We start from the raw sequence: 123266 nt of genomic DNA, 5'->3' as shown, positions 1-123266 counted from the left end.
ACTGAGAGCTCACCTCCTCCAGGAGGCCTTCCCAGACCGAGCCCCCCCTTCCCCTCCTCTCTTCCCCGTTCCCCCTTCTCCCTCCCTCTGCTCTACCCCCTTCCTCTCCCCACAGCACTTGTGTATATTTGTATATATTATTTCTCTATTTTATTAATGATGTATATTTATATCTATGATTGTATTGATCTATTCTGATGGTATTGATACCTGACTACTTGTTTTGTTCTGCTGTCTGCCTCCCCCTTTGAGACTGTGAGCCCATTGTTCGGTAGGGATTGTCTCTATCAGTTGCCAAATTGAACATTCCAGGCACTTAGCACAGTGCGGTGCACACAGTAAGTGTTCAATAAATACGATTGAATGAATGAATGAATGAATGAATGAATGACTATTTTTCTGCTCTCCTCTCCCATTACACCTCAGTCTCTCATTTTCCTCCTCTTAAGCTAACCTACTCACTGTGCCTTGTTCTCCTCTCTCCCACCTCCAACCCTTTGCTCATGCCCTTCCTCCTGCATTCATTCATTCATTCATTCATTCGTACTTATTAAGCGCTTATTATGTGCAGAACACTGTACTAAGCACTTGGAGTATACACTTCAGCAACACAGAGAGACAATCCCTGCCCAACGACGGGCTCACAGTCTAAAATTCCATCATATTTCTCAAGCGCTCACTGTGTGCAGAGTACGGTATTAAGCGCTTGGAAAGTACAGTTCAGCATAAAATAGAGACCGTCCCTACTCAGCTGCGGGCTCACAGAAACCCTTCCCTGTTTCAATCCACCAGATCCCAGCTCTTCCCATCTTCAAAGCCCTTCTGAAGTCACATCTCCTCCCGGAGACCTTCCCTGATTCATTTTTCCCCTCCTCCCTTATTGAACCACCTCCTAACTCCTGTGCCAATTACACACTTATGCCGCCGTAGAATTTTTCTGCCTATAACTCACTAATTAAGTACTTGCAGTGTCAGTGCCTGGTGTTGTTTTCGTTTTTGCTCTCTGTCTTCGTGAGCCTCTGTGGGCTTCTGCCTCAAAGGGACATGAATTAATTTCTCTGTGACAGGGTCCCCGGCTGGCCGCCTGGCACAAGCATCTCCCCCTTTTCAGCCGGGATGCAACATCGTGTGAGGGTTTGCTTTCACGCACCCTTAAAACGCTTCCTCTGTCCTCCTTGCTTTCACTGATTCATTCATTCAATCGTATTTATTACCTTGTGCAGAGCACTGTACTAAGCGTTTGGGAGAGGACGATAGACCGATAAACAGACGACACAATCCCAGCCCACAAGGAGTTTACGGTCTAGCGTTGGTCAGATTCAGCTGAAGCTCCAGCAGTTGTTTCAGGTTTCTACCACAGTCCATCACATATAATAGCTGTGCAATGTTACGGTGAACCAGGCACTGTACTAAGAAGTGGGGTGGATTTAAGCAAATCGGGTCCCTGTCCCACCTGGGGCGCCCGGCCTTAATCCCCATTTTACGGAGGAGGGAACTGAGGCACAGAGAAGTCTAGTCACTTGCCCCAGGTCACACAGCAGGCAAGTGGCGGAGCCAGGAGGAGAAGCCTTATATCCTCCCGTATCCAACCCAGCCCGGGTGGGTCCAGTAGCGTCCCGTCGGCGGCCCCCGTCTTATTCCCACGGCCCCCTGGTAGGCAGGGTCGGGGTCTCCGAGAGCCTTCACAGACTTTTACGTTGGTGGCTGGCGAACTCTACGTCAGGGTTGACAGGCCCCTCTTCCCCCGAGCTCCTCGTTGGGCGGGCTTCGTTTTCCACACGTGACCCCCGAACCATCGAGACGGTCCTTCTAGACTGCAAGCTCATTGGGGGCGGGGAATGTGCCTGTTTTACGGCAGAGGAAAACAGTCAGTGGTATTTATTGAGCGCTTATCGTGTCCAGTATAACAGAGTCAGTAGACACGTTCCCTTGCCCGCTTACAGTCCAGAGGGACAGTCGATGGTATTTACTGAGTGCTTGCTGTGTGTAAAGCACTGGATTAAACACTTGGGAGAGGACAACAGGACAGAGTTGGTGGACCTGTCCCCTGCCCACACCGAGCTCACGGTCGGGAGGGACGTCTACGGTCATTCCATCACTGGTATTTATTGAACGCTCGATGTGTGCAGAGCGCTGTATTAAGCGCTAGGCAGAGGACAAAAGAACGGAGTTGGCAGACCGGTTCCCTGCCCACGACGAGCTTCCAGTCTAGTGAGGGAAGGGGTGGGGGGGCTTGCTCTCTCTCAGGAGGAAGCGGGTCTTGTCGAGCTGGTCACTGTGCCCGAGGAAGGCCGGTGTGTGTGTGTCCCTGGGCGATGAGGCGGAGGATTCCACATCTGGACCGGGCCTGTCCAGCCGCCACCTCGGTCAATGGGAAGGAAGCCCGCTCCCTCTGCCTCCCCGGGCTGGGGCTCCATCGGATGGGGGTCCGGTGGGTCCCGTCTCCGGCCCGCCGGGGCCTCTTCTGGGAGCTAGTGTTCCCCGCCGGGGCCCTGCAGACCTGGTGAAACTTCCATGCCTTCTATTTTAGCTCAGTGGCTCTCAGTCCTCCTCTTCCTTCTCTTCCTCTTCCTCCTACTTGTCCTCTTCCTCCTTCTCTTCCTCCTCCTCCTCCTTCTCCTCTTTCTCCTCCTCCTCTCCCTCCTTCTCCTGTCCCTCCTCCTTGTCTTCCTCCTACTCCTTCTCCTCTCCCTCTTCCTTCTCATCTTCCTCCTCCTCCTCGTCTTCCTCCTCCTCCTTTTCTTCCTCCTCCTCCTTCTCCTCATCTTCCTAGTCCCGGTCTTTTTCTTCCTCCTCCTCTTTCTCCTCATCTTACTCCTTCTCCTCCTCTTCCCCCTCCTCCTTCTCCTCCTTTTCTTCCTCCTCCTCCTTCTCCTATTCTTCCTCCTCCTCCTTCTCCTCTCCCTCCTCCTTTTTTCCTCCTCCTCATCTTCCTCCTCCTCTTCCCCCTCCTCCTTTTCTTCCTCCTCCTCCTTCTCCTATTCTTCCCCCTCCTCCTTTTCTTCCTCCTACTCCTTCTCATCTCCCTCCTCTCCCTTTTCCTTCTCCTCTCCCCCCTTCTCCTCCTCCTCTCCCCGCTTCTTCTCCTCTTCCTCCTCCTTCTCTTCCCCCTCCTCCTTTTTCTTCCTCCTCCTCTTCATCACCTCCCCCCCCTCCTCCTGCAGCAGGGCCCCGGCCACCACCCATCCCCCGGTGTCGCCCCTCCTGCCCTCCCGGACGCCCCCCTCCCTGTCTGTGTGGGGGGGGTCCCCCCCGGTGTCCCCCCCCGGTCCAGTCCGCTCCTCCCCCCGATGATGTCACGTCCCCGCCCCCCCCGGGCCCGGGGTCCTCCTGTCCCGCCCCTCCCCCTCCCCCTCCTCCGGGCCGCCCCCCGGCCCTCCCCGCTGTGGCCGGCGGGATGTCCCGAGGGCAGGGCGGACCCCGGGGCCGGAGGGGGCGGCGGGTCCGGGGGGGGCGGGCCCGGGGGTCCGGGGGGGAGCCCGCCGGCCTGCTCCTGCTGCTGCTGCTCCCGGGGGTCCCTCCGGGCCCGGGCCCGGGCCTGCTCCCCCTCCCTCTCCCCCTCCCCCTCCTGGGGCCGGTCCTGGGGCCGAGGGGCCGGCGGCCCGGGGGGCTCGGCCTCCCCCTCCCCTCCTTCCCCCGGGACGCGAGGCTGCTGCTGCTCCTGCCGACCCCCGCCCCGCCGGACCCTCCGGACCCTCCGGACCCCCCGGACCCCCCGGACCCTCCGGACCCCGGCGCCTCCGGGATGGTAATCCCTCCCTCTCACACACACACACACACACAGCCGCACGCCCCTCGGAGAAACCCACCCCCCAAACCCCATCCCCCATCCCGGCCTCCTCCTCCTCCTCTTTCCCCTCCCATCCTCTGCCCTCGACCCCCATCCTCCTTCTCCTCCTCCTTCTCCCCCCTCCATCCTCCTCCTCCTCCTCCTTTCCTTTCTCCTCTCCTCGCCGTCCTCCTCCTCTCCCCCATCCCCTCTTCCTCCCTCTCCCTCCTCCCCTTCCTCCTCCTCCTCCGCATCCATTCATTCAGTCGTATTTAGTGAGCGCGCACTGTGTGCAGAGCACTGCACCGAGCGCTTCTCCTCTCCCCCTCCTCCCCCTCCCTTCTTCTTCCTTCCCCTCCCCACCTCCCTCTCCCTCCTCCTCCTCCTCCTCCTCTTTCTCGCTCCGTCTCTCCCTCCCCCTCCTCCTCCTGCTCCTGCTCCTCCTCCTCCTCCAGCCCCGTCTGCGCGCTCCGCCGCAAAGACAGTCGCTGCTCTGCCCAACTTGGAGCGGGTGGGGGGGTGGGAGGAGGAGGGTCCCCCTGCCCCACGCCCCCTCCCCACGTGTCTCCCCCCTTCCCCGCCCCCAGTCTTCCCCGACTCCCTCCCTTAGAGTCTACCCCAGATCCCCTCCGCTGCCTCCGGCCCCCAGGACCATCCCCCGCCGGGCTGTCCCCCGCCACCCCCCATCCCCTTTTCGGTGGGCCCGCTCTGTCCGGGGGCGGGCGGCTCCCGGGCCCCCGAGCCCCGTGCTGAGCTCCCGTCCGTCCGTCCGTCCCGCCCCGTCCTGTCCGGTCGGGTCCGGTGGGTGGGCGGCGCGGTGTCTCCCATGGTGTCCCTGCAGGGGGGTCCGGCCCGAGGCCGCGGCGGGCTGAGCCTCAAGGAGGAGCCGCTGGCCGCGGGGCTCCGGCCCGCCCGCTCCTGGACGCTGCCCGCCGGCATCCTGGACCCCACCGTGGCGGCACAGAGGTACGCCCCTTCCCCCCCCCAACCCCTCCCCCCCGACCCCCGACCCCTATCCCCCCCACCCCCGACCCCGCCGCCTCCCTTCCCGTAACCCATCCCTCACCCTGACCTTGCCTTTGCCCCGACCCCAGCCCCTAGCCCAACCTCTGCCCCGGCCCCAATCGCTGCCCCCACCCCTGCCCCGACCTCTGCCCCAACCTCCGGCCCTGCCTTTGCCTCTGCCCCGATCCCTGCCACAGCTTTTGCCCCTGCCCCGTCCCAGCCTTTCCTCTATTCTGCCCCGACCTCCGCCCCCGCCCCGACCCCTGTCCCTTGCCTCTGCCCCGACCCCTGACACATCCCCGCCCCCGCCTCTGCCCCTGCCCCAATCTCTGCTCCAACGCCTGTCCCTGCCTCTGACCCGACCCCTGACCCAACCCCTGCCTCTGACCCGACCCGACCTCCGCCCCTGCCTCGACCTCCACCCCTGCCCCTGCCCTGGCCCCTTCTGGAGCTGGGCAAGAAGAGTGGCCCTTCCCTGCTGGTCACCGTGGCCTCCGGGCCAGGCCCTCCTGCCTTTTCCACAGATTCCCAGAAAGGGTCCGGTGTCCCGTCCGTCCGTCCGTTCCCCCCACCCGGGCACGGGCCGAGCTGGCCCCTGAGAGAGACGCCCCCCCCACCCGCCCCGGCCCCGCGCTCCCCTTTCCTGCAGTTATGAGCCCGGGCCACCGCCACTCTGAATCCGGGGGGGAGACCTTCAGAGAGAGTGGCAGAGAGTTAGACAAGATGACCTCTACCCCTTCTGTCCCCTGGACCAGACGCTTTCTGACCCCTGATCTTCTGGCCAACCCCATCCCGCTCCCCCTCCCCCGTTTCTATGGATCCTGCACATCAGGCCAAGGGAACACCCTTTCTGGAGTCGCCTCATCTAATATTCCAAACTTTCCCTTCCACATCCCAAACTTTCCCCAACAGGGTCCCCGCGTGGACCACTCTTCCCTGGGCCCTGCCAGCATTTCCTGTGGGAATAGAGTTCCTCCTCCACCACCGCCTCCACCCACCCCCAACACACACACACACACACACACACACACACACACACACTCACACTCCGGCAGGAAAGAAGTGTTTCCTTTTGTGGATTTGAGGTGAAACTAGCACCGTGTGGCTCCCGCGGGTGCCCCCCCACCTTGATCGTGAGGGATTTGAGTAAGAGTTCCGTGTCTGCTCTTCCCACTCCCTTCGTGATTTCGTAAGCTTTGATCACGACCCCCTCCCAGCTTACCTACGACCCTCTGGACCGCCCCCCCCCCCCCGCCCCCCCCCGGCCCAGTCTACCTCTGCCTCCCGACCGGTCGACTCCACCCCCACCCCTGCTCCCTTTACCCGCCTGACTTGGGGACCTAGGGCCAGGTTCTCTCTGATTCCTGATCTTATGGCCATCCTGAATCCAGTTCCCTTTGACCCTCTGGACCTGTGGCACCCTGGACCAGCCCTCTCTGACCCCGACCTCGGGACTTTCCTTGGCTCCCTTCGACTCTTTGCCCCTTTGGCTCCCCTAGATCCAGTTCCCTCAGGCCCAGTGGCCTCTCTGGACGTGGGTCCCTCTGACCTTTTGCCCTCGGACCCTCCCAGACCCTCCCTCTGATTCCAAAACTGCTCCCCCCACCCTTATATACACTTTCTGCCCCTCAGTTTCCCCTCCACCCCCAAGTCAGCTCTTTGTGACCACTGGTACTAAGACCTTGCTGGACCCAGTGTTCTGTGACCCCCCCCACCCACCCCCGGGCCAGACTCCCTCTGACCCCATGATTCCCTCTGACCTCTGACCTCTTTGTAGATGGCGCCCTCTGATTCCTTGACCTTGTGGTACTCTTGGACCAGGCCCCTTTGACCCCCGACCCTGCGACCGACCTCAGTGAAGCTAACCTCAGGGCCACCATCTTAAGGACCCCTGGACCCAGCTGCCTCTGACTTATTACTGCCCCTCAGTCCCCTAACCGGCCCAGCTTCCTCTGTTCCTTAAACCTATCATCTCCTCCTAATGCGGCTTCCTCGGACCCCCGCTCCCCACCCTGCCCTAGCATTTTCCCCCCTCCTCCTCCCTCGTCCTCGCTTCTTTCCCATCCCGTGTCCAGCGCCAGGGCAGGAGAAAGCGTTGTGAGGGAGGAAACTCTCCCCGTGGATTTATCTTCCTTCCAGAAGACTGTTCTGGCTCCTGGAATAGTCTCCAGCTCCTTTCTTATCTTGGCCTGAAGTTTGCTTCGGGAGTTGCGGGGAGGAGGGAGCTGGGTGGAGACCCGGGACCGGCTGAGGAAGTTGGAAAGCCTCGTCTTGGAATGATGGTTGGGGAGAGGAGCGGGTAGAGGGAGGTCGTGGAAGGAGGAAACCTTTTGGCTTTGCTTCGTTGCTTTGTTCCTGGTTCCTCTCTGAACTGCCCGGACTTGTGTCCAGGCTGGCTCTACCTCTGCTCGGCCTCTTTTCGCGCTTCCCCGAAAGCACGATCGTGTTCATTCGATCGTATTTATTGAGCGCTTACTGTGTGCAGAGCACTGTACGAAGCGCTTGGGAGAGTGCAGTAGACCGATAAATAAACAGACATATCCCCCGCCCACAACGAGCTTGCGGTCTGGTGGGGCAGGGTGAACCCAGGATCCCACGGGAGCTCTTGGGGGCTCGGCAAGATTCAGATGGTATTCGTTCATTCATTCAGTTGTATTTATCGACCGCTCACTGGGTGCGGAACTCTGTACCAAGCGCTTGGGAGGATAGAGGATAAACCATCCAGACTCTAACTGTCTTCGCTCCCGAGACCCCCATCCCCTGATCAGTCAATCAGTGGGATTAATTGAGGGCTTACGGTGTGCAGGACACTGGGTTAAGCACTTGGGAGAGCGCAGGGTTGGTAGACACGTTCCCTGCTCACACTCACACCCTTAATTGCGTCCACGCTAACCTTCCCTCTCCCGCTAACTCACCCTTTCACAGAGTCTGGGGGCTCGAGCGGGAGCGGGGGACGGGGTGTCTGCTGGGTGGGTGTGCCGAGGGGCCTGGAGGAGGGGGATCTGAGCCAGGTTCATTTCAGGGATGCTTCCCCTCCATCTCAGATGGGATGAAAAGGATTTCCCTTTCCTGAATTTCCCTCTCCTGGAGACTCAGCCCTGCAGAGCCTCCCCAGAGTGGGAGAGAAACCCTGAAATTTCTCGCTCAGGGAACCCGGTGGGGCTGTGCCGTCAATCTGCTGGCTCCGGTCGCCCCCTACCCATCCCTATCTCCTCCCTGTCTCCCCCTTTCTCAGGCATCAGTGATCTCTCCCTAATATAATAATAAGAGCGATAATAATAACCGTGATATTTGTTAAGCACCTACTATGTACCAGCCTGTGTAGTAAGCGCGGGGGGATGGATAGAAGCAAATCAGGTTGGATGCGGGACCTTCCCACGAGGGGCTCTCGGTCTTCATCCCCACTTGAGTAATAATAATTGTGTTTGTACTTGTTAAGCGCTTACTCTGTGCCAGGCTCTGTACTAAGCGCTGGAGGGGAGACAAGCAAATCGGGTTGGACACGGTCCCTGTCCCATGTGGAGCGCACACTCAATCCCCATTTTACCGTTGAGACAACTGAGGCACAGAGCAGTGAAGTGACTTGCCCAGGGTCTCACCACAGCAGACAAGTGGCGGAGCTGGGATTGGAACCCAGGTCCTTCTGACTCCCTCGCCCGAGCCCTACCCCTTAGGCCTCGAAGTAACCCCGGTCGTCAAGGACCCGATCGTCTGATCGGGTTGGAGGGGGACGAGTGGGGCGCCCACCGGTAGAGGGAGAGAATAGATAGGAATCTTGGAAATCTGGGAGAGCGCATTGGAGGGTGTGACATAAAATATTTGAAAAGGAGAGGATGTCCAACAGAAGGAATGGGTGCAAAACAGGGCGCGTGAGAATGAGTGTGTCTGAGAGAGCGTGTGAGGAAAAATGAGTAGTTGCCATCGATCTGTGCTATTTATTGAGCGCTTACTGTGTGCAGAGCGCCGGGGTAAGTGATTGGGAGTGGACAATGCGACGGGGTTGGTAGAACGTTCCCTAACCGAGGCGGGCTAGGGAGAATTTGTCAGAATGAGCGTGTGTACGAGAGGATGTATGAGAATGAGTTTGTGAGAGAAAGAATAAGTACCTAAGAGAAGATGAAGGAGAAGCAGTCAGTCACATTTATTGGGCGCTTACTGTGTGCAGGGCACTGTATTAAACACTTGGGACAGTACGACCCAACGGTATAGCAGACGCACTCCCTGCCCACGTTGAGTTTACGGTCTAAAGGGAGCTGAGCGAGTGTGTGGGAGAGGAAGAAGGAGTGTGTAAGGAAGATGCGTGAAAATGAGTGGGCGTCCGAGAGTGTGCAAGAGAACGAATGCCTGCGAGAGACAGTATGTCAAAATGAGCGTGTGTGAGAGAGTGGATGTGGATGTGTGAGCGGGAATGAGTGTGTGTGTGTGAAAATATGAGTTTGTAGCTCTTCAGTCGTATTTATGGAGCGCTTGCGGTGTGAAAAGCACTGTACTAAGTGCTTTATATGTGTTGGGGGTATGTGTGATTCTGTTGCAAGTGTGTGTGTGTGACAACCAAGTACGGTAGGGATCTTTGTGTTTGCGGATGTGTGAGTTTTTCCGACTACCTCACAGTGGCATGTCTGGCTAGGTCGGAGCCGGCGTCCAATCCGTTCCTCACCAATCGATCGATCGATCCATCAGCAGTATTTATGGAGCGCTTGCTGCATGCAGAGCACCGTATTAAGCGCTTGGGAGAGGACGCTGTACAGAGCTGATGGACACATTCCCTGCCCGCAAAGATCTTATAATCTAAGAATAATGATGATGAGATTGGTTAAGCGCTTACTATGTGCCAAGCTCTGTTCTAAGTGCTGGGGTTGATACAAGGTAATGAGGTCGTCCCGTGGGGGGTTCACAGTCTCAATCCCCATTTGACAGACGAGGTAGTGGAAGCCCGGAGAAGTGAAGCGACTGGCTCAGGGTCAGCCAGCAGACGGGTGGCGGAGCCGGGATTAGAACCCACGTCCTCTGACTCTCAAGCCCGGGCTCTTTCCAGTAAACCCACGCTGCTTCAGGAGGGGAGACCGAAGGCGTAAATAAAGCAGGGAGGTTGGGACAGGCTGGTTCTGTTCAACGGATTGTAAGCAGCCTTGCCGGAAGGTACGGCGAGAAACCCGGATGCAGGGGATTGGAATACCGCCTGTCAGCCGTGTGACTTTGGACAAGTCCCTTCACTTCCCCGTGCCTCAGTTCCCTCACCTGTCAAATGGGGATGAAGACTGTGAGCCCCACGCGGGACAACCCGATGACCTTGTATCTAGCCCAGCGCCTAGAACGGTGCTTGGCACGTAGGAAGCGCTTAACAAATCCCGTCGTTATTATTATTATTATTATTAATGCGCTTTGGCCCCTCTGGGAAATTTCCAACTCCAGAGATTGTAAAAATCGTCCAACATCCCGGAGGCAGCGGTTCAAAAATTCCTATCTGCCGCTGACTGCCCTCTAGAGGCTCCCAGCCTGGGAAACATGGAAATTCCTGGAATTTCTCCGACCCGCCGATCCAGAAATTACTGGCGTTTTTCTTTATTCTTCTTATTATTTCTCTCTGGTATTTGTTAAGTGCTTACTAGGTGCCGGGCACTGTACTAAGCGCAGGCTCAGATGCGAGCTCATCGGGTTGGACAACAGTCCTTAGTCCCACAGGGGACTCACAGTCTTCGACCCCATTTTACAGATGAGGGGACTGGGGCACGGAAAAGCGGAGGGACTTCTCCAGGACCACCCAGCAGACAAGTGGCAGAGCTCGGGATTAGAACCCAGGTCCTTCCGCCTCCCAGGCCAGGGCCCCGTCTGACACCTCGACAGTGCTCTGCACGTAGTAAGCGCTCAATAAATACTATTGAATGAATGAACCCAATGCCTAGTGCAAGTGACCCCGACAGATTCATTCATTCATTAAGGAGTATTTATTGAGCGCTTACTGTGTGCAGAGCACTGTCCTAAGCGCTTGGAATGTACAATTCTGCAGCCGATGGAGGCAAGCCCTGCCCAGCAACGGGTTCACAGAAGAAGTCAATATATTCCTGCCTCCAGGTAAAATTTGAGGATTAAGAAGGCTTGCATCCATCCGTTTTGAAGAAAGAAAATTAATATCTTAAAATGAGTGAAGGGAGACCCTGAAAGTGATAGGTGTTTAAAGGGGTTCAGAAAGAGCTGTCCTGCCACTAGGTATTCTACGAAGCCCAGGAGAAGGCTGTCTAAGTGGCATAGATTCTTCGCCAAAGTTGAAAAACCACCGTCAGAGTCAGCCCAACAAGCTTCAACTTTTTCAGGCACCTGGAAAGATTCATAATCATATTATTCATTCATTCAATAGTATTTATTGAGCGCTGTACTATGTGCAGAGCACTGTACTGAGCGCCTGGGAGAGGACGATACAACAATAAGCAGCCACACTCCCTGCCCAACGAGGTTAACGGTCTGGACGGGGAGGCAGACGTTAAAATTAATCCACAAATGACAGCCGATAAATGCGTGAGTGCTGAGGGGCTGGGAACGGGGATGAGTAAAGGGGGCTAGTCAGGGCGACGCAGAAGGGAGTGGGAGAAGAGGAAAGGAGGGCTTAAACAATAGTTTGGTGACGCTCAGTGTATCGTTATGACAGCACCTAAAGGAATTTCCTCTTTTTCCAGAGGTTTGGGGAACGAATCCCAATCTCCAGCTTCTAAGACGGTGGGAAAATGTGCCCCATAAGACAGGGTCCGCCTGGAGTGTAAGCGATTTTGGTGAATCGGCCAGGTGTTCGAGCCAGCTGAGACGTCTGAAAAAGCCATGGTGATGTAGCAGCCGGTATACAAAGCCAAAAGCCTCCTTAAACAATACGGAGCTAAGCGCTATTGCCAGATCAATCAATCAGTAGTATTTACTGAGCACTAACTGGGTGCAGAGCACTGTCCTAAGCGCTTGAGAGAGCGCAGTAGACCGGAGTCAGGAGTCACGTTCCCCGCCCACAACGAGCTTAAAGTCTAGAGGGGGAGACGGACATTAATATAAATAAACAGAAGCGGCGTGCCCTAGCGGATCGAGCACGGGCCTGGGATTCAGAAGGACCTCGGTTTTAATCTCAGGCTCTGCCCCTCATCTGCTGGGTGAAATTGGGCGGCTCGCTTCACTTTTCTCTGCCTCAGTTCCCTCATCGGTAAAATGGGGATGAGGACTGTGAGCCCCATGTGGGCCGTGGGCTGTGTCCAATCCGATGAGCTCGTGTTTACCCCAGCGCTTAGTACCCCGCCCGGCACACAGTAAGCACTTCACGTCCACCCGATAAATAAATAAATGATGGATATCAATCAATCCCTCAGTGGTATTTATTGAGTGCTTACTATGTGCAGAGCACTGCATTAAGCGCTTGGGAGAGGACAGAGGACAACAGTTTGCCCCATCAAATGGCAAAATAGGGTCACGAACCCCCAAGTCCTAGAAAGAAGTCAACCCTTCAGCTGTCGGTCAGCCAGTCAAGGCTATTTGTTGGGCGCTTACTGTGTGCAGAGCACTGGGCTAAGCGCTCGGGAGAGGACGGCAGAACAATATAACCCACCTCCCTCGCCCACGACGAGCTTCCGGTCTAGAGGGGGCAACACGTGAGGAGAATGGACAACAGCAGAAAACCCCAAGAGCTGTTGTGTGGCGAGCGGACACTGGGAACCCGGAAGCCAGGAGGACAGAGGAAGTGTTTTAGGGACGCCGTGAAACATGGCTGGAAGCGGCGTGGCCTGGTGGCAAGACCCCGGGCTTGGGAGTCAAAGGGTGGGGGTTCTAATCCCGGCTCCACCTCTTGTCTGCTGTGTGACCTTGGGCAAGTCACTTCACTTCTCCGTGCCTCAGTTACCTCATCTGTAAAATGGGGATGAAGACTGTGAGCCCCCAAGGGGGACGGGGATTGGGTCCGACCCGATTACCCTGTATCTACCCCGGCGCTTAGATCAGTGCTTGGTAAATAGTGAACACTTGACAAATACCATAATTATTATTAGTGTTAATGATGATGACGATAATGATGACATTTAAGCGCTTACTATGTGCAAAGCACTGTTCTAGGGGCTGGGGAGGATATAAGGTGATCAGGTTGTCCCACGTGAGGCTCACGGTCCTAATCCCCATTTTACAGATAGGGTCACTGAGGCCCAGAGCAGTGAAGTGACTTGCGCCAAGTCACACAGCTGACAAGTGGCTGAGCCAACATTTGAACCCATGACCTCTGACTCCCAAGCCCGGGCTCTTTCCACTGAGCCACGCTGCTTCTCTGTTAGGTCACGTTGCAGAGCAGATGAAAACTGCCATTCAGTTGTCAGGGGGAGAGCAGTTTGGCACACTGCAATCATTCATTCAATCATCTTTATTGAGCACTTACTGCGTGCAGAGCACTGTACTAAGCGCTTGGAATGTACAATTCGGCCACGGAATCAAGAAAGAAAAAGGTCTTCTCAAGCAGGAGCTTCATAAGAATCGTGAGACAAGGAGACGAAGACACAAACAACGTCAGGCTCTGTCAACAGCACACATGACAACTCAACAAGGGACAATGTGTGTGTGTGTTTATACATGGTGTGGTTGGGACCTTGAGGGGCCTTTTCCGACAAACTCAGAGGTGAAAATCATTGTCAGTGGCAATCTGACCAAAAATAATAACTGTGTATCTCTGTGTGTGTTTGTGTGTGTGTGCGCATATCTGCAATTTACTCATTTATATTAATGTCCGTCTCCCCCTCTAGACTGTAGACTCGTGGTGGGCAGGGAATGTATCTGCTATTTTGTTAAATTGTACGCTCTCAACCACTTCGTACAGGGCTCTGCACACAGTAGGTGTTCAATAAATACGATCGACTGTATGTGTGAGAGAGAAGGAGAGAGAGATGAAAGGAAGAGAGATGGGGAGATAGAGTTGAGGGGGAGAGAGAAGGAAAGAGAGATGGGGGAGACAGAGGTGAGAGGGAGAGAGAAGGAAAGAGAGATGAGAGGGAGAGAGAAGGAGAGAGAGATGGGGAGACAGAGATGAGAGGGAGAGAGAAGGAGAGAGAGATGAGAGGGAGAGAGAAGGAGAGAGAGATGGGGAGACAGAGATGAGAGGGAGAGAGAAGGAGAGAGAGATGAGAGGGAGAGAGAAGGAGAGAGAGATGGGGAGACAGAGATGAGAGGGAGAGAGAAGGAGAGAGAGATGAGAGGGAGAGAGAAGGAGAGAGAGATGGGGAAAGAGAGATGAGAGGGAGAGAGAAGGAGAGAGAGATGAGAGGGAGAGAGAAGGAAAGAGATGGGGGGAGAGAGAGATGAGATGGGGAAACAGAAGGAGAGAGAGATGGGGAGACAGAGAGAAGGAGAGAGAGATGAGAGGGAGAGAGAAGGAGAGAGAGATGAGAGGGAGAGAGAAGGAGAGAGAGATGGGGAGACAGAGATGAGAGGGAGAGAGAAGGAGAGAGAGATGAGAGGGAGAGAGAAGGAGAGAGAGATGGGGAAAGAGAGATGAGAGGGAGAGAGAAGGAAAGAGAGATGAGAGGGAGGGAGAAGGAAAGAGATGGGGGGAGAGAGAGATGAGATGGAGAGAGAAGGAAAGAGATGAGAGGGAGAGAGAGATAAGGAGAGATGAGAGAGAAAGGAGAGAGAAGAGGAGAGGGGGAAAGAGAGAAAGCATGTCTGGGCGAGCTAGGGTGCTCCAGGATCGATGTGGCTGCCCAGTGGTCAGGGAGAAATGAGGGGGAGCCCCCGCCCACACCCCCTCCCCTTCAGATTGGGCCAGTCTGGGCGGGCAGAACTGGACTGGTCACTATTGGCAGTGCCACCAGCTGGGCAGCTCCCACCGGAGACCCGAGGGCCGGTGAGAGAGGGCCGGAGCCCGGGAAATGGCCTGGGACGTCTGGCGGCCCCTCCCTCGGCCGCATCCCCCTCCCGCCCCAGGTCCCCCAGCCCTAACTGGCTGCGGTCGGTTGTCCAGCGCAGGGGCAGAGACGCCGAGGCGGAGTGGTCCTCCCCTGCCCCCGCCCGCCCCGTCCCCGGTGGGAGAGGCTCTTGGAGCCGCCAGCGGAGCAGGGGATGGATTTTCCTGGAAGTGCCCAGCGCCCCTCTGCTAGGAAACGCTCCCATTTTCTTTAATGATTAATGTAGGTGCCTCCACCCTCCCATCAGGCAGACCGGCCCCTTTCAGAGGGGGCGTTCTCCCCTGCCTTTCCAGCTCCCCCCTCTCCCGAGACCGTCCTCGGGATGCCCCCCTCTCCAGTTCCCACCTTGGGGAATAGAGCACGGGCCTGGGAGTCAGAAGGACCTCGGTCCTGCCACACGCCTGCTGTGTCACCTTAGCCAAGTCACTTCACTTCCCTGTGCCTCAGTTCCCTGCTTCATTCAGGCGTTTTTACTGAGCACTTACTAAGCACTGTACTAAGCGCTTAACATGGGGAGAAGAGTATGAGCCCCATGCGGGACAGGGACTGTGTCCAACCTCATTAATTTGTATCAACCCCAGTGCTTAGAACAGGGCTTGGCACAAAATAAGCGTTTAACAGGTACCATAATTATTATTATTATTACTCCCGGGGCTGCAGCAACCTCCCCGCCCCTCCCGGACTGTCAGGTCACTGTGGGCAGGGAATGTGTCTGTTTATCGTTATACTGTCCTCCCCCGAGTGCTCAGTACAGTGCTCTGCACACAGTAAGTGCTCAATAAATAAGATTGAATGAATGAACATATCTGTGGGGGGAAGGGGACAGAGGGAGCGGGCCCCGGGGGTCCTCCACCGTGTCGTGGGCCGGTCCAACGAGCCCAGGATTTGGCCGGACCGTCGCTCCTGGTGTCCGGCCGGTCGGGGAGGGGCCGAGGGCCCAGGGCCCAGCGTAGGTAGGGGGTGAGCCTGCCGGTGTCCGCCCCGGGACGACGGACGGGGGGGGTTCGGCGGGATGAGGGCTCGCCGGGGGTCTCTGGGGGAAGGAACGTCGGTTCCTCATCTGAGGTTGTAATCAAGCCCCCGGAGTGTTGGCGGTCACGTGGCTGGCTCTGGTCGTACGACTCCAAGTATTTAGTGCAGTGCCTGAGCCCTCAGTAAAGACTGCTCGAGAGGAGGGGGATGAGAGAGGCGGGGGAGGGCAGAGCTTGGGGGCAGTCGTAGCTGAGGGGGTCTGGCCCTTTTCATTCAGGCGTATTTATTGAGGCTGACTGTGTGCAGAGCACTGTCCTAAGCGCTTGGGAGAGCACAGTGCAACGGTAGTAAACCGGGGGGCTAAGCCTGGAGATGAGGGCCGGGCCGGACCGAATTATTCCCCGCGGGTGGGACCCTAAGAAGGGACAGTACGCACCCTGGAGCGGAGAGAAGCAGCGTGGCCTAGTGGGTGGACCACGGGCCCGGGAGTCAGACGACCCGGCTTCTAATTCCAGCTGCGCCACTTCTCCGCTGGGTGATGGTGGGCAAGTCGCTTTCTCTGGGCCTCGGTTCCCTCACCTGCGAAATGGGGATGAAGACTGAGAGCCCCACGTGGGACGGGGATGGTGTCCGACCCCACTGGCTTGTATCCACTCCAGCACTTAATACAGCGCCTGGCACTTAACAAATGCCACAAGTGTTACTGTTATTCGAGCAGTAGTGTGAATTTGGTGGAGACCCGGGATGAGAACGCGGGAGCCCCGATTCCTTCCTCTGGCTCTGGCTCCCAACGCCTGAGGGCAGATGGGCAGATCCAGTCCATCCACTTTGGACAGACTACCGCCAGCCCGGGCCTGCTGGGTCTCCGGCCTGCTGGTCGACCTCCACCCTACCCCAGAGGATACCACCTAGCACTGTACTAGGCGCTTGGGAGAGTCCAGTAGAACAGTACAATATTAGAGAAGCAGCATGGCCTACTGGGTAGCGTACAGGCCTGCGAGCCAGAAGGTCATGGGTTCTAATCCCCACTCCGCCACGCGTCTGCTCTGTGACCTCGGGCCAGTCACTTCACCTCTCTGTGCCTCAGTTACCGCATCTGGAAAATGGGGATTGAGACTGTGAGCCCCGCGTGGGACAGGGGACCGTGCCCAACCCGATTTGCTTGTATCCACCCCGGCTCTAAGTACGGTGCCTGGCACGTAGTTAAGTGCCTAACAAATACCACAGTAAATGTTATTATTATAACAGACGCATTCCCTGCTCACATTCCCGGCCTCCGGCCCGCCGGTCCATCTCTACCCCGGCCCGGAGGACGTCAAATGTCCATCCCCTGCCGGCGACATCCCCTAGACCGGGCCCGCCGGGCCTCCGGCCCGCTGGTCTACCACCGCCACGCCCCGGCGGGCACCAAGTGTCGGTTCCCTGCCAGCGGCCCCCCAGTCTGGGCCCTCCGGTCGGCGGGTCCACCTCGGCCAGGGTCCATTCCAGAGGATGCCAAGAGAGCCATCCCCTCTGCCTCGGCCAAGACAGTCCCTGTGCAAGAGACCCTTCCCCCGGCTGCCAGTGGTTCTGGGGCTCAGGGGGAGAGGGGCAGGTGCCCGGGGGGAGACCGAGGCCAGGGGAGCTCAAGGAGCTGTTCGGTGGTGCCGGGGAGGCGTCCTCGCTCCCTGTCCCCCCGGACCCAGCCTCCTGCTCCCCGACCAGTAACTCCCCCTCCGTGAGGTGCGGGCGCACTGGCCGCGCTGCTGGGGCCGTGAGGAGGATTGAGCTGAGGGCCGGAGGGAGGCTGGGCGGGGTCCTGTGGCCCAGGGGGAGGGACGCCCTCTCCCCCGCCGGCCACGGGCACCTCGGAGAGGCAACCGAGTGAGAGAGAGAGAGTCCCGGAGACTTAGGGAGGGCAGAGAGCGCATAGGAATGTAAGTGGTGTGGGGCCGGGAGCGAGGGTGAATAAAGGGAGCGCGTCGGGGGGGGCCGCAAAAGGGACTGGGAGAAGAGGAAAGGAGGGCTTAGTCAGGGAAGGCCTCTTGGAGGAGACGGGCCTTCAATGAGGCTTCGAAGGCGGGGGAGAGTCATTGCCCGACGGATACGAGGAGGGGACGTGGGCCAGGCGTCGGCGGCGAGATGGAGGTCCAGGGAGAAGGTTGGCATTAGAGGAGCCAAGTGGGCGGGTTAGTTTGGAGTAGGAGAGGAGCGAGGTGATTGAGTGATTATGTTGTCTTGTTTCTGTCCGTCCGTCTCCCCCGATTAGACTGTGAGCCCGTCACTGGGCAGGGACGGTCTCTATCTGTTGCCGAATTGTCCATTCCAAGCACTTAGTACAACGCTGTGCACATAGTAAGCGCTCGATAAATACTACTGAACGAATGAACGAGTGCTTCAAAGGCGACGCATACGCTCAACCTACGTCCATTTATCCCTGCCTATTTATCTCTCGCTCTCGACCGCCATGGCCTTTTGCGATCGTCTCGTGTCCGTCCGTCTCCCTCCTTCCCCATGTTTTTTGAGGGCAGGGACAGATTTCCTGCTCGATTTCGTCCTCTCCAGCCAAGTGCTTACTCACAGTTCAGCGCTCTGCACACGGTCAAAACTACTGATGGATTGATTCTTCGCTTTGATCGTAACTCGTATCGTAACTCGGCATCTCGGACAGAATGCCGTTAGGGAGTCGGGGAACATTCTTCCAATAACTTGTCCGCTGTGGTAACCTTGGGCAAGTCACTCCGCTTCTCCGCGCCTCAGTTACCTCACCCGTAAACTGGGGTTTAAGACCGTCAGCCCCACGTGGGACACGGACCGTGTAAAACCGGATTGACTGGTATCTAGCCCAGTGTTTAGTACAGTGCCTGGCACCTAGTAAGCGCTTAACAGATACCATTACAAAAACGTGACACGTATGTATCTGGAGAGAGCCTGATGATCTATCGGATATATTGCTAGTCGTTTGGATGCTCATGGTGACGGTCGAGGCTTGCTCACCATATTGCCAGTTCTCTTATAGGGCACTGTGGCCCAGTGGAGAGAGCACGGGCCTGGGAAGTCAGAAGGACCTGGGTTCTACAGAGAAGCAGCACGGCTCAGTGGAAAGAGCCTGGGCTTGGGAGTCAGAGGTCATGGGTTCGACTCCCTGCTCTGCCACTTGTCAGCTGTGTGACTGTGGGCGAGTCACTTCGCCTCTCTGTGCCTCAGTGAGCTCATCTGTAAAATGGGGATTAACGGTGAGCCTCACGTGGGACGACCTGATGCCCCCGAATCTCCCCCAGCGCTTACAACGGTGCTCTGCACGTAGTAAGCGCTTAACAGATACCAACGTCATTATTAGAACAGTGCTCTGCACATAGTAAGCGCTTAACGAATACCAACATTATTATTATTATTGATGCCAGATTCACCACTTGTCTGCTGTGTGCTCTTGGGCAAGTCATTTAACTTCTAATTGCCTCAGTTCCCTCGTCTGTTCAATGGGGATTGAGACTGCATGTGAGACAGGGAAGGTGTCCAACCTGATTTACTGGTATCCACCCCAGCACTTAGCACAGTACAATACAGTACTTAGTACAGTGCCTGGCACATAGTAAGCCCTTAACGAATACCCAAATTACTAATTATTTTTTGTCAGGTACTTTGCTAAGCTGAGAGCTCACCCCCTCCAAGAGGCCTTCCCAGACTGAGCTTCCCCTTTTCCCTCTCCCCCCCCCCTTCACCTCCCCTCAGCTAAGCCCCCTTTCCCCCCTTTCCCTCTGCTCCTCCCCCTCTCCCTTCCCCTCCCCTCAGCACTGTGCTCATTTGGATATATTTTGATTACCCTATTTCTTTTGTTATTGAGGTGTACATCCCCTCGATTCTCTTTATCGTGATTAAGTTGTCTTGTTTTTTGTCCGTCTGTCTCCCCCGATTAGACTGTGAGCCCGTCCCGCCTGTGAGCTCGCTCTGTTGCCGAAATGTACGTTTCAAGCGCTTAGTACAGTGCTCTGCACACGGCAAGCACTCAATAAATACTGTTGAGTGAATGAATAAGCTCCCTGCCGGGAGTTCATTCATTCAGCTGGATCTGTTGAGTGCCTACTGAGTGCATAACACTGTACTAAGCACCCGGGAGAGGACAGTGCAGCAATAAACAGATACGTTCCCCGCCCACGACGAGCTTACGGTCTAGAGGGGCGAACACACGCATGAATAGAAATCCAGCAATGACAGGTATGGACTTAAGTGCTGTGGGGCTGGGAGGGGGGATGAATAAAAGGAGCGAGTCGGGGTGACGCAGAAGGGAGTGGGAGAAGAGGAAAGAGGGGTTCAGTCAGGGAAGGCCCCTTGGAGGAGGTGGGCTTTCCAGAAGGTTTTGAAGGTGGGGAGAGTCATTGTCGGATGGAAAGGAAGAGGGAGGACGTTCCAGGCCGGAGGACAGATAGAGGAGATGGAGGTCCAGCGAGGAGGCTCCCTGGCCGGCCAGAATCTCAGAGCATCGCCTCCGCGCTGCAGGCCGCTTCCGGGGACCTCTGGAAACTGCGGTGCCCTGACAGTCCCAGTACCCGCTCCCCTCCTGGTGCGGAGCACCGTGCTAAACGCTCAATAAATACGATTGAATGGAGACTGAGGCAGCGAGGTTCCGAGCTCCTGCCTCCGCCTCGCTCTCAGTCCGTCGATATCAGTCAGTCGGATTTACTGAGCGTTTCCTACGTGCGGAGCACTTCCCCGGGTCCCAGGGAAGACGGGTGGGTGGATAGGGCGGGCAGGGAGCAGGAGGGGGCTGGCGGCTCCCAGCCTTGATGTAATTAGCATATTCATCAGTGCTAATCAGAGTTAACGAGGAACTGCCCGACTGCACAGCTGAGCTGTCTTCCTGCCCCCTCCCCGACCCCCTTCCCACGAGGCTTCTGGCCAGGCCGGGAACAGAGGGGCTAGGAGAGAGGACAGGTCCGTTGGTTTTGGCGGTGGGAAGGGTAAGAGTGGGGTCCGGCGGGGGGTAAAGGGGTTGGGGGGCTACCGTGGGATGACCTGGCTGGCCACGGGTGGTCCACAGCGGACGCTGGGTGAGTAAGGACCTGCCTGGGCCGCGAAAGAGGCCGGGTGGGCCACCGAGAAGTTGACTGGTGGCCAAGAGAGGCCAGAGAAGGAAGGCTTAGGCCCGGGCTAATCTGCCCAGGAGGACGGAAGCAGCATGGCCTAGTGGCTAGAGCCCGGGCCTGGGAATCAGAAGGACCTGGATTCTAATCCCGGCCCCGCCGCTTGTCTTCTGGGTGACCTTGGGTGAGTTACTTCACCTCTCTGGGCTTCAGTGACCCCCCTCTGCAAAGTGGGGATTAAGACTGGGAGCCCCACGTGGGACAGGGAGTGTGTCGGACTGCGGCGTGGCTCAGTGGAAAGAGCCTGGGCTCGGGAGTCAGAGGTCATGGGTTCGAATCCCAGCTCTGCCACTTGTCAGCTGGGTGACTGTGGGCAAGTCACTTAACTTCTCTGGGCCTCAGTTACCTCATCTGTAAAATGGGGATTAACTCATTACCCTGTATCTACCTCAGCGCTCAGAACAGTGCTCTGCACATAGTAAGCGCTTAACAAATACCAACATTGTTATTATTAGCTTGCCGGCGCTTGCTACAGTGTCCGGCACATAATAATAGTAATAATGGTATTGGTTAAGCGCTTCCTATGCGCCAAGCACTGTTCTAAGCCCTGGCGTACCAGGTAATCAGGTTGTCCCACATGGGGCTCACAGTCTTCATCCCCATTTTACAGATGAGGTAATTGAGGCACAGAGAAGTTAAGTGGCTTGCCCAAGGTCACACAGCGGGCAAGTGACAGAGGGGGAATTAGAACCCACGTCCTCTGAGTCCCCAGACCGTGCCCTATCCATTACGCCACGCTGCTTTTCATTCTAGTGTCTGGTCCTCTCCAAACACTTAGTCAGTGCTCTGTACACAGTAAGTGTTCAATACATGATGCATCTACCCCAGCGCTTAGTACAGTGCTTGGCACCTAGTGTGACTCTCCCCTCCTTCAAAACCTTAATGAAGGCCCACCTCCTCCAAGAGGCTTTCCCTGATTAAGCCCCCACCGTTCCTCTTCTCCCACTTGTGCTTACCAAATAGCGCAGTTATAATTGTATTTAAATCTAGGGCATTGAGAATGAGTGTGGCTTCATCAGTCAGTCAGTAAATTGCATTTATTGGGTGCTTACTGTGTGCAGAGCACTGTACTAAGCACTTGGTACCATAAAACACTAAACAGACACATTCCCTGCTTGGTGCAAAGAGCCTGGGCCTGGGAGTCAGAGGACCTGGGTCCTAATCCCAGTTTGGCCACTTGCCCGCTGGGTGGTCTTGGGTCAGTCCCTTGACTTCTCTGGGCCTCAGTTTCCTCATCTGTAAAACTTAATACCTTAGATTTCTCCTTAGACTGTAAACCGAGGTGTGACTGGCCCATTCACCTTGTCTCCACCCCAGCGCTCAATAGAGCGCTTGGCGTAAATACCACGGGGATTCATGGGTTCTAATCCCGGCTCCGCCACCTATCGGCCGTGTGAATTTGGGCAAGTCGCTTAACTCCTCGGTGCCTCAGTGACCTCATCTGTAAAATGGGGATGAAGACTGTGAGCCTCACGTGGGACAACCTGATTACCCTGTATCTAACCCAGTGCTTAGGATGGTGCTTGGCACATAGTAAGTAAATACCAACAAATACCAAATACCAACATTATTATTATTATTAGAACATCTCTCTAGTGGGGACCCCCTGGGGATCACTGCCAAGTCACGAGCCTGGGGTTCAGGACCACGTCCGAGCCACGAACTTGGCACCAGGAACAGTGGCGAGGCCCTCAGGAGACAGACCACCTGAAAACCAGTAGTAATAATGATGCGGATAATGGTCTTCGTTAAGCGCGTACGACGGGCCAAGGCACTGTTCTAAGCGCTAGGGTGGATACAACCTTATCAGGTTGGACACAGTCCCTGTCCCATGTGGGGCTCATAGTCTTAATTCCCCAGATGAGGTCACTGAGGCGCCGAGAGGTGAAACCACTTGCCCAGACTGTAAAATTAGCATAAAATTGGACAACTGGCCACTGAAACCAGGGAGCAGGTCAGAGAGATAATAATAATGATGGTATGTTAAGCGCTTACTATGTGCAAAGCACTGTTCTAAGTGCTGGGGGGGGGGTTACAAGGTGATGCCAGTCTTGCTTTTGTGTTTGTGAGGAAGAGGATCCCTCACGCTCCAGCCCTCCGTTAATGTCTGTCTCCCCCACGCCCGCAGACTGTAAGCACGTCGTGGACAGGGAACGTACCTGTTTCTTGTCATATTGTGCTCTCCCGAGTGCTTAGTTCAGTGCTCTGCACGCAGTTCGCTCTCAATATAGCCATTCACTCACTGACTGGACGATGGCTGTGGAATCCTCGGAGATGCCAGGCGAGGGGTGACGCTCAAAGAGACCCTGCGGGGAGGCCCAAGGGCTGTGATCCCCAGGGAGGGTGGGGGGCAGAGTCAAAGGGGACAGCTGGAGGCGTTGGCAGGTTGGCAGAGCCCATCCGAGGAACAAATTCCAGTACTGGGTTCAGCGAAACAGGCCTGGGCACGGCTGGGCACAGCTACACCAAGCTGGGCCCGGTAAAGCAGGCCTTGGCGTGGCTGGGTTCGGTTGAGCGAGACTGGACGCGGTGAAACGGGCCCGGGCCGTGGTTGGGCCGGAAAAACGGGACCGGGCATGGTTGGGCACAGTTAAACGTAACTGGGCACAGTAAAACAGGACTGGGCACGGCTGGGCACAGTTGAGCGAGACTGGGCACAGTAAAACAGGGTTGGACGTGTCTGGGCCCAGCTATATAAGGCTGGGCCCAGAGAAACAGAACTAGGCATGGCCGGGCACAGTTAAGCGAGGCTGGGAAGAGTGAAACACTACGGGGCATGGCTGGGCACAGTCGGTCGTGGCCAGGCACGACTGTCCAAGGTTGGGCAAAACTGGGCTTCGGTGACTGGTGAGGCTCAGGGAGCCAGGCTCCTCCCGTCTCCTCTTCTAGAGCTGCTCAACTCTCTCCCCGATTAAGTCCGTGCACGGCCTAATGGCAAGAGCACGGGCTTGGGACTCGGAGGCCGTGGGTTCTAATCCCGGCTCCTCCGCCAGTCGGCTGTGTGACCTTGGGCCAGTCACGTAACTATGCAGACCCTCAGTTCCCTCATCTGGCAAATGGGGATGAAGACCGTGAGCCCCGTGGGGACGGGGACTGGCACTTAGAACGGTGACTGGCACGTAATAAGCTCTTGACAAATACGATTATTTACTATTATTTTTCTGGCTTATTTTTTAAATAATTCATTTCTTATTATTATGGCTTCCCGGCCTGCCCCAGGCTCCATCAACCAGTTCCCCTGGGTAAGGCCATGTATAACCCCCAAGACCGCCACGAAGAGCTTCTCGGTGTCCAGTCATACTCTCTCCTTCTCCAGTTTAAGCCATTTTCTCCCGTCCAGCCCCCGGGGACCCTAAAGAGAGTCCCATCCCCAAGCGTTTAGTACCGTGCCCCGCGCACAGTAAGCGCTCGACAAATACCACCGATGAGTATCTCCCAAGTGCTTAGATCAGTGCTCTGCACGCGCTAAGCGCTCCCCGCTGATCGGCGCCTCCCTACCTGAGGGTGGACGGGGGCAGCGGCAAAGACAGGGACGGAGGATTCCGTGGCGGCCAGCTCAGCCCCTCCAGCCCGGGCACGTAACGGGGGCGTTTCCCGGGGCAGCGACTGGGATGGGACTGTCGGCTCGTTGTGCGCGGGAAATGTCGGCTTATTGTTTTATGGTCCTCTCCCAAGCGCTCAGTACAGTGGTCCGCTCACAGTAGGCGCTCAAGAAATTCGATTAAATGAATGAATGACGGAGCCGGGGCAGAGCCGGGGGTCCCTCCAGGCCGGGCCCGGCTGGGCGGGCGGTGGGCCGGAGGGCGGGCGGTCGGCGGGTGGACCGGCCTGAGACTCAGTTTCCCCGCAGCGGCGCAGGCCTAGCCCGGGCTCACTTCGAGAAGCAGCCGCCCGCCAACCTGCGCAAGTCCAACTTCTTCCACTTCGTGCTCGCCATGTATGACCGGCACGGGCAGCCCGTGGAAGTGGAGCGCTCCGCCTTCGTCGGCTTCGTGGAGAAGGGAAGGGTGAGACGGCGTCGGGGACAGCGGCGCGAGAGCGGCACCTCAACAGCCAAGCAATTTACTGTCTTTTTAAATGGTGTTTTTGAAGTGCTTACTAACAGAAGCAGTGTGGCCGAGTGGATAGAGCCCCGGCCTGGCGGTCAGGAGGACCTGGGTTCTAATCCTGGCTCCGCCGCTTCTTGGCTGGGTGATCTTGGTCAAGTCACTTCTCTGGGCCTCGGTTCCCTCATCTGTAAAATGGGGGTGATGACCGGGAGCCCCATCTGGGACGTGGCTGTGTCCTACCTGATTAAATTTTATCTTCCTCGGCGCTTAGAACAGTGTCTGGCACAGAGTAAGCACTTAACAAATGCCATAAAGAGAGAGAGACAGAGAGAGAGAAAAGCAGCGTGGCTCAGTGGAAAGAGCCCGGGCTTGGGAGTCCGAGGTCATGGGTTCGAATCCCGGATCTGCCACTTGTCAGCTGTGTGACTGTGGGCAAGTCACTTCTCTGTGCCTCTGTGCCTCAGCTTAACAAATACCAACATTACTATTATTATTATTATCATTATTAGTAATCCTGGTTCCACCCCTTGTTTGCTGGGTGATCTTGGTCAAGTCACTTCTCCGGGCCTCAGTTTCCTCATCTGTCAAGTGGGGATGATGACCGTGAGCCCCATCGGGGACATGGACTGTCCAACTTGATTAGATTTCTGTCAGCCTCAGTGCTTAGAACAGAGCCTGGCACATAGTAAGCTCTTAACAAATACCATAAAAAAAAAAGAGAGAGAAGCAGCGTGGCTTGGTGGAAAGAGCCCGAGCCTGGGAATCAGAAGACCTGGGTTCTAATCCCAGCTCTGCCACTTGCCTCCTGTGTGACCTTGGGCAAGTCACTTGACTTCTTTGGGCCTCAGTTTCCTCATGGGTAAAATTTCTTGTATCTGCCCAGGCGCTTAGCACAACGCCTGGCACATCGTAAGCGCTTGACACGTCACGGTTATTACAATTAATACCTGTTCTCCGTAGGTTGAAAGCCCACGTGGGACAAATAGTGCGTTTGACCTGTTTATCTTATATATATACCCTAGTGCTTAATAATAATAATAATAATAATAATAGTTATTATTATTATTTTGGCATTTATTAAGCACTTACTATGTGCCAAGCACTGTTCTAAGCACTGGGGTTATCAGGTTATCCCACCGTCTTAATCCCCATTTTACGCTTGAGGTAACAGAGGGCACAGAGAAGTTAAGTGAGTTGCCCGAGGCCACACAGCTGACAAGTGGTGGAGGCGGGATTAGAACCCATGACCTCTGACTCCCGAGCCCGGGCGCTTTCCGTTCCGCAGTGCTGCTTCTGCTTAGTGTAGTGCCTGGCACATAGTAAGACTTAACAGGTTGAGAAGCGTCCCAGACCCAGCCCGGGAGACTTTGATCTGCAGGGCAGCAGGGGACAGTTGTTTTCTTCCGTCTTGGTATTTCTTAAACGCTTTCTACAATAATTATGGTATTCCTTAAGCACTTACTACGTGCCGGCCACCGTACCACGCGGTGTCAAACATCGACTCAGAAGGTCATGGGTTCTAATCGCGGCCCCGCCACTTCATTCAACAGTATTCAATTGAGCCCTTACTACGTGCAGAGCGCCGTACTAAGCGCTTGGAATGCACAAATCGGTAACAGATGGAGACAGTCCCTGCCCTTTGACGGGCTTACAGTCTAGTCTTGTCTGCTCTGTGACCTTGGGCAAGTCACTTCACATCTCTGGGCCTCCGTTCCCTCATCTGTCAAACGGGGATTGAGACCGGGACCGTGTCCGGCTCGATTTGCCCGTGTCCAGCCCAGCGCTCAGTAGAGTGCCCGGCACGTAATAAGCGTTTAACCGGTACCGCCGTCGTTGTTATGGTTACCCCGTTCTACACGCCGGGGTTCAGCTTCTTCCTTCCCCCTCCCCTGTTTTTCCCATCTCCTGCCCTCGGCCGTATCCGTGTCCCACCCCCTGCCCCTGACTCTCCAGGAGCACGGAGGGGAGAAAACCAACAACGGCATACACTACCGGTTACAGCTTCTCTACAGCAACGGTGAGAAGCCCTGTGCCCTCCGCTGTGCCCCTCCCGGCCCTCCACGAGCCTCGCCCCTCACCCAACCTCTCCTGCGGCCCGGCAGACCGGCCCCTTCCCGCCCCCATCCCGCCTCTTTTGTTCATTGTCGTATTTATCGAGCGCTGCCTGGGTGCAGAGCACCGGATTAAGCGCCTGGGAGAGGACGGTAGAACAATCAACGGACACATCCCCTGCCCACAACGAGCTGACAGTCTCCCACCACCTTCGGAGCACCAGCCCCCTCCCCGGCCCCGGACCCCTCGCCCCGCGCCCCCTCCCCTGGCTCCCGCCGTCTCTAGCGCCCTGACCCTCGCTCTTCCCCAGGCATCCGAACGGAACAAGACTTATACGTGCGCCTCATCGACTCAGTGTCCAAGCAGGTGAGGGGCCCCCACCCCCGCGGACCCCCAGCTTGGGGTGGGTCTCGTGTGTCCAGCACCCCCCCCCCCTTCTCCCGCCCCAACCGCAACCCCGGTGTTGGAAACGATTCATCCACGGCCCAAGAAGCACCACCAGGCAGAAACCAAACCAGTGGGTTGCTCGTTTCGCCTCCGTGGTCTCCCCCCGGCATCAGGAAAGCGACCAGTCCAAGGCCGGGGTTCAGACCCTCCCCTCGTCGTCAACTCTCTACCCGGTCCAACTGGGGGAGACGGGACTCGCACACACAGTTCCAGGAACCGGGGTAGGAAAGAGGCGGGACAGCATAGGGAGTCAAAACCGAGCCACCGTGAGTCCATATATGGGGGCGGGAAAGAGAGCCGGTCACAGAAACTCCCAGTGGCCCCATTGGCGACCAGGAGGTCACAGGGCAGACCCAGAGAAGCGGAGCGGCCTAGCGGATAGGGACCGGGCCCGAGAGTGGAAAGGACCTGGGTTCTAATCCCAGCTCCACCACTTGTCTACTCTGTGACCTTGGGAAGTCGCTTCACTTCTCTGGGCTTCAGAAATGGGGATTAAGTAGATCGTGGACTGTCCAACCTAATTATGCTGTCTGTGCCCTAGCGCTCAGTACAGTGACTGGCACGGAGTAAGCACTTAATAAGTACGGTTTTTTACAGAAATGATAATTAGGGAGGAGGGGCCCATTTGGGATCGGGAGGTGGTGCTCTCCAGGCCCGGGATGGTTCTGGGTACGACCCAGGGGGGAGCCGAGTGGGCGGGACTGAGCGGGAATGGGCAGTGCCAGGGCCGGGCCAGAGCTGGATGGGGATGGGCAGAGCCGGGGACGGGGGCGGTTTGGACCGGGTGGAGTGGGCGGTGCCAGGATGGGACCAGAGCCGTTCGGGGTTGGGGCAGGAGTTGGAGTTGGTTGGTGGTGGAGCCGGGGATGAGCCGTGTTGGGTGGGGCCGGGGCTGGGAGAGGCCGGATTTGGGTGGACCCGGCCAAAGCCTGACTCGAGTGGGGATGGGCAGGACCCGGGTGGTGGGGGGAGGCAAACCTGGGTCGAGTGGGGCAGAGGCTGGGAGGGTTTGGCTGGGTGGGGCCACTGCCGATTGGGTCTGTGGGGGTTGGGGATGGGCACGGCCCGTGCTGGACGGGGCAGAGAGGGGCCTGGTGGGGCAGGGCCAGTAGGGCCGGGGCCGGGGTTTAAGCAGTGCGCGTGCACGGTGGAGCCGAGCAGGCCCAGAGAAGGAGCTGGTGAGGCTGGGCTGTGCCACCCTGGACCATCCCGGACCTCAGGACCGGGCCGGAGTGAATTCCCGAAGGGGAGAATTTCCGGGGCCGGAGGGTGCCTGGCTCGGTGGTAGGATGGCAGGGTAGCTGGTGCAGAGGACCGCAGGAGCGCCCCAGGCTACCGGGGCTCGGTGTCGGGGCCGAGAACGGAGGGTTCACCGAAGGCCAGAGGCCGGCGGGAGCGGGGCCGGGGCCTCCGCTTGTCCGGTGGGTGACCTTGGGCAAGAGAAGCGGCGTGGCTCAGTGGAAAGAGCACGGGCTTGGGAGTCAGAGGTCAATGGTTCGAATCCCGACTCTGCCACTTGTCAGCTGTGTGACTGTGGGCAAGTCACTTCACTTCTCTGTGCCTCAGTTACCTCATCTGTAAAATGGGGATTAACCGTGAGCCTCATGTGGGACAACCTGATGACCCTGTATATCCCAGCGCTTAGAACAGCGCTCTGCACATAGCAAGCGCTTAACAAATACCAACATTATTACATTATTAAGTCTCTTCCCTTCCCTGGGCCTCAGTCACCTCATCAGTAAAATGGAGATTAAGAGCCAAAGCCCCAGACGGGACAGGGACCGTGTCCCACCTCGTATCTACCCCGGCGCTTAGTGCAGCGCCTGGCACGTAGTAAGCGCTTAACAAATACCAAAAAAAAAAAAAAAGAAGTGGTCTGGGTGGGGTGAGGCAGTTGTGGTCAGGGAGACTGCCTGGAAGGGTTGACTGCAAGGTCTACCCACCTGGTCTCCTCTCCCTCTCCAACTCCACTCTGGTCTTCCCCCTGCCCCGGTCCACCCCCCCACCCTAGTCTGCCCCCCTCTGTTCTAACCCCCGCGCAGGCCATCATCTACGAGGGGCAGGACAAGAACCCCGAGATGTGCCGCGTGCTCCTCACACATGAGATCATGTGCAGGTGAGAGGGGTTGCGGGGGTCGGGGGCACGGGCGGGAGTCGGGGGGAGAAGCCGGGGGGATGCCGGGAAGGCGGAAATTGGCCGGCGGGGCCTGAGGCTTGGGCGAGGTTGGGCCCGGACGGACGGGGACAGTCGGACGTGGCAAGTTGGGGCTGGTGGGTCTCTCGACGACGCGGGGAGTTTGATTTATCCAGGCATTGTCCCTTCCCCTTTATTCTGCTCTCTCTCTCTTTCTGTCCCTCCAGGAAGGGGGGATGTGTGTCTTCTCTGTTGCCCCAGATCATTCAGTCGTATTTATTGAACGCTTACTGTGTGCAGAGCACTGTACTAAGCGCTTGGGAGAGGTCAATAGAACAAGAAACAGACGCCTTCCCTGCCCACAACAAGCTTCCCGTCTAGAGGACCGCCAGAGACCCCTCCCCGGATCTGCCTGGAAACTTGGATCCGGAGGCTGGGGGCTTGAGTAGGGTCTTCCTGGGGGAGAGAAGCAGCTTGGCCTAGGGGCTAGGGCACTGTCCTGAGTGTCAGGAGGACCTGGGTTCTAATCCCGGCTCCGCTGCTTGCCTGCCGGGTGGCCTTGGGCAAGCCGCTTTACTTCTCTGCGCCTCAGTTCCCTCATCTGTAAAAATGCAGATTAAGTCGGTGGGCCCCACGTGGGACTCAGCTAATCCAACCGGATGAGCTCGTTTCTACCGCGGCGCTTAGTACAGTGCCTGGCACATAGTAAGCACTTAGCAAATGCCACAGTTATTATTAGTAATTACTGTTATTATTGGAGCAGTAGTGTGAATTTGGTGGAAAGTTGTGATGGAAGAGAGAGAGGGAGAAAGCAGCAAATGTGAGAACGGGGGGGACTATTTTGAGAAGTGGTTCGGGGGAGGGTCCCTAACCGTACCCTCTCCCCTCTCAGCCGCTGCTGCGATAAGAAGAGCTGTGGTAACCGCAACGAGACGCCCTCTGACCCCGTCATCATAGACAGGTATGAGCCGAGGGGACGGGGATGGGGACGGTGGGGACGGGAACCGGACCCCGGAGGAGATTTGGGTCCTTGGGGCAGCTTCGTGTCCACAGCACGTATGTCCAGATCCGTAATTTATCGATCTCTATCACTGCCCGTCTCCCCCTCTAGACTCTCAACTCCTTGTGGGCAGGGAACATATCTACCAACTGTTTTGGGGTTTTGGGGGGGATGGTATTTGTTAAGCGCTTACTGTGTCTCAAGCACTGTTGTGAGCACTGACTCTTCTGTTGGACTCTCCCAAGCTCTTAGTATTCTGCTCTGCACACCGCGATGAATATGATTGATCGATCATAGCAATTCGTCCATCCCACTTCCTTGCTCTTTCTCCTGCTTACAACTCCCTCCCGCCTCAAATCTACCAGACCACCTCTTTCCCCGTCTTCCAAACCCTCTTGAAATCCCACCTCTCCCAGGAGGTCTTCCCCGGTTCGTTTTTCCTTTCCACAGGTCCCCACGACAACTTCAGAACACTTATGCCACCTCCACGATGAAGTACTCACTGCCACCGTTAGACGTTAGGGAGAGAAATAAAACCTGGAGGTTGTTGGCGGGAAGCAAATTTCTCCTTTTTCACCTCAGACGTTCTCTTTCCTGGCCTCGAAGACCTCAGGTAGAGGTGTCGCTATGGGTCGGAGACGACTCGACGGCGTCAGACGAGGCCCCCGATAGGAATTCAGTATGTATTCGACTGTAAGCTCCTCTCCCTGACTGCAAGCTCCTCCTCTAGATTTTAAGCTCCTTGTGGGCAGGTAACGTGTCTACCGACTCTCTCCCGAGTGCTCGTTACCGTAAGTGCTCAATAAATTCCACTGACTGATATATTGATTTCCATATCTACGATTTAAGCACTGACTCATCCACGTATCCGTCTTTCCAACCTCTTCCTCCTCTCTGTACTCTCTTGTGGGTCTGTCTCCCTCGTCGGATCGTAGACAATATCTAGGGGAGCAGGGTGGCCTAGTGGGTAGGACCCGGGCCTGGGAGGCAGAGGACCTGGGCTCTGGTCCCGGCTCTGCCACTTGTCTGCTGGGCGACTTGGGCCAAGTCACTTCACTTCTCTGTGCTTCGGTCTCCTCATCTCTTGAAGTGGGGATTCGATATCCGTTCTCCCTCCTGCCTAGACCGTGAGCCCCATTTGGGACCTGATCGCTTAATCAGGGGTAGCTATTGAGCCCTTTCTGTGGCACTGTACTAAGCACTTGGGAGAGGATAGTACAGCGGAATTAGTGGCTACGTTCCCTGTCCGTAACGACCTGATGATCACACATTGCACAGACGCATATATTGCATAAATGCGGAGCTTGGCGTATAGTAAGCACTTAACGAATACCCCTATTATTATTATTATTACTACTGTGAGCTACTCACTCCATCTTACCCTCCCAAGTGCTTAGCACATACTTGGTTCAATAGAAACGGTGTGGTCTAGTGGATAGAGCACGGGCCCCGGGGTCAGAAGGACCTGGGTTCTAATCCCCGCTCAACCACTTGTTCATTCACTCGTATATATTGAGTGCTTACCGTGGGCCAAGCGTTATATTAAGCGCTTGGGAGAGTACAATATAACAGTAAACGGACACTGTTCGAAGCGCTTGGGAGAACACAATATAGCAGACACTTCCCCTTTCAATGAATCTTGAGCGCTTACTGTGTGCAGAGCACTGTCCCAAGCGCTCGGTGGAGTTGGAAGACCTGTTCCCCGCCCACAACGAGCCGACAGTCTAGAGCGGGGACAGACAGGGAAATAAATCGATAAATCACGGCTACGTGCCCAAGTGCCGCGAGGCTGAGGGAGCAAATCCTCCCTTCCTCCCTGCCGGGACTCTCTCCTCCCCACCCCCAGTCTCTCTCTAGTAATCCCAATAATCGTGGTATTTGTTCAGCGCTTACTATGTGCCAGGCAGTGTATCGAGCGCTGGGGTAGATGAAAGATAATCCGGGCGGACGCAGTCCCCGCCCCACCTGGGGGCTCGCGGTCTAAGCGGGAGGGAGGACCGGTGTTTCAGCCCCATCTTGCAGATGAGGAAACTGAGGCAGAAGGAAGGGCAGTGACTGGCCCGAGGTCGCCCAGCAAACTGGTGGCGGAGGTGGGATTAGAACCCAGGTCCCTTGACTCTCAGGCCCGTGTCCTTTCCACTAGGCCACGCTGTTTCCCCGACAGTGTCGCGACCCCCGTCCTGGCTCTTCTCAGGGGCCGCCCCCACCCCAAGACTATTCCAGCCCGGCTCGTCCGGGGCCCAGAGTCTGAGGATGGGGGTTCAACGGGACACTGAGGGTCCCAGCCCCCCATGTTTATCTCCCTGCTCTCCGCCCCCACCCCCACCTCTCTACCTTGTGCCCAACCCCACTGGTGTGAAGAGCCCATAAGTGCCCTATCAACATGTTAATCAAATTACTTAGGAGCTAAAATTGACGCTGTTCATTAATTATACAAGATTATGCTAATTGTGCATGCAAATGCCTGCTCCGGGAACAGGAGGTGTGGGCCCACGGCGGGCCATTAGCATAGCGGATGGGGTGCGGGTCGTTGGCATGCTAATGTATGCGCGGTGCTATTTATAAACTGCACCCATCTGTGCCGGCCCCGGCCGCCTCGGGCCCTGGCCGACCCCAGCCAGTTCCACGATGGGGCCCGGCCCCGGCCCCCCCGCCCCCGGACCACCCCCCAACCCATCCTTGGACCAGCTCCAGCCACCTGTCGGACCCCAACCCCACCCCCCGGGCCAGCCCTAATCCCGGCCTAGCCCCAATCCCAGGCCTGGGCCAGCCCCAGTCCCATCCCCATCCCCGGGACCGGCTCCGGCCCCACCCCACGGCCAGCCCCAGCACCGGACTAGCCCCGGCGCCGGCCCTGGGCCGACCCCAGGCCCAGCCCCTGCCGCCAGCCAGCCCCACGCCCGCTCACCGGCCAGCCCCAGTCCCGGACTTGCCCCAGGACCACCCCCCGGTCAGCTCCAGCCCATCCCCACCCCCTGGCCAGCCCCAGCCAGTCCCACCCTCCCGTGCTCCATCCCTGCCCGATCCACATCTGGGTCCCACTGAATTGCCCCCATATTATGTGCCCTTGGTGCCCAGGCTTCCTTATTCCTGGGCAACTCTGCCTGAACTGCCCTGTGGGTACCAATCTGCAGCTGGTATGCGTACACTTGGCTGTTGTGCTTTTGTCCCAGTCAACCCATCCGTCATATTTATTGGGTGCTTACTGTGTGCAGGGCACTGAACTAAGCACTTGGGAGAGTACAATAAAAGAGAATTGGTAGACACATTCCCTGTCCAAAACGAGCTCACGGTTTAGACGAGGAGACAGACAGGGATATAAATCACTAGAGTATGGATCCGAACGTAAGCGGTGTGGGGGTGAGGGAGGGGTGAATAAAAGGTCGCCAGTCCAGGTACCAGGGTGACGCAGAAGGGAGTGGGAGAAGGGGAAATAAGGACTTAGTTGGGGAAGGCGTCTCGGAGGGGATGTGCCTTCTGGTAAGGCTTTGAAGGTGGAGGGAGTGACTGTCCGTTGGATGTGAAGAGGGAGGGCGTTCCAGGCCAGAGGCGGGACGTGGGCGAGCGGTCGGCGACGAGGTAGGCGAGATGGAGGTACGGCGAGTAGGCTGCCGTGAGAGGAGTTGAAATCTGGGGGCCGGGTCGTAGTGGGAGAGCGGTGCGGCGAGGTAGGAGAGGATCGAGTGCTTTAAAGCCTGTGGTGAGGTGTCAGCTTTCCGGGCGAACAGTCCGGTGTGTATCCACCCTGTGGGTACCGCCCTGGATGGACACTGCCTGTCCACGTCCACTCCTCTGCCCGGGCTCCCCCCCGTCACCGCAGTCTATTTCCTGAGCGGCACTATGGCCTAGTGGATAGAGCCTGGGAGTTATAAGGACCTGGGGAAGGACCTGCTGTGTGACCCTAGGGAGGTCACTTTACTTCTCTGGGCCTCAGTTACTTCATCTGTTAAATGGGGATGAAGACTGGGAGCCCCGTGTGGGACAGGAACGGCGTCCAGCCTGTTTAGCTTGTAAACTATCCCAGCACTTAGAACTCTGCCTGGCACATAGTAGGCGCTTAACAAATACCATTTTTAAAAAGAGGAGGAAGAAGAGCAAGAACGTCGTCTTTAACTGAGGGGAAATTGGGATCCTCTTCATGAGGAGGATGGGCTCTCGGAGAGGAAATGTAGGCCTGTGCCCATTCCAGGGCCCTCTTGACTCTCAGCCCTTGCCCCTCTTCCTGCTCACGGGGCAAAGCCTAGCAGGACGGGGAGGGAGGGCGGGCGGGATGGGCAGATCTTGAACCGTAATTTCTGTTTCCAGGTTTTTCCTCAAGTTTTTCCTGAAGTGTAACCAGAATTGCCTGAAGAACGCGGGTAACCCTCGCGACATGCGCCGCTTCCAGGTACCCCCGCCTCCATCCGGGCCTGCCCGTGCCCTCCCCCCACTTCTTGCCACTCCCTAAGCCCCGGCCCCAAGTAGGGAGGAAGGGGGGGGACGTTTTAGGGGTTCTGTTACCCCTTCCCCACACATACAGCAGGGCCAGAAGGGGAGGGCCTGGGGGGGTGGGGGTGGCTACCAACTGGGCTAATAATAATAATAATGATGATGACGGTATCCGTTAAGCCCTCACTGTGTGCCAAGGACTGTTCTAAGCACTGGGGTAGATACAGGGTTAGCAGGTTGACCCACGTGGGGCTCGCGGTCTTAATCCCCATTTTACAGATGAGGTCACTGAGGCACAGAGAAGGGACCTGCCCAAAGTCACCCAGCTGACAAGTGGCGGAGCCGGGATTAGAACCCACGTCCTCTGACTCCCGGGCCCGAGCTCTTGGCACTCGGGGCTGCGACTGGAGCTGGGGGTGGGGGCTAGGAACTGGGCTGACAGCCGGGGCGGGCGGGGGCCGGGTGGGAGGGGGTCGAGGCCGGGGTCTGGGGTCCGAGAGGTCGGGGTAGCGGCTGGGGCAGGGGATTGGACGGGCTGGAGCTCCGGTTGGGGGCTGGGCCCCGGGCTCCTTGCACTGCAGCCGCCTCATTAGGGCCCCCCTTCAGGAGATGATAATTGTGACATTTTTACATGATTAACGACCTAGCTCATTTGCATAGCGTGATGCAGAAAGCAGCTGCCCCTCCCCCAATCCCGCTCCCCGCTCCCCCCCCCCCACCCTCCCGCTCGGTCCCACACTCTGGCCTCAGCTGACCCCCGGGGCCCCGGGGACCGCCACCCACGTCCCCCCCCACGAGCCCCGTGGATGGGGGACGGGACCCCCATTTTGCCCTCGGGAGGTGGTGCCCACCCTCAGCCCCGCCCCGTCTCCCCGTGCCCCCCTCCCGCCCGCCCCCGCAGGTGGTGGTGGCCACCACGGTCAGCGTGGACGGGCACGTGTTGGCCGTGTCCGACAACATGTTCGTCCACAACAACTCCAAGCACGGCCGCCGGGCCCGCCGCCTCGACCCCTCGGAAGGTAGAGCCGCCGCCCCGTCGCCCGGCCCCTCACCCGGCTCGCCGTCCCCGGGCCCCCCTCCTCCCGGCGTTTCCGGCGGGCGTGCCCGGCCCGCTCCGGCCCCCCCAGCCTAACTTGCCGCCTCCGCAGCAGCCGCCCCCTGCATCAAGGCCATCAGCCCCAGCGAGGGCTGGACGACGGGCGGGGCCACCGTCATTGTCATCGGGGACAACTTCTTCGACGGGCTGCAGGTGCTCTTCGGCACCGTCCTGGTGTGGAGCGAGGTAAGGGCCTCGGGAGGCCCGGGGGGAGCCCGGGGGGTGGGCGTGGGGCTCGGGGCACCCACCGGAAGAGCCTGAAGGTGAGAGTACGCGTGTAGAGGGTGGTCGGGGTGGGGGGGGGGGGGAGTGAAGGTGATGAACCCTGGGAGCGTGCTTCGATTCTCTCCTCCCCTGACCCGGCCCTTCTTGCGGCCGATGCGCCTCCGCCCCCCGACCCCCTCAGCTGATGGAGCCCCCTTCCCCGGAAAAGCTGGTCAGGCATTCACCTCACAGCCCACCCCCCCGCCCCTTCAGAGCTAACTCGTCTCGCTCCGTCTCTCGCTCCTTTGCGCTCCGTCTCTCACGTTCTGTCTCTCGTTCTGCCTCTCGGTCTGTCTCGTCTGTCTCTTGTACTCCCTCTCTCGTGCCCTGTCTCTCGCCCTCCGTCTCTCTCCCGCCCTTTCTCCCTGTCTCTTTCCCCATGTCCTTCTGTCTCTTGCTGGGTCTCCCTGTCTTTCTCTCCCTGTCTTTCCCTCTTTCCCTGTCTCTCTCTCTCTCCTCCTATCTCTGTCTCTCTGCCTCTTTCTTCCTCCCTCTATCTCTCTGCCTCTCTCCCTCTCTCCCCGTCTCTCTCTTCCTCCCTCCCTCCCCATCTCTCTGCCTCTGTCTTTCTCCCTCTTTCCCTGCTTCTTTCCCTCCCTCCCTCTCTCTTCCTATCTGCCTCTGTCTTCCTCTCTCCCTGTCTCTCCCTCTGCCTCTCTTCCTCTCTCCCGCCACCATCTCTATCTCTCTGCCTCTGTCTATCTCCCTTTCTCCCTGTTTCTCTCCCTCTCTCCCTGTCTCTGTCTCTCTTCCTGTCTCTCTGCCTCTGTCTTCCTCCCTCACTGCCTCTATCTCTCTGCCTCTGTCTCCCTCTCCCTGTCTCTCTGCCTCTCTCTTCCTCCCTCACTGTCTCCATCTCTCTGCCTCTCTCTCCCTGTCTCTGCGCCTCCCTCCCCCGACAGCTGATCACTCCCCACGCCATCCGAGTGCAGACGCCCCCTCGACACATCCCCGGGGTGGTGGAAGTGACGCTGTCCTACAAGTCCAAGCAGTTCTGCAAGGGGGCTCCGGGCCGCTTCGTCTACACCGGTAACTCCGACGGGCGGCGGGCCGGCGGCGCTGGGTCGGGGAGTCAGGGGCGGCGTCCGGGAGTCCCTGGGGGGCCGGCGGGGTGGGGGGCTTCCCTCCCCGGTCCGCAGCCTCGCGAGCCTCTCCCCCCACCGACCCCACCGGCCCAGCTCTGAACGAACCCACCATCGACTACGGCTTCCAGCGGCTGCAGAAGGTGATTCCCCGGCACCCAGGCGACCCGGAGCGTCTGCCCAAGGTGAGGGCCCCAGCCCACTCGCTCAATCAACCGTTTAATCGATCCCTCAGTCACCATTCGATCCAAGGTTTGAACTTCCACTGCTGTGTGACCTTGAACAGGTCGAGTGTTGACTACGTGCAGAGCGCTGAGGGAGAGGACAATCCAGCGGAATTAGCGGACACGCTCCCTGCCCCTCACGAGTTTAACATTAACAGGGATGGTGTTTGTTAAGCGCTTTTCACGTGCCCGACACTGTACCGAGCGCTGGGGTGGGCACAAGCAAATCGGGTTGGACACAGTCCCTGTCCCACGTGGGGCTCACAGTCTCAATCCCCATTTTACAGATGAGGTCACTGAGGTCCAGAGTAGTGAAGTGACTTGCCCAAGGTCACCCAGCAGACACGTGGCAGAGCTGGGATTAGAACCCGTGAGTTCTGACTCCCAGGCCCGGGCTCTTCTGGGCCTCAGTTTCCTCAACTGCAAACTGGGGATTCAATCCCCGCTCTCCTTGCTACTTAGACCATGTGGGACAGAGACACTCACTGTGGGCAGCGAATGTGTCGGTTTATTGTTGTATTGTGCTGTCCCAAGCGCTTAGTACTGTGCTCTGTGCACAGTAGGTGCTCAATAAATGCAACTGAATGAACGAACGATTAACTTCCATCTACCCCGGTGCTTAGAACATATAGTAAATGCTTAAAAAAAAAACCCCACACGCACACACGGTAAATAACATCTGGGGTCGTGACTGTTTTGGGAAGAGAGGGCGGGGCCGATCTGGGAAATGTTAGAGAGGAAAAACAGACATCTGGAAAGCGAAGGACAGGATAACACCGAGGCCGTCAGCTTCCGGGGCCGGGCAGGCAAGGGTGTCGTCGGCCGAGAGGGGAGAATTAGGGGGAGGAGAGGATTTAAGGAAGGATGATGACTTGGGCTAGAGGTGCCTGCGGCCGGCAAGTCCGCCCGCGGAAGTGCCCCGGAGGCAGGAGGAGATGCGGGATTGAGTTGCAGGATGGAGGCTGGGAGCTAGGAAGGCAAGTCACTTCACTTCCCTGTGCCTCAGTTCCCTCATCTGGAAAATGGGGATGAAGACTGTGAGCCCCACCTAGGACAGGGACTGTCCAACTTGATTAGCTTGTATCTATGCCAGCGCCCAGAATGGTGCCTAGCACATACCAAGCCCTTGACAAATGCCATTCAAAAAAAAAAGATTTGGAATTTGCCAGCATTCATTCATTCATTCGTAGTTACTGAGCACTCACTGTGTGCACAGCACTGTACTGAGTGATTGGAAAGTACAGTACAGCAATAAAGAGAGACAGTCCCTGCCCACAACGGGCTTACGGTCTCCGGGGGAGGGGGGAGAGAAGAGGCGTAGCATAGAGGCGGCAGCTGAAACCAGGTGAGCAGATGCGCTTCCCAAGGAGCGGTGTGGTCTAGTGGATTGAGTCCGGGCCTGAAGTCCGAAGGACCTGGGTTTGGGAGTCAGAAAGGTCTGGCTTCGGGTCCCGGGTCTGCCGCTCTGACCTTGGGAAAGTCACTTAGCTTCTCCGTTGCCTCGGTTCCCTCATCTGTAAAATGAGGATCAAGACGACGAGCCCCATGTGGGACAGGGACTGTGTCCGACCCGATTTTCTTGTATCTCCCCGAGGACCTCGAACGGTACCTGGCACATAGGAAGCACTTAACAAATGCCACTAGTGTTATTATTCAAGACACTGAGAATAATAATCCCGGCTCCACCGTCTGTCTGACCTCGAACAAGTCGCTTCACTTCTCGCCGCCTCAGTTTCCTCATCTGTAAAACGAGGATGAAGGCGTGGGCCCCTCGTGGGACAGGGACTGTGTCCAACCTGATTCTCTCACCTCCACCCCAGCGCTTAGTACAGCGCCCGGCACATCATAAGAGCTTAACCAATACCACCCGCACGCGAGAAAACCAAACAGGGTTGGGGCGAGGGAGATCCAACTGAGAAAAGGGGGAGACCCGGGCCCAGTGGGGCCCAGCTGCGTCCCACCGCCCCACATTCGCCTCCCCTCTCCCCAGGAGCTGCTACTGAAGAGGGCGGCTGACCTCGTGGAGGCCCTGTACGGAATGCCGCACAATAACCAGGTACCCGTCTTCCAGCGCCCAGCACCCCCCGCCCCTGTGCCGGTGCCCGGGGAGTAGTCGGGGCAACTTGTTGAGCGCCTACTACGTGCAGAGCACTGGACTAAGCGCTTGGGAGAGTCCAGAGTTGGCAGCCGTGCCCCCCCCCCCCCCCCCCGCACCGTGAGCTTTCAGTCTAGAGGTCCAGTCTACAGTGACTGAATCAGTGGTATTTATCGAGCGCTTACCGCGTGCAAGGGCACTCTACTAAGCGCTTGGGAGTGTCCATTATAACGAGGTTGGTAGTGTGTCCCCCGCCCACGCCGAGCTCGGAGTCCGGACCGCTTACCGTGTGCCGAGCGTCCTGGTGGCCTTGGTCCCTTCCTCCCCTCCCCCTGTAGGACCTGATCTTGAAGCGGGCAGCGGGCATCGCGGAGGCCCTGTACAGCTTGCCCCGCCCCCCGAGCCAGCTGGGGGCCCTCGCCAGCGGCCACCCCCACGCGGCCATGGCCGGCGTCGCTGGCAGCATCGGAGACGCCGCCCAAGGCATCGAGCAAGGTGGGAGCTCGTTGGTTCATTCGCCCGGAGTTCTCGAGCGCTCGCCGGGTGCGGAGCACTGTGCCGAGCGCTTGGGAGGGAACTTGCTCGTGCGTTCGGCGCCTCCGCTGGGTCCAGGTTCCCTGTCGCCCCGGCCTCACCCTGCCACTCTCCCCCCCCCCGGCTCCTTCTGGGAAGGAGCGTGGCCCAGGGGGTAGAGCCCGGGCCTGGGAGTCAGGAGGACCCGGGTTCTAATCCCGGCTCCGCCGCGTGACCTCGGGCGGGTCGCTCTCCTCCTCTGGGCCTCACTTCCCTCATCTGGAAAATGGGGAGTTAAGACCGGGAGCCCTCAGTGGGACCGGAACCGGGTCCCCCCCCCCCCCCCCCCCCCGTTTGCTCGTATCCACCCCAGCGCTCAGTCCAGTGCCTGGCACATGGGAAGCGCTTAAGAAATACCACAGCTATCATTATTCACTTGGATCTCCCTCAGGCTTAGAACAGTGCTTGGCGCATAGTAAGCGCTTAAAGAGTACCATCATTATTACGATCATTATTCCGTTTGGCCTTGGCCTCACTGTGCCCCTCTGCCCCCCAAACCGTGACGCCCCCCCCTCCGTGCCCATCGCGTCCCCCACCCCCCGCCCTCCACCTCTCTGAAGCCCGATGTCCCCGGCAGGTTTCTCCCGCACCACCACCACCACCGGCGGCGGCGGCGGCGGAGGAGGAGGAGGAGGAGGAGGAAGAGAAGGAGGAGGAGGGTCCCCTCTCCCCCACGCTTACGTGCCCAGCTCCACCCCTCAGCAGAGTGGCTACAGCTCCGTCACGCCGAGCATCGGTGGCTACGGGGCCGCGGGCATGGCCGGTCTAGGTGTCCCGGCCTCCCCCGGCTTCCTCAACGGCTCTACCGCCGGCTCGCCCTACGCCAGTGAGTCTGTGCCCCCGCCCCCAAGACCACCGGTGGGGCCGGGGGCGGGGAGGGGCCGAGGGAGGCTCCCCCTGCCCCCCGGCCTCCAGGCCCCCGACGGGCTCACCCGGGCGCTGGGCGGGGAGACGGGGGACGGGGCCCCCGGTCCTCCGGGTCTGGTTCAAGTCTCCCCTCCGGGAGCCGCCGTCCGGGGCCACTGCCGGGGCGGGAGCCGGGTTCCTCGGCACGGCCCCGGGCTGCCCGTCCCCGCCCTCCCGCCTCCCTTCTGCCCGCGTCGCCCCGTGGGGCGGCCGGCCTCTCCTCCCTGGGCCTGCTGCTCTCTGCTCCCGGCCTTTCCCTGCCAGCCCAGCTCCGGTCTTCCTGCTGGGGATGGGGTCCGGAAGCCTGAAGGGCATCGGACGCGGCCTTCCCCTGACGCCCCGGCGCGGCCTCCTCCGCTGCCACCCTGCCGGGGAGGGCGGGCCGGCCCGCGGGGGAGGGCGGGGGGGGGGTTCGGGCCGCCGAGCCCTCCCCTGAACCCGGACCGGCTGCCGCCCCCGGCCCCCCTGGCCGGCCCCCGCCCCGGCCCGCCTGGCCGGCCCCCGGGGTCGCGCCCTCTAGCCCCTTGCTGGCCGCCTCCTCCGTCTCCCTCCCAGCCGCTGCCTCCACCACCACCAGCGTCTTCTCCTTCTCGCCGGTCAACATGATCTCTGCTGCCGTTAAGCAGAAGAGCGCCTTCGCCCCCGTGCTGCGCCCGACCGTCTCGCCGCCCCCGGCCTGCAGCGGCACCAGCGGCGGCGGCGGCCTGCCAGGTGAGGCGGCTGCTCTCCGGCCGGGCGGAGGGCCCGGGAGAGGTGGACCCCGGGGCGGCTCGGCAGGGGTCCCGGCGCCCCCGTGACCGGGGGCGGGTTCGCCCACCGACGGCGCCGACCGGAGGCCTCGGGAGGGGCGGCTCTCCAGCTGGGGTCCCCGGCCCTCGCAGGGAACGCGTCTGCTTACTGTTCTAGCGTCCTCTCCCTAACGCTAAGTACGGCGCTCCGCACACAGTGAGCCCTCGGTGAACACGACTGAATCGATTGAGTGGCGGGGCGGAGAGGGTGCTGCCAGTCGGTCGACCTCGGTCCCTCTCGTCGGGCCCCGGTTGGCTGGGATCCAAGATGGCGGCCCCAGCACCCCCGAAACGACCGAGTTCTGGTCGGGTGGTAGAGCTGGTCCTTCTGACCTCTGGGCCAGACTCCGGCCCGTGCCTTCTGCCCCAGGCTCGGCCGGGGGGGGGGAGGATACTGAGGCTCGGGTGGAGGGGCCCCTTGAGGGTACGACTGCAGCCGGGAGCCACCCAGGGAGGCTCTCGTCCCGGGTCGGCCCACTTCCCGTCTGCCTCCCGGTCCCGTCTGAGGCCTTGTCCTTGCCTCTACCCCCCGGCCGCCCCTGTTCCTACCCTGCTCTCCCCACCCAGACCAGGAGTTCGAGGACTCGGACAAGTTTCCCCCCGCCTCTCGGGCCCTGCAGGGAGTGGCCTACTCCTGAACCCCGTGAGTACCCGGTGGACGGGGGGGAGGGAGTGGGTGGGAAGACGGGTCGGATGGCGGGCGGGGGGCTCTCTCCGGCTCCGTCTGTCCCGCCTCCTCCCAGACCCCTCCCCGGGTCGGGCCCTGGTTTCAACAAGCCAGCCCGCACGCTTCGCTCCTCTAACGCCAACCTTCTCGCCGTACCTCGTTCTCGTCTGCCTCCCTGCCGACCTCTCTCCCGCGTCCCGCCTCTGGCCTGGAACGCCCTCCCTCCTCATATCCGGCAGACAGTGACTCTCCCCCGCTTCACAGCCTTCTCGAAGGCCCATCTCCTCCAAGAAGGCTTCCCGAACTCGGCCCTCCTTTCCTCTTGTCCCGCTCCCTTCTGCCTCCCTCTATTCGCCCCCCGTCCCGGCCCCACGGACCTAGGTCCGTAGCTGTCGTGTTCTTAATTTACATGAAGGTCTTGCCTCCCTCTCTAGACCGTCAGTTCACGGTGGGCAGGGACCGTGTCTGTTAAATCACCGTACCGTACTCTCCCGAGCGCTTAGTCCAGCGCTCTGCACACAGCGAGGGCTCAATCGGTACGATTGACCGGCTACTGCCCGCGTCAAGTTACCCAGGGCTCACCGCTCCTCGCCATCCTCCTCTCCCCAGCCTCGTCCGGCCCGGGGGCCTAGGAGAGCCGACCCCGAAGGAGCCACCTGTGCCCTTGGGCCCGGCCCCGGACCTCCAGGACGCACGGACGCAGAGGAGACCGGTTCCAGCGTGGCCAAGCGTGAGGCTCGGAAAGGACCCCCGGTCCCACCGCCCACCGGGGCTTGAGAGGGCAGAGAAAGCCCGATCCAGCCGTGCCCCCCTCCCCACCCGGGAAGAGGAAAAGTTGGGGCTTGGGGTAGAGGTCAGGGGTTAAATGTCAGTGTGGAGGGAGGGAGGGTCATCCGGGGATGGGTTGGAGGTTGGAGCCAGGGAAGCTCTGCCTCCACCTCTGTCTCTGCCCCTGCCCCCCGGTCTCCGGCCCCGCCCTGCTCCCCACTGCCACTGGCTACCCAGCCTCCTCCTGCCGGGGCCCACTGGCCTGCCAGGGTCTGGCTGAGGTCCGGAGAGACAGACGTGGAGACAGTCCTTGGGAGAGACGGCGGCGGGGCGAGGAGGAGCGCCGCTTCTCCACGGGCCCGGACCGGCTAGTCCCCTTCCCCTGAGCCGTCCCGCGCGCCCCGCCCCCCCCCCCCCCGGCCCGTCTAGACCCGTAAGCTCGTCGTGGGCAGGGGATGTGTCTGTTTACTGTCGTATTGTCCTCTCCCAAGCGCTTAGTACAGTGCTCTGCACACAGCAAGCGCTAAATAAATACGTTTGGATGGATGAATGAATGAACACCCTCACCTCCCTGGGCCGTCAGGGTACCCCAGTGCTCACCTTGCCCCCCGTCTCGTGTCCCAGCCCTGCCCCAATTCCTGACCGTGATGGGGGGGGGGGGGCCTTCCCTCGCTCCATGGGCCTAGGAACGGAAATGGAAAACTCTCCTAACCCTGAAACCAGCGGAGGACAGGTTTTTCCTTTCCCCCCCTTGCCGCTGGCCCCTTTCTTCGGGCTTAGAAGGCCACTTGGCTTCCCACGGCTACTACCCCTCTTCCACCGTCCCCCTAGGCCCCTGCCCCTGCTCCACTTGCCAGTGGGCACCACTGAGGCTCAGGGGACACAGGCTGGCTGTCTTGGGCACAGGCCACCCAGCTCTCTCGCTCTCTCTCTCTCTCTCTCTCTCTGCCCCCTCCTCTTCCTCCATCCTCAACTCTCCCTCTCTGGCTCGGACGCTCCGCTTGCCTGCCTGCCTCTGTCTCCTTCCTGGTCCTGCCCCCCTCCGCCCCGGTCCCCCAGCCTGGCCCCAAAACCCCTGCAGGTGGCCACGGGGGTCTGTCCTAAGCCGTGCGGGAGAAAGCAGAACAATAAATACTGCAGCGAAACCCCCGGCTTCCGGAGTTCCTTTTTATCTTCCTTTTTTGTGTGTGTGTGTGGCATTTATTAAGTGCTTACTGTGTGCTAGGCACTGTCCTAATCGCTGGGGTAGACTCAAGCCAGTCAGGTTGGACACGGTCTCCGTCCCTCGTGGCGCTCACAGTAGGAGGGAGAACCGGAGAACTGAGGCGCTGAGAAGCGAAGTGACTTGCAAGCGGTGCGTCTTAGCGGATGGAACACGGGTCTGAAAGACAGAAGGACCCGGGTTCTAATCCCGGCGCTGCCAAATGCTTGCCGGGTGACCTGGGGCAAGTCACTTCCCTTCTCTGTGCCTCAGTTCTCCGTTCCATTAATGGCACGTGTTAAGCGCTTACTGTGCGCCAGGCCCTGTTCTAAGCGCTGGGGTAGACACGAGTCAGTCGGGTTGGACACGGTCCGTGTCCCACGTGGGGCTCCCAGACTTAGTCCCCATTTTACAGATGGGGGAACTGAGGCACAGAGAAGTGAAATGACTTCCCCAAGGTATCACACAACAGACAAGCTGCGTCCCTGTCCCACGGGGGGCTCACAATCTAAGAGGGAGAACAGAACCGAGGCACAGAAATGAGGCAGTTGAGGCCGAGAGAAGTGAAGCGACTTGTCCAAGGCCTCACAGCAGACAGGTGGCAGAGCTGGGATGGGATGCATCTCCGATTTCATCTCTGATGCTTCTCTGGGTATCGGGGTGTTTGGAGGGCAGGGGAGGAGCCAGTGGAGTCCTCACTTTCTCGCCCCCACCCTCCTTCCTCCCTCACGGCAGGGCCCTGGGGAAGAGAGCCAACCCAAGAAGCCCAGACACCCCCGGCCCCCCACCCCAGTCTCCGGGCCCGGTGCGGAGGGGGGATAGGGGAGATTCAGGGTGCGCAAGGCAGGGGAAGAGGAGGGAGCGTGGCAGCCTGGCGTAGTGAAGCAGCGCGGCTCAGTGGAAAGAGCACGGGCTTTGGAGTCAGGGCTCATGAGTTCGAATCCCAGCTCGGCCACTTGTTGGCTGTGTGACTGTGGGCAAGTCACTTAACTTCTCTGTGCCTCAGTTCCCTCATCTGTAAAATGGGGATTAAGACTGTGAGCCCCACGTGGGACAACCTGATTCCTCTATGTCTACCCCAGCGCTTAGAACAGTGCTCGGCACATAGTAAGCGCTTAACAAATACCAACATTTTATTTTATTTAGTGGATAGAGCACGGGCCTGGGAATCAGAAGGTCTTGGGCTCTAATTCCGACTCTGCCCCTCGCCTGCCGTGTGACCTTGGTCACTTCTCTGGGCCTCAGTTCCCTCAATTGAAAAATGGAGACTGAGCCCCGTGTGGGACAGGGACCGCGTCCAAGCCGATCTGCTTATATCCACCCGAGCACTTACTAAACTGCCTGGCACATAGTAAGCGCTTAACGAACACCCTCATCATCATTATTATCATTATTGCCAGCAACCTGGGAGTGGGGCGGGAAGGGAATCAATTGATCAATCAGTGGTATCCCGACTCAGCTGCTAGTCAGCTGCGTGACTTGGGGCAAGTCCCTTGGCTTCTCTGTGCCTCAGTAACCTCATCTGTCAAATGGGGATTAAGACTGTGAGCCCCGCGTGGGACAACCCGATCACCTTGTATCCTCTCCAGCGCATAGAACAGTGCTTTGCGTATAGTAAGCGCTTAACAAAGGCCATCATTATTATGTATTGAGCATTTAGCGTGCACAGACTCCTCTACTAAGCACTTGGGACAGTAGAACAGACTGGGCAGACACATTCCCGGCCCACAACAAGCTTACAGTCTAGAGGTGGAGACGGGCGTTAAAATAGATCAGGACTGTACGGATACGTACGTAAGCGCCGTGGGACTGAGGGAGAGGTGGATAAAGAGGGGAAATCCAAAAGCAAGCGCGTTGCAGAAGGGAGAAGAGGAGATAATACCACTACTACTAAGTGTGGTACTTTTTCCCCCTCTCAGGGTCACAGCTGGAGAGTTTGCCGTACTCTACCAGTCTCGGCTACGGGAGGGAGAGTCGAGCAGAGGCCTGTGCGTTCCATTCCTAGCGTGGGCAGTGGCTAGCGAGTGGCAGGCCATCTGCTACAAGTCAAAACTCCCCCGGGCTGGGCAGGGGCGGCCCGGGAGAGAGTCGAAGGCGGAGACTCGAGTTTACCGTGCCCAAGGAGGCAACGGTAAACCGCTTCCGTATTTTTACCAAGAAAACTCTACAGACACCCTAGCAGAACGACTGAAGACGGAGGTGGGGCGTTCCGGGAGAGACGTGTCCGCGGCGTCGCTACGGGTCGGAGACGACAAGACGATATGGTACTTTTTAAGCGCTTACTCTGGGCCGGGCACTGTTCTAAGCACTGAGGTAGCTACGAGTAAATCGGGTTGGACACCGTCCCTGTCCCACGTGGGGCTCGTCCTCCAAATATCCATTTTACAGAGGAGGTAACTGAGGCCCAGAGAATTGAAGTGACTGGCCCAGGATCTCACAGCAGACAAAGAGGCAGAGCCAGGATCAGATCTAGGTCCTTCTGACTCCCAGGCCTGGGCTCTGTCCACTCCAGGAAGGCCTCTTGGAGGGAAGAGGGGATGGGGTGGGTTGGGGGAATGAGGCCCGACCCGCCCTTCATTCATTCACTCATTAACTCATTTGATCGTATTTATTGAGCGCCTACTATGTGCGCAGCACTGTACTAAGCGCTTGGGAAAGCACGCTGTAACAATAGACACATTCCCTGAAGGAGCATGGTGTGGTGGATAGAGCCCGGGGCCGGGAGACAGAGGTAATGGGTTCTAATGCCGGCTCCGCCGCTTGTCGGCTGTGTGACCTTGGCAAGTCACTTCACTTCTCTGGGCCTCAGTTACCTCTTCTCTATCATGGGGACTGAGACCGTGAGCCCCATGTGGGACCGGGACCGCCTCCAACCCCATTTGCTTGTACCCACCCCAGCGTTAAAGTTGGCGGCCTGGCACGTAGTAAGCGATCAACAAGTGCTACCATTATGATTCCCTGCCTTCCGAGCAGAGGGTGGCTGTCAGGGAAAGAGGAGAGAGGCGGTGGCCGGGTGGGGGGGCCCCAAGGCCTGTATTGGAGGGAGCCGGGGGGTCTCAGAAGACCAGTTCCATGGACAGCAGGAGGAGGGACAGGAAGAAAACGTAGAGGACGAGGACGAGGGAGGGCATCAGGGCGTAGAAGGCGAGCAGCATCGTCGGCAGCAGGGTGTAGAACGCCACTACCAGGATTGGCAGCAGCAGAGGCAGCAGCAACAGGGACCCCCTCACCATGACGTGAAGCAGCAGCAGCCCGGCCGTCAGCTCCAACAGCCCCACCGGGGGAGGGGGCTCTCTGACGCCTCCGGGACCCCGGCCCGCCATCTCTGCGGGACGGAGCCGGGCCGTCACCACCCCGGCCCCCTCCCCGCTCCTCGCCTGCGCCCCGGATCCCCCTCTCTGGGCGAGAGGAGGGGCCTCGTATCCCGGGACATCCACGGACTGTCCCTTCTCTTTCTTCCCTCTGGACGGTGAGCGGCGGATGCGTCTGTTATATTTTTGTAGTATGCTCCCCCAAGCGCTTAGTGCGCGCTCAGTAAATACAACGGATTGACTCTAGACTGTAAGCTCGTCGTGGGCAGGGAATGGGCCTGTTATATTAGTCTACCGTACTCTTCCCCGGCGCTCAGTCCAGTGCTCTGCACACAGTAGGCGCTCAGTAAATACGTCCGACTGATTGACTTACTCCCCTCCCTCTCTCCCAAGGAGGGGGGGGGGGGTCCGATCGGGGGGGCAGGGGGCGAGGCAAGAAGGAGGTGGGACTTAGACGAGGGCAGCCAGGCTGGGTAGGGGGGCTCTGGAGCAAGGTGCGGGGGGTGGGGAGGCACTCACCTCCCCCCAGGTTCCAAAGAGACCACCCTCCCCCCGCCCCCCAAGCCCTTCTGGTCTCCCCCCGTGAGACAAGCCATTGTGACCTCAAGCGGGAGAGGGACAAGATTACTGTTCTGAGGCCGTTGAGTTCCAACCAAGCAGGTTCATTCATTCATTCAGCCGTATTTACTGAGCACTCACTGTGTGCAGAGCACTGTACTGAGCGCTTGGGAGCCCCGAAACCATCAACAGACACACTTCCCGCTCACAACGAGCTTAGACTCGAGTGGGGAGACGGTAATTTTATTTGCGGCTATGGACAGGGCTGCTGTGGGGCTGGAAGCGGGGATGAATAAAGGGAGCGAGTCGGGGTGATGCGGAAGGGCGAGGGAGACGAGGAGAGGACGACTTAGGGAAGGCCTCTTGGAGGAGATGGGCCTTCAATAAGGCTTTGAAGGCGGCGTGGAGGGTCACTGTCGGTTATAAATGGCCGCTGCTCTGGCCACAGACACTTAATATAATTTTTAATATAGGTACGAATGGGTTTCCCTTCACCGCCTCCTAGGGAATGGCTCGTTCCACTCTGTAATCCTTTCCCCCAAACCTGCAGCTCGCTGAGGGCAACCCGTAAGAAGCCACAGTGGACGGTAATTGGGGATTTGGTGAAGTCAGACCCGCTTTCCTTCACCTGGGACAGAGCCAAACTCCCGAGCCTCCAGGACCCGCTCGGGTCCCCTGAGCAGAGAAGCAGCAGGGCCCAGTGGTTAGAGCACAGCCCTGGGAGTCAGACGGTCGTGGGTTCTAATCCCGGCTCCGTCACAGGTCTCTTAACTTCTCTGGGCCTCAGTTACCTCAGCTGTAAAATGGGGAGGTGAGCCCCCTGTGGGACAGGGACTGTGTCCATCCCGATTTGCTTGTATCCACCCCGGGGCTTAGTACAGGGCCCGGCGCATAGTAAGCGCTAACAAATACCACAGTTGTGATTATTATTAGTAAGGGGAACCTAGTCTAACCCAGGTACGTACACACACCACAGGCCACAGCTCTGGTGGGCCCGGCAGTCGGGGTTTTCAGGCCCCTGGGCCTACAACCGTACTTCCATCCACGATGGGAGGGGCGGGGAGGAAAAGTGCCTGGCAGTGGAAGACTTCTAGACTGTAAACTCGTTGTGGGTGGGGAATGTGTCCGTTTATTGTTCTATTGCCCTGTCCCGGGGGCCTAGTAGAGCGCTCAGCATCCGGTAAGCGCTCAATAAATATGTTTGAATTGAAAAGAGGAGACAGTGAGGTGGGATGGGGTGGGCGTCCGTGTATTGACCTGGGTGTTGTGGGGAGGATCAGTCGGGCGGGTCGAGCCAGAAGAAGAGGCCCGGCAGGAGGAGGAGGAGAGGGCCGAGGGCGAGGGCGATTCTGAGCAGCAGCAGCAGCCCGGTCAGCAGCAGGGCCAGGTCCAACAGTACCCCCAATGGAGCGGGCAGGAAACCGTCCTCCCGGCCTGGGCCTTCGCCCGCCCCCGCCCCCGGCCCCCGGGCGGGGGGCTTCAGAGCGGGCAGCAGCACCTGGGTCCTGCGGGAAGAAGAAACGGGGCAGGCCAGGTTCATTCACTCGTATGAACTGAGCGTTTACTGCGTGCGGAGCACGGGACTGGGCACTTGGGAGAGGACAGTGGAAGAGTAAATGGGCACATCCCCTGCCCGCAACGAGTTTACAGCGACACCGTGTCTCCCCACTGCACCAAAACCCCCGACCTCACTGGAATAAAGGCATGAGGGCACAAGGTGAGGGAGGGCGACTTTGTTTTGTTGATTTTTATGGTACTTGTACACGGAGTAAGCACTTACTGTGCGCTCAACGCTGTTCTGAGCTCGGGGGGTAGGCACAGTGATGATAATAACAATAATGGTGTTATCTGTTCAGCGCTTACTACGTGCCAAGCACTGGTCATTCATTCGGTCGCATTTATTGAGTGCTTACTATGTGGAGAGCACTGTACTGAGCACTTGTGGAGAGCGCTGTACTAAGCACTTGGAGTGTTCGATTCGGCAACAGAGACGATCCCTGCCCAACGACGGGCTCACTGTCTAAAGTGTTTTAAACGCTGAGGTAGATACAAGGTAATCAGGTTGGACGTGATCCCTGTCCCACATGGGGTTCAGGGTCTTCATCCCCATTTTACAGATGAGGGAACTGAGGTCCAGAGAACAGTAATAATAATGTTGGTATCTGTTAAGCGCTTACCGTCTGCAGAGCACTGTTCTAAGCGCTGGGGTAGATACAGGGTGATCAGGTTGTCCCACGTGAGGCTCACAGTCTTCGTCCCCATTTTACAGATGAGGGAACTGAGGCCCAGAGAAGTGAAGGGACTTGCCCACGGTCGCGTAACGGACACGTGGAGGAGCCGGGATTAGAACCCACGTCCTCTGACTCCCGGGCTCGTGCTCTTTCCACTAGGCCACCCCGCTTCTCGGTTGATTAGGTTGGACACAGTCCCCGTCCCTCGTGGGGCTCACAGTCTCACGTAGGAGGGAGGGAGAACAAGTATTGAATTCCCATTTGGCAGGGGAGGAAGCGGGCCCAGAGAAGTGAGGCGACTTGCCCAAGGTCACGCAGCAAGCAACCGTAGAATCCGGGTCCTCCAGCTCCCAGGCCCGCGGTCTTCCCACCGGGCCACGCCGCCTCTCGGGTGGCCAAGTGCCGGACCCAGGTCGCCCCGCCCCTTCTCACCTGCCGACCAGATCGAAGGTGACGAAGCCGAGGAGGAGCAGCAGCAGCAGCAGCAGGAGACCGGGCCCGGAGGCGGCCAAGACCACCTGGGCTCCCAGCCTCAGGGTCCCCAGCCCTAGGGCCCCGTTCAGAAGCCCCGTTCCCATCCGGGGACCCACCCGCCTCCCCTCCCCGGCTCCCAGCCCCTGGTCCACAGCCGGGGCCGCTGACCCGCGGGGAGGGGGAGAGGTGCCAGGGGCCCCGGGGGCCGGAGTTAGGGGGTTAGAGGTGAGGGGGGTGCAGGGACGGGATTGCCGGGAAGACCGGGACCTTGGGGAACCCCTCTCCATACCCGGGCGGGCAGACAAGTCCCACCTCCCACCCGGATCGGCCGGGTTCCGGAATGTTCCCGAGGAGGAAAGGGATATCCCTCAGTCCCGGCTGCTGGAACCTCTCACCTGCCCCCTCCACAAGCTGCCGTGATGGAGGCCGAGCTGGGTTGGGGCATTGTGACCTACACTATGGGTCTAGACTCTAGACCGTAAGCTCGCCGCGGGCCGGGAATGCGTCGTTTTATCGCTGAACTCTCCCGAGCCCTGTGCTCTGTACACGGTAAGCGCTCAAGAAATTCGATTAAAGGAACGAATGAAGTGGGGAGGGAGGAAGCCAGTGTCCCCCAGTGACCTTAGCCTGAGCCATCCCTTTGGAATGGAGTGGTCCTGACCACGGTCCCTCCCGGTGGATGGCGGCGGGGGCGGGGGCGGTGAGGAGAGGGGGCCCGGGGCAGAGCTGGTGGGAAATTAGGACCAGAGACCTTCCCGGGAACGGTTCGGGCTGCGTTCAGCCGAGAGGCTCGGACCGGGCACCCCCTCCCCACCGAACCACAGAGGGTTCAGCTTGGGATCAGCTGATGGACTCAGACCAGTCTCCCCCTCAGGGATGGGCCCGGCTGGGGTAAGTCGGGGTGGGGGGGCTCAGAATGGGGTCCCCCCAGAGATGATTCTGGTTGTGGTCAGCAGAGGGGCTCACACCAGGGTCCCCCTCCACCAGGGATAATTCAGACCGTGGTCAGGGAGGCGTTCAGACCAGAGGCACCCACCCGGCGAGCGGCCCTGACCTCCATGCGGTGCCGTTGGGGGGTCAGGGTGGGGCTCGGAGGTCTCCTGGGGCCAGCTGAGTTGGGGCTGGGAGGGTGGGGCGCGGGCGGACAGCGGGACAGTTTCCATGGGGCGGGGGGCCCAGGTCACGGCCCTGGGGTTCGTTTTGGGGAGCGGCTCCCCGAGGCTGGAGCGGCATGGCCTAGTGAATAGACCCCGGGCCTGGGAGTCAGAAGGACCCGGGTTCTAATCCCAGCTCTGCCATTTGTCTGCTGTGTGATTTTGGGTAAGTCGCTTCACTTCTCTGTGCTTCCGTTTCCTCACCTGTAAAATGGCGACTAAGATCGTGAGATCCCTGTGGGGCGGGGACTGGGTCCCACCTGTTGCGCTTATATCCACCCCAGCGCTTAGCACAGTGCCCGGCAGAGTGTAAGCACTTAACAAATACCACGATTATTATTATTATGACCAGGGTGTCCCCAGATCAGTGGAGGGGCTCAGATCAGGGACACCCCCCCCCCCGCCAGGGATGAATCAAGCTGTGATCATCAGAGGTGCTCAAACCTGTCCTCCATCCCCCCACCCTCCCAGGGATAAGAGAAGCAGCGTGGCTCAGTGGAAAGAGCAGGGGCTTTGGAGTCAGAGGTCATAGGTTCGAATCCCGGCTCTGCCACTTGTCAGCTGTGTGACTGTGGGCAAGTCACTTAACTTCTCTGTGCCTCAGTTCCCTCATCTGGAAAATGGGGATGAAGACTGAGCCCTACGTGGGACAAGCTGATTCCCCTGTGTCTACCCCAGCGCTTAGAACAGTGCTCTGCACATAGTAAGCGCTTAACAAATACCAACATTATTATTATGGTTCGGGCTGTGGTCAGTGGAGGGGCTCAGTCCAGAGTCTCCCCCGGGGATGGTTCAGGCTGCGGCCAGTGGAGGGGCTCGGACCGAGGTCTCCCCAGCGATGGTCTGGGCTCTGGTCTGTGGAGGTGCTGAGACCAGGGCTCCCCCCAGGATGGTCCAGGTTGTGGTCAGTGGAGGGGCTCAGACCAGGGCCCCCCCAGGGATGATTCAAGCTGTGGTCAGTGGAGGGGCTCAAATAAGAGTCCCCCCCCCCAGGGATGGTTCGAGTTGCGGTCAGTAGACGGACTCAGACCCGTGTCCCCAGGCATGCTTCAGGCTGTGGAGGGGCTCGGGCCGACGTTCCTCGGGGATGGTTCAGGCTGTGGTCAGCGGAGGGACTTAGACCAGAATCGTCCCCCCCCGGGGATGATTCAGGCTGTGGTCGGTGGAGGGGTCCCGACCGGAGTCGCCCCCAGGTACGATTCAGGCTGTCGTCAGTGGAAGGGCTCAACCAGGGTCCCACCAGAAACAGTTCATGCTATGGTCAGTGGAGGGGTCACCAGGGATGGCCCTGGCCAGGATCAGCAAGGGCTGATGCCTGGATCCCCCCCCCGGAGATCGTTCAGATCAGGGAGATGGGGCATCGTGTCCCCATTATTAGGGCTTGGACCAATGGCAGAAGAGGTGGGTTAGTGGGGAGAGCCTGGGTCTGGAAGTCGGAAGGTCATGGGTTCTAATCCCAGCTCCACCACGTGTCCGCTGGGTGACCTTGGGCAAGTCAGTTCACTTCCCTGGGCCTCATCTGTAAAACGGGGATTAAGAGTGGGACAGGGACTGTGTCCAACCTGAATGACTCGTATCTACCCCGGGGCTTAGACCGGTGCTTGGCACGTACGTGTTTAAAAAGTACCATCATTTTATTATCATTATTATTTTGATTCTGTCTGAGGCTGTGGTGAGAGGGCCCAGACCCGCCACTCCCATCCCAGGGCCTGGGAGAGGAGGACACCAGATGCTTTATTTTTTAACGGTATTTGTTAAGCACCTACACTGTTCTAAGCCCTGGGATAGAATCAAATTAACCAGGTTGGGCCCAGTTGCCGTTCCACATGGGGCTTACGGTCTTAATCCTTTCTTTAAGTCCTTTCTGGGAATCCTTTCTGGGAATCCCGGCCTGCGGGGGTAAGGGGGCATCTCGACTCTCCTCTGCTCTTCTCCAGGGGTCCCAGTCACGGGGGTCTCGAGAAACAGCACGCGCGCAGTGGATAGAGCACAGGCCTGGGGAGGTCATGGGTTCTAATCCCCACTCTGCCACTTGTCTGCTGTGTGATCTTAGGCAAGTCACTTCATTTCTCTGTGCCTCAGTTACCTCATCTGTAAAATGGGGATGAAGACTGTGAGCCTCACAGTCACGGCACATTAAGGCTTACGGTCTTAATCCCCATTTTATAGATGAGGTAATTGAAGTGAAGTGATTTGCCCAAGGCCACCCAGCAGAAGAATGGCAGAACCGGGATTAGAACTCAGGTCCTTCTGACTCTCGGGCCTGAGATCTACCCACTAGGCCATTCTACTTCCCCCGAGGGAGATGGGATTGGGCCCTCGATCGTCCCTCCCTGCTATCTGGAAACCGTTTCTGGCCCAAGCAGATACGCGGTCCGTGCTTTTCACTCTGGCCCTGAAACACCTGGGACTCCTCGCTCCCTGGCCTCCCCACTCCAGGGCCTTGCCGGTCCTGGGACTTCCCATTTCCAGGCCTCCTGGGTCATGGACCTCCCCACCCCCAGGTCTCCCTGCTCCTGGGCCTCTCCACTCCCCGGCCTCCCCTCTCCCCCCTTGCTGACCACTCCTGGGACTCCCCACTCAGGGGCCTCCACATTTCCAGGCCTTCCCACTCCTGGGCCTCTCCACTCCCGGGCTTCCCCACACCCACGTCTCTTCACTCCCGGGCCTCCCCTCAACCAGGTCTCCCCAATCCTGGGCCTCCCCACGCCCAGGTCTCCTCACTCCCGGGCCTCCCCACATCCAGGTCTCTCCATTTCCAAGCCTCCTCAATCCAGGACCTCCTCACTTCTGGGCCTCCCCTCTCCTGGGCCTCCCCTCCCCCGGGGCCTCCCCACTCGGGGACCTCCCCACTCACGGGCTTCCCCAGCCCCCCCGCTGTCTCCTTGGGGGATCCCAGCTATCTCATGGTCGCAGAAAAACCGGGTGGGCGGCGCGGGAAGCCTTGGAGGAGGAGGAGGGACGTCCTCGGGCGGCACTGTGTTCCCGTCTTCGACAGCGGAGCGGAAGCAGGAGGAGGGTCAAGGGCGGACCGAGCGGGGCCGGGGTCCGCTGAAGCCGCCACTCCCCCAGGCGCACGGCCGTGGTGGTGGTCACCCCCAAATCCCTCCACGCTGCGTCCACCCAGGCCCAGGACCGAGTCCACCGCTATATGGGGGTGGGGTCCCCTTGCCCCATGGGCGCACACGGGGTCGGTTGTTGTCTTCTGGGGAGGGGGCTTGTGAGGTGCTTCTCTCTAGGAATCCAAGCCCTGGGGGGTCCCAGGACATCCCAGGTCCAGGGGTTCTCACTCCAGGGGTCCCAGCCCAGGTGGGGAGGGGGGTCTCGGTTCTTTTCTTGGGGTCCCGGCCCGCGAGGGGCTCAAGTCCTTTCTGGGAATCCCGGCCTGCGGGGGTAAGGGGGCATCTCGACTCTCCTCTGCTCTTCTCCAGGGGTCCCAGTCACGGGGGTCTCGAGAAACAGCACGCGCGCAGTGGATAGAGCACAGGCCTGAGGAGGTCATGGGTTCTAATCCCCACTCTGCCACTTGTCTGCTGTGTGATCTTAGGCAAGTCACTTCATTTCTCTGTGCCTCAGTTACCTCATCTGTAAAATGGGGATGAAGACTGTGAGCCTCACGCGGGACAACCTGATTTTACCCTGTATCTACCCCAGCGCTTAGAACAGTGTTCTGCACATAGTAAGCGCTTAACAAATACCATCGTTATTATTATTACCTCATCTGTAAAATGGGGATTGAGACAGGGAGCCCCATGTGGGAGAGGGACCGTTTCCAACCTGAGGGTCTTGTATCTACCCCAGCAATTAGAACTGTGCTTGGCACATAGTAAGCCCTTAACAAATACTGTAGTGATTATTATTATTATTAATAATAATAATAATTATTATTAGAGGATCTTGGTTCTTCTCCGGGGCTCTCCTCCGGGGATCCCCCTCCTCCCCCGTCCCCCGGACGTAATGCTCATCCTGCGGTCAGGCCAGGCCGTGGGTCACGGGAGGAGAGACCTTACCTCTGTCCACGCTGGAGATCGGGGTCGCTCAATAGAGATCAGGTCGGAAGGTCCAGGGAGGCCGGGAGCCCCTCACCCATTCCTCCGGGGTCCCCTGGCCACCCCAAGCCACACGCCAGTGGTGATCGTTCTCTCCTAAGCGTTTAGTACAGTGCTGGGCACGCAGTAAATTCCGGCGATTGATTAATTCTGGATCTGGATCCTCCTTTCTGGTCACTGCCTCCTCCGGGCCCCGATCAGGCCTCCCCTCTGGATCCAGGACTCCGAATAATAGTAATCATAATAATGATGGTATTTGTTAAGCGCTTACTGTGTGCCAAGCATAGTTCTAAGCTTTAGGGGAGATACAAGGTAATCAGGTTGTCCCACCTGGGGCTCACGGTCTTCATCCCCGTTTTACAGATGAGGTAACTGAGGCACAGAGAAGTGAATCGGCCGGCCCAAGGTCACGCGGCAGACAAGGAGCAGAGGAGGGATTAGAACCCAGGTCCTCTGACTCCCGGCACTACGCCACGCTGTACCGGCCCCGGCCGCCCCCTGGAACCGGACCCAGAGGGAAGGGGTGGCTGGGCGGGCCGGGGGGCAGCCCGCCCGAGGTCTAACCGGTGCCGGATTTCGGCTCAGGCCCCAGCCCCGCTCCGCCTCGCCCTGCCGATGGAGGCAGGGGGGCAGGGGGCTGCTTCTAAAGACCCCCGGGCTGGGCCTTGTTGGACCCAACCAGGTGCCTTGGGGCGATGGTCAAGATCATTAATGAAATCGAGGCACTTCACGTAATAATAGCGATGCCCTCCCTCCTCAAATCCGCAATCACCCTCCCCCCGTTTCAAAGCCCTACTGAAGGCTCACCTCCTCCAGGTGGCCTTCCCAGATCGAACCCTCCCTTTCCCTCTGCTCCTCTTCCCCTCCTCATCTCCCGGACTCCTTCCCTCTGCTCTACCCGCCTCCCCGCCCCGCAGCACTTGTGTATATCTGTACGTAGCTATAATTCTATTTATTTATTTATATTGATGCCCGTTGATCGGTTTGGATGTGTGACCGCGAGCCGTGGTGGGCAGGGATTCTCTCCCTTTTTTGCTCTATTGTACTTTCCCAGCGCTTATAACAGCGCCCGGCCCACAGAGAGGGCTCAATAAATCCGACTGACTGGACGATTACCGATTGTATTTGTTAAGCACTTACCATGTACCCGGCACTGTTCTAAACGCTGGGGTAGACACAAGCTAATCAGGTTGGATACAAGTCCCTGTTCCGCTTGGGGCTCACGGTCTTCATCCCCATTTTACAGAGGAGGTCACCGAGGCACAGAAAAGTTTAGTGGCTTGCCCCAAGTCACCCAGGCAGACAAGTGGCGGAGGCGGGATCGGCGCCTCGGTGACCTCGTCTGTAAAATGGGCATGAAGACGGTGAAGCACCCTGTGGGACCCGGCCCGTGTCCGTCGTGTTTAGCCTCCGTCTCGCCCGGCGCTTACCCAAGGGCCTGGCAACGTAGTAAGCGCTCAACAAATACCATTTTAAAAATGCGGAGAGGAAGAGGGTCAGGGCAATGTCGGTGTCCCGCTCTAGACCGTCAGCTCGTCGTGGGCAGGGAAAGCGACAATCGTCGGATTGTCCTCTCCCCAGCGCTTGGCCCAGTGCTCCGCACAGAGCGAGCGCTGCCGAAATACGATTGAATGGACGGGTAAGGCCGAAGCTGAGCCTGACCACAGGCCCCAAGACCACCCGGGGGTGGGGGGTCCTATTGGCGCGACCCTCGGGGTCTCCCCTCCCTGGAGGTGGCATCTGGGTAGAGGGTGGGGGTCTGCTTCTATCGTCCTTCCAAGTTTTCCAGGGGTCCCTCCTCGGCCCCCAGACCCCCTTTCCCATTTCTCCAGGGGGAGGGAAGGGGCTGGGAGGGGGTAGTGGGGGAGGGGAAGAAGGGTCGGGGGTCGTAGGTGGGGGGCAACAGGGCCGGGGGGCAACGGGCCCAGGGAGGGCAAGCTTTCGTCCGACCGAAGGAGAGATGCAGAGACAAGGGAGAGAGACGGAGACCCCGGGGGTCGGGGTGGGGGGGTGGAGGGGGGAGAGAAAATGTCCCATTTCCCTTTGGGGGGGGGTCCTCGGGACCCCCAAGGACGGGGGGTGGGGGTGGGGGGTGGGATTCGCGGCCCATCGGGCCCAGATGTCGACACCCGCTCCGGTTACACAAGTCGGGAACGTGGCAGGGCCGGTCCTGGGGGGAGGGGGAAGGGGGAGATTAGGGGGGAGGGACCCCGGGCCCGGCCCTGGGGGAGGGGTCGGCACAGATAAGGGGAGGGGGGCTGGGGTGGGGTGGGGGTGAAAGGTCCGGGGAGGGGGGGCTCTGGGGGAGGGGGAGGAAAGCAGGGGGTTGGGGGGGAAAGTGAGGCAGGGGGAGGGTCGTTTGGAGTGGGGGAAGGGGGGCAAGGGAGAGGCTGGGGGAGGGGCTCCCGGGGAGGTGGGGGAGGGGGCGGGGGAAAGGCGAGGGGAGGGGGCGTCGGGGTGTTTCGGGGTCTGGGGTCCCCGGCTGGCAGGCCGGGCCGTGGGCCGGCCCCTCCCTCGGGGCTCGGGCAGGAAGGAGAGGGGGAAGGGCCGGGAGGACCGGACCGACGGACCGACGGGAGGACGGGAGGACCGGGGCTCCTGGCTCCTCGCCCACCCCCCCGGACCATGAGACCCCCGCGCCTGCTGCCGATGCCCCCGCCGGTGCCCCTGCTCATGCCCCTGCTGGTGCCCCTGCTGGTGCCCCTGCTGGTCCTGGGGGGGGCGCGGGCGGCCGCCCCCCACCCCCAACCCCTCACCTCCCCGAGGCCTCGGGCCGCCCAGGACCCCTCCCCGCCCCCCTCCCCCTCCCCCTCCCCCTTCCCACCCCCCTCCCCCTCCCCTTCCCTCTCCCCAGCCCCCTCCCCCCTCCCCAGCACCCCCCGACCGGGGGGTCCCAGCGGAAGACCCGAAAAGAAAGGTGAGCCCAGGCCCTCCCACCCTCTCCGACGCCCCCTCGTCCAGATCCGGCTGTGCCCGGCGGTCCCCCACGGCCCTTGGGAGCGACCGTCCATCAGCGGTACTTACTGAGCGCTTACTAGGTGCAGAGCACTGGACTGAGCGGTGGGAAAGAGTCCCCGACCCTCACGACCTCGTGACTGTGGGACTGCGATTGGGGGATTGTAACGGTGTGAATGACCGTGTGTGTGTCGGGGGGTGGGGGGCGGTGGGGTGCGACTCCCCGACTAGGAGTCCGGGGATGAGGGGGCAGGGTGGGGCCGTGGCATTCGGCGCTCAGAACAGTGCTTGGCACAGAGTCGGCGCTCAACGGATTCCGGTTTTATTACGAGTCCGCGCCCGAGTGTGCAAATGCAAGCAGTCCGTCCATTTATTGAGGGCCGACTCTACGCAGAGCACTGTACTGAGCGCTTGGGAGAGTCCCAGGGAACGGTTCTTTTTCTTCAAAATGGGATTAGTGCGGCGTTTACTACGTCCCGGGCACCGTACTGAGCACCGGGGCGGCTGCGAGATAATGGAGTTGGACACGGTCCACGTCCCGCCTGGGGCTCGCACTCTTCATCCCCACTTTGCCATTCCCGGGGCACAGAGAGGCGACCTGTCCGAGGTCACGCGGCAGGCAGCCGGCGGAGCCGGGATTAGAACCCGGGTCCTTCTGACTCCCGGGCCGCGGGCTCTAGCCAGTAGGCCGTTTCGCCCCTCGGTATCTGTGTTAGACACCTTTCCTGCCCGCGAGGAGCTTACAGTCTGCCGAGGGAAGGTGGGTGCGAGTCTAGCCGTGACTGGTTGTGACCTACCGAGGGGATGTGAACAACCGTGTGAGTGACTGGAAGTGTACGTTAGCTACTCCGGGAACGTATGCGACTGTGGGCGTGTGTGTTTGTGTGTCTGGGTGAACAACTGTGTAACTGGGAGCGTGAGTTAGCGACTGTGGCAATGGATGTGACTGTGAGTGTGCGAATAACACTGCGAGTAACTGTGTGAACGACCGAATGAGTGACTCGAAGTGTGAGTTAACAACTGTGGGTATGTATGTGACTTTAAGCCGCGTGTGGGTGCACAATGGTGCGAGTAACTGGGGGGGTGTGAGTTAGCGACTGGGAACGTCTGTGACTTCGGGCGTGTGTGTCTGTGCGCAGTCGTGGCAGCTAACTGGGAGTGTGAGTTAGAAACCGCGGGAATGTAGGTGACCGCGAGTGTGTGTGCACAACTGGGAGAGTAACGGAGTGTGAGTTAGGGACCGGGAGTGTTTGTGACTTCGAGTGCGTGCGTTTGTGAACGGTTGTGGCAATTAACTGGGAATCTGAGTGAGAAACTGGGGGACTGTAAGTGTGAGCGGGTGTGTGCGCGAGAGTGCGTGATATCGTGCGGGTGTGACTTGGGGTTTGTGTGTGAGGCCGGAGTCTTTCTGCCTGTAAGATGTCAGCCGCCTGCCTCCCCCTTCTTCCCTCTGTCCACCCATCCGCCCCCGCAGTGTCCCCGGGGACGCGTCCCGTGCGTGTGCGCGTGGTCAAGAAGAAGATCGTGGTGAGGAAGAGGAAGAGGCCAGCTCGGCCGACCCCCGCGGACCCTTTTGGGGGGTCAGAGCCAGGTAGCGGCCCCCGGCCCCGCCCCCCGCCCCCCACCACGGTCAGACCCCCGCCCACACAGGGGCGACAACAGTCACAGGAGCACCGACTCTTGTACGCGGCATTTAGGCGCAGGAGCACCGAGCCTTGTACACGACATTTGCACTCAGGAGTACTTGTACTCAATAGTCACACGAAGCGACGGTGACCCTGGTACACCACAGTCACACACTGGAGCACCAACCCTTATATACAACAGTCACACACAGGAGCCCCGACCCTTGTACAGCAAAGTCACTCGCAGGAACACCGTCTCTTGTACACGTCAGTCCCACGAAGGGACACCAACCGTTATATACAACAGTCACACACAGGAGCCCCGACCCTTGTACAGCAGAGTTACTCGCAGGAACACCGACTCTTGTACACGGCAGTCCCACGAAGGGACACCAACCCTTCAACGCAGAAGTCACACACAGGAGAGCCGACCCTGGTACACAACAGCCATCGTGTACGCGACGCTGCCATGGCCCGGCAGTCCTCCAAGCCTCATTTGGGCGCGCACACACATCAGTGGCAGGGTCATCCTCGGGGGGCAGACCACCACCGTGGACTGTCAGTCCTCCAAGCCTTATTTGTGCATATACACCCCCCCTCCGCCGTGACGAGGTCACGTGGGTGGGCAGTCGGCTACCACGGACCGCTTGTGCAAACCCGCAGACGCACCCGCACACAGAGAAAGACAGATCCTCCTCCCCCGGCAGACACACCCACCCCCAGACACACCCAGACACACTCAGTGGCCCACCCCCCGGTGCTGCGGCCCCGACTCTCTCTGCCCACCAGGCTGCCCGCCCCTGGGCTTGGAGTCCCTGCGCGTCTCCGACGACCAGCTCCGGGCGTCCAGCAGCCAGCACTTCGGCGTGGGCCCGCACCGCGGCCGGCTCAACATCCAGGTGACCCTCGACCACGGGACCCCCACTGTCCCGCCACCCCTCCGCGGCCCCTGGGGGTGGGGGCGGGTCTCCCCGGGCTGCCCCCAGAATTCCTCCGGGCGCGGTCGGGCATCGAGGACGGGGACCAGGACGACGGGGATCGGTGTGAGGAGCGGGACGACCCCGGGACCCCCGCCCCCGGGGCCGGTCTCCCCGCGCTGCCCCCCAGGATCCGCCCGGTGGTCTCCCCGCAGTCGGGCATCGAGGACGGGGACCAGTACGACGGGGCGTGGTGCGCGGAGCCGGACGACCCCGAGCCCTGGCTGGAGGTGGACGCCGGGCGGCCGGTCCGCTTCACCGGGGTCATCACCCAGGGCAAGAACTCCATCTGGAGGTGAGGCCGGAAGGCCCGGGCCAGAGGGCGGAAGCCCATCCTGCTGTATCGTCCTCTCCCAACCGCTCAGTACAGAGTTCTGCGTGCAGCCGGTGCTCGACGGAACCATTGATCGATTGATTGGAAGGCCACTGAGTCACGGTGCGGGGTGGAGGGGGGAAGCCCGCACCCCGGGCTGGTCCCTCGAGCCGGGAAGCCGGAGGGACCCGAGGAACAGATGAGTCCGTGCTGCCCCCCTTCGCCCCTGAACTGCCCTCCCCTTGTTGACCGGATGCTCTCCTTGGGTAGGGAACAAGTCTACCAACCCTGTTGTAGTGTCCTCTCCCAAGCGTTTAGTCCAGTGCTCTGCACACAGGAAGCGCTCGGGGAGGGAACGTGACTACCGGCTCTATCGATTTATACTCTCTCGAGTGCTTAGTACAGTGCTCTGCATACAGTAAGCGCTCAATAAATAGCTTTGTCTGATTAACTGGGCGGTTGTGGGGAGGCAGGGCCCCGGGGGGAACGTTTTTTGGGGCCAAGTTATCAGCGTCCGCCCGTTTGCCTTCCCGGCCCCCTGCTTCTAGCTAGAACTTAGTACGGTGCTCTGAACCCAGTAAGCGCTCAATAAATTAATCAACAGTACCGGGCACTTAATATGTGCAGAGCGCCGTACTAGATGCTCGGGAGAGTACAGTTCAACAGAGTTGGTAAGCGTGTTCCCCGCCCACAACGAGCTGACAGTCGAGAGGGGGAGACGGACATTAATAAGCCCGTCAAAGGGCAGGGACTGTCCCTATCTGTTACCGATTTGTACGTTCCAAGCGCTTAGTACAGTGCTCTGCACATAGTAAGCGCTCAATAAATACTATTGAATGAATTGATACAAACTGATAAAAGTCCGGCAGTGTACGGAAGTGCTGTGGAGCTGGGGAGGGGCGAATAAAGGGAACAGATCCAAATGCAAGGATGAGGCGGAAGGGAGTGGAAGGGGAGGAAAAGAAGGTGTAGTCAGGGAAGGCATCTTGGAGGAGATGGGCCTTCAATAAGGCTTTGAAGGGAGTGGTCGGAAATGAAGAGGGAGGGCGTTCCAGGCCAGGGGCAGGACGTGGGCGAGGGGTCGGCGGCGAGATGGACGAGATGGAGGCCCGGTGAGGTAGGAGGGGATTGATGGACGGATTGATTGACCAGATCCCGTTTGATCTTTATTCATCCTTTATTCATTTCCCCCCTCCCAACCCACCAGCATTTATGTACATAGCTGTCATTTCTTTATTTATAACGATGTGTGTCTCCCCTTCTAGACTGTAAGCCCGTTGTGGGCAGGGAATGTGTCTTCCATTCGGTCTCTTTCGTGAGCGCGTACTGGGTGCGGAGCGCTGTACTGAGCGTTTGGGAGAGTATTGTATCGAAGCCTGTCCCTCCCTCTAAACTGTCAGCTCAGCCTGGGCTGGGAACACGCTTACCAGCATTCCCTGCTGTTTTTTGTTCTACCGCCCTCTCCCAAGCGCTTAGTACAGCGCTTGGCACAGAGTAAGGGCTCAATAAATACGATCGGGTGAGTGAATGAGTGATGGATCTCTTGACCTCTTGTCTCTGTGACCCCTTAGGTACGACTGGGTGACCTCCTACAAGGTGCAGTTCAGCAACGACCGCAGCAAGTGGCTCTGGGGCAGGAACGGCAGCCAGGAGGCGGTGAGGGGGGGTTAACCCAGCATCCATTCATTTAATCCTATTTCTTGAGCATTTACCGCGTGCAGAGCACTGTACTAAGCGCTTTGGGAGAAGACAGTAGAATAACGGTCACCCTCACCAGCTCGGACGGGCGCAGTCCCCCAACCGGCGACGTCACCTGGTCCAGATGCACCGAGGAGCGGCGTGGCCTAGTGCATAGAGAGAGGGCCTGGGAGTCAGAGGGACTTGGGTTCTAATCCCGGCTTGTCGGCTGTGTGTGAGCTTGGGCGAGTGGCTTCGCTTCTCTGGGCCTCAGTTCCCTCATCCGTAAAAGGGGGATGAGGACAGCGAGCCCCGTAAATACCAATCGGTGCTATTTCTGGAGCGCTTACAGTGGGCAGGGCACCGGACTAAGCAGTTGGGAGAGTACAATACGACACAGTCGGAAGACCCGATCCCGCCCTTCGAGGAGCTGGAGACAGACATTAAAATAAATTATGGATCGTATTTATTGAGCGCTTACCTTGTTCAGGGCAGCGCACCCAACGCCTGGGAGAGGACGATACAACAGAGTTGATAGCAACATTCCCTGCCCGCAGCGAGCTTACAGTCTAGCGGGGGAGACAGACATGAATTTAAATCGCCAAGTGACGGATGTGGATGTAAATGCTGTGGGGCTGGGGGGAGGGTGAGCAAAGGGAGCGAATCCAAGTGAAAAGGCGCACGCAGAAAGGAGTGGGAGAAGAGGAAAGGAGGGCTTAGTCGGGGAAGGCCTCTTGGAGGAGACGGGCTTGTAATGTAGTTTTCATTGTGGGGAGAGTGACTGCCTTAGGGCTCTGATTTCTCTAGACTGTAAGTTTATTTTGGGTAATAATCATCACCGTGGTATTTGTTAAGTGCTTCCTTTGTGCCAGGCACTGTACTCAGCGCTGGGCTGGATCCAAGCACAGTCCGTCCCACGTGGGGCTCGCGGTCTCAAACCCCATTTCACAGATGAGGGACCTGAGACCCAGAGGCTCGCCCAAGCTCACAGAGCAGACAAGTAGGGGAGCCGGGATTAGAATCCACGACCTTCTGACTCCCGGGCTTGTGCTCTAACCGTAGGGCCATGCTGCTCGGTCCCCGTGTCTACCGACTCCCTTCTCTCCGTCCTCTCCCAAGAGCTTAGTTGGGGGCTCTGCACCCACTCAGCGCTCAATAAATACGATCGTTTAGATCTGTATGTAATAATACGGTGTTTGTTAAGCGCTCTGTATATAAAAGTGCCGTGGGGCTGGGGGGGGCGGGGGTGACTGTCAAGTGCTTAAAGGGGACGGATCCAGGTCCGTAGGGGAGACGTAATCACACGCTCACATCCACCGAGTCACACACGTGGAAGTCAGGAGGTGAAGGGCGGTGGGGTTCGGCCCCTCGGGGGCTGGGGGTCCCTGGGCTGGGGAGGTGGGCTCGGCGTCCAAGCGGATGTTCATTCATTCATTCAGTAGTATTTATTGAGCGCTTACTTTGTGCAGAGCACAGGACTAAGCGCTTGGAATGTACAATTCGGCAACAGAGACAATCCCTGCCCAGTGACAGGGTCACAGTCTAATCGTCCCCTTCCTCCCTCTAGGTGTTTGCTGGGAACTCGGATCCCGAAACTCCGGTCTTGAGGCTGTTGCCCCGGGCCGAGGTGGCCCGTTACGTCCGCTTGCTGCCCCAGACCTGGTACCAGAACGGTTCCGCCTGCCTCCGAGCCGAGATCCTGGCCTGCCCCCTGCCCGGTGGGACTCGGGGCGGGGGGATCGGGCTGCGGGGGGTGGGCGGCGGGCCGGGGAGCGGTGGCTGGCCTCCTCCACGAGGGAGGGGGACGGGACCACGGGCCTGGGCGTCAGAAGATTCATTCGTTCCATCGCATTTATTGAGCGCTTCCCGTGTGCAGAGCACTGGACTAAGCGCCCGGGACAGTCCGATAGAACAATAAACAGTCACATTCCCTGCCCGCAGTGAGCTCGTCCCGGCTCTGCCACTCGTCTGCTGGGTGACCTTGGGCCAGTCACTTCACTGGGATGAGGGAACTGAGGCTCAGAGAAGGAAAGATGTGGGACAGGGACTGAATCCATCCCGATTAGCTTGGATCTACCCCAACGCCTAGAACAGCGCCTGGCACATAGTAAGCACTTACTACTACTGCTAATAAAAACGATGGTACTTGTTAAGCGCTTACTATGTGCCAAGCACTGTCCTAAGCGCTGGGGTAACGTCAAGCTCATCAGGTTGTCCCATGTGGGGCTCACAGTCTCAATCCCCATTTTACAGATGAGTTAACTGAAGCACAGAGAAATGACTTGCCCACGGTCACACAGCAGACAAGTGGCAGACCCGGGATTAGAACCCACGACCACTGACTCCCAAGCCCGTGCTCTTGCCACCGGGCCATACTAGCCCCTGCGCTTGATGTGGGTAGCGAATATGTCCGTCTTTTGTCGTATTGTCCTCTCCCGAGGGCTTCGTATGGTGCTCTGCCCACTGTAAGCGCTCTATAAATACGATTGAATGAAAGAAAAGTCGCACAGATATTATTATTATTATTATTATGATTGGAGATCACCTCAACTCTCCCCACCTCCCACACCTCCCCCCTCGTTTAATAACAATAATAATAATAATAATAACGTTGGTATTTAAGCGCTTACTCTGTGCAGAGCACTGTTCTAAGCGCTGGGGTAGATACAGGGTCATCAGGTTGTCCCACGTGGGGCTCACAGTTAATCCCCATTTTACAGATGAGGTAACTGAGGCCCAGAGAAGTTAAGTGACTTGCCCACAGTCACGCAGCTGACAAGTGGCAGAGTCGGGATTTCTCCCTCCCTCCACAGATCCCAACAACCCCCTAGTCCAAGGAGCCAAACTCATCTCCGCTGACCGACTGGACTTCCGCCATCACAACTACAAGGAGATGAGGAAGGTCAGAACCGGGGCGACCGTCGGCTTTGCGCCTCCCGGGCCCGGCCCGATTTCCCCACCCCGTGCCCTCCACCCACCCCCCCGTGCCTACCCCTCCCTCAACCCCGGGACCCCCAGCCCCGGCCCTCGCTCCTGACCCGGGATTCGCCTGCCGCCCCGCAGCTGATGAAGCAGGTGAACGAGGACTGTCCCAACATCACCCGCATCTACAGCATCGGCAAGAGCCACCAAGGCCTGAAGATGTACGTGATGGAGATTTCCGACAACCCGGGCCAGCACGAGCTTGGTACGTGGTGGGGGACGGGGGTGGCGGAGCCGGCTGGGAGGGGGGACGGGGTCCGTGAGGACAGCCGAGTCCGGGGCGGCGAGAGGCGGCCAGTGGATCGAGCCTGGGCCTGAGAGAGGGTCTGGGTTCTCAGCCCGGCTCCGCCGCTTCTCTGCTGCGTGACCTCGGGCAACTCGCTTCGGTTTTCTGGTCCTCGGTGGCCTCCTCCCTAAAATGGGGATTGAGATTGTGAGCCCCATGGGGACACAGAAGCGGTCTCATGCCACCTCGGCCACTTGTCTGCCGGGTGACTTTGGTCCCGTCACTTCACTTCTCTGGGCCTCAGTTCCCTCATCTGGAAAATGGGGGTGAAGATGGGGAGCCCCATGTGGGACCTAAGAAGCAGCGTGACCTAGTGGATAGAACCCGGGCCTGGGAGTCAGAAGGACCTGGGTTCTAATCCCAGCTCCGCCACACGTCTGCTGGGTGACCTTGGGCCGGTCGTTTCACTGCTCTGGGCCTCAGTGACCTCATCTGGAAAATGGGGGTTAAGTCGGCCAGTCCCATGTGGGACAGGGCCAGTGTCCCAACTGATGAGCTTGTGTCCACTCCAGCGCTCAGTGGAGTGCCTGGCACATAGTAAGCGCTTGACAGACGTCGAAAGAAGAAGATCCATCAACCCAGTACTGGTATTTATTGAGCGCTTCCTGGGTGCAGAGCACTGTACTCAATGCTTGGAAGAGTACAGTACAACAGAGTTGGTAGACGTGTTCCCTGCTCACATTGCCTGCACATAGCGCTTAACTAATGCCACTAAAGACACTCTAGAACTCACAGATAATAGTAAATAATAGTCACAATAGTAATTGTGGTATTTGTTAAGCACTTTCTTTGTGTCAAGCACCGTTCTAAGCCCCGGGGCAGATACTAGATACAGTCCCTGTCCTACATGGGTCTCAGAGTCTTAATCCCCATTTTACTGATGAGGTAACGGAGGCACAGAGAATAATAATAATAATAATAATTGTGGTATTTAAGAGCTTACTACGCGCCAGGCCCTGGACTAAGCGCTGAGGCAGGTACAAGCAGATCGGGTTGGACACAGTCCCTGCCCCATGTGGGGCTCGCCGTCTTCATCCCCGTTTTCCAGATGAGGTCTCTGAGGCCCAGGGGAATGAAGTGACTTGCCCTGGGTCGCACAGCAGCCGAGTGGCAGAGCCAGGCGTAGACCTCCCAGCACGCTAGAGACGGGAAGCGACTGGCCCAGGGTCGTACGGCAGACCCGGGGCAGAGCCGGGATGAGGACCCACGTCCTCTGACTCCCAGGACCGCGCTCTCTCCGCTAGTCCGGGCTGCTTCAAGAAGAAGAAGGGGTTGGGCCCGGGAGGGGGAGGCCCGGGGGCGGGGGGCAAAGGACGTTTCGTTTGTACCCCACAGGGGAACCGGAAGTGCGCTACGTGGCGGGCATGCATGGGAACGAGGCGCTAGGTCGGGAGCTGCTCTTGCAGCTGATGCAGTTCCTGTGCCTCGAGTTCCTGCGTGGGGATCCACGGGTCACCCGCCTGGTGACCGAGAGCCGCATCCACCTCCTGCCCGCCATGAACCCCGATGGCTACGAGGCCGCCCATCACCTGGTACCGTTCCGAGACACCCCTCCGCCGGCCCCTCACCCCGGCCGTCCACGCCGGCCCCTGGGGGGAACGGGCATCAGTCACTCGCCGGCCGGGAAGCGGGGAGACCAAAGGAGTGACCTCTCCCCGGTCTCCCGGTCGCTAATCCCGGCCTCCGCCGCTTGTCTGCTGGGTGCGACCTTGGGCGGGTCCAATCCGGCTTCCGTCCCCTCCACTCCACAGGCACCGCCCTCTCAAAGGTCACCGACGATCTCCTTCTTGCCAGATCCGACGGCCTTTACTCCACCCCGATCCTCCTCTGCCTCTCAGCTGCCTTCGACACCGTGGACCACCTCTTGCTCCCGGAAACGTTACCCAACTTCAGCTTCACTGACTCTGTCCTCTCCTCGTTCTCCTCCCGTCTCTCTGGCCCTTCATTCTCAATCTCCTTCGAGGGCTCCTCCGCTGCCTCCCACCCCTTAACTGTGGGGGTCCCTCAAGGTTTCGTTCTGGGTCCCCTTCTATTCTCCATCTCCCAAGGGTTCAGCTACCACCTCTGTGTGGATGATACCCCGATCTTCATCTCCGGCCCTGATCTCTCTCCCTCTCTGCAGTCTCGCATTTCCTCCTGCCTTCAAGGTATCTGTACTTGGATGGCCCGCCGTCACCTCGAACTTAATATGTCTAAAACAGAGCTCCTTATCTTCACACCCAAGCCCTGTCCTCCGTGAGACTTTCCCGTCGCTGTAGACGGCACCACCGTCCCTCCTGTCTCACGAGCCTGTAACCTTGGCGTTGTCCTCGACTCCTCTCTCTCGTGCAAACCACGTATCCAGTCCATCGCTAAATCCTGTCGGTTCCACCTTCGCGGTATCACTAAAATCCGGCCTTCCCGCTGCCATCCAAGCTGCTACCACGTTAATCCAATCGCTTATCCTGTCCTGCCTCGATTTTCATATCGGCCTTCTTGCTGACCGCCCGGCCTCCTGTGTCTCCCCACTCCAGTCCATACTTCACTCTGCTGCCCCGATCATTTTTCTACCGAAACGTTCTGGCCGTTTTCCCCACTCGTCGAGTACCTCCAGTGGTTGCCCGTCCACCTCCACATCAAACAGGAGCTCCTCACTATCGGCTTTAGGCCCTCGATCCCCTCGTCTCCTCCTACCTCACCTCGCTACTCTCCTCCTCCACCCCAGCTCGCACACTCGGCTCCTCTCATGCCAACCTACTCACTGTGCCTCGATCTCCGCTATCTCACCTCTGACCCCTTGTCCACGTCCCGCCTCTGTCCCGGGTCGCCCTCTCGCCTCAAATCTGACAATGACCCTCCCCCGCTTCAAAGCCTTATCGAAGGCCCATCTCCTCCAAGAGGCCTTCCCTGGCTAGGCCCTCCTTTCCTCTTCTCTCACTCCCTTCTGCATCACGGTGACTGCCTCCCTTCATTCACCACCCCCTCCCAGACCCACAGCGCTTAGGCACACACCTGTCATCCATTTATTTATATTCATGTCTGTCTCCTCCCGTAGACTGTAAGCTCACTGTGGGAAGGGGATGTGTCCGTTTATTGTTATATCGTCCTCTCCCGAGCGCTTAGTCCAGTGCTCTGCACACGGTAAGTGCTCAATAAATACGACTGACTGCCTGACTGTTCTGTAAAAGGAGGAGTGAAGACTGTGAGCCCCGTGTGGGACAGGGACCATGGCCTACCCAATTTGCTTTCATTGACCCCAGCGCTTAGAACAGTGCGTGGAACGAAGTAAGCGCTTATCGGACGCCACAGTTATTATTACTATTATTATTGTTCATGCTTCTCCCCTCCCTCCACAGGGCTCTGAGCTGGTGGGCTGGGCAATGGGCAGGTGGACCAACCAAGGCATTGACCTCAACCACAACTTTGCTGACCTGAACACCCTGCTGTGGGACGCAGAGGACAACGAACTGGTTCCTCACTCTTTCCCCAATCACCACATCCCCCTGCCCGCCTACTACACCTTACCCAACGCCACCGTGAGTGCCACAGAACCCCCGGCCCCGAGACCCCCTCCCCAGAGATGTCTGCTGTGTGACCTTGGGCAAGTCACTTCATTTCCTCTGTGCCTCAGTTCCCTCATCTGTAAAATGGGGATTAAGATTGTAGGCCCCGTGTGGGACAGGGACTGTGTCCAACCCGGTTATCTCGTATCTACCCCGGCGCTTAGTACGGCGCCTGGCACGTAGTAAGCACTTGACAGATAGCACAGTTATTATTATCAGATTCATAGATTGTTATATATTAGATTAGATTATTGGACTGTAAACTCGCTGCGGGCTGGAAACGTGTCAGTCCGTTGTTCCGTTCCTTCATCCAATCGTATTGATTGAGCGCTTACTGTGCGCAGAGCACTGTACTAGGCACTTGGGAGAGTACAACAATAAGCAGACACATTCCCTGCCCACAACGTGTTTACAGTTTACGCCCTCCCAAGCGTTTAGTCCGGGGCTCGGCACCCAGTAAGCGCTCGATAAATACGGTCGAATGAAGGGACCTAGTCCCAAACCTCCCTTTGGGGCCTTCCCCCCCGAGACCCCCGAGTCAGCTCCTCGCCCCGCTTCCCTCCCCCGCCCCGCCCAGGTGGCCCCCGAGACCCGGGCCGTGATCGAGTGGATGCAGAGGATCCCTTTCGTGCTGAGTGCCAACCTCCACGGCGGAGAGCTGGTGGTGTCCTACCCCTTCGACATGGCGCGCTCCTACTGGAAGGCCCGAGAGCCCACCCCGACCCCGGACGACCCCGTCTTCCGCTGGCTGGCCGCCGTCTACGCCGGCAGCAGCCTGGTCATGCAGCACGAACACCACCGGCCCTGCCACACCGACAACTTCGCCCAGCACGGCAGCATCATCAATGGGGCTGACTGGCACACCGTGGCAGGGAGTATGGAACCCGCCTCCCCGGCTCCCCGAAATACCCTCCAAAACCGTTCCCATTTCCATCCTGGGTCCCCACCCTGTCCTGGTGGCCCTGACCGGACCTCAGAAGCAGCACAGCTCAAGGGATAGAGCCCGGGACTGGGCGTCCGGAGGACCTGGGTTCTAATTCCGGCTCCGCCGCGCGTCTCCTGGGTTTTTTGTTGCATTGTACTCTCCCGAGCCCTTACTAAAAATGCCCTTCACAAAGTAAGGGCTCAATAAATACGACTGAATGAGTGAATGAACGAGAAGCAGCATGGCTTAGTGGAGAGAACCCGGGACTGGCCGTCCGAAGGACCTGGGTTCTAATCCCAGCCCTGCCACTTGGCTGCTGTGTGACTTGGGGCAAGTCATTTCACTTTTCTGTGCCACAGTTACTTCATCTGTAAAATGGGGATTGAGACCGTGAGCCCCACATGGGACAACCTAATTACCGTGACGCTAACCCAGCGCTTAGAACAGTACTCGGCACATAGTAAGGGCTTAACAAATAGCATAATTATTATTATTATTATGCATTCACTCAATCGTATTTATTGAGTGCGTACTACGAGCAGCACATTGTACAAAGCGCATGGGAGAGTTCAATAGAACGATGAACAGACTCAGTCCCTGCCCACAACAAGCTTACAGGGCTTAGTACAGCGCCTGGCACATAGTAAGCACTTAATAAATACCAGAAAAAAAATATAAAAAAACTTTACGGGCGACTCCCGCGGGGAGACCCGACGGTACCCGTACGCCCGTCCCTCCAGCGAGAGCAGGACCCCAGGGCCGTGGAAACTCATTCGTTCATTCAGTCGTATTTATTGAGCGCTTAGTGTAAGCTGAAGACTGTACTAAGCACTTGGGAGAGGACCATTTGACAATAAGTAGACAGAATCCCTGCCCACAATGAGCTTACAATGTCAAGGGGGAGTCGGACCCGAATATAAATCGATATATTGCCCGGAGGGAAGACACCCCATGCCCGCCGACCTTCCCCTGACCTCCTGTTCATCCCTGCAGGCATGAACGACTTCAGCTACCTACACACCAACTGCTTCGAGCTGACTGTGGAGCTGTCCTGCGACAAGTTCCCCCATGAGAGCGAGCTGCCCCAGGAGTGGGAAAACAACAAGGAGGCCCTCCTGGCCTATTTGGAGCAGGTCTTCCCTCTCCTCTCGACCCTGCCCCTTCCCCTTCGATCGATCAATCGATCGTATTTATTGAGCGCTAACTGCGTGCAGGGCACTGGACTGAGCGCTTGGGTGGGGACAACGCGACGATATCATATTCCCCGTCCATGACGAGCTCACAGTCTAGAAGACTGTTGGCTTGTGGATGGCGGGCCTGCCTTTTTTTTTTCATGACATTTGTTAAGTGCTTACTCTGTGCTAAGCATTGTTCTAAGCACTGGGTTTGAGGCAAGGCATTCAATTTTGGCACAGTCCCTGGGCTCGCAGTCTTAATCCCTATTTTACAGATGAGGGAACCGAGGCCCAGAGAAGTGAAATAGATGCTCACATAGCGGACAGGTGGCAGAGCGGGTCCCTCCGACTCCCAGGGCCCGTGCTCTATCCACTAGGCCGTGCTGCCTCTCCCCCTTCCCGTGAACCCAGATCTCATCGAGAAGTAGCGTGGCCTAGTGGATTGAACCCGGGCCTGGGAGTCAGAAGGACCTGGGTTCTAATCCCGGCTCCGCCGCTTGTTCGCTCTGTGACCTTGGGCTAATCACTTCGCTTCTCTGGGCCTCAGTTCCCTCATCTGTCAAATGAGGATGGGGACTGTGAGCCCCACATGGGACGGGAACTGTGACCAACCCGATTTGCTTGAATCCACCCCAGCGCTTAGCACAATGCCCGGCACATAGAAAGCGCTTAACAATTATGATTATTATCTCCCTCCATCCCCCTGGGGGCAGGTGCGGCGGGGGATCGCAGGCGTGGTGCGGGACAAGGACACGGAAAAGGGCGTGGCGGATGCAGTCATCGCTGTGGACGGGATCAACCATGATGTCACAACTGGTGCGTGGGGGACGGGGAAGAGTTTGGTCTAATCCTGTCAATCAATCAATTGACTAATCGATCAGTCAATTATTCATTTATTTATGTATATTAATGTCGGTCTCCTCCTCTAGACTGTGAGCTCACTCTGGACAGGGAATACGTCTGTTTGTGGTTGTCTTGTTCTCTCCCACGCCCTCAGTACAGTGCTCTGCACTCAGTGAGCGCTCAGTATACGATCGAATGAATGAATCAGTTGATCCATCGTATATATCGTGCACTTAACCTAAGCACTTGGGAGAGTACAGAGTAACGGTTTAGCAGACACGTTCTCTGCCCTGACAGTCTAGAGGAGGAGACAGATATTAATAATAATAACGATGGTATTTATTAAGCGCTTACTATGTGCCAAGCACTGTTCTAAGCGCTCAAAATAAAGAAATGACAGATATGGACATAAGTGGCGTGGGGTTGAGGGGGTGGGGGGGAATAAAGGGAGTAAATCAAGGGCAAATCTTGGTAGTGTTTGGATGATTCCTCTGGACCTCTGTTTTTTGTGTCCCAAACTCCTTTGCCCCTGCATTCTATACTCCCTGTTTCAATGAGGAAAGCAGTAATTACAGTAATAATAATAATAATAATCGTTAAACACTTATGTGCCAAGCACTGGGGCAGTAGCATATGATGGTATTTGTTAAATGCTTATTTTGTATCCAACCCTGGTCTAAGCACTGGGGTAGACACAGGCTAATCACGTTGGACCCGGCCCCTGTCCCACGTGGGGCTCACGGTCTTCACCCCCATTTGACAGATGAGGAAACTGAGGCCAGAGAAGTGAAGTGACTCACCCAGGCTCACCCAGCAGACACGTGGTGGCGAGGGATTAGAACCCAGTTCCTTCTGACTCTCAGGCCCGAGCTCTATCCACCTAGGCAACACTACTTCTCTAGTGGTTGTAATAGTATTTATTAAGCGCGTCTCTGGAACAGAGCCCTGTACTAAATGTTAGGAGAGAATTCACATTTGGGAGTTTCCCATACGCCAAGGCACCGTACTAAGCGCTGATCATGTTGGACACAGGCCCAGGCCCACGTGGCGCTTCCAGGCTAATTAGGAGGGATTATAGGCATCGAATCCCCATTTTACCGACGAGGAGACCGAGGCCCAGAGAAGCGACGTGACTTGCCCCAGGTCACACAGCGGCCAAGTGGCAGAGCCGGGATTGGCACCCAAGTCCCCCCACTCCTAGTCGGTCCGCCAGTCGTCTTTATTGAGCGCTGACCGTGTGAAGAGCGCTGTACTAAGCGCCTGGGAGAGGACGCTAGAACAGTAGAACGGACACCTTCCCTGCCCACGGTTGGTTTTCAGTCTAGAAGCCTGTGCCCGTTGCACTAGGCCGTGCTGCTTCTCAGTGTTGCCACGATTCTCAAGGGACCCAGCTGCCCACGGGGTCACACCGCAGACTGACCAAGCTTTGGCCACTATTTCCGTCCTGGTGGGACCCACGTGGGCCTGGGCAACCACCGACACCACAAGCGTGGGCACTGCTGCCTGGAGCGAGAAGCAGCAGCAGCGTGGTCTAGCGGGTACAGCCCGGGCCTGAGAGTCCTTCGCTCAGTCAATCGCATTTCCTAATAATAATGATAAATATGGCATTTGTGAAGCGCTTACTTTGTGCACATCACCATCTCTACGCGCTGCGGGGGGGATACAAGGTAATCGGGTTGTCCGCCGTGGGGCTCACAGTCTTAATCCCCGTTTTACAGATGAGGGAACTGAGGCAGAGAGAAGTCAAGTGACTTGCCCACAGTCGCGTAGCAGATGAGTGGCAGAGCAGGGACTAGAAGTCACCTCCTCTGACTCCCAAGCCCGGGCTCTTTCCACTGAGCCACCCTGCTATTGAGTGCTTACTGTGTGCAGAGCACTGTAGTGAGCGCTTGGAAAGTACAATTCAGCAATCGAGACAATCCCTGCCCACGACGGGCTCACGGTCTAGGAGGGGGGGGAGACAGACATCAAAACAAGGAAACAGGCCACAGTAGCATCACTATAAATAAATAGAAGTAGGGATATATACAAATCAGTACAAGTCAACAGGCACTGGGGTAAAAAAAATAGAATTATAGACCTGAGTTCTGACGGCCCTGCCACTCGTCTGCCGTGGGAACTTGGGAAATCACTTCACGAGCAGGCCACGGTGGGGAGAGACGAAGTAATAATAATAATTATGGTACTCGTTAAATGCTTACCATGTGCCAAGCCCTGTTCGAAGCCCTGAGGTATCAGGATGGACACAGTCCCTGTCCCACCTGGGGCTCATAGTCTTCATCCCCATTTTAGAGATGCGGTAACTGAGGCTCAGAGAAGTGAAGGGACTCGCCCAAGTGTGGCGGAACCGGGCTTAGAACCCAGGTCCTTCCGCCGCCCGGTCTCCGTCCTCTAAGCGGGGCCCTCTCCACCCGCGTGGAGTTCACGCAGGGTCACGAAGACTCGGGGACGGTGGGGGGGACCGGCCACCGCGTCCATCCCCCGCCCGCCCCCCCCTCCTTCCCGCAGCCTTCGACGGAGACTACTGGAGGATGCTGACCCCCGGGGAGTACTCCGTGACGGCCAGTGCCGAAGGCTACCACTCGGTCACCCGCACCTGCTGGGTCTCCTTTGAGGAGGGTCCCACCCCCTGTGACTTCCGGCTGACCAAGACCCCCAAGCAGCGGCTGCGGGAGCTGCTGGCCTCCGGGGCCAAGGTGCCCCCCGATCTCAAGCGGAGGCTGCAGCGGCTGCGGGGCCGGGGTCCCTGAGGGGCCCGGCCGGGATGGGGGTGGCGGGGAGGGTGGGCGGAGGGGGCTCTCACGGGCGGGACCTGTTGAGGAGGGGCGGGCTGGGGGGCGGGATGGTTCAACGCTCAATAAACCGGTTCACCGCTGCTCTGCCTTCCTTTTTTTTCTTTTTAATGGTCTTTGTTAATCATAATAAAATAATGGGATTTGCTAGGTGATTACTCTGTGTCAAGCGCACCGTTCTGAGCGCTGGGGGAGATACAGGGTCATCAGCTTGTCCCACGTGGGACTCCCGGTCCTCATCCCCCTTTTACAGACGAGGTCACTGAGGCCCGGTGAAGTGACCGGCCCAAAGCCGCACAGCTGACAGGTGGCGGAGCCGCGATTAGAACCCACGACCTCTGACTCCCAAGCCCGTGCTCTTTCCACTGAGCCACGCTGCTTCCGTTGAGCGCTTACCGTAAACCGAGCACTAATAATAATAATTGTGGTAGTGGTTAAGGATTTACTCTGTGCCATGCACTGTACTAAGTGCTGGGGTGACTACAGACTAATCAGGATGGGCATAGTCCCTGTCCCATGCGGGGCTCCTGGTCTTAACCCCCATTTTGTAGATGAGGCACTTCTGAGGCCCAGAGAAGTGAAATGACTTGCCCAAAGTCACCCAGCAGGCAAGTGGTGGAGGTGGAATTAGAACCCAGGACCTGCTGACTCCTAGGCCCGAACTCTATCCAGATAATCATGGCGTTTGTTAAGCACCCACTGTACGCCACGGCACCGTACTAAGCGCAGTTCAGGTTGGACGCAGGCCCAGGCCCACGTAGAGCTTCCAGGCTCATTAGGAGGGATTTTAGGCATCGGATCCCCATTTTACCGCCGAGGAGACCGAGGCCCAGAGAAGCGACGTGACTTGCCCCAGGTCACCCGGCGGCCAAGTGGCAGCACCGGGATTAGCACCCGAGTCCCCCGACTCCTAATCGGTCCGTCAGTCGTCTTTTTGAGCTCTGACCGTGTGAAGAGCGCTGTACTAAGCGCCTGGGAGAGGACGCCAGAGCAGTAGAACGGACACGTTCCCTGCCCACGGCGAGTCGCTCCACTTCTCGGGGCCTCAGTTGGCTCGTCTGTAAAGTGGGGATGAAGACCGTGAGCCCCGTGGGGGACAGGGACAGCATCCAACCCAATTAGCTTCTGTGTAGTCCAGCGCTTAGTACGATAGAGAAGTAACATGGCAACGTGGACAGAGACACAACGGATAAGTGGTGGAGTCGGATTAGAACCCAGGTCCTTCCGACTGCCAGGCCTGTGCTCTATCCGCTAGGCCACACTGCTTCCCCGGGGGTCTTCCGCTGGGTACAGTGCTCTGCACACAGTAAGTGCTGGAGGTGGGGTGGGGGAGTGGAATCGGTCAACACTTAATGAACACTTACTGAACTTAACGGGGAAGCAGCGTGGGCTCAGTGGAAAGAGCCTGGGCTTCGGAATCAGAGGTCACGAGTTCGACTCCCGGCTCTGCCACTCGTCAGCTGTGTGACCGTGGGCAACTCTGTGCCTCGGTTTCCTCATCTGTAAAATGGGGATTAACTGTGAGCCTCACGTGGGACCACCCGATTACCCTGTATCTCCCCCAGCGCTTCGAACAGCGCTCTGCACATCGTAAGCGCTTAACAAATACCAACATTGTTATTATTATGAACCGGTCCTATGGGCACTGCGTCTCTGTGTCCATCTTTTTTTTTTAATGGTATTTGTTAAGCGCTTACTATGTGCCAGGCACTAATAATAATGATAATGATAATAATAATGGGGGGCTGGCTTAGTCAGGGAAGGCCTCTTGGAGGAGATGTCCTTTCGATAAGGCTTTGAAGGTGGGCAGAGTCACTGGCTGGCGGATTTGAGGAGGGAGGGCCTTCCAGGCCAGGGGCTGGATGTGGGCACATAGAGCACATACTAAGCGCTTAACAAATACCCTACCATGTGGGACCTGATCACCTTGGTATCTCCCTGGTGTTCAGCACGGGGCCGGGCACACAGTAAGTGCTTAATAAATGCCATCATTGTTATTCTTCTTAGTACCTCCCCCAGCAATCAGTACAGCGCCCGGTACAAGTAAGCGCTTCACAAATACCATTCCACGTGTGGGATCCGATTACCTTGTATCTCCCCCAGCGCTTAGTACAGTGTCTGGCACGTGGTAAGCACTTCCTAAGCACCAAAGCAGGTGGGCTCTGATTACCCCGTATGTCCCCCAGCGCTTAGTACAGTTCCTGGCTCATAGTAAGCACTTCCCAAACACCACACCACGTGGGATCTGATTACTTTGTATCTCCCCCAGCGCTTAATACAGTGCCTGGCATATAGTAAGCACTTCACAAATGCCATACCACGTGGGATCTGATTACCTCGTATGTCCCCCAGCGCTTAGTACAGGGCCTGGCACATAGGAAGCGCTTCACAGATACCACACCGCGTGGGCTCCGATTTCCTCGTAATAATAATAATGGTGTTTGTGAAGCGCTTACTATGTACCAAGCACCTTTCTAAGCGCTGGGGGAGATACAAGGTCATCAGGTTGTCCCACGTGGGGCTCACAGTCTTCATCCCCATTTTACAGAGGAGGTCACTGAGGTAAAGACAAGCAGCGTGGCTCGGTGGGAAGAGCTTGGAACAGGGAGTCAGATGTCATGGGTTCTAATCCCCACTCTGCTGCTCGTCAGCTGTGTGACTTTGGGCAAGTCACTTAACTTCTCGGTGTCTCAGTGACCTCATCTGTAAAATGGGGATGAAGACTGTGAGCCTCATGTGGGACAACCTGATTACCCTGTATCTCCCCCAGCGCTTAGAACAGTGCTCGGCACATAGTAAGCGCTTAACAAATACCCACATCATCATTATTATTATTATTATTATTAAGCAACTCGCCCAAGGTTAGACAGTAGACAAGGGGCGGAGGGGGAATTAGAATGCCCGACCCCCGACCCATTCATTCCATCGTATTTAATGAGCGCTTACTGTGTGCAGAGCACTGTACTAAGCCCTGGGAAAGTACAATTGGGCAACAGAGAGAGACTATCCCTGCCCAATAAAGGGCTCTAATCCTAGTTCTGCCACTTGTCTGCTGTGTGACCTTGGGCAAGTGACTTCACTTCTCTGGACCTCATTTACCTCATCTGCAAAATGGGGATAGAGACTGTGAGCCCCACGTGGGACAGGGGCTATCCCCACCTCAGCATTTAGTACAGTGCCGGGCACATGGAAAGCGCTTAACAAATACCCTCATTGAGCAGCAGCTTGGCTGAGTGGAAAGAGAGCGGGCTTGGGAGTCAAAGGCGATGGGGTCTAATCCCCGCTCTGCCTTTTGCCAGCTGTGTGACTGTGGGCAAGTCACTTTACTGCTCTGTGCCTCAGTCTGTGAAATGGGGATTAAAACCGTGAGCCCCACGTGGGACAACCTGATGACCCTGGATCTCCCCCAGCGCTTAGAACAGTGCTCTGCACAGAGTAAGCGCTTCACAAAGACCAACATTATGATTCTTATTATCTCCCCCAACGCTTAGTACAGTGCCCGGCCCATACTCAGCGCTTCCCAAACACCCCTAAGACACCAAAGAGCAGCCGAGCTGAAGTGGGGGGGGGGGCGCGGGAGGGGATTGTCCCAACGCCCGCTTTGACCACTAGGGGGCACCTCGACGAGGCAACCCCTCCCTCCTCATTTCCTATTGGCTAGAGGCGGGGAAGGGGGCGTGTCCTCCTCCGCGTCGACCAATCGGAGGCGAGGGAGCGGTTCCCCCCGCCCCTCGGGTCACGTGTCCCCGGCACCCGAGCTGCTCTGCGGAAGCGGAGGAGGAGGCGCGTTATAAGGAGCGAGGCGCGTTGTAGCGAGGTAGGAGGTTTGCTGCCCCTCGTGACTTGTTTGAATTTATGTCAAAGTGATTGGGCTATATGTGCAGCGCCTATTGGGGGGCCGGCACTGTGCTAAGCGCTGGGGGAGGTGCAAAGCTCCTCTAATAAGGGTGGTAATTAGGAAGCCAGCTTTGGGGGGGGGGGTGGGCTGGTCCTTCTGCTTGCAGAGTTGTACTTTTAGTGCACTGCTCTGCACCCAGTGAGCGCTCAGGAAGTAGGATGGAAGGAAAAATAGCGAGAGCTGCGGGCTTTTTTGGGCGCTTAGGAGGTGCCAGGCACTGCACTAAGCGCTGGGAGGCGATAGAAGCAAATGGGGTTGGACACGGGCCTTGTCCCACGTGGGGCTCAACGTCTCCATCCCCCTTGTCCAGACGAGGTCACGGAGGCCCGGATTAGTGACTCACCCTGCAAGCAAGGATTAGAACCCAGGACCTTCCGACTCCCAGGCCTAGGCTCCATCCAGGACGCCCTGCTGCTCGTTGAGCGCTTACTACGTGGCAGGACCTGTACTGAGCGCTGGGGGAGTTGCAAGATAACAGTTGTGGTGTTTGGTAAGCGCTTACTATGGGGCGGGCACTGTACTAAGTGCTGGGCTGGAGACAAGTTAAGAATAACTTGGGCTATTTGCTAAATGCTCACTTGGTGGCAGGCACTGTAGTAAGTGCCACGGTGGATGCAAGCTCATAATAACTGGAATTTTTTACGTGCTTACTATGGGGCAGGAACTGTACTAAGCCTCACAGTGGACAATAATTGTGGCAGACACTGTACTAAACGCTGGGGGAGATGCAAGCTAATAATAATTACGGTGGTATTTGCTAAGCACTTACTGGGGGCAGGCACTGTAGTGAGTGCTGGAGATACAAGCTAATAAAAATTGCGCTATTCGTTAAGCGCTTACTAAGGGCCGGGCACTGTACCAAGCGACGGGGGAGATACAAGCTAATAATAATAATTGTGGTATTTGTTAAGCGCTTACTACGGGCCAGGCAGTATACCAAGTGCTCGGGGAGATAAAAGCTAACGATAATAATTGTGGTATTTGTTAATCGCTTACTATGGACCAGGCACTTTATTAAACGCTGGGGGAGATACAAGCTAGTGTAATAATAATTGTGGGGGTTTTTAAGTGCTTACTATGGGCCAGGTAATAATAATAATGGTATTTGTTAAGCGCTTACTATGTGCAAAGTACTGTTGGAAGCCTTGAGGGGGATACAAGGTGATCAGGTTGTCCCACGGAAGGCTCCCAGTCTTAATTCCCATTTTTACAGATGAGTACTGAGGGTCCGAGAAGTGAAATGACTTGCCCAAGGTCACGCAGCAGACAAGTGGCGGAGTTGGGACTAGCACCCAGGTCTTTTTGACTCCCAGGCCCGTGCTCTAATGTTGGTGTTTGCTAAGCGCTTACTATGTGCAGAGCACTGTTCTAAGCTCTGGGGTAGATACAGGGTAATCAGATGGTCCCCCGGGAGGCTCACAGTCTTAATCCCCATTTTACAGATGAGGTAACTGAGGCACAGAGAAGTGAAGTGACTGGCCCACAGTCCCACAGCTGACAAGTGGCGGAGCTGGGATTCGAACCCATGACCCCTGACTCCCATGCCCGGGCTCTTTCCACTGAGCACAAGGCCACATCGACTATGTGCCAAGCACTGTCCTTAGCACCTAGGGTAGGCACAAGATAGTCGTCGTATTTTCAGGCGCTTACTATGTGCCAACCGTTGTACTAAGTGCCGGGGTAGGTACAAGATCATGATTATGGTATTCGTCAAACTCTTCCTATGTGGCCGGCACTGTACTGAGCTCTTGGATCGATATAAAATAATAACTGTGGTCTTTGTTAAGCACTAATCGAGAGCCAAGCGCTGTAGTACGTGCCGGGGTGACGATGATCAAATGCCGTCAAATCGTTGCCGATTCATAGCGACTTTATGGATTTTCATCCATAGGGTTTTCTCCGTAAAAAATAGAGAAGTGGCTTACCATTGCCTTCTTCCACGCAGTAAAAATTTGATCAACGTTTTGATGACTCGATCATGGATAGAGCCCTGGCCCCGGAGTCAGAAGGTCATGGGTTCTAATCCTGGCTCCGCTGCTTGTCTTCTGTGTGACTTTAGGCAAATCACTTAACTTCTCTGTGCCTCAGTGACCTCCTCTGTAAAAGGGGGATCGAGGCTGTGAGCCCCACATCGGACGGGGGCTGTGTCCAACCCGATTTGCTCGTATCCACCCCAGCCCTTAATACATAATAAGCCCTAAAAAAATACCATAATAATAATAATTATTATTTTGGGTAGCCCTAAAGAAGAGGTGGCAGAGCTCTGAGCTTCTTTGGCATATACAAACTCTCCTGCGACGATAGGATGTCGATTTGAAGGAGAAAGGCGCCGGGGTAGATACCAGATAGTTGTGGTATTCCAAGGCCACCCAGCAGACAAGTGGGGGAGCCGGGATTAGAACCCGGGTCCTCGGACTCCCAGGCCCGGTCTCTCCTCTAGGCCGTGCTGCTTCTCTGATTTGGGGAGGGGTCGCCCTGCGTCTTCCCTCCCACAGCGAAGCCTAGACCGTGAGCTGGGTCTCCCGGGATGGATGAGGAGGAAGGGGGTTGGGGGCTTCCCGGTGCCCCTCTAGACTGTAAACTCACTCTGGGCAGGCGACGTGTCTGCTTATTCTCTCGTATGGCCCTTTCCCAAGCGCTTAGAACAGTGCCCTGCGCATCATAAGCGATCAGTCAATTTCAGTAAGCTTCATAGTTTATAGTAGGTGCGCAATATGAAAAGCAGCGTGTCCTAATGGCGAGAGCGTCGGCCTGGGGGTCAGAAGGACCTGGGTTCTAATCCTGGCTCCACCACGTCTGCTGTGTGATCTTGGGCAAGTCACTTTCTCTCGACCTCGGTACCCAAAATGGAGATGAAGACCGCGATCGCCATGTGGGACGGGGACGGTGTCCATCCAGCCCGATGACCTTGTATCTACCCCAGTGCTTCGAACGGTGCTTGGCACACAGGAAGTGTTTAGCGAGTACTATAATAATAATAATTACTATTGCTTATTTTCTTGTCCTCTTCCAACCCCTTAGAACTGTGCTCTGCACGGAGTAGTTGTTGTACGGTCCTCTCCCGAGCGCTCAGCCCAGTGCTCCGCACACAGTAAACGCTCGATTAACACGAGTGAATGGATGAATGAATGAATGAAGTGAGTGCTCAATAAATATCATCGATAGATGGACTGAGCCTGCCGGCGTCTCCCTCCGCCCCTCCAGGCCTCTCGATGGACCCCCAGGAGGACGGAGATCCGGGCGTCGGAGCCGACGTCGTCGTGATCCGCGAGTATCAAGACTCGGATTACCGGGAGGTGCGCGGGCTCTTGGCCTCGGGCATGGGCGAGTACGCCCCGGCCCTGTGCGCCCACGTCCTGCGCCAGCCCTGGGTCCTGCTGGTCCTGTCCTGCACCTTCTGCTTGCTGCTGGCCAGCGCCCGCTCCCTGCTGCTGCCCGTGCTGGCCCTCACCCTGCTCCTGGCCGCCGGACGCCAGGCCCTGACCTGGGCCTGGGGCCTCTACATCGCCCGCTGCCTCGGGGAGGACCTGCTGGACGTGCGGGCGGCCTACGCGGAGGAGGCCGGCGGCCGCTTCTGGGTGGCGGAGGCGGGCGGTCGGGTGGTGGGTACCGTGGGGGCGAGGCCGGCCCGGGGCGAGGCCCGGGAGCTGGTGTTGAAGCGCCTGACGGTGCGGAGGGGCTGGCGGGGCCGGGGCATCGCCAAGAGGCTGTGCCGGGTCGTGCTGGACTTCGCCCGCCTCCGGGGCAGCCGCGCCGTGGTGCTCCACACGGTGGTGGTGCAGCGCGATGCCCGGCTGCTCTACGCCGGGCTGGGCTTCCGGCCCGGCCCGCCCCAGCTGCTGCCCACCGTGTACGGACGCTTGGCCAACTTCACCGTCACCCACTTCCGGTACGACCTCGGGCCCGAGCCCACGGACTGAGCCCTCACTCGAGCCCGAGCCCCCTCCCCGGCCTCCTTTGGCCCTACGCACGGAGACGATGAGGGTAGAGGGGCAGCGGCGCCGAGGGAGGGCGTGGGTGAACCCCGCGGGCCTAAGTCAAGGACAGGTCTGCCCGGTTGGACTTGCAACTCACATCCGCGTCCGGTCTTGAGCAGGGATGGGGGGGCTTCAGGGGAGGGCGGGGTACGTTTTGGCTGCTTGGCGAATGCCAGCCCCCTGGTCGCCCTGGCTGCAAGGCCCCAGCTTTGGGGTGAGCAGACCTAGCCCCGCCCGAAGGTACATCCCCCTCCGACTTACCCCTCCGTGCGGAAGAAAGACGCTACGCTCCTAAGAATCTTCCTCTAATCCTCCCCCTCCTCGCTCTCTCCTCTGCCCCCCCGCCCCTGTTGTTCTATCTCTGGTCTGAGATCACCGGAGCAGGACGGTATTGTTCCGGCGTCCTCTCCCGGCCGCTTAGTACAGTGCTCTGCACACAGTAAGTGCTCGGTAAATACGATGGAACGAATGACCGGCTGAGGACCAGGAGCCCGGCGGACGAAGGGTGGCAGAGGCTGGCGGACGCGGTAGGGGGACAGCTGACGGGCAGTAGGGTTGGCACGGAGGATGGGCCGCAGCTGGGACCCGCGCCTGTGGGCTGAGGTCACCGCGGACCGGACCTCGGGCGGGCGGAGGTCCACAGCTTGAGCCGGGCGCGAGGTGTGCGGACGCAGCATCTCCTGGGCACTGACAGGTTGGAACTCATCTAATGCCCCTCTTCCTTGTCCTCGTTCTGCCTCTGCCTCGAGGTCTCAGGCGATGCCCGGCCCGACTACTTCTGTGGTTGACTGGTGCCAGATTCCCCTCCTGCCCCAGCTTAGAGGAGTTACCTGCTTAGGTTCCCTCTCCTCTAGACTGTAAACCCGTTGTAGGCAGGAAATGTGTCTGTTTATTGCCATATTGGCCTCTCCCAAGTGCTTAGTCCAGTGCTCTGCACACCGTAAGTGCTCAATAAATTTGAACGAATGAATGAATGAATGAACTCCACTCTGGGTGTCATCTAGTTTCTCTGTCGTAGGTTTGTGCTTCTCGGATGTTGATGATGATATAATGATAATAGCGATGATGGTATTAAGTGCTTACTATGGGCCAAGCACTGTTCTCAGCAGTGGGGTTGATAGGCGCTAATCAGTTGGACACAGTTCCTGTCCCACATGGGGCTCACAGTCTTCATCCCCATTTTACAGATGAGGTCACTGAGTCTCAGAGAAAGTGACTTGCCCAAGATCACACAGCACACAAGTGGTCTGGGCCTGGGAGTCAGAGGGCCTGGGTTCTAATCCCAGCTCTGCCATGTGCCTGCTGGGAGACCTTGGGCAGTTCCCTTCAGTTCCCCCTGCCTCAGTTCCCTCATCGGTAAAATGGGGATAAAGACTGCGAGCCCCATGTGGACAGGGACCGAGTCCAACGTGATTAGCTTGGATCTACCCCTGCGCTTAGAACAGTCTTGATGTGCAGTAAGTGCCTAACACCCAAACAGCAGCGTGATAATTGTTACGTCTCCTCCCGGGAGGTCCAGTGGGTCTGTGTGAGGGTGGGGCCGGGGATTCCCAGCTGGACCAACCCATCCTCCTGGCCAGCTGCCCGGCACCCACCCGTAGGGTCCTGCCTGCTCTGGACAGACCACCCCTCAGCCAGTCGAGCCGGGCGGGGGGACGAGGGTCCAGCCGGGGGGGACCTGGTGCCCAACACCACCGGCCCCCCGTGGCTGAAGCCCCTGCGGATGCCAGGGGTGGGATGCCACCCAGCGGGGCCTGACCTCTAAGCTTTAAGTTCATTGTGGGCAGTGAATGTGTCTCTTTTCCTCTTTTATTGGATTCTCCCAAGCGCTTAGTACAGTGCTGCTCACACAGTATGCACTCGATAAATAACATTGACCCGTTTGGGGAGAGGCCGAATCAGGGGCCAGGGTGACCCTGAGGGCAGGGCTGAACCTGCGCTGTGTGACTTGGAGGAGTCTCTGCCCTTCTCTGGGCCCAGGCGGGCTGCCTCTCCGGGCTCTCCCCCCGCCCCCCGGGCCGCTGGGGGCCGACACTATTGGGGCTGGGGGCCGACCGGGCCAAGGCCCCCCAGTTTCTCTTTGTGGCGTCAGCCTGGCCCTGCTGCTGCCATTGCCTTCTCTGGTCCCTCCCTGGACCGGGGGTCTTTCATTCGTTCATTCAGTGTTATTTATTGATCGCTTATGGAGTGCAGAGCACTGGACTAAGCATCTCGGAGAGGACAAAAGAACAATAAACAGGTATCGTCCCTGCCCGCAACAAGCAGTCTAGAAGGGGAGACAGACATTAACAGAAATCAATAAATGGCAGATATGGAGATGAGTGCTGGGAGTGGGAATGAGTAAAAGGAGCAAGTCGGGTCGACGCCGAAGGGAGTGGGAGGAGAGGAAAGGAGGGCTTAGGGAAGGTCTCTTGGAGGAATTGGGACCTTCAGTAAGGTTTTGAAGTGGGTGCCTCCGAGGTGAGAGGGGAGGCTGAGGGAGGGAGAGGGAAAAGAGGAAAGAAGGGTTTAGTCAGGGAAAGCCTCTTGGAGGAGCTGGGCCTTCAATAAGGCTTCGAAGGGGGTCCTCTGGGTTTGTAGGAAGGTTGTGGACTGGTGTAATAAGGAGGAGAAGGAGGGGGCGTCCTGTCCTAGGCCCACAAGAGCTGGGCGCTTTTGTGGCTGGTGGGGTGGGGCTGCCCATCTTCCCGGGCTGGAGTCTGGGCCAGGGGACTGGCCGGAGGGCCGTCCTTGGGTCCGTGGGTCCTTTCCACCGGTGAGCGGCTCGTGTTTTTCAGTCATCCGGGGCATCTGCGATGACTACAGCCTGGACTTCCACGCCTTCTGTGCTTGGACGGGGCTGTGGAACAGCTTCTTCCTCGCCCTCTACGCCCTCTTCAACTTCAGCCTGGTCAGGAAACTCTTCAAGAGGTGGGTTCCTAGGGGCGGGGACGGCCGGGGCGCGGGCTGGGCAGACCCACCAGCAGGGGAAGGAGGAGGCTGGGCCCCACCAGGGCAGTTTACCTCAACTGTAAAATGGGGATTTATAATAATAATAATAACAATGCTATTATTATTGTGGTATTTAAGCACTTATTATGTGCCAGGCAGTTTTAGGCGCTGGGATCTTGTCTTAGGTTGTCGAGTTGTCAGTGATTCCATGGATACATCTCTCCCAGAACGCGCCACTCTCCATCTGCAGTCGTTCTGGTAGTGTATCATAAAGTTTTCTTGGTAAAAATACGGAAGCGGTTTACCACGGCTTTCTTCCGCACTGTAAGCCTGAGTCTCCACCCTCGACTCTCCCGGGCCGCTGCTGCCCACCACGGGTGAGTTTTGACTTGTAGCAGATGGCCTGCCACTCGCTCGCCACAGCCCAAGCTAGGAATGGAACGGACAGGCCTCTGCTTGACTCTCCCTCCCGTAGCCGAGACTGGTAGAGTACTGGAAACTCTCCAGGTGCAACCCTGAGAGGGAGAGTACTGGTGTCGATACTAGATAATCAGGTTGGGTACAGTCCCTGTCCCACATAGGGCTCACAGTCTATTCCCTTTTTATAGATGAGGGAACTGAAACACAGAGAAATTAAGTGACTTGCCCAAGGTCACACAGCAGACAAGAGGCAGAGCTGTGTTTAGAGCCTAAGTCCTTCTGACTCCCAGGCCCAGGCTGTATTCACTAGGTCATTATGCTTTATGTCAAGAACCCCAAATTTGAGTCTTTGGATATTCATGGCCCCAGGAAGAATAAAGTGTGGGAACTGGCATCCTACCAGGTAGGAGTCTTCCCTTTTGGGCCTTGGTGACCCAGGTACCAGGGAGAGAGAGAAGAATATCGGTGCTGGCAAGAGGGGGGCTGGCTTCATGCTGTGAACCCTAGATTTGAGTCTTCCCACTTGGGTCTTCATGGCTCGCACACTGGGAAGAAGAATGAAAACAGGGGTGTCGGGAAACACAGGGCTGGCTTCGGGTCACAGACCTTCGACTTGAATCTTTCCTTTTGGGTTTTCATGGCCTAGGTGCCCGGGAGAACAATAAAAGTCCAGGTGCTAGCTGAAGTTGGGGCTGACTTCATGCCATGGTCTCCAAAATTGACTCCCTCTTTGGGTCTTCATGGCCCAAGTACTAGGGAAAGAGATAAAAATATGAGTGCAGTGAAAGGGGGACTGGCTTTGTGTCGTGAACTGCAGATTTGTGTTTTCGCTTTTGGGTCTTCGTCACTCAGGTATCAGGGAGAGAGTTAAAAATAGGATGGCTGACTTCATGCCATCAATCCCAGATTTGAGTCTTTTCATTTGGATCTTTGTGGCTTGGGCGCCAGGAAGAAGAAGAACTTGGGTGCCAGCAAATGGGGCCTAGCTTCATGTCATGAACCTCATATCTGAGTCTTCCCATTAGGGTCTTAATGGCCGAGGCTTCAGGGAAAGAGATGATAAGATGGGTCCTGGCAAAAGGGGGGCTGACTTCATGCCATGAACCTCCGATTTGAATCTTCCCATCTGAGTCTTAATGGCCCAGGTGCCGGGAAGTACAGTAAAAGTATGGGTGCCATCAAAAGGTGGGACTGGCTTCGTGCCATGAACCCCAGGTTTGGGTCTTCCCATTTGGCTGTCCGTGGCCCAAGTCCTGGGAAGAGCAATGAAAAGTATTTGTGCTGACAAAAAGGGGCTGGCTTCATAGCACGTACCAAAGATTTGCCTCATGAGGTCTGTGGGGCCGGGTGGTAATAGGAGATCACTGAGGTAGGAAGGGGCAAGCTGACCGAATGCCTTAAAGCCGTCAGTAAGGAGTTGCTGTTTGAGGAGATGGATGGGCAACTGCTGGAAGTTCTTGAGGATTGGGGAAACAAGGACTAACCCTCTTCAGAAAAATGATCCAGGCAGCAGAGTGAAGTATGGCCTGGAGTGGGGAGAGTCAGGAAGCGGGGACTGGGGGTCAGTAAGGAGGCTGATGGAATCATCAGAGAAGCAGCGTGGCCTAGTGGAAAGAACCCGGGCCTAGGAGTCAGAGAACCCGAGTTCTAATTCTGACTCCGCCACATATCTCCTGTGTGACCTTAGACAAGTCACTCAACTTCTCTGGGCCTCAGTTGCCTCATCTGGGAAAGGGGGATTAAGACTGCGAGCCCCATGTGGGACGGGGACTGCGACCAATCTGATTTACTTGTATTCCCCCCACAGCGCTTAATACGGTGCCTGGCATAGAGTAAGGGCTTAGCAAGTACCATAATTAGGTTTATAATAATAATAACTATCCTCATCATAAAGAGAGTGGCTCAACATAGTAGCAGTTTGGAGAGGAAAGGGCAGATTCTAGCAACATTATGAAAGTTGAACTGACGGGACTTGGTGATGGACTGAATGAGAGAGCTAAATTTAAGATAACAGCAAGGTTACGCCAGGGACGATGGTGGTGGTCTCTACAGTAATGGGAAAGTCAGCGGCTGTGTCTGGGTGGGAAGGTAAGATGTTCTGTTCGGGACTCGTTAAGTTTGAGGTGCCGGCATAACATCCAAGAAGAGATGTCCTGAAATCAGAAGAAAATGTGAAACTGCAATGAGGGAGTGAGATCGGGGTTGGAGATGTAGACTGGGGAATCATCCTCATAGAGGTGGTAGGTGAAGCGGTTGAGTATGAGTGAGTTCTCCGAGGGAGCTTTCAGTCTTCTGTATATTTGCAGCCCCGTCAAGGACCTGGAAGTCTCGTACTGTCTCTTCCAGTTCTTCCAAGATGCAGACACTTGGTAGGCTTCGATTAGGACTTCCGGAATGGCGGAGGAGAAACTGACAGGCCCCGGGGGATTCTTCCGGCTGTGGGTCGGGCGGGCCCGGACCAAGCGACTGTTTTCAGCAGAGGATTTGGCGTAGGAGAAAGAACTTGCAGAAAAGTGATTCTAATTCTCTTCAGCAGACGGTCTCTCCTGGGATGGCATAGCTGACAGCACCAGGGCCCGGATGGGAGGGGTCAGGAAAGGTTCCCAGAGAAAGGGGTCTTCCTAGGTGATGGTTGGCATGAATCGTGAGGGCAGGGAAGTGTCAGGCTGATTCTCTGTCGAGTCTTTGACCTCTGACTTGGGTCATCTCCTAAATCTGGTTAGAGGTCATGTTTTTCCTCCGGCGTAGCCCGAGCCGTCCTGAGCCCGGGAAGAATCAGGTGAAGACGCAGGCAGACCGAGAGAGCGTATGTGGCCAGTGACGGGGTAGTGTGATGGTGTTTGCGTTGCTGGCCTGGCGGCTGTCTCTGTAGCCTCATATTATAGAGGGGAGGTAGCACGGTGAAGGCCAGTGAGATGACTGGGTTAGGAGGAGGTGGGATTGTGGGTCTGAACTCATTCATCCATTCAGTCGTATTTATTGAGCGCTTACTGTGTGCAGAGCACTGTACCAAGGGCTTGGAAAGCACCCTTCAGCGACAGAGAGAGACAGTCCCAGCCCACAATGGGCTCACAATCTAGAACGGGGGAGACAGACATCAAAACAAGTAAACAGGCATCCGTAGCATCAAAATAAATAAATAGAATTATAGATATGTACATCCATACACAAGTGCTGTGGGACGGGGAGGGGGGTAGAGCAAACTGGGTGAGCCGGGGCGATGGGAAGAGGAGGGGGAGCTGAGGAAAAGGGGGGCTTATTCTGAGAAGGCCTCCTGGAGGAGGTGAGCCTTCAGTAGGGTTTAGAAGGGGAGAAATGTGCTAGTTTGGCAGATGTGAGGAGGGAGGGTGTGGGCCAGGGGTCAGTGGCGGGACGGGTGAGAACGAGGCCCATTGAGAAGGTTAGCGGTGGCAGAGGAGCGGAGTGTGCGGGTTGGGCTGGAGAAGGAGAGGAGGGAGGTGAGGTAGGAGAGGGCAAGGGGATGGACAGCTTTGAACCCAATAATGAGGGGTTTTTTGGTTGATATGGTGGTTGATAGGCAACCACTGGAGATTTTTGAAGAGTGGAGGTGACATGCCCACAACATTTCTGTAGAAAATCCTTGCATCACTGCCACTCGGTGCCCCCTGATCCTCCAGTGGGAGAGATGCCGGGGGCACGGTGCCAGGACAGGGATGGACAGGGAGGAAGGCAATGCTTGGGGACCCATTCCCTTTCCCCCCCAGCGCACCCCATTCCTTTTCTTTCCTTTGGCTTCAACTCCTCTCACTCCCCTCTCCTTCCTCCTGCCCCTCCCAACCCAACAAAATAGAGCCAGTGTTAGATGCAGCATTTATTCATTCAATCTTTCTTATTGAGCGCTTACTATGTGCAGAGCACTGTACTGAGCATTTGGGAGAGTACACTATAAATAGACCTATTCCCTGCCCACAATGAGCTTTCAGTCTAGAGGGTGAGACAGACATTAATATAAATAAATTATGGATATGTACATAAGTGTTGTAGGGCTGGGGGGGTGTCGGTGAACAAAGGGAGCAAGTCAGGGTTATGCAGGAGGGAGTGGGAGAAGAGGAAAGGAGGGGGGCTTAGTCAGGAAAGGCCTCTTGGAGGGGATGTGCCTTCAATAAGGCTTTGCATAATAATAATAATAATAATGATAGTCATAGTATTTGTTAAGCACTTACTATGTGTCAGGCACTGTACCAAGCCCTGGGGTGGATACAAGCAAATCAGGTTGGACAGTCCCTGTCCCACATGGGGTTCACAGTCTTAATCCCTGTTTTACAGATGAGGAAACTGAGGCCTAGAGAAGTGAAGTGACTTGCCCAGTGTCACACAGCAGACAAGTGGCGGAGGTGGGATTAGAACCCATGACCTTCTGACTCCCGGGCCCATGCTCTACCCACTAGCCATGCTGCTTAGTAATTGTCGGATTTCTGACCTCCCAACGTTCTGCCTGGGCTGGGTGGGAGTAGGAGAGTAGCGAGGTGAGGTCGGAGGGGGCAAGGGGATTTAAAGCCAATGGTGAGGAGTTATTGTTTGATGTGGAGGTGATACAGCGATATAGCAGCGATACAGTGACACGGGTCATACCGGAGCCACACCACACTCCTGGAACACAGCCCTCCGGCCTGCCGGAAGGCCCAGCTTCCTCTAGAATCCCCTGGCACTCATCCCAGAGCAGGTCAGATTCACCATTCCCCGGCACCCAGCAGAGGTCACCCAGGCCAAGGCCATAGGACATCTCCCAGTGCCCGGGGCTATCTCTGACCGCCACTGGATACCCCCTGGGATGGGCACAGAAAGCCTCTGGTCTGGAGCACACAGAATAATTTCATGAAAATGTCTTAACCCCGATCTTGAGCCTTGTGAATGGGGTCACTGCTGTTTATAAGGGTGGGGTCAGCCGAGGGCAGGACAGGAGATATTTTCATGACACATTTTTCCAGGAAAATGGAGGCGTCTAAGCCATTCTTCCTTGTAGCAGGGAGGGAAAGGGCTGTGCGGGAGCTTTCTGAACGGAGCTGGCTGGGGGCTCTGCAGAGCAGGTGGGCCTGAACCCCAAAGGCCATGGTTTGATTGATCCCGGGCCTGGGAGTAAGACGACCTAGGTTCTGACCCTGGCATGTCACTTGTCTGCTCTGTGACCTTGGACAAGTCACTTGTCTGTGCCTCAGTTACCTCATCTGTGAAACGGGGATTAAGAATGTGAGCCTCATGTGGGACATGGAGCGTGTCCAACCTGATGAGCTTTTATCTGACCCAGAGCAGAGTGGCTTAGTAGAAAAAGCACGGGCTTGGGAGTCAGAGGGCGTGGGTTCTAATCCCGGCTCCGCTACTTGTCCCCTGTGTGACTTTGGGCAAGTCACTTCTCTGTGCCCTAGTTACCTCATCTGTAAAATGGGGATTAAGACTGTGAGTCCACGTGGGACAACCCGATTGCCTTCTATCTACCCCAGTGCTTAGAACAGTGCTTGACACATAGGAAGCGTTTAACAGATACCATCATTATTATTATTACAGTGCCTGGCACACAGTGCTTAAATACCGTTCAAAAAAAAAAAAGCGAGCCATGCCCAGGGAACATTTGAGGGGTACCCTTGACATTGCCTGCCTGGACCGGTGGATTGCCCAGGGCCGACGGTGTCCCTCAATCTGCAGATTCCATCCACAGCAGCAGCAGCAGATGAGCTGGCGTTCTTGGTGAGGTGCTTCCCCTCTAAACTGTAAGATCATTGTGGGCAGGGAATATGTCTGTTTATTGTACTGTACTCTCCCAAGGCCGTAGTACAGCGCTCTGTGCACAGTAAGCGCTCAAGAAATACGATTGAATGGATGGATAGAGAGGCTCATCTTCCCAGAGCAAGGCTACTGCAGTACCCAAAGAGAAGGCTCTGTGTGTGTGTGTGTGGTGTGAATAATAGGGGGGAAGAAGATTGATGAGGCGGCTGCCACTCTTGGGAGAACAGGGACCTGGGCTCTGTGCAGGAAGCCAGCTCTGTCTGACTTGCCTGGGACTGAGAAGACCCAGGGCCCTTAATTCTATAAATGGGTCAAGCCTCCCTGGGACTATCGTCCTGTCTGCAGGGCCACGACACAGCCCAGAAAAGGGACCTTTCTGGGCTCTAGGCAGAAGCTTGTGGGATCTAATGTCAGGAGGAGGACGGGGGGGGGGGGGGGGGTCTGTCAGTGTCTCTGCCCTATTTCTCTCTGAGAAGCAGAGTTATGCAGGCTCCTGCCTGAGATCAAGTCCATGGGTGTGTGGGCTGGGAGGGCAGAGGCAGGTTCTTACTAGAAAGTGAATTCTATCCAGCATGCAGTTCTATGCTTTCGATCAATCAATTGGATTGATTGAGCGCTTCCTGTGTGCAGGGGACTGTACTAAGCACTTGGGAGACTACAATAGGATGGACACATTCCTTGCCCACAGCAAGCTTGCAGTTTATAGGGGGAGACAGACATGAAATAAAAGAATTACAGATATATGCATGTGTCATGAGACTGGGAGGTGAGATGAATAAAAGGAGCAAGTCAGGACGAGGCAGAAGGGAAATAGGAGGAGAGGAAAGAGGGGTTTAGGGAAGGCTTCTTGGAGATGTGCCTTCAATAAGGCACATGATGCTCCCCTTTCTCAGCCTCCCCCCTCATCCTGGGGCTCTCCTCTACTGTCAGTCAGTCGCAAACTCCACACACTGAGGTTCTCAAACTCTCGGCCATAACTGAAAAGTTGTTCTTGGCTAATGATCCCACTAGTGGCTTTGAAAGCTTTTGGCTTAACTTATCAGTTTCTGAAGTTGCTGGATATTTTTAACTGTCAGGTCCTTGGGGGAATGGATCATGCCCATCAACTCAGTATCGTACTTCCCCAGCATGACCTACGGTGCTCTGCACACAGTAATGCTCAATAACTACCAGTAAGTTTCCACATCATTCTCTCCTTTAGTGGATGGAGAAGGGACTAGCCAGGCACAGTGGAAAGAGCCCGGGCTTGGGAGTCAGAGGTCATGGGTTCGAATCCTGGCTCCGTCACTTGCCAGCTCTGTGACTTTGGGCAAGTGACAACTTCTCTGTGCCTCAGTTACCTCATCTGTAAAATGGGGATTAAAACTGTGAGCCCCACTTGGGGTAACCTGATCACCTTGTTCCCCCAGCACTTAGAACAGTGCTTTGCACGTAGTAAGCGCTTAACAAATACCATTTATTTATTTATTTATTTCAGAAGTAAACTAGTTTAGTTTCCGTAGTTTACAGATAGGTTTTGCGTTCATTCATTCATTCATTCAATAGTATTTATTGAGCGCTTACTATGTGCAGAGCACTGTACTAAGCGCTTGGAATGAACAAGTCGGCAACAGATAGAGACGGTCCCTGCCGTTTGACGGGCTTACGGTCTAATCGGGGGAGACGGACGGACAAGAACAATGGCAATAAATAGAGTCAAGGGGAAGAACATCTCGTAAAAACAATGGCAACTAAATAGAATCGAGGCGGTGTACATTTCATTAACAAAATAAATAGGGTAATGAAAATATATACAGTTGAGCAGACAAGTACAGTGCTGAGGGGATGGGAAGGGAGAGGGGGAGGAGCAGAGGGAAATGGGGGGGAAAGAGGGTTAAGCTGCGGAGAGGTGAAGGGGGGGTGGTAGAGGGAGAAGAGGAGCTCAGTCTGGGAAGGCCTCTCGGAGGAGGTGAGTTTTAAGTAGGGTTTTGAAGAGGGGAAGAGAATCAGTTTGGCGGAGGTGAGGAGGAAGGGCGTTCCGGGACCGCGGGAGGACGTGGCCCAGGGGTCGACGGTGGGATAAGCGAGACCGAGGGACGGCGAGGAGGTGGGCGGCGGAGGAGCGAAGCGTGCGCGGTGGGTGGTAGAAAGAGAGAAGGGAGGAGAGGTAGGAAGGGGCAAGGTGATGTAGAGCCTCGAAGCCTAGAGTGAGAAGTTTTTGTTTTGTGCGGAGGTTGATAGGCAACCACTGGAGTTGTTTAAGAAGGGGAGTGACACGCCCAGATCGTTTCTGCAGGAAGATGAGCCGGGCAGCTCAGTGAAGAATAGACCGGAGCGGGGCGAGAGAGGAGGAAGGGACATCAGAGAGAAGGCTGACACAATAGTCTAGCCGGGATATAACGAGAGCCCGTAGCAGTAAGGTAGCCGTTTGGGCGGAGAGGAAAGGGCCGATCTTGGCGATATTGTAGAGGTGAAACCGGCAGGTCTCGGTAACGGATAGGATGCATGGGGTGAACGAGAGAGACGAGTCAAGGATGACACCGAGATCGCGGGCCCGAGAGACGGGAAGGACGGTCGTGCCATCCATGGTGATAGGGAAGTCTGGGAGAGGACCGGGTTTGGGAGGGAAGATGAGGAGCTCAGTCTTGCTCATGTTTTGCGTTCTAATCCTAGCTCTGCCACTTGTCTGCTGTGTGGCCTAGGGGAAGTCACTTCCCTTCTCTGTGCCTCAGTTACCTCATCTGCAAAATAGGGATTGAGACTTTGAGTGCCACATTTCACAGGGACTGTGTCTAACCCAATTTGCTTGTATCGATCCCGGCCCTTAGTACAGTGCTTGGCACATAGGAAGCGCTTAAAAAATACCAGAATTATTATTATTAGATATGTACATAAATGCTGCAAGGTACATAGCGATGTCCAAAGGTCACCGAACATAAGGTGTAGACAATATAGAGGGGCAAAAGAGTGGGGCGAAGGAAGTCTTAATGGGAGACGCCCTCTTGGCGGAGTTTCGACCTTAATAATGCTTTGAAGAAAGGGCAAGTGGTGTTCTGAAATAGGTGGAGAGGGAGGGAGAGCCAAGCTAGGGGAAAGGACGGGGGAAAGGAGTCGAAGGCGACCTAGAGGAGCTGGAGGCCCAGGGAATAAAGCCGGCGCAGTAGGAGCAAAGTGCCACCAGATGGCGATAGAGAAGCGCGGCCACCCAGAATCACCGTCTGGGAGAGAAGCAGCGCCGCCTGGTGGCTAGAGCCCGGGCCTGCGCGTCAGAAGGACCTGGCTTCCAAACCAGCCCCTGCCCCTTGTTTGCTGGGTGACCTTGGGCAAATCACTCCATTTCTCTGAGCCCCACTTACCTCATCTTTCAGATGGGGATTAAGACTTGTGAGTCCCATGTGGGACGTGGACTGTGTCCAACCTGATGAGCTTCTCTCTATCCCAGCGCTTAGAGAGGCGCAGCTCCTGCTGTTTCCAGAACAAGCTTACTGCAGTACCACACTTTTCTGCCACCAGGCGGCGATAGAGAGGCGCAGCCGCCCGGTATAACGACGAGAGCCACCAGGGGGCTCCACCATTCATTCATTCAGTTGTATTTATTGAACGTTTACTGTGTGCGGAGCACTGTACTAAGCGCTTGGAAAGTGCAATACAGCAATAGAGACAAACCCTGCCCACAGCGGATTTACAGGTAGATATACATAAGTGCTGTGGGCTGCAGAGAGGGCAGAAGAGCAAAGGTAGCGAATCGAGGTGATGCCGAAGGGAGGAGGAGCTGAGGGAAACGGGTGCTTAGCCTGGGAAGGCCTCTTGAAGGAGGTTGATCTTCATTAGCGTTTGGAAGGGGTGAAGAGTGATGGTTTGGCAGATCTGAGTTTGGGGACTCAGAAGTCATGGGTTCGAACTCCAGCTCTGCCACTTGTCAGCCGTGTGACTGTGGGCAAGTCACAACTTCTCTGTGCCTCAGTTATCTCATCTGTAAAATGGGGATTAACTGAGCCTCACCGGGGACACCCTGATTACCCCGTACCTACCCCAGTGCTTAGAACAGTGCTCTGCACATAGCGCTTAACAACTGCAAACATTAATTATTATTATTATTATCTGAGGAGGGAGCGAGTCCCAGGCCAGAGGGAGGACGTGGACCAGGGGTCGGGGGTGAGACAGGCGAGACTGCGGTCCAGTGAGATGGTTAGCACCAGAGGAGCGGACTGTGCCCGTTGGGATGTAGAAGGAGAGAAGGGAGGTGAGGTAGGAAGGGGCAAGGTGAGGGAGTGCTTGAAAACCAGCAATGAGGCGTTTTTGTTTGATATGGAGGTTGATAGGCAACCACTGGAGATTTTTGAAGAGGGGGGTGAAATGCCCTGAAAGTTTCTGTAGAAAGATAATCTGGGCAGGGGAGTGAAATGGGGAGAGGCAGAAGGTTGGTCAGAAAGGAGGCTGATGCAGTAAGCCAGTCAGGATAGGATGAGTGAATATACTAACGTGGTAGTGGTTTGGATGAAGAAGAAAGGGCAGGTCTTTGGAGATGTTGTGAAGGTGAAACCGACGGGATTTGGTGATGGATTGGATATGTGGGGTGAATGGATGACACCAAGCTTCCGGGCTTTTGAGACGGGAAGGATGGTTGTGCCGTCCACAGTGGCGGGAAAGTCCGGGAGAGAACAGGGTTTGGGAGGGAAGATAAGGAGCCCTGTCTTGGACAAGTTAAGTTTTTGGTGGCGGGAGGACATCCAAGTAGAGATGTCCTGAAGGCAGGAGGAGATGCAAGCCTGGAGGGAGGGAGAGAGAACAGAGGAGGAGATATAGATTTGGGTGTCATCCGCATAGAGGCGATAGTTGAAGTTGTGGGAGCAAATGAGTTTTCCGTGGGAGTGAGTGTAGATGGAGAATAGAAAGGGAAGAAGAACTAAACCTTGAGGGAGGGGGAGGAGCCGCCCGCAAAGGAGACTGAGATTGAATGGCCAGAGAAATAAGAGGAGAACCAGGAGAAGGCGTAGTCAGTAAAGTCAAGTTTCATTCACTTATTCAGTCATATTTATTGAGCGCTTACTATGTGCAGAGTACTGTACTAAACGTTTGGATAGTACAATTCCGCAACAGATAGAGACAAACCCTACCCAGTGGGCTGACATTCTAGAAGGGGGAATACAGACAACAAAGCAAAGTAAGTGGAAAGGCATTAATATAAACACATAGAATTATAGATATATATACAGCATTAATAAAATAAATAGGATAATGAATTTATACATATATCCACAAGTGCTGTGGGGTGGGGATGGGAGGTAGAGCAGAGGGAGGGAGTCGGGGCGATGGGGAGGAGGAGGAGAGGAAACAGGGATGCTCAGTCTGGGAAGGCCTCCTGGAGGAAGTGAGCTTTGAAGGGGGGAAGTGTGCTAGTTTGGCAGATGAGAGGAGCGAGGGCATTCCAGGCCAGAGGAAGGATGTGGCCCAACATTTGGATAACACACTGAGGAGAAGGGGATGATTGACAGTGTCAAAGGTACCTGAGAGGTCGAGGAGGATTAGGATGGAGAAGGAGCCAAAGGGGCAGACTCCTATCTGAAACCGAGTCAACAGGGGTGTGGGCTGGGATAACAGAAGGCAGGTTTGTACTAGAAAGGGGATTCTATCCATTGTGCGGTTCTGTGCCTTCAATCAATTGGATTGATGGTGCACTTACTGTGTGCAGAGCACTGTGACAGGCACATTCCTTGCCCACAACACCATGTCTCAGGTGGCACAGAGAAGTTAAGTGACTTGCCCACAGTCACAGTCACACAGCTGACAAGGATGACACCAAGGTTACGGGCTTGTAAGATTGGATGGGTGGTTGTGCCGTCCACGGTGAGGGGAAAGTCCGGGAGGGGACAGGGTTTGGGAGTGAAGATAAGGAGCTCTCTCTTGGACATGTTGAGTTTTCGATGGTGGCAGGACATCCAGGTGGAGGTGTCCTGAAGTCAAGAGGAGATGCGAGCCCGGAGAGAGGGAAAGAGAACAGGGGAGGAGATAATAATAATAATAATGGTGGTATTTGTTAAGCGCTTACTTTGTGCAAAGCACTGTTCTCAGCGCTGGGGGGATACAAGGTGATCAGGTTGTCCCACGTGGGGCTCACAGTCTTAATCCCCATTTTACAGATGAGGTAACTGAGGTAACTGAGGCCCAGAGAAATGAAGTGACTTGCCCACAATCACACAGCTGGCAAGCGGCAGAGCAGAGATTCGAACTCATGACCTCCGACTCCCAAGCTCGTAGATTGGGCTATCGTCTCGCGTAGGGATGATAGTTGAAAACGTGTACCACTGTGGGGCGGTAGAGAGGAGCAGCTGCCCAGAACAATCCTACTGCCGTACCACACAATTCTGCCACCAGGCGGCGGAAGAGAGGCATAGTCTCCCGGTATAACGATTGGTGCCACCAGGGGGGGCTAGAGGCGCAGCTTCACAGAACAAGGCAGTACCACACTTTTCTGCCAGCAGGCGGCGACAGAGAGGCGCGGCCCCCCAGAATAACTACCTCTAAGGCCGTTCATTCAGTCATTTACTCAGTTCCATTTATTCATTCATTCAGTCATTTATTGAGCGCTTACTGGGTGCAGAGCCCTGTACTAAGCGCTTGGGAGAGTACATTACCATGATAGAACAATAAACACAATGACCTTACAGTCTAGATGGGGAAAGAAAGACATCAATACAAGAAGCATTGCATTCGAGAAGCAGCGTGGCTCAGTGGATCGAGCCGGGGCTTGGGCGTCATGGGTTCTAATTCCGCCTCCGCCTCTTGTCAGCTGTGTGACTTTGGGTAAGTCACTTAACTTCTCTGTGCCTCAGTTACCTCATCTGGAAAATGGGGATTAAGACTGTGAGCCCCCACATGGGACAACCTGACTACCTTGTATCTACCCCAGCGCTTAGAACAGTGCTTGGCACATAGTAAGCGCTTAACAAATACCATAATTATTATTATCCTCCTCTAGCACATCCTACGGTGCTCAGCACACAGTAAATGCTCAATAATTACCAGTGTGTTTTCACCTCATTCTCTCTGTAGTGCACAGGCCTGGGAGTCAGAAGGTCCTAATCTTGGCTCTGCCACTTGTCTGCTGTATAACCTTAGGCAAGTCAGTTCACTTCTCTTAGAGAAGCAGCATGGCTCAGTGGAAAGAGCATGGGCTTGGGAGTCAGAGGTCATGGGTTCGAATCCCTGCTCTGCCACTTGGCAGCTGGGTGACTGTGGGCAAGCCACTTAACTTCTCTGTGCCGCAGTTACCTCATCTGTAAAATGGGGATTAAGACTGTGAACCTCACATGGGACAACCTGATTACCCTGTATCCACCCCAATGCTTAGAACAGTGCTCTGCACAAAGTAAGTGCTTAACAAATACCAATATTATTATTCTCTGTACCTGTTACCTCATCTGCATAAGGGGGATTGAGACTGTGAACTGTTAAGTACTTAACATATTATAATTATTATGTTTATCATTATTATACAACTCCTCTGTGCGCCTACCCACCTACCACATTTCTTTACACAACGTGTGTAGCTTAAAGATATGCACATAAATGCTGCAGGTAAAATAGTCGATATCCAAAGGTGCAAAAGTGCAAAGATGCAGAAGGAAAAGAGGGCTTAATTGGACAAGGCCTCTTGGCGGAGTTGCCACCTTAATAATGCTCTGAAGAGGTGGAGAGTGGTGGTCTGCACTTCGTTAAAGGGGAGGGAGTTCCAGGCCGAGGGAAGCCGTGGGAAAGTAGCCAGAGGCGACCTAGAGGAGCTGGAGGCCCAGGGAAGAATCCGGCGCAGTAGGAGCAAAGTGCCACCAGGTGGCGATAGAGAGGCGCGGCCGCCCAGACTCGCCGTCTGGGAGAGAAGCAGCGCCGCCTGGTGGCTACAGACCGGGCCTGCGCATCAGAGGAATCTGGCTCCTAATCCAATCCCCTCCACTTCTCTGTTGGGTGACTTTGTATGAGTCACTTCACTTCTCTGAGCCTCAGTTACCTCATCTCATCACCACCTTTCTGCTGTGTAGCCTTGAGCAAGTCACTTCACTTCTCTCTACCTCAGTTACCTCGCCTGTATAATGGGCATTGACACTGTGAACTCCATGTGGGAGAAGGACTGTGTGCAACCCCATTTTCTTGTATTTACCACAGTGATTAGTTTAGTGTCTGTCAAATAATAATAATAATAATGATGTTGGTATTTGGTATTCCCCCTAGCCTAACCATTCCCCAGATTAACGCTTTTGTCTAGCCTAACCTTTTCCCTTGGCTTAACATTTTCTCCTAGACTAACCTTTTCCCCTGGACTAAACTGTCCCCTGGCCTAACCTTTTCCCTAGCCTAACTTTTATGGCAGCCTAACCTTTTCCCTTAGCCTAACCTTTTCCCTTGGCCCAACCTTTCCACTGACCTAACCTTTTCCGCTGGCCTAACCTTCTCCCTGGCATAATGTTTTCCCTAGCCTAGTCTTTCCCCAGCCTAACCTTTCCTCTAGCCTTACCTATTCCCCTGGCCTAAACTTTACCCCTAGCCTAACTTTTTCCCTGTGCCTAAACCTTTCCCCTTGCCTAAAACGTCCCCCTTGCCTCCCCCTTGCCTAAACTCTTCCCCTAGCCTAACGTTTTTCCCAGGCCTAACCTTTTCCCCTAGCCTAATCTTTCTCCAGTCTAACGTTTTTGCCTAGCCTAACCTTTTCCCTTGGCTTAACATTTTCCCCTAGACTAAGCTTTTCCCCTGGCCTAACCTTTTGCCCTAGCCTTACCTTTCCCCTATCCTAACTCTCATTCATTCATTCAGTAGTATTTATTGAGCGCTTACTAAGTGCAGAGCACTGTACTAAGCACTTGGAATGTACAAATCGGCAACAGATAGAGACAATCCCATTGACAGGCTTACAATCTAATCGGAGGTGAGCTCTCAGTAGGGCTTTGAAGAGGGGAAGAGAATTAGTTTGGCGGAGGTGAGGAGGGAAGGTATTCCAGGACAGCGGGAGGACGTGGCCCAGTGGTCGACGGCGGGATAGGCAGGAACGGGGGACGGGGAGGAGGTGGGCGGCAGAGGAGCGGAGCGTGCGGGGTGGGCAGTAAAAAAAGAGAAGGGAGGAGAGGTAGGAGGGGGCAAGGTGATGGAGAACCTTGAAGCCTAGAGTGAGAAGTTTTTGTTTCATGCGGAGGTTGATAGGCAACCATTGGAGGTTTTTAAGAAGGGGAGTGACACGCCCAGAGCATTTCTGCAGGAAGATGATCTGGGCAGCGGAATGAAGAATAGACTGGAGTGGGGAGAGACAGGAGGAAGGGAGATCAGAAACAGTAATCCAGCCAGGATATTATGAGAGCCTGTACCAGTAAGATAGCCGTTTGGGTGGAGAAGAAAGGGTGGATCTTGGCGATATTATAAAGGTGAGAGCAGCAGGTTTTGGTGACGGATTGGATGTGTGGGGTGAATGAGAGAGCCGAGTCAAAGATGATACCAAGGTTGTGGGCTTGAGAGATGGGAAGGATGGTCATACCGTCCACAGTGATAGGGAAGATCCTTTTCCCTAGCCTAACCTTTTCCCCTAGCCTAACCTTTCCTATTGCCTAAACTTTTCCCTGGCCTAAACTTTTCCCCTAGCCTAAACATTTCCTCGAGACTAACTTTTTCCCCTGGCCTAACCTTTTCCCCTAGCCTAACCTTTCCCATTGCCTAAACTTTTCCCTGCCCTAAACTTTTCCCCTAACCTAAACATTTCCCCGAGACTAACCTTTTCCCCTGGCCTAATCTTTTCCCCTGGCCTAATCTTTTCCCCTGGCCTAACCTTTTCCCCTGGCCTCTCCTTTTCCCTAGCCTAAGTTTTACTCTAACATAACTTTACACCTTGCCTAATCTTTTCCAATAGCCTAACCTTTTGCCCTAGCCTAACATTTTCCCTGATGTAACATTCTCCCATGCCCTAAACTTTTCCCCTGCCCTAACTTTTTTCCTAGCCTAAGCTTTTCCCCTAACCTAGCATTTACACCTAGCCAAACCTGCTTTTCTTCTAACCTAACCTTTACACCTAGCCTAACCTTTTCCCAAAGGCTTACCTTTCCCCCTGGCCTAACCTTTCCCCCTGTCCCTACCTTTACCCTAGCATAACCTATTCCCTGACTTAAACTTTTCCCATGGCCTAACCTTTTCCCCTGGCCTATCCTTTTCCCTAGCCTAACCTTTCCACTAACATACACTTTACACCTTGCTTAATCTTTCCCCTCACCTAACCTTTTGCCCTCACCTAACCTTTTCCCATAGCCTAACCTTTAATAATGTTGGTATTTGTTAAGCGCTTATTATGTGCAGAGCACTCTTCTAAGCGCTGGGGGAGATACAGGGTAATCAGGTTGTCCCACGTGAGGCTCACAGTCTTCATCCCCATTTTACAGATGAGGGAACTGAGGCACACAGAGAAGTGAAGTGACTTGCCCACGGTCACACAGCTGACAAGTGGCAGAGTCGGGATTCAAACCCATGTCCTCTAACTCCCAAGCCTGTGCTTTTTCCACTGAGCCATGCTTTCCCCTTGCCTAACCTTTTGCCTTAGCCTAACATTTTCCCTGATGTAACATTTTCCCCTGCACTAAACATTTCCCCTGTCCTAACCTTTCTGCTGCCCTAAGATTTTCCCCGGCATAAGCTTTTCCCCTAGCCTAACCTTCTCCCTGTCCTAACCTTTTCCCCTAATGTAACCTTTTCCCCTAGCCTAACCATTTACCATAGCCTAACCTTTTCCCTGACCTAACCTTTTCCCTAGCCTTAAACATTTCCCCTAGCCTAACCTGTCCCTTGCCTAATCTTTCCCCTGGCCTAAGATTTCACCCTTGCTTATCCATTTCCCATAGTCTAACCTTTTCCTTGGCCTAACCTTTCCCCCTAGCTAAACATTTCCCCTAGACTAACCTTTTCCCCTCGCCTAACTTTCTTCCTGGCCTAACTTTCTCCCTGGCCTAACCTTTTCCCCTAGTTTAACCTTTTCCCCTAGCCTAACAATTTACCATAGCCCAACCTTTTCCCTAACCTAACCTTTTCCCTCAGACCAACCATTTTCCATAGCCTAACCTTTTCCCTGGCCTAACCTTTTCCCCATCCTAACCTTTTACCCTAGCCTCAGCCTTTCCCCTGGCCTTTCCTTTCCCCTGGCCTTTCCTTTCCCCTGGCCTTTCCTTTTCCCTGGCCTAACCTTTTCTCCTGGCCTAAGCTTTTCCCCTACCCTAACCTTTTCCCCTAGCCTAATCTTTTCCATGACCTAAGCTTTTCCCCAGCTTAACCTTTTCTCTGGCCTAACCATTTCCCGTAGCCTAATCTTTTCCCCTAGCCTAAGCTTTTCCCTGAACCTAACCTTTACACCTAGCCTAACCTTTTCCCAAAGGCTCACCTTTCCCCTGGCCTAACCTATTCCCTGATTTAAACTTTTCCCCTGGCCAAACCTATTCCCTGACTTAAACTTTTCCCCTGGCCTAACCTTTTCCCCTGGCCTATCCCTTTCTCTAGCCTAACATATCCCCTAAACTTTACATCTTGCCTAACGTATGCCTTTCTGTCCAGGCCCTGAGGCCTTTGCATTCCAGGTTTGGCCTACCCGCCTTTGCCTTGCATTTTGGACCCATCCCACCTTTGCCTTCCAGGCCCAGGCCCTGAGCCCATCTCATTCCAAGTCTGCCTCCCCCACCCCCCCGCCCACCCCCCGGCTTTTGCCTTGCCGGCCTGAGCCCTACCTTTGCCTTCCAGGACTGGCCCAAAACCCTTTTCGTTCCAGGTTGGGCTCCCACGCCTTTGCCTTCCAGACCTGGCCACAAACATTTAGAAGTTAATCAGGTTGGACAGAGCCCCCATCCCACAAGGGGCTTACAGTCTAAGTAGGAGGGAGTAGGATTTAATCCCCATTTTACAGATGAGGTAACTGAGGCCCGGAGAGATTAAGGGACTTACCCAAGGCCACCCAGCAGACACGGGAAGGGGGAGCTGGGATTAGAACCCAGGTCCTCTGTCTCCAAGGCCCGGGCTCTTGGCACTAGGCCCCACTGCTTCCTGCATGGCTTGTACAGCAGGTGTGTGTGTATGTTTGTGTGTGTGTGTGTGTTTTGTGAGTGTGTTTTGGGGGTGCCTGATCCTGGATGTCTATGGTCCATACCACAGGTTGGTGAAGGGCACAGCTTACCACTGGGACCTACTGCTGGTGGCTCTGATCGACACGGGGCTGTTCCTGTTCGGTCTGCCCTGAATCCACGCCGCCTACCCTTACTACCCCATGCACATCCGAACCCTGGCCTTCGTGGAGGAACACGTGGTGTAGGGGATGTTATGCCCCGCTCTGACCTGCCAGAGTTTCAAGGCCAAGGCTGTGTTTTCTCGGTTATGGTATGCTCCCTGGATATGCGTAGATTGAGCTGGTAAGCACCTTATCTAAGCTGTTTTGCTTTTGTAGTGATGTCATGTGGCATATAAAGGGGTGGCTCTAGTTAATAATATTGGTATTTGTTAAGTGCTTACTATGTGCAGAGCACTGTTCTAAGCGCTGGGGTAGGTACAGGGTCATCAGGTTGTCCCATGTGAGGCTCACAGTCTTCATCCCCATTTTACAGATGAGGGAACTGAGGCACAGAGAAGTGAAGTGACTTGCCCACAGTCACACAGCTGACAAGTGGCAGAGCCAGGATTCGAACCCATGACCTCTGACTCCAAAGCCCAGGCTCTTTACACTGAGTCACGCTGCTAGGTGGGAGTGGTGAGTCTCCTGTGCCCTGCTGCCACCCAGGGCTGTCCCATAAGTAACTTCCCCGAATAAACCACTTTTCTATAGATCTCACTAAACCTGACTGGCATGGTCTGCTTCCTGTTCCGAATCTGGGCAACTCGAGGGCATGTGTCATTACACGTGGAGAATGGGCACATCTATGAGACATGAGTGCCCCATCCCACCCCCAACCCTTGTCCCCATCCTCAGCCCCTCTGTACCCCAACACCAGCCCCCCAGATGAGGCCTGGGCAGGTGGATTGATGGGGGATAGTTACGGGGCAGCAACCCCCTCATTAATTCATTCAATTATATTTATTGAGCCCTTACTGGGTGTAGAGCACTGTACTTAGCGCTTGGGAGAAGCAGCGTGGCTCAGTAGAAAGAGCATGGGCTTTGGAGTCAGAGGTCATGGGTTCGAATCCCGGCTCTGCCACTTAGCTGTGTGACTCTGGGCGAGTCACTTAACTTCTCTGTGCCTCAGTTACCACATCTGTAAAATGGGGATGAAGACTGTGAGCCCCACGTGGGACAACCTGATTTCCCTGTGTCTACCCCAGCACTTAGAACAGTGCTCTGCACATAGTAAGCGCTTAACAAGTACCAACATTATTATTATTACAAGAGAACAATATAGCAGGCACATTCTCTATCCACAAAGAACTTACAGTCTAGAGGGGGAAACAGACATTTCAGAAATCAATAAATGGCAGATCTGGATGTAGGTTCTGTGGGGCTGGGAGAGGGGATGCAGAAGGGAGTGGGAGAAGAGGAAAGGGGGGCTTAGTCAGGGAAAACCTCTTGGAGGAGATGGGCCTTCAGTAAGGCTTTGAAGTAGGAGAGAGACATTGTCAGATTTGAGGAGGGCTGTGAAGATGGATTGGCCAGGCCGGACCTCCCTATCCCTTTTCCCAGGATCGCGAGTGTGAAGGAGACTTGACTGACCACCCTGGTGGCCAACATCCTGGTGAGGTTGTCCCTCCTGCTGCTGCCCTTCCTGCTGTAGTGGATCCCAAAGCCCATGCTCTCCAGCCTGTTCCTCTACATCACCCTCACTTCCATTGACAGCAACCAGCTGTTCGAGTACTCAAGGAACAGGTGCCCGGCCCTCTCCTGCCCCTGTCTCCCTGTTCCCCCTTGTCCTGGCCTTGTCAGGGGGTGGAGGGGGACACGGACCCCAAGCCCCTGAGCCCCCACCCCCGGGGCCGGGCTGAAGTCTGGTGAGTATGACTCGTGCCCACATGGGGGCCCCCCGCTCTCTCTCTCTCTGCAGATGGCCTACCCCCCGACCCATTACATCAAACGGCTGCTCCAGCGAACCATCCACTACTTCACAGGGCTGCAGGTGCTCCAGCTGCTGGTCCCCTGTGCATTCGGCATGTCTCCGCTGCCCTACATGAAGATGATCTTCCCCCTCATCACGATTGCCATGATCCCCATCAGGTGCCCGCCCTGACCTCTTCCACCTCCCCGGGGCACCCTCTGATCTCTCTCCTGGGTCGTGGAGCCTTTGGGCCTATCTCTTTCAGTCAGTCATTTATTCAGTCTTATTATTGAGCACTTATTATGTGCAGAGCACTGTACTAAGCACTTGGGAGGGTACAATATAACAATAAACAGACACATTCCCAGCCCACAACGAGCTTACAGTCTCGAGGCTGCATGGGAAAGGTAGGCTGCTCTGCAAACAGTAAGTGCTCAATAAATACAAATGAATGAATGAAAGAGGTCAGACTGGAATTGGGAACTCGGTCCCCGAGTTGGTCAGTCGTATTTGTTGAGCACTTACTGAGTGCAGAGCACTGTTCTATGTGCCTGGAAGAGTACAATATTCCCAGAGACCCCAGCCCCCCTACTGCCTGTTCATCATATGTATTCGGCACTTACTGTGTGCAGAGCTTTGTCTTACGTACTTGGGAGAGTACAAGAGAACAGACACAAACTCTGCCCACAATGAGTTTACAGTCAACTAGCCCTAACTGACCCGATCTCGGCCCAACCGGAGGGGCTCCTGACCCTGAGAAGGCAGGGAAGACCCTCTGCTTCAGGGTCTCCTATTGGACTGCAATGCTGGGGTTGGGAATTCCAGGTAATAAGAAGAGTGGAATTTACTAAGAGCTTACTGTGTGCCAAGCACTGTAATAAGCACTGAGGTAGATACAGGATAATCAGATTGTACATAATCCCTGTCCCGTGTGGGGCTCACAGTCTGGGAGGGGGAAGCAGCATGGCCTAGTGGATAGATCACGGGCCTCTAAGTCAGAAGGACCTGGGTTCTAGTTCCAGCTGTGCCACGTGTCTGCTGTGTGACCTTGCGTAAGTCACTCTACTTCTCTGTGCCTCGGTTGCTTGATCTGTAAAGTGGGGATTGATTGTGAATCCCATAGGGGATGTGGATTGTGTGAACCTGATTAGCTTGAATCTATCTCAGTACAGTACCTGGCACATAATGCTTCACAAATACCATAAAAAAGGGACAAAAGGGATTGAATTCCCATTTTATACATGAGGAAACCAAGTGACTTGCCTAAGGTCACATAGCAAGCAAGTGGCAGAGGTGGGATTAGAACCCAGGTCCTCTGACTCCCAAGCCTGGGCTCTTTCCATTAGGCCATGAAGCTTTCCTAGTCAATGACTTCTGATCCCTGGAGTTCTCCTGCCAACATTCAGTTGGCTCTACCTCCCTCTTCTTCCCTGAGACCCACTGGGCTACTCAAAAATGCCAAAGCAGGCAATTTAAAAAGCCTTCTGGTTCTGATTTGGCAGCTGTCATTGCCCTCCCCGACAGGCCTTGTGGATTTCTACAGTTGGTTTCACCTGAGGTCTTTCCCTGGCAGAGATTCCAGCCCTTCCTGTTCTCAGGCCTCCAGATTCTTGCTCGTTATGGGCGGGGAATATCTACCATTTCTCCCTGTGGCTGCCAACACCACCAGCTCACCAGGTTTGTGCTTCTGTTGTCTCAGCAGAGACACGAGTGCTGGGGATGGGGGGTATTGAGGAGGATGAACAATTGTCTGGTGGTTCACATGGTGCCACGCTTCATTCAGTTCATTCAATCATATTAGTGAGTGCTCACTGTGTGCAGAGTACTGTACTAAGAGCTTGGGAGACTACAATATAACTAAACCCATTCCCTGCCCACAACAGGCTTAAAGCTGTTTATATTGTAATGGCAAGACAGCCATTAATATAAATAAAATTACAGATATAAGTATTGTGGGGCTGGGGGACGGAGGGATGAACAAAGGAAGCAAATCAGGGTGAGGCAGAAGGGAGTGGGAAAAGAGGAAAGGGGGGCTTAATCAGGGAAGGCTTCTTGGAGGAGATGTGCCTTCAATAAGGCTTATGCTGGTCCCCTGCCTCAGCCTCCCCCCTCATCCTAGCGGTGTATCCCACAGTCAGTTGATCCCCTGCTCCACGTACTGAGGCTCTCAACTCTCGGCCACAATTGGAAACCTAGTCTTTGCTAACCATCCATTCCGCTGCCTGAAGACTATTTGCTTAAATTGTTGGTTTCTTGAATGGCTGGAAATATTGACTGTCAGTCCTATCCAACCTATTTGTTTCTATCTATCCCAGGGCTTAGTAACTGGCACATATTAAGTGCTTAACAAATACCTCAATTATTATTATTATCTTTATTACTATTATTATTAACTACTCCATCTGTGCTCACACTCCCCCACCATATTTCTGTGCACATAATGCATAGTTTACAGATAGGCATATAAATGCTGTAGGGAAAATAGCGAATGTCCAAAGGGTGTAGGCGATGCAGAAGGTGGCTCAGTGGAAAGAGCCCGGGCTTGGGAGTCAGAGGTCATGGGTTCTAATCCTGGCTCTGCCACTTGTCAGCTGTGTGATCTTGAGCAAATCACTTAACTTCTCTGTGCCTCAGTTACCTCATCTGTAAAATGGGGATGAAGACTGTAAGCCTTACATGGGACAACCTGATTACCTTGTATCTACCCCAGCCCTTAGAATAGTGCTTGGCACATAGTAAGTGCTTAACAAATACCAATATTATTATTATTAGAAGGGAGAAGGAGCAGGGGCCAGGGGGAAGAGGGCTTAATTGAAGGCCTCTTAGCGGAGTTGCGACCTTAATAATGCTTTCAAGAGGGGGCGGGGGGAAGGGGGAGTGGTGGTCTGGCCAATGTGGAGAAGGAGGGAGTTACAGGCCAGGGGGAGGCCGTGGGAAAGGAGTCGGAGGTGACATAGAGGAGCTCGAGGCCGAGGGAAGAAGCCGGCGCAGTAGGAGCAAAGTGCCACCGGGTGGCGATAGAGAGGCGCGGCCGCCCAGAATCACCATGTGGGAGAGAAGCAGCGCCGCCTGGTGGCTACAGGCCGGACCTGCGCAACAGAAAAACCCAGCTCCAAATCCAGACCGCTCCGCTTCTCCGTTGGGTGACTTTGGATAAGTCACTTCACTTCTCTGAGCCTCAGTTACCTCATCGCTAAAATGGGGGCTAAGATTTGTGGCACCCACGTGGAACGTAGAATGTGTCCGACCCGATGAGCTTCTCTCTTATCGCAGCGCTTAGTTCAGTGCCTGGCACATAGACATGCTCCAGAAACACCATGATAAAAACAAAAACCCTTCAGTGCCACCCGGGAGCGGTGAGAGAGATAGAGAGGCGCAGCTTTACAGAACAACTCTTAGGACCACCATGGGACAGTAGAGAAAAGCAGCCTCCCAAAACAAGCTTAGTGCTGTACCATGCTACTACAACTAGTACTAATAATGATGGCATTTGTTAAGCGTTTACTATGTGCCAAGTCCTGTTCTAAGCTCTGGGAGAGATATCATAATAATGTTGGTGTTTGTTAAGCGCTTACTATGTGCCAAGCACCGTTCTAAGCTCTGGGGGAGAGAGAAAGTAATCAGATTGACCCACGTGGGGCTCACAGTCTTAATCCTCACTTTACAGATGAGGTAACTGAGGCACAGAGAAGTTAAGTGGCTTGCCCAAGGTCACACAACAGACCAGTGGAGAAGGTGGGATTAGAAACCACATCCTCTGACTCCCATGCCCGGGCTTGTTCCACTAAGCCACACTGCTTTTCTACTATTATACTATACTAAACTAAACCGTACTATACCATATTATACTATACTATATTATGTTATACTATATTATACTATACTATAGTATATACTATGTTATACTATACTATGTTATACTATACCAAACGATAGTGACACCAGGCAGCGAGAGGTGCAGTCTCCCAATTTAAGGATTGGTGCCACCAGAGGGCGATAGCTATTGTTATTATTATCATTATTACTATTATTATTACTATTATACTGTATATACTATTACTAGAGCGATGCCTAGTACCACCAGTGAGTGATAAAAAGGTGCAGGCTCCCTGAACAAGGCCGCTGTCACGGGGGGGGGGGGGGGATACAGAGGCATAGCCTCCCCAAATACCTATTAATACCCCAAAGGGGGCCTGGGGGCAAGGGGGAGGGAGGCAAGTCTTAGTAGGACATAGCAGCAATCAGCTACATCTCTCCATACACATCCTTTCTTGGAATTAGGGTCAGTGTTTTAGGATATGGGGAGATTAGTGTCTACCCCAAACTAACTTGTCTACAATCTGCTACCCAGCTCTTTCCAGCTCGGATACTGCTGGTTTCTTCGCCCCCAGCCCCAAGACTGAAATGTCTGGTAACAAACACGGTTCTCAGCTTTTTCCAGAAGGTAGGATGAGAGACTCTGGACCCCTGTATCAGTAATCCACTCATCTCTCAAGATGGGGTTCCAGAGCTCTAGATGAGGAGTACAGGCTTCTGCATGAAGACACAACACCTTCTGAGTTTAAAATCTAGTTGGAGAGATGGACACTACAATATCTCATAAGCAGAGGGAAGGAATGGAGTTTAAAGATGAGCTAATGAGAAAGGGGGAAGAAGCAGGGGAGGGAGGGTGTGTGTGGTTGTGTGTGTGTATGTGTATTCCCATTCCCTACAAATGTCCCATGTGTCTGCAGCAGATGCAAGTTGTGTATGATAATGATGGTATTTATTAAGCACTTTCTTTGCACCTAAAAACTGTACCAAGGCTTGGCAAGATAGAAGATTTCTTTTTGCTTCGCAGTTGCACTTGGATTTGCACCCTTTATTCACCCCTCGCTCCGTTCCACAGCACTCATGGACTTATCTGGAATTTATTGATTTAGATGAATGTCTGTCTCCCTCTCTACACTGTAAACTTCTTGTGGCCAGGGAACGCGTCTAGCATCTCTGTTCTATTGTCCTCTCCCAAGCAATCCCAGCTCTGCTGCTTGGCAGCTGTATGACTGTGGGCAAATCACTTGACTTCTCTGTGCCTCAGTTCCCTCATCTGTAAAATGGGGATCAACTGTGAGTCTCACGTGGGACAACCTGATTACCCTGTATCTACCCCAGCACTTAGAACAGTGCTTTGCACATAGTAAGCGCTTAACAAATACCAACATTATTATTATTACTATATGCCAGGCACTCTTTTAAGTGCTGGGAGGGTACAAGGTAATCAGGTTGTCCCATATGGGGCTCACAGTCTTAATCCCCATTTTCCAGATGAGAAAACTGAGTCCCAGAGAAGTGAAGTGACTTGCCCAAAATCACACAGTGGACAAGTGGTGCATCTGAGATTAGAACCCAAGACCTCTCACTCCCAAGCCCGGGCTCTTACTGAGCACTTGGTATGTGAAGAGCACCATACTAAGTGCTTGTGGGGTAGGGATCGCCTCTATCTATTGCCGAACTGTACTTTCCAAGTGCTCAGTACAGTGCTCTGCAACAGTAAGTGCTCAATACATCCTAATGAATGATGAATGAAGGGCCTGGCTCACCTGTTAGTAGGGCTTGAACAAGGGCAACCTTGGGAGAAGCAGTATCACACTGGAACACTTAATAGTTTTTATTCATAATAATAATTATGGTATTTAAGCGCTTACCATCTGCCAGGCACTATACTAATATCACCATTTATTGTGGTGATGTACTTCCCCAAGCCCTCAGTGTAGTGGATAGAGCCTGGGCCTGGGAGTCAGGAGGTTATGGGTTCTAATCCCAGCTCTGCCATTTGTCTGCTCTGTTATCTTTGGCAAGTCGCTTAACTTCTCTGTGCCTCAGTGACCTCATCTGTAAAATGGGGATTATGACTTTGAGCCCCACATGGGACAACCTGATCACCTTGTATCTACCAGGGCTTAGAACAGTGCTTGGCACATAGGAAGCACTTAACAAAATACCATCATTATTATTACTATAAAATGGGGAGTGAGACTGTGAGCCCCATGTGGAACAGGGACTGTGTCCAACTCGATTTGCTTGTATCCACTCCGGCTCTTAATACAGTGCCTGGCACATAGTAAACAATTAACAAATACTACAATTATTGTTATTATTACAAGGCTCTGCATACAGTAAGCTCTTGATCATATTTATTGAGGACTTTGTGCGGAGCACTGTACTAAGCACTTGGGAGAGTACAATGCAACAAAAAACAGACACATTCCCTGCCCACAACGAGTTTACAGTCTAGGGTATGGGGAGACTGTGAGCCCGTCACTGGGCAGGGATTGTCTCTATCTGTTGCCGAATAGTACATTCCAAGCACTTAGTACAGTGCTGTGCACATAGTAAGTGCTCAATAAATACTTTTGAATGAGACAGGCATTAATGTAAATAAATATATTACAGATCTGTACATAAGTGCTGTGGAGCTGGGAGGGGGGAAGAACAGAGGGAGCAAGTCAGGGAAATGCAGAAGGGAGTGGGAGAAGAGGAAGAGGGACTTAATCAGTGAAGGCCTCTGGAAAAGATATGCCTTCAGTAAGGCTTTGGAGAGTAAACAGATCATGGACTATTTAAAAAGGAACAACTGCATTTCCCTTGGGGAACAGTTTGGATCTTCTAGGATTTTCTATTTCAAAAATAGTTAATGGAACACGTGGGGTTTCCAAAGCTAAGATTGTATATCATTCTTTTTGATCACTTATGCCAATGTACAGAGGAAAGTTTTTGCTTCTGCTTTGCAATTGAAACGATATTGGCAATTTGTACGTGAAACAGCTTGGCAATCAAGGTGTTTATGTATATGTGCAATAATCCTGAACCTCCATTAACTTGTTTCTACCCCAGTGCTTAGAACAGGGCTTGGCACTTAAGTACCATTATTATTATTATTATTATTATATGTGTATATATAAAAACTCCAAATTGGGACTTTATTTCTCGATTATCCACTGTAATGATTGTAATAAGGTATAAGTTGGAAATAAAGTAATTATTTTCAAGATTCATATTTTCACCATGCTAAACTTTATTTCATACTAATTTTCCCCAAAGGACAATTGTAAGTTGGAGAAAGTGATTGAAATAACTTTGAGTTACTCTCCTCTTTATTGTCATTAGACAGAATCCAGTCTTCCAAACTGGGAGAAAATGGTGAACGTCCTGAAAGGAGTGCCTATTGAATGATTAGTAGTTTTCTTGGTATATTCTCTTCTCTTCCAAATTTTAATTCTTCTTTACACTTCTAAGTTTATTTGAAAAGCATGGCACTAAATCCTGCGTGCTTTTTTTCTCCACCCCATTTCCCAGATCCACCTCTTTCTCTGCATGAAAATGGCAACCATCCTAGTGTGGACCCTGAACTTACTGTAGCAAGCATCCTCACTTGTTTTGGCTCACCCCCTCAAGACTCTCTGTCATAGCTTAGCTCATAGCTTAGCTCTCTAAAACATCATTCAGTTTACAGCCCTCCACTCATGAAAAAGAGGTTCAGAATGTTTTATTATAACAATTACCACAAAAATACAAACTGTCCATTCTGTGGTGTTTCTAGTGACTACGTATGGATCCGGAAGCAGGACAGTGAAAAAACAGGATAGACAGAACATCAGGTCTGGCCGTCGCAGGACCTGGGTTCCCCTTTCCCAGTCCCGCGGCACCTAGGTACACAGCTGGAATTTATTTTAATATCTGTCTCCCCCTCTAGGCTCTAAGCTCATTGTGGGCAGGGAATGTGTCCGTTGATTGTTATACCGTATTCTCCCCAGTGCTTATTACAGTGCTTTGTACGCAGTAAGTGCTCCATAAGTACGATTCCCTCAGCTCCTACCCCTCTCCCTTCCCCTCCCCTCAGCATTGTGCTCATTTGTATAGATTTAGCCTATTTATTTTGTTAATGAGGTGTCCATCCCCTTGATTCTGTTTATCGCGATTAAGTTGTCTTGTTTTTGTCCTTCTGTCTCCCCCGATTAGACTGTGAGCCCGTCAGGGGGCAGGGATGGTCTCTATCTGTTGCCGAATTGTCCATTTCAAGTGCTTAGTACAGTGCTCTGCACATAGTAAGCGCTCAATAAATACGATTGAATGAATGAGTCATTGATTGTTTTGAAATGTGGTGTTAGAGAAGGCTTTTACGAATACCATGGAAGATGTTCTTCCCCTTGACTCTATTTATTGCCATTGTTCTTGACTGTCTGTGTCCCCCGATTAGACTGTAAGCCCGTCAAAGGGCAGGGACTGTCTCTATCTGTTGCCGATTTGTACATTCCAAGCGCTTAGTACAGTGCTCTGCACATAATAATAATAATAATGTTGGTATTTGTTAAGTGCTTACTATGTGCCGAGCACTGTTCTAAGCGCTGGGGTAGATACAGGGTAATCAAGTTGTCCCACGGAAGGCTCACAGTCTATCCCCATTTTACAGATGAGGTAACTGAGACACAGAGAAGTTAAGTGACTTGCCCACAGTCACACAGCTGGCAAGTGGCAGATCCGGGAATTGAACCCATGACCTCTGACTCCGAAGCCCAGGCTCTTTCAACTGAGCCACGTAAGCGCTCAATAAATATTATTGAATGAATGAATGCCCAAAAAACAAACAAATGGATTTTGGAGCACATTAAGCCAATGTGGTCTTTGGAAGGCCGAATGACTTCGATTAGCATATTTTGGACACATCATCAGGAGGATTAATTGTCTGGAAAAGACACTAATACTAGGAAATGTCCAGGGAAAACCTGGAAGAGGCAGACCGGCAGCTAGGTGGTTAAAGACCATAACAATGATAACGGAAGAACCATTAGCAAGGTTATGGATTATGAGAGAAGATAAGGCGTTCTGGAGGAAATGTATCCATAGAGTCTCTGTAAAATGGAAATGGCTCACCAGCATTTGATAATAATAATAATGACTACCCCCTTTTTTCCCATGCTGTTGATCCAGTGGAAAGACTACTGTTAAGCAGACCAGGATTCTAGTGTCAGTTCTATCCTTAGACTGTAAATTCTTGATGGCAGGGACCATGTCTACCAACTCTGTTGTCCTGTACTCTCCCAAATGCTTATTACAGTGCTCTGTTCATGGTAAGTGCTCAGTAAGTGCCACTGATTGATCAAGAGCTGGCCTACTTCAATTGTATTTATTGAGTGTTTACTGTGTGCAGAGCACTGTACTAAGCGTTTATAGTCCTCCTGCCTAGAACTCCACCCGCCCCTCTATCCCCCCAGAACCTCCACATCACAGCTCTCCCTTTTATCGAAGCCTTATTGAAAACCCACCATCAGGAGGCATTTCTTGATATAGCTCCTCCTTCTCAAGTTGCCAGTTCTCTTGAATCCCCTCCATCTATACTTAGCACTTGTACTTTATTTTTCCATTTATCCTGCTATAATTCAGCTAGCAACAGTTGTCCTCTCTCTTGCTCCCACTGTGTATAATTTACCTCTGTCTCACTCTCCCCTGTTAAATTGTAAGCTTCACAGGGATAGAGACTGTCTTCTGCATTTATTGTATTCTCCCAAGAGCTACTACAACATAAGTACCATTGAATAAGGCCTTTAAATTTGTAGGAATTATTTCCATCTACGTACTTGGAAAACTGAAATCTACATATTATCTACAGTCTGTATGAGAAAATATTCATCATTTAGCTGGATGTCTACCCAAAGGACCTCCCTCAATCAACACACAGTAGTCACTCAATAAATTCCACAGATTGATACCAACACTTATGCACTCGATCCTTTGATAGCTGGGGATTATTTTCTTCCCCTCTCAGCTAAATGTGATTATTTTCTCAACACACGTAGCTGTGAGTCGGGGAGTTAAAGAAATTTCTTCCTTCTCATCAAAGAAAAGTGGCATAGTTGGAATTAGGTATGTTCCCTCTCCCACTCTGAAAGATGCATTCTGTGGATTTAAAAGTTTCCATTCTGGTATCCCATAGTCATCATCATCATAAGTAATATTTTTTGAGCACCTACTGTGTGCCAAGCATTGTGCTAACTATACGGGGGAGTACAGTAAAATAGAAATGAAGGTCATGCCCCTCAGAAGAGTTTTCAGTCTAATTGGTCATTTCAGAAATAGGTAAAATTCTGTACTCTTTGGATAATAGGCAGTGGGGAAGCCAAGCAACAATTCAGCACTATCCGTTCACTGTAAGGTAGCTTCTGGCCAAGATGGAAGGTCTTTAAGGAAGATGGGAATCGGGCCATGTGGAAATTGCAGACGGAATATGGCGCTTACTGCCCCAGAGCTTGGGTGTGATGTGATGTAGGGAGTTGCTTTGGGATGATCACCCAGAGCCGGTTCCTGCAAAAATGTATGGTTTCTTTAGTCTACTTATTGGTTCTGTTTAGTTGGTAAAATATAACTTCGAAGAAAAAAGAACTTTTCCAGAAATTGTCCTAGATTTGCATTTCTGTCTACAGTATTAAAAATAAATTAAGAACAGAGTTGGATGTGCTCATTCCAGCTTGCCAGGAGTAAGACACCTACCTGCCGAGCTCTTTTAGACGTCCTAGCTATTTACATTCAGGACTGAAACAGCATTCACTTATATCATGATAACTCTGTCTAAGGAATTTATTTTGCCTCTAAACTTCCTATTGTACTGACATGAATGTCAGCAGTGTTCTCTGGATTCAGGTGATTGCAGTTGTCAGTTTACTATACCTTAAGTACCTATCATTTATTCATTCGGTTATATTGAGTGCTTACTGTGTGCACAGCACTGTACTAAGCGCTTCGGAGAAAATAATACTCTCACTGAATACAGCATTCATTCATATTGAGCGCTTACTGTGTGCAGAGCACTGTACTAAGCGCTTGGAAAGTACAATTCAGCAACAAGGAGTACAATTCAGCATTCATTACTGCTTTCCATTTTGACGTACCCACATTGAGAGAATGTGTTTTCCTTGGACACAAATTAGAAAAATTACTTGAAAGAAAATGTTCTGAATGGTAGGTGGAAAGAGCTTTTAAGGAGAAAGGTGCAAGTTGTTTTCTTGAGGAATCAGGATGCTTCAAATAGAAAGCTTTAGAGGAAGACATTGTGAAAAGCAGGTGTGTAGTGTATTGTTCTCTGTCAATTGTGGATGACATAAGTGTAAAATGGCCTAAGATATGTTCACTACATATTGTTATAGAGGAGCAGCGTGGCCAAGTGGAAAGAGAATGGGCCTAGGAATCAAAAGAACCTGGGTTCTAATTCCAGCTCTGCCATGTGTCTGCTGTGTGACCTTGGGTGAGTCAATTTACTTCTCTTATCCTCAATTACCTCATCTTTAAAATAGGGATTAAAACTGTGACCTCCATGTGGGAAGGAGACTATGTTCAGCCCAATTTGCTTGTATCCACCCCAGCGCTACCACCCAGTACAGTGGCTGGTACCCAGTAAGCGCTTAACAAATACCACTATTATTACTATTACTATAACTGATCCCCCTAATGACTGTGGCAAATAGCGACTGCATTTGCCACAGGATTTGAATGATGTCTAGAAATAATTAGAAAAATCCAATAGGTGGAATTAATTTTAGCCTATGTTAATACTGACCAAGATGCTAACTAAATATATTGAATTGAAATGACTACTTATTTCACTGAGGAAAAAATAGAGATTTTCATATGGAGAAATGCAGGTTTGTGCATTGTAGGAAGTGATTTGCTGTTAAAAATTCAGTCAAATGAAGTATTCCTACTATATAAAGTTATATATTAGAGAAGCAGCATGGCTCAATGGAAAAAGCCTGGGCTTGGGAGTCAGAGGTCATGGGTTCAAATCCTGGCTCTGCCACTTTTCAGCTGTGTGACTGTGGGCAAGTCACTTAGCTTCTCTTTGCCTCGGTTACCTCATCTGTAAAAATAGGGATTAAGACTGTGGCCTCATGTGGGACAACCTGATTACCTTGTATCTCCCCCAGCTCTTAGAACAGTGCTCTGCACATAGTAAGCGCTTAACAAGTACCAACATTATTATTATTATATTTCAATTTATGGCAATACATTTAGGAATCACTGGTTGCCATGGACTAAACTTTGGGAATTTCTGATTGTACAAAAGTGCTGAGATACTTAGATTATTCATTAAGTTGAGCTACTGGTTTATTAATAATAATGGTATTTAAGTGTTTACTGTGTGCCAAGCACTATACTAAGTGCTTATAGTAATAATAATGGTATTTGTTAAGAGGTTACTATGAAACAAGCACTCTTCTAAGCACTGGGACTGTCAGTTGTTCTGATCAGCTTGTCCCTTGTGGGGCTCAGAGTCTTAATCCCCATTTTACAAATGAGATCACTGAGGCACAGAGAAGTTAAGTGACTTGCCTAAGGTCATACACCTGACAAGTGGCCGAACTGGGATTAGAACCCACAACCTCTGACTCCGAAGCCTGTGCTCTTTCCACTAATCCACTGTGCTTCTCACTGGTTGCAATTTGATTTAGTTTAGCATCCAAAACTGGTGTGTCCACAACAAACTGCCGTACTAGCGACTGTGATCCTAGCAATTTGGGAAGCAAGAGCAGACAGGATTTAGTGAACCTGAATTTGTGGGGAAGATGAGGCAAGGGCAATGCCAAGGTTATGGGCTTGTGAGATGGAGAGGATAGTGGTACTGTCTACAGTTATGGGAAAGATGCGGGGAGGGCAGGGTTTGGGTGTGAAGATAAGGAGTTCAGTGTTGGACTTGTTAAGTTTGAGGTGTCATTGTGGGACATCCAGGTAAAGATGGCCTGGAGGCAAGAAGAAATGTGAGGTTGCAGAGAAGAGGAGAGGTAAAGATTGGAAATGTCGATTTGGGAATCATTTGCATTCCATTCCATGGACTTTAAAGCCATGGAGCAAATGAGTTCTCCAAGAAAGTGGGTGTAGAGGGAGCAAAGGCTCCTACCTGTGGACTCAGCACCCTGGTAGTAGTAAGCGAATATCATTACATACACTTCAGCAGGGTTGATAATTGGTACATATAGGCTTGTTGTGGGCAGGGAATGTGTCTGTTTATTGTTATATTGTACTCTCCCAAGCACTTAGTACAGTGCTTTGCATACAGTAAGTGCTCAGTAAATACAGTTGAACGAGTGAATGAATGTTCTTTGCCCATAAGAGCTTCGCATTTCCTCTCCTACAGGAAGCTCTGCAGAGGTTAGAGAGAAAGTAGCTGATCTACCCCAACCTTGTGAGGCAAAGCTAGAAATTCTAACTACCAGTGGCTAGCAAGGCCCAGAAGAGGCAATTAGTGAGCTGATTCAAGTGTAGCTCTTTGGTTTTTCACTTTTCTTCTTGAAAATAGTGATAGTAGGGTCATCTTTTAGTATTTCTTTTAGAAGCTGTAGCATCTCCTCAGAGTCACATGTGTTGAGGAGAAGGTGGTCTGTATTTAAGCAGAGAATCCTGTCCTGCTGGTAGATCAGTCACTCCATCAGTGGTATTTATTGTGCACTTAATGTGTGCAGAGCACTGTACTGAGCACTTGGAGAAACAGAATGGCCTAATGAAAATAATAATAATAGTATTTAAGCGCTTACTCTGTGCCAAGCACTGTTCTAAGCACTGGGCTAGATAGAGGATGATCGGGTTGTCCCACATGGGGCTTAAACTTTTAACGCCCATTTTACAGATGTGGAAAACCGAGGCACAGAAGTTAAGTGACTTGCTCAAGGTCACACAGAAGACAAGTGGCAGAGGTGACATTCGAACCCACGTCCTCTGACTCCAAAGCCCATGCTACTGCCGCTATGCCACGCTGCTTCTCTTCAGGGCTTGGGCCTGGAGGTCAGAGGACCTGGGTTCTAATTCTATTCTGCCACTCACCTGCTATGTGCCTTTGCTTAGAAATCAGAGGTAAAATACGAATAGTTTTCATTACGCCAACAATCTCCTGCTTGGATTGCTCTACCCAAGGTCTTCATGAGCTGTAAAGATTCGATGGGGTTAAAAAAGGAGGATTTTGCTCTATGCAAAACCTCTCCTGCTTATTTGTCTAGGTAAGGATGTAAGGGCTTTTAAAGAAATTAGATGAGGAAGGAAAGGAGAGATTTGCTGGATACTGAGACACCTTGTGTCTCCAAGGCCTTGTATTTCAGAACAGAGAGTTGTTGAGGTGCCAGAGGAGAAACACGCTTCGTGCAAAAATTCTCCAGATTTCATTTCCCTCCCCAAAGTGGTATTCAAGGCCTTCAAAAAGATGTTTGAGGGGAAAAGGGAGAAATTTGCTTTCTCTATCGAATGTCTTCTTTGCCTTAAGAGAGAACATTGGCTGTGCCAAAGGAGAAATTTGCTTCAAGAAAATCATCTCTAGTTTTCTTTCTCTATCTAAGGGGTCTTCAAGGCCAGCAAAGAGAATTTTGGAGGTGAAAAAGAGGAAATTTGCTTTACACAACACATCTCCTGCTGCCTATCTTGTTCCTTAAGTCTTTGAGGGCTGAAAAGGCAATATATGGGTTGAAAAGGAGTGTCTTGCTTCGTGGAAAACCTCTCCTGCTTATTTGAGGTCTTCAAGGCTTCAAAGGAAAACATTTAGGCTCCTAAAGGAGGAATTGGCTTCTTGCAGATACAAGGTCTTCATGACTTGCTGTCTCCCTCCCTTGAAGGCCTTGAGGGCCGGCTCCCTCCCTCGCCAGGAAGGTCTTTGTGGCCTGCTGTCTCCCTCCCTGGCAGGTCTCCAGGACTTGCTCAATCCCTTCGTTGAAGGCCTTCAAGGCCTGCTCTCTCCCTTCCTAGCAGGTCTTCAGGGCCAGCTCTCTTCCCTCCCTTGCAGGTCTTCAGAGCCATCTCATTCTATCTCCTTTCAGGTCTTCAGGGCCTGCTCATTCCCTCCCTTATAGGTCTTCATGGCCTGCTCCCTCCCTCCCTTCTAGGTCTTCAAGGCCTGCCCCCTCCCTCCCTAGCAGTTTGTCAGGGCTCACACACCCCATCTCTAGTAGTTCTTCATGACCTGCTCACTCCCTCCCTATCAGGTCTTCAGGGCCCGTTCATTCTCTCCCCTTGCAGGTCTTCAGGACCTGCTCACTCCCTCCCTTGCAGGTCTTCATGGTCTGTTTATTCTCTCCCTTGCAGGTCTTAATGGCCTGATCACTCCCTTCCTTTAAGGCCTTCAGGGCCAACTCATTCTGTCCCCTTGCAGGTCTTCATGGCCTCCTCACTCCATCCCCTGCAGGTGTTCAAGGCCAGCTCATTCCCTCCCTTCTAGGTTCGGGGCCTGCTCCCTCCCTCCCTTGCAAGGTCTTCATGGCCTTTTTTTTCCCTCCCTTGCAGGTCTTCAGGGCCTGCTCATGCCCTCCCTTGTAGCTCTTCGTGGCCTGTTTATTTCCTCCCTTGCAGGTATTCAGGGCCTGCTCCCTCCCTCCCTGTAGATCTTCATGGCCTGCTCACTCTCTCCCATACAGGTCTTCGTGGCCTGTTTATTCCCTCCCTTACATGATCCTATGAGCCTGGCAACTCTCTCCCTTGCCAGGTCTTCATGGCCTGCTCACTCCCTCCCTTGTAGGTCTTCATGACTTGCTCCCTCCCTCCCTAGTAGGTCTTCATGCCCTGCTGTCTCCCTCCCAGGCAGGTCTTGAGAGTCAACTCATTCTGTCCCCTTGCAGGTCTTCATGGCCTCCTCACTCCATCTCCTGCAGGTCTTCAAGGCCAGCTCATTCCCTCCCTCACTGGTCTTCATGCCCTGCTGTCTCCCTCTCTTGCAGGTCTTTGTAGCCTGCCCTGTATCTCTCTCGGAGGTCTTCAGGGCCTGTTCACTCCTTCCCTTGCTGATCTTCAAGGCCTGCTCATTCTATCTTAATAGGGGGGAGGAGGGCAGTACAGCTTCACTGTAGTCGGGGGGCACCCATATTGTTCTTGTCTGTCTG

The 123266-nt window shown here is 55.3% G+C and overlaps 3 protein-coding genes, 1 long non-coding RNA gene and 1 other non-coding gene across 5 annotated transcripts; 4 read left to right on the top strand and 1 right to left on the bottom strand.

Moving 5' to 3' along the window:
* Positions 1–4495: 4495 nt before the first annotated feature.
* Positions 4496–43753, top strand: EBF4 (EBF family member 4). The gene is made up of 17 exons (XM_039911729.1): positions 4496–4735; positions 24625–24781; positions 26777–26840; positions 27186–27241; positions 29365–29438; positions 30349–30417; positions 34762–34843; positions 35786–35903; positions 36036–36166; positions 37147–37273; positions 37423–37511; positions 39541–39606; positions 39984–40140; positions 40856–41044; positions 41680–41835; positions 42480–42555; positions 43189–43753. The coding sequence occupies exons 1-16, from the start codon at positions 4596–4598 to the stop codon at positions 42548–42550; spliced, it is 1746 nt and encodes a 581-aa protein (XP_039767663.1). The 5' UTR covers positions 4496–4595; the 3' UTR covers positions 42551–42555; positions 43189–43753.
* Positions 43754–51512: 7759 nt separating this feature from the next.
* CPXM1 (carboxypeptidase X, M14 family member 1) lies at positions 51513–76390 on the top strand. Its single transcript, XM_029062055.2, has 14 exons — positions 51513–51671; positions 60755–60871; positions 61695–61804; positions 62038–62177; positions 63767–63851; positions 65440–65590; positions 66686–66774; positions 66936–67059; positions 68476–68672; positions 70476–70655; positions 71260–71557; positions 72601–72740; positions 73496–73598; positions 76134–76390. Exons 1-14 carry the CDS (start codon positions 51623–51625, stop codon positions 76373–76375), a joined length of 2025 nt encoding a protein of 674 aa, XP_028917888.1. The 5' UTR covers positions 51513–51622; the 3' UTR covers positions 76376–76390.
* Positions 76391–80148: 3758 nt separating this feature from the next.
* Positions 80149–85260, top strand: LOC100091934 (probable N-acetyltransferase camello). Its single transcript, XM_029063948.1, has 2 exons — positions 80149–80234; positions 83520–85260. Exon 2 carries the CDS (start codon positions 83528–83530, stop codon positions 84233–84235), a length of 708 nt encoding a protein of 235 aa, XP_028919781.1. The 5' UTR covers positions 80149–80234; positions 83520–83527; the 3' UTR covers positions 84236–85260.
* Positions 85261–87610: 2350 nt separating this feature from the next.
* Positions 87611–87748, bottom strand: LOC114811866. The gene has a single exon (XR_003759562.1). It is a non-coding gene; the product is annotated as a small nucleolar RNA SNORA7 (small nucleolar RNA).
* A 17779-nt stretch (positions 87749–105527) lies between these two features.
* LOC114811321 lies at positions 105528–107673 on the top strand. The gene is made up of 3 exons (XR_003759003.2): positions 105528–105777; positions 107037–107219; positions 107395–107673. It is a non-coding gene; the product is annotated as an uncharacterized LOC114811321 (long non-coding RNA).
* The last annotated feature ends 15593 nt before the right edge of the window (positions 107674–123266 follow it).

This window comes from Ornithorhynchus anatinus, chromosome 4 (genome assembly GCF_004115215.2).
Source record: "Ornithorhynchus anatinus isolate Pmale09 chromosome 4, mOrnAna1.pri.v4, whole genome shotgun sequence".
Lineage (NCBI taxonomy): Eukaryota > Metazoa > Chordata > Mammalia > Monotremata > Ornithorhynchidae > Ornithorhynchus > Ornithorhynchus anatinus.
Note: the sequence above shows the minus strand (reverse complement) of the source record. Positions and strands in the feature narration are given on the sequence as shown.

What these genes read in the sequence shown, in the direction of transcription:
- EBF4 (XM_039911729.1), top strand. Translation starts at nt 4,596, where the DNA reads ATGGTGTCCCTGCAGGGGGGTCCGGCCCGAGGCCGCGGCGGGCTGAGC. An exon ending in GACCCCGTCATCATAGACAG is followed by an intron (nt 30,418 to 34,761) that starts GTATGAGCCGAG and finishes TTCTGTTTCCAG; the next exon opens with GTTTTTCCTCAAGTTTTTCC. An exon ending in GGGCCGCTTCGTCTACACCG is followed by an intron (nt 37,274 to 37,422) that starts GTAACTCCGACG and finishes CCACCGGCCCAG; the next exon opens with CTCTGAACGAACCCACCATC.
- CPXM1 (XM_029062055.2), top strand. Translation starts at nt 51,623, where the DNA reads ATGCGTCGTTTTATCGCTGAACTCTCCCGAGCCCTGTGCTCTGTACAC. An exon ending in TTTTGGGGGGTCAGAGCCAG is followed by an intron (nt 60,872 to 61,694) that starts GTAGCGGCCCCC and finishes TCTGCCCACCAG; the next exon opens with GCTGCCCGCCCCTGGGCTTG. An exon ending in CTGGCACACCGTGGCAGGGA is followed by an intron (nt 71,558 to 72,600) that starts GTATGGAACCCG and finishes TCATCCCTGCAG; the next exon opens with GCATGAACGACTTCAGCTAC.
- LOC100091934 (XM_029063948.1), top strand. Translation starts at nt 83,528, where the DNA reads ATGGACCCCCAGGAGGACGGAGATCCGGGCGTCGGAGCCGACGTCGTC.